Source organism: Rhinopithecus roxellana, chromosome 16, assembly GCF_007565055.1.
Source record: "Rhinopithecus roxellana isolate Shanxi Qingling chromosome 16, ASM756505v1, whole genome shotgun sequence".
Classification (NCBI taxonomy): Eukaryota; Metazoa; Chordata; class Mammalia; order Primates; family Cercopithecidae; genus Rhinopithecus; species Rhinopithecus roxellana.
In genome coordinates this window covers 20951339-21069843 of record NC_044564.1, presented here as the reverse complement: position 1 = coordinate 21069843, position 118505 = coordinate 20951339, and the positions used below count along the sequence as shown (strand labels likewise).

Here is a 118505-nt window from a genome sequence, read left to right as displayed (position 1 = left end):
CCGTGAGCTTATTCAGAGGCAAAGGACACAAGAGTGGTGGCAGGGAGTGGGGGAAAGTGTTCAGCATGGCTCAGTGTGAGGTGCAGGGACTGGTAGGTGTGGTGTGAGCTAAAACCTGAAGGCGTCATTGAAGATCATTTAAGCCACTGTGCAAGTCCCACTGGGGCATTTCAGCAGACAGTGGGAAGCCAGGGCCGTCTCTGAGCAGAGCAGAGATGTTAAAGCTGGGCTTTAGAAAAAGCCTTATGGGGGCGGGGGAGGGGGTCGGGAATGAATGTTTAGTGTTAGTATTTAAAAATCACAGCCAGGCACAGTGGCTCACACCTGTAATCGCAGCAATTTGAGAGGCTGAGGCGAGCAGATAGCTTGAGCCCAGGAGTTCAAGACCAGCCTGGGCAACATGGTGAAACCCCATCTCTATTAAAAAAATAAAAATAAAAATAAGAATTAAAAAAAGAAAAATTTGTAAAAAAAAAAAAAAAAAAAAGAAAGAAAGAAAAGAAAAGAAAGAAATCGCCCTGGAAGCTGATAAAGGATGGATTGGAGCATGGATTGGGAATGGGTGGTAGGTGCTGGAGGAGCAGTGGAAAGAAAAGTCCAGAGAGGGAAAGTTGGGCCAAGGAGGAATCCAACCAGGCTGTAGTTTCTTGAACGGGAGTTCGGGCTCATTCAGGTTGGAGTGTCTCTGAATGGGTGAGACCCCTAGGACTGCAGGAATGAAGGAAGAGTGACTGATAAGGAGGCCAAGTCTTGGGCAAGCCGCTTCGTGTCTTTGATGGAGGAAGAGTGCCCAGGGGCTGGAATCATCCTGATCAAAGTCCTGACATCTCTGTTGTGCGCTGGGGCAGTGGAGAGGGAGGTTGTGAGCTCAGGAAAGGGCTGTGTCAGCTCGAGGGCTCTGCTGATTGTGGCAAAACCTGGGGAAGGGCAAGGCTGTGGAATGATGGGCGATCCAAATTTGGTTTCACCTGTTAACGAAGGGAAAAAAGGTGCTAGACTCAGCTAATCGCTTCAGAATTGGGAGGGCCTGGGAAGGGAAAGATCTAGTTATGGTAATAGAGATTTTTTACAGGTGCAAATCCCTCCCGCACCCCCAACACAAAACAGCTTTGCAGGGCCATTTCAAATTATGGCAATGAAACATATTTTGGGGTAAAAGTTTTTGGTTTCTTTTTCTGTCATGTGATGTCAGGTTGGAATTTGGTATCTTATTGCTACAAAGATTCTGTTCTGCCAGTCCCAGTTGGGTCTAAACTCCGAAAGGGACGGGATATAATATTAGACATGCCCAACCGCCCCCCTCCGCTCCCGCTTCCCAACATGGCCTTAACTAGTTTTTAATGTTTCTTTGGAATACCCTTGGCCGAGAGGGAGTTCCATTCAGTCGGCTGCGGGGCTTAGAATTTTGTTTTTCTTTTTGTTTCACACACCCCAGTTTCGCAATATCCATAATGTCCAGCCCTTGACAACCAACATAGCACCTGGTCACCTGCAGGAGCCCTGTGAAGTTGGCAAGGGGTTGGGGTTGTGATCGCCGTCTAACAGACGGGGAAACCGGGGCTCAGAGAAGGTGGGCAACCCCCACGGCGGGACGCAGCTCCCCAGCGTCAAGGCTGGGAGTAGAAGCCTTAGCCTCCGCTCCGGCCCGGCCCCACAGCTGGACGCAGCTCCCCAGAGCCAGGACTGGGAGCAGAAGCCACAGCCTCCGCTCCGGCCCGGCCCCACGAGCGGCCGGCAGATGAAAAACTACAATTCCCAGGATGCCATTCGGAGCGGGGTTAGGAAGCGGAAGCGAGGCCGGAGGCGAAATCCGAAGGCGCCGCCGCCGCTGCCAGGGGTCAGGTACGCTGTCTGCTGGTTTAGGGGGCTGACTGGGGGCTGCGGGGTTCAGCCTGGGACAGCCGCCTCCCTCGCGGGGGTCGGACGCTGGGAAAGCAGCGTTTAGCAGTCATGTGGCCTGTGGTACACTACCTTCCTGGGCTTTCTCTTCCTGCCTCTACTCGCACGCGCCGCAGCTTGTGGGCCGGGAGGCACCCGCAGGCGGGGTGCTCTCGGGCTGGAGTCGATGTGCCATCATTTAGCGGCAGCGTAGATGCCCATCAGGTAGGACTTGGGCTAGCAAAGGTCTGAGGCCTCTGCCAACCTAGGGTGGGAGTGCGGAGTGGAGTATTTATGAACTCAGCAAGTATTTATTGAGCGTCTATAAGCAAACAGCACTTGCCTACATTGTAGGGATGGAGGAGGTTCCGGCAAAAAATAAATAAAATAAGTTATGTTGTATAGTACAAATCTGAATGAGGGGAGGAAGGTAGTCTATAAGTGTTTGAGGGAAGAGCATTGAGGGTAAAGAGAACGGCGAATGCAAAGGCCCTGAAGGGTATGTTTGAGGAACAGCAAACCAGAGAGTGCAGGGGAAACTGGGAGGTAGACCTTAATGATCTGCATAGGTCATTGTATGGATTTGGGCTATTTACCTTAAGTGAAATGGAGAGTACTGCAGGATTCTAAGCAGAAGAGCTGATTATCAAATATTTAGGATGCTAACAGGCTCAGCATTAAGTGTGTACAGGTGAATTGTTCCCTGGGTTTATAATCTAGTGGGGAAACAGGCAGCTGTCATGCAAGGCTGGGTCAGATAGTTGGAGCCCCATGAAAGCTGAACGAATGTCATCCCCAAGTCCCCAGGATGTACTGTTCTGTCAGGTGCTTAGTAACTTTGTTGAATGAAAGTAAGGAATAGTCCCAGTATTCAGCACTGGACCCATAATGGAGGCTCAGAAAAGATTTTGAATGAAGAAACGGGAAATAAATGAAATCTCACTTCTTAATACTGTTACAATGGCAATTAAATTTCAACCTGAATGTGAGAGGGGGACAAACATTCAAACCAGAGCAGCAGTCAGATTCATACAGATAGGAAATGTAAAGGTGCTGCCAGGATTGGGTAATGGAGAGTTACATAAAGGTCACAGAGTTTCACTTTAGGAAGATGAACAAGCTCTGGAGATGGACGGTGGTGATGGTGGCAAACAATGTGGAAGCTCTTAGTGTGTTTTTAGCTGCACATTTACAAATGGTTAGAATGGTAATTCCTATGTCAAAAAAAAAAAAAAAAAAAAAAAGCTAAATCTGGGCGTAGATAATGTCCCACACAGATTGAGCAGATCTCTGCTTCTGTGATATCCAACTTCACCTTTGCTTTCTGAGGATCCCTAGGTGGCAATCACCTAATTAGTATTTACTGAGCTTCCATTCTGTTCCGGGCCTTATGCCAGTTAACAGAGATACAAAGATACAAAAGAGTTGGGCTCTGCCTTCAGGAGTGTTAGCTTGTTTTATTACTCTTCTGGTGGTGGTTGGAGTTGTTTTTATTTGATTTTCAAGATTATTGCATCCCAAGTTCCTGGTCTAAGAAACATTCTCAGGGACTCCAGAGATTTGGAGAAGCATGAGGTAAAACGAGGGGAAAAGAAAGGAAGGGAGTGGGAGTGGTGGCGGTAAATTTCAGTTCAGTTCAACAAAAAATAAACATTGCTGTTTTCAAGGAACTATAATGTGAACTCTTCAGTGTTTAGGTAAATGTAGGTATAAGCCCTCCTACAAAGGAATTCAGTTTGATAGGAGAGAAAATACCAGCACAGACTTTCCAGTTTTTAAAAACAACAGTGGAAGTCTGTAGCTCCTAGGATCTCCTATCCTTGATCTGTTTTCTCCTCCTCAGCGAGACTACCTGCAGAGAGAGCTCTAGATCCGCTGCCTCCCAGTCATTCCCCAACAGGCCCCGGCATACCGGAGGAGCTCAGTGGAATGTTTATGAACTAATGAATGGTCAACACAGGTAAAGATACAAAATGCTTTGAAGTTTAAAGGAGGAAGAGATCACATGGCTATTAACAAATTAGCATTTATTTAACAAATTGGTGTTGGTTTTCTCACCCTAATAAAATGAAGTTGTCAGTTAAGGATTAGTTTATCTTTATCTTTTCATTTATTCTTTTCTGAATGCCTATATGCAGAAAAATGCAGGTGACTGATGGTTGGCATAACAAAGTCTGTTCAGTCATCTAAAAAACTGTCATAACAGGGGTCTAGATATCTTTTGTTAAACATACATATTTATGGGCTGGGTGCAGTGGCTCACTCCTGTAATCCCAGCACTTTGGGAGGCTGAGGTGGGCGGATCACTTGAGGTCAGGAGTTCGAGACCAGCCTGGCCAAGTTGGCAAAACTTGGTCTTTACTAAAAATACCAAAAAATTAGCCTGGTGTGGTGGTGCATTCCTGTAGTCCCAGGTACTAGGGAGGCTGAGACATGAGAGTCGCTTGAACCTGAGTGGTGGAGGTTGCAATGAGTCGAGATCATGTCACTGCACTCCAGCCTGGGTGACAGAGCAAGACTATCTCAAAAAAAAAAAAAAAAAAAAGTATATGTGTGTGTGTGTATATATATATGCCAGCACAGTGGCTCACACCTCTACCCAGTGACTGGGAAGCTGAGGTGTGAGGATGACCTGAGGCTAGGAGTTCAATACTGGCCTGGGCAACATAGCAAGACCTATATCTTAAAAAAAAAAAAAAAAAAAAAAAAAATATATATATATATATATATATATTCAATCCACTGTTCATTCATGTGGAGTGCTTCTGAAATGTTTAAGAATAGCTTGGATTTTTGGTTTTGTTTTTGAAACATGGTTTGCTCTGTTACCCAGGTTGAAGTGCAATGGCACTTCATTGTAGCCCGCTGCAGCCTCGATCTCCTGGGCTGAAGCGATCTTCTGGCTTCAGCCTCCCAATAGCTGGGACTACAGGTGTGCATCACCATGCCCATCTAATTATTTTTTATGGAGATGGGGTCTCACTTTGTTCCCCAGGCTGGTCTTGAACCCCTAGGCTCAATTGATCCTCCCTCCTTAGCCTTCCAAAGTGCTGCGATTACAGGCATGAGCTTCTGTGCCCAGCCAGCTTGGTATTTTCCTCATTTCTCTGGAAATATTGCATACATTATGAAATTTTATACATGCCACTAATTCTTTGTGATAGAGTCTGTTGTGAATACGTTTAAAAATTAATTTGTACTGGGTTTTAAAGGATTTCTAAGCAGAAATAAACTTTAGCCTAGGCAGACAAATGGACACAAATTTCAAATCTATAATTTTGAAAATCTGGAAGGTAATTTACTTGGTCATCTTCAGGAATGTATCTGGTGGTCACATGTTCACATGATATGTCACGAATAACCAAAACTCAGAAGATTTACCTTTTAAGAACAACTGTAAGAACAACACTGAAGGGGTTGTGAATAGTAGTTAACAACAGCAAGTATTTCATGAGTACTTGTTTTATATCAGTAAGTGAAAGCTATCTAATTCTTGCAACAATCCTGTGAGGTTTTATCCCATTTCGTGGAGAGACTCTATGGCAGAGACTTAAATCTTCTAGATATTGTCCCATCACTCACAAGTGGCAAGCTAGGAAGTGTGTCTGAATTCTAAGAATGCTATTTTTCCACCTAAACCTATTTAAGTGTGTCTGAACTGAAAACAACTACATTTGGGCCACTTTTGAGCATTTGATGGAGTACAAGAAAAAAGGCAATATGAACTCAACACTAGAAATGTTTTCCAAACACAGGAGTCAAAATGGAAAAGAAAATATAATTCTAGGACAGTAGCCATCTCTACAGTGAATGATATTTATGGAGTTATAATAATATAAGAGCAGTTTACAGCCGGGTACAGTGGCTCACACCTGTAATCCCAGCATTTTGGGAGGCTGACGCAGGTGGATTTCTTGAGCCCAGGAATTCCAGACCAGCTTGGATAACATGGTGAAACCCTGTCTCCACTAAAAATACAAAAATTAGCTGGGTATGGTGGTGCATACCTGTCGTCCCAGCTACTCATGAGGCTGAGGTGGGAGGATCACCCGAGCATGGGAGGTCAAGGCTGCAGTGAGCCGTGATTGTACTACTGCACCCCAGCTTGGGCAACAGAGTGAGACCCTATCTCAAAAAATAGTTTACAAATTTGGTTTACAAATTTTAGAAAATACCACAGGGATAGACAAAGCACTTAATTGTTTTGTCAGGGCAAAATGGAAAACCTACCTTGACCATATAAAATTAAAGGCTCAGTTGGAAAATTAAAGGAGGAACAGAGATAAAATATAAGGGTGTTTATGTTCATAGCCTAAAGATATTGGGGAGTCAGAAATACTATGTCTTGAACAAGAAATAGAAGTTTAAAAATATTCTTAAAAGTATTAAAGACTTCTGGTAATTGTTATGACAGAAGGAATGGGTATTGGACTTCCCTTCCTACAATAAACTATAAAACTGGACAAAGGATATGAAGAAATTGTTTTCAGGTATTGGGCAGTAGTCAGGACAAGACTGTAATCCTTGAGGAAGAAGAAACACACAAGCGAAGCCCCACAGTCACCCTGGCTTTCTATCTGAGGGTGCATAGTGACACGGAGCCCATACAGAGTGCATCGGTGTCATTGGGTGGAGGAAACAGTTGAATTTAGGGCTGCTGCGATGGCTGCATACAGCAGGGTACTGGCAAGGAGGGAGCTGTGCAGCAAAGGAATTCCAGAAATCTGCATAGGGGTCCCCAGATGGTGATGCTGTGGAACATTTGGAATGCTCATACGTTGCTGACAGGCAGTGTAAAATGGTATAATACTTTGAGAAATGGATGGTAGTTTCTTATGAGTTAAATACACACCTATCCTATGACCTAGCAATTCTACTCTTAAAACTTAGTCAATGGATGTGAAAACATATGTCCACAAATACACATCTATGAAAATGTTCATAGCAGATTTATTCCCCAAGCTGGAAAAAATCTCACATACCCATCAACAGAATAAATTAGTTGTGATACAGTCATACAGTGGAATGCTATTCAGCAATAAAAAAGCAACTACTGATACATACATGTGTAAGTCTCAAATATTTTAAGGGGAAAATGTCAAGTGCTAAAGAGTACATAATGTTTGCGTCTATTTATATGAAGTTGCATAATAGATACAGATAATTCATGGTTATAGCAAACAGAACAGTGGTTGCCTTTGGCAAGTTGTGGGAATGGGATGAAGACTGATTTGGAAAGTGGAGAAGAAAGTTAAACTTTCTGAGGTGAGGCCAGGCGCAGTGGCTCACACCTGTAATCCCAGCACTTTGGGAGGCCAAGGTGGTGGATCACCTGAGGTCAGGAATTTGAGACCAGCCTGACCAACATGGTGAAACCCCATCTCTACTAAAAATACAAAAATTAGGCGGGCCTGGTAATCCCAGCTACTGGGGAGGCTGAAGCAGGAGAATTGCTTGAACCTGGGAGGCGGAGGTTGCAGTGAGCTGAGATCGCAACACTGCACTCCAGTCTGGGCAACAGAGTGAGACTCCGTCTCAAATAAAAATAATAGGGGTTGATTGGGTGCAGTGGCTCACACCTGTAATTCCAACACTTTGGGAGGCCGAGGTGGGAGCTCAGGAGTTGGAGACCAGCCTGGGCAACATTTTCCCCATCTCTGCAGAAAATTTAAAAATTAGCCAAGCATTGTGATGCATGCCTGTAGTCCTAGCTACATGGGAGGCTGAGGTGGGAGGATTGCTTGAGCCCGGCAGGTTGAGGCTGTAGTGAACCATGATTGTACCACTGCACTCAAGCTTGGGTAACAGTGAGACCCTGTCTCAAAAATAGTAATAATAATAGTAGGGACTGATTTAAGCGATTTGAATTCTTAGGTTTCATAGCAAGTCAATACATTCAAAGCTGATGAATCATGAAATAATGATGTAAGCATATGAGTTCAGGTTAAGGGGTTAATTAACAAAAGAACGAAAAACAACTGGTTAGCAAGGGTTGCCACTAGAGGTGGAGGGATAGGAGTGTGGATTATTACTTTTCATTATAAATAGGTCTTTTTACCATGTACATGAATCATACTGCATAGACTTACACTTTTTAAGATGTATTTTTCATAAAATAGTGGTTGTGTGACTACACTCAGAGGACCAGCCATAGGTAATGGTCACATCATTCTTGGTCTATGACACTTGACCATTTACTAAAGCATTTCTTTTTTTTTGAGACGGAGTTTCACTCTTGTTGCCCAGGCTGGAGTGCAATGGCACGATCTCGGCTCACCGCAACCTCCGCCTCCCAGGTTCAAGGGATTCTCGTGCCTCAGCCTCCCTAGTAGCTGGGATTATAGGCATGTGCCACCATGCCTGGCCAATTTTGTATTTTTAGTAAAGACAGGGTTTCTCCATGTTGGTCAGGTTGGTCTCGAACTCCTGATCTCAGGTGATCCACCCGCCTTGGCCTTTCAAAGTGCTGGGATTACAGGCGTGAGCCACTGCACCTGGCTGACTAAAGCATTTCTGACTCAGACCGTTCTTAGATTTTGAACTCCACTTTGAAATTATGACATCATTTGTTAAAGTGTTCTGTAACAGTGCTTGTCCATAGTTTTCAACCTCAGCACTTCTGAGGGATATTAAACATTTTCATTGGTGACTGTGGCTTTCTACTGCAGTGGTACTTAGCTGAGTTGGAGGGAATACATAGTTTTAAAAAACTAAGTCTGATACATACCAACTACCTAAAAGAATTCTTGGTTTCATGTCACTCTACCGTATATTTTGGTTCATCCTCCCAGAATGTCTCTAGTATAGTACCTTACTTATAGTAGGTGTTCAGTAAATATTTGCTAAAGGAAGGATTTTGAAAATAAACTGGTTGAAACATAATGGGGGAGGTGAAGTGGCTTTTGCAATCTCTGTCCTACCCTCAAATCATATAATGCATTTTAAAGTACACAATAAATAACTTGGTTATCTGTATCATTGCAGCAGTAGATAATCATTGACTGCTTGGAGATGTCAGGTGTTGTGCATGTCCTCTAAGAAGTGTATCTGGGGCCGGGCACAGTGGCTCATGCCTGTAGTCCCTACACTTTGGGAGGCTGAAGTGGGTGGATCACTTGAAGTCAGGAGTCTGAGACCAGCCTGGCCAGCATGGTGAAACCCCGTCTCTACTAAAAATACAAAAATTAGCCGGGCTTGGTGGCAGATGCCTGTAATCCCAGCTACTCAGGAGGCTGAGGCAGGAGAATCACTTGCCCTCGGGTGGCAGAGTTTGCAGTGAGCTGAGATCACGCCATTGCACTCCAGCCTGAGTAACAAGATCGAAACTCTGTCTCAAAAAAAAAAAAAAAAAAAAAAGTGTATTTGGCTTCCTTACTACTGAACTGTTTCTCTGCTGAATCATTTCCCTGGAAGACACAAGTTTTTCTCAGTCCAGTAAATCTGGTTCAGTATTTTACACAGTTCTGATCTTTTGGTAACACAATAACACTTTGTTATTTGGATGCAGGGAGATACCTATGTTAGTGAAATAATGTAATAGCTCACATAATTGTGCCTTTTTCCAGTCTGGTTGAAAGAACAGAGGACTAAGCACATGGACTGGAGATTGGAAGGGAGTACTCAGAGAGTAGAGTCACCTGTGCTGCAGGGGGAAGAAGGCCTCCTAGAGGAGGAGACAGGTGAAGATGGACTTCCTGAAGGCTTCCAGCTTCTGCAGATTGATGCGGAAGGCGAGTGCCAGGAGGGAGAGACCCTGGCCACAGGCAGTACAGCATGGTGCTCGGTGAGTGTAGTGAATTGCCTGGCCATAGACCTTGAACGATGGACTGTCTCAGACACCCCTGTTTTAAGGATGGATACTGGTAGTGAAAAGAGAGACTGGGAATGAGTTTTGTGTATTCTAAGTGATGAATTAATGTTCTGCTAACTGGTTTAAAGTTTTAGTTTCATTTGAGTCATAGGAAAAGTAAATAAAGTTCAAAAGGAATTTTTGATACACCTCTGAAGGATCAGGAAATCTAAACTCCAGGCCCTGTCACTAATCAATGTTCTGTGACCTTGACCAGGTCACATCTCTTTTTCTGGGGCTCTGTTTTCTCTAAACACGATCCAGTCTAGGTTTGTTTTTGTGAGTAATTTCCTTTTTCTCGCCAAACTTTATATATAAATGAGAAAAAATAAGTAAATGTTTCTAATGTTCATTTTCCTTTTTTGGTGCTTATGAAGTTCTGAAACAATTTTGTTTTCTGGATAATATAAGAAAAATGTCCAGAGAAAACAGAGACACTGGGAAAAGATAGTTGCAGCAAAGAAGAGCAAAAGAAAGCAAGAAAAAGAGCGAAGAAAAGCCAATCGTGCAGAAAATCCAGGTGACAATAAATGAGACTGCTGGTATAATCATATTTATTTTTTAGCAAACGTGTCTGCATGTTCCAAGGAGAGTAGGAATTTTGTTTAAGTAAAAAGCAGCATCTGGGATGTGGGACCCACTGTCCTATTTTCTTGGGAATCAAAACATCAAAGAAAGCAAAATTTGCAGCTGGGCGGGGCGGCTCACGTCTGTAATCCCAGCACTTTGGGAGGCCAAGGTGGGTGGATCACGACCGTCCTGGCTAACATGGTGAAACCCCATCTCTCCTAAAAATACAAAAAATTAGCCCGGTGTGGTGGCAGTTGCCTGTAGTCCCAGCTACTCAGGAGGCTGAGGCAAGACAATCTCGAACCCGGGAGGTGGAGGTTGCAGTGAGCCGAGATTGAGCCACTGCACTCCAGCCTGGGCGACAGAGTGAGACTCCATCTCAAAAAAAAAAAAGCAAAATTTAAGGTTGCTTTTCAAATATAGGCTGTCTAATTAGCGTATGTGTTTATAAGCTCAGAATAGATGGAATGATACCAGCAACAGTATCATTTATTCAGTACTCTGTGCTAGGTTCAGTTCTAAGAATTTTACATGGATTACCTCAGTGGAGAGGAGCTATTATCATTCCCATTTTGTAGGTGAAGAGACTGAGTCTTCGAGAAATTAACATAATTATGCCCAAGATAATTTAGCTAATCAGTGAACAAACTGAACTTGGATTCAAACCCTGCTGTGTGCTCCACAGCCCATACTCCTCCCTGCTCTGCTATGTGTAAATCTCCTAATGAACGAATACCTTATACCACTATCAAGTTTCTCTTTATATGCAAAAAAAAAAAAAAAAAAACAACCAAAAACAAAAACAAAACTCACCTGGCTAGGGAGATTTGTTTCTTATATAGTATTATTCCTCTGGTTTTCCCCTTTTATTTATTTCTGATATTTCTGCTTTAGGCATCTGTCCCCAGCACAGCAAACGTTTCCTGAGAGCTCTAACCAAAGAGAAACTTTTGGAAGCCAAACACTCAGGACCAAGACTGTGTATCGATTTGAGTATGACCCACCACATGTCGAAGAAGGTAGAATATCCACTGGAATTCCTGCTCGCATGAGGGAGGCCCAGAAGGGTGCAGCTTTCACGAAGAATATGACCAACTCCAGCTTCTGGGATTCCTTAGTAAACTAGGAAAGTGTTTGATTTCCTATACTGGATTACTAAGTTCCAAGGTGGCTGTTGTAAAGAATCTGGAAGAGAATATTTGTAGTTTGGTTTAGTCTGCAAATTTTTACCTTGTCTTTTGTTTCAGGCCCAACATCTTTGCCTCTTTGTTCATGATGTCCTCGGTCTGGATGGAACCTTTCAGGTTCAGTTTTCCAGACACTGAATCTTTGGGAAGAGGAGTATTTGCTTGGTAGCACGTTGTGGGAAGATTAGCTGGTGGAAGAACTTTTTGCAACGTGTATGTTTTTTTGTTTTTGTTTTTTTGAGATGGAGTCTTGCTCTTGTCACCCAGGCTGGAGTGCAATGGCACAATCTCAGCTTACTGTAACCTCTGCCTCCCAGGTTCAAGCGATTCTTCTGCCTCAGCCTTCTGAGCAGCTGGGATTATAGGCACCCACCACCGTACCCGACTAATTTTTTTTTCTTTTTTATTGAGACGGAGTCTCACTCTGTGGCCTGGACTGGAGTGCAGTGATGCGATGTTGGCTCACTGCAAGCTCTGCCTCCTGGGTTCACGCCATTCTCGTGCCTTAGTCTCCCGAGTAGCTGGGACTACAGGCGCCTGCCACCATGCCCGGCTAATTTTTTGTATTTTTGGTAGAGATGGGGTTTCACCATGTTAGCCAGGATGGTCTCAATCTCCTGACCTTGTGAGCCACCGTGCCTGGCATGCCTAGCTAACTTTTTTGTATTTTTAGTAGAGATGGGGTTTTGCCATGTTGGCCAGGGTGGTCTCAAACTCCTGACCTCAGGTGATCTGCCCGCTTCTGCCTCCCAAAGTGCTGGGATTACAGGCGTGAGCCACCGTGCCCGGCCTCAATATATGTGTTTTAATTGATGCTCATTCACCACATTGATGAGGGAAGGATTCCCACGCTAGAGTTCTGGGAATGGCAGAATGCATGACACCTGACACTGGACAGATGCGATTCACAGCAGTTCATGAGTCTCATATACTTACAACCCAGGGGAGGAAGATACTGTATACCATACAGGGCCAAGTGGGGATTGTAATCAAGAACAGAATGAACAACAAGGGGCTGTGCGAGGTGGGCTTTGTAGTATCTAGGGGGTGAGGTGCCCCCTGGTTACTATAGGAGGATGTGATTGGCTTGTTTGGAGAATTCCATGGGCTGGCAGGGAACTAAAACTCACTCCTCAGGGATAAACAGAGACTATGCCTTGGACCCTTGAGAAAAAGGATTTTTTTTTTAAAGCTAGGAGACCTTATCTACGGGAGCAGAGTTGGGAGGGGAGCTTACTATTAGGCTATTTGAAGTATTCCCAGTTTTGACAGATGTCAAGGCAGCACATAGTATTGGGCCTTAAATTTAGGCCTTATATCACAGTATATAAATTTTAAACTCTCTTTTCAGACATCTATTGTATGTGCTAGTGTTTGCATATTTTTCAAATAAGTTAGGAAAACTGCAGATCTGAGGTTCTTACCTGAAACTTCTAACTCTAGCCCTCTAAAAATGTTAACCAAGAATTCCCTACTATTAGGCTGGGCACAGTGGCTCCTGCCTATAATCCCAGCATCTTGGGAGCCTGAGGCAAGAGGATCACTTGAGGCCAGGAGTTCGAGATTAGCCTAGGCAATATAGCAAGAACCTGTCTCTAAAAAATTAAAAATTAGCCAGGTATGGTGGTCTGTACCTGTAGTCCCAGTTACTCAGGAGGCTGAGGTAGGAGGATCACTTGAGCCCAGGAATTTGAGGCTGCAGTGAGCTATGATTGTACCACTGCACTCCAGCCTGGGTAACAGAGCCAGACCCTGTCTCAAAAAAAAAAAAAAAAAAATTCCATACTGTTTAGTTAAGATAGCGGATTAAATCAAACCCAGAGTCTTTTTCTCCTATCCAACAAATCAAGCTAAATTGTGAAACTGCTTTTATGTAAGAGCATTGTCTGTGATTCAGGGTAAAAAGTTAAAACTTCCAACCCTATTGCATCTCCTGAAGTTAGGAAGAAGGTACCAAATTTATCTGATGTTCTATAAACATTTCTATATATTAATCAAACCTCTTTAATAACTTAAATAGTATTAGATAAGATTTTAGATAAAAGCTAAAATAAGATTTTCATATATTAAACAGCAGGGCCAGCAGGAGGGCGAATTCTTAGTTTTCCACTACCTCACTGTTTCCAGACTGGTATCATTATCTTTTGTTTGTAAGATGTGATACTATAAGGTATAACACACGCACACATGTATTCCTAGTTCATGGGGTTTTCTGGAGTAGCGTTCAGTGAACTTACTATAGCCATTTCTTGATAGCTAATTTAGAGTGAGTTGCCATGTTTTCGCCCTGAGTTGTTCTTACTTCTTTGAAGGAATTGAGTAGACTGGCTGGACAGATTCGAAGGTTGTATGGTTCAAACAAAAAAGCTGACAGGCCATTTTGGATCTGCCTCACTGGATTCACAATAGACAGTCCCCTTTATGAAGAGTGTGTGAGGATGAATGATGGATTTTCTAGTTACCTGGTAAGTCTCTTTTTGCATATTATTTCAATTGTCATCTGAAAAGTTTTTGTGGGTAATAGTATTTTTTTTTTTACCTTTTCATATATATGATGTTATATTTTCAGTATTGAAGTCTAAAAAGTTCAGAACCTCTCATTAGGTCGTACATTTAAAATTTTTTCTCATCTTCCTACTGCATTGGCAAAGTACTATTATTACCAGAGTCTAGGACTATATTTTGTATCCTGTATATTTTATGCTAGACTGTATACTCCAGGAATATTTTTGGGAAATGCCATGACTCCTTTCTTGTTCTCATTAATGGTGAATTGGGAAACATGAGTTTTGGGGGAAGAGAAGGAATCCTTTTAGAAGTAATGCAAATTTAAGGTAAGTTTTAGGGAGTACTAGGGTACTTTTCACCTCTCTAGGATCTCATACATTTAGTGATACATATACATGCAAGAATCCAGATGAGTTTCTCAGAAATGTCACTGAAAATGCCCAGTGTGTTTGCATTGTGTAGCTGAGACTGAGCAGTTGTGGCCTTCCCCAGGAAGGTCCACGGAAGATGAATGTGAAGGGTGCATTGCACAGGGCTGCACAGCCAGCTGTTTTGCTGTTACTGTCTTCACAGTCTCTCTTGCAGTGCAGCTAGTTCCAGTTTTCTTCTATGTACTTTTTTATTTTTTTTTTATTTTTATTTATTTTTATTTTTATTTATTTATTTTTTTTTTGAGACGGAGTCTCGCTCTGCCGCCCAGGCTGGAGTGCAGTGGCCGGATCTCAGCTCACTGCAAGCTCCGCCTCCCGGGTTCACGCCATTCTCCTGCCTCAGCCTCCCAAGTAGCTGGGACTACAGGCGCCCGCCACGTCGCCCGGCTAGTTTTTTTTGTATTTTTAATAGAGACGGGGTTTCACCATGTTAGCCAGGATGGTCTCGATCTCCTGACCTCGTGATCCGCCCGTCTCGGCCTCCCAAAGTGCTGGGATTACAGGCTTGAGCCACCGCGCCCGGCCTCTATGTACTTTTTTAAATGATTATTTTACAGAAGCCAAACAGTTCCTTTTACAGGTCCACATAGTTCCCTTACTTTCCTGTCTTCTTGCCTTTCTTAGGTGATTCCCTCAGTTTTGAGTTCTCCTTTTGTGTATGTTAGTATTATCTCTTTTGAGGCCGGGCACGGTGGCTCACGCCTGTAATCCTAGCACTTTGGGAGGCCGAGGTAGGTGGATTGAGCTCAGGAGTTCGAGACTAGCCTAGGCAATATGGCAAAACCCCACCTCTACTAAAAATACAAACATTAGCTGGGTGCAGTGGTGCGTGCCTGTAGTCCCAGCTACTCAGGAGGCTGAGGCTGGAGGATCACTTGAACCTGAGAGGCAGAGGTTGCAGTGAGCCTAGATGTGCCACGGCACTCCAGCCTGGGTGACAGAGCCAGACCCTGTTTTTTAAAAAAAAAAAAAAAAAAAAAAATCTCCTTTCAGAAACCCAGTTCCAGCATTTCCTTCCCCAGAAGGTCATCCTGATGTTGTTACTCCCTCATCGGTAGTCCTGGAGCATGCTCCCCGTACCTCTGTCAGAACCCCACATCGCTGTCTCATTTCAAATAGGTTTGAATGTCTGTGTCTACTTTCCCTCCTAACTAAGTACTTTCTGAGAAGCAGCTGTCAATCTGTCACACATGCAGTTCCTTGATAAACCTAGAGCCGTGCCTGATAGAAACTCGAAGCCCAGTAACTAGTTGTTGAACTTTGAGCATTTTTTTTTTAGACAGGCTAGAGTGCAGTGGCATGATCTTGGCTCTCTGCAACCTTCGCCTCCTGGGCTCAAGCCATCCTTGCATCTCAGACTCCTATGTATTATAACTGGGACTACAGGCACATGCCACCATGCCTGGTTAATTGTTTTGTATTTTTAGTAGAGACTGGGTTTCACCATATTGCCCAGGCTGGTCTTGAACTTGTGAGCTCAAGTGATCCTCCTGCCTCAGCCTCCCAAAGTGTTGGGATTATAGGCATGAGCCACCCCACCCGGCCGTGAGCTGTTTTAACATTGGACTGTTTGCATTTTCAGCTAGATATAAAAGAAGAAGACTGCTTTAGTTTATTTCCTCTGGAAACCCTTGTGTACCTGACTCCTGACTCAGAACATGGTATGTAGTTGAATGCATGGATTCGTATAGCCCATTGTTCCTAACACTGTGTTTTATTATTCCCTGTGGCAGAATTTATTAAAGCCCCTCAAGAAGGACACCCCTTCCCCCCCAAAAAAAGTAATGCACATGAGCTGCGCTCCTCTTATGGGCAGGTGCCTTGCTGGATGCTTTGATATGTCTTACTGTGGCTCACAGCTACACAGACTTAGGGTTTCCATCCTCATCCGGGCCTTGTGTACTGCCTGCCAGTCTTTCCCAGTATCCTTGGTCAGCTGTCCCACTAGCCCTTCTTGGATCAACGTTAGATCTACTTTTTCCTAGAAAATCATTCATTTCACGTAATTTTTAAATATATTGGTATTCAGTTGATCATAATATTCTCATATAATTATTTCACATTCTTCTGTAGTTTTAATTGTTTCCTTGCTGAATCTAATGTTTATTTGGGTCTGCTACCCTTTTTCGTGATTAGCTATGCCAACAGTTTGTCTGTTTTATTGGCCATTTTAGAAAATTAGCTTTTGGTTTTATTGAGCAAGTTTCTTTTTGTTTTCTATTGAATTTCTACTTTTATTGTTAATAATTCTTTCATTTTGCTTTCTTTGGATTTAGAAATTATAAAACAGATTTGATCTCATTGGCTTCATTTTTTCATTAGCTCTTGAAGATGTTGATCTAAACAAAGTTTACATCCTCGGTGGGCTTGTGGATGAAAGCATTCAGAAGGTAAGTATACATTTCAGCCCCAACATCTGTGTTTTAAAAAGCAGTGCTTACTTTTAGAGGCATGTGCTCTGTCATAATCTCATCTAGAGGATCTAAGAACTCAGAGGGAATAGGAAGAAAGCCATCCCCAGGAGGTTGGCCCTCTAGCTGGTGAAGTTCCCTCTCTCCTCATGAGCAATGTCAGCAAAATCAAGACTTGGGAACTGGACTGGGCACTGTTTGGTAATTACATAAATAGCCGTTGTTGAGCTTCTCTCTACAGTTCTGCAAGGATAACTCTGATCTTGACAAGTAAGCATCGACTCAACATTCTTACTGGCAGTTTGTTCTTTGAGACAGTAGTTTGCTCCTTCTCACATTGATCTCTCTGCTGAAATAGTCTTATCCCAAAACTTCAAACTCCTAGAATTATCCACATTTTTTTCTGTTGGAGTTTTAGAGGAATAATTGGGGTGTCACTGGAATTTTGAAATATGTTTCTTTTATATAGCTATTTGTCAAGATAAGTTTGTTTATATTTACTAATTAACATATTACATAGATAATAAGTTAAATAATAAAGATTAATATGTAAATATAAAAGAGTAGAATGAAAAATAAGTCTTTTTCCTACCTTTGTCTTCCAATTCCCCTCCTCTGAGGCAAGCAATGTCAAGTTTTCTTGTGTATCCTTCTTGAGACATTATATGATCACAAAATACGTGTGGGTATATTTTATATATATGTAGATGTGTGCTATCTATTTGTTCCTGTATGTATGAGATGTACATATATTTAGCACAGATGATAGGTTAATTTAATTAAATTTATTTTAAAAACATTAGTGTTCCATGACTCCATAGTGATCATCTAAAAAACGAGCAGGGGCTGCTTACAGAAGAATGCCAGCTAATAAGAAATGCATAATAGAATTAGAAAATCATCATTTTGTCACTCCTAATATAATCATTGGCTCAGATAGTTGAAAGAAAGGTTGTGGAGGAACTGGCTATTTACATGGTCTCAAAGTATCACCCTACAGATAACAAAGGCAAAGATTTACCATTACAATAAAGCATTCTGGTGGTCACTATCTTATCCAAACTTGATCAAACTTAGTATCACCCATAGAGGTACAATCTCTGCCTCCTGAGGTGAAGTATTCTTGCCAGAAAATGTTTTTTCTTTTTTCCTTTTGAAACAGGGCCTTGCTCTGTTGCCCAGGCTAGAGTGCAGTGGAGTGATCATGGCTCACTGCAACCTCGAACTCCTGGGCTCAAGCAATCCTCCCACCACCTCAGCCTCCTGAGTAGCTAGGACTATAGGCCCATGCCACCACATCTAGCTAGTTTTTAATTTATTTTTTTGAGACATGGTCTCACTCTGTTGCCCAGGCTGGAGTGCAGTGGTGTGATCATGGCTCACTGCAGCCTCAATCTCATGGGCTCATTCGAACCACCTGCCTCAGCCTCCTGGGTAGCTGAGACTACAGGTATGTGCCACCATGCCCAGCTAATTTTTATATTTTTTGTGGAGACAGGGTCTCGCCATGTTTTCCAGGCTGGTCTTGAACTCCTGGACTCAAGCAATCTACTCACTTCAGCCTCCCAGAGTGCTGGGATTACAGGCATGAGTCACTGTGCCTGGCCTAGTTTTTGAATTTTTTGGTAGAGACAAGGTCTCACTTCATTGCCAAGACTGGTCTCAAACTCCTGGACTCAAGGAATCCTCCTGCCTCAGCCTCCCAAATTGCTGGGATACAGGTGTGAGTCACTGTGCCCAACCTCATTTTTAAATTTTTTTGTAGAGACAGCGTCTCACTGTGTCCAGCCTCGAACTCTTGGACTTAAGCAATCTCCCATCTCAGCCTCCCAGAGTGCTGGGATTATAGGTGTGAACCCTCTCACCTGGCCCAGAAAATGGTTAAGCTGAATTTAATCATGAGGAAACAGACAAATCAGAATGTGGGACATTCTGCAGAACAATTGGACTGGACTTAACTGAGGCAGGAGGCTGTTCTAGATTAAAAGAGGTTCGTCCAGGCAGTGGCTCATGTCTGCAATGCCAGCAGTTAGGGAGGCCAAGGCAGGAGCATCACTTGAGGCCAGGAGTTTGGGACCAGCCTGGGCAACATAGTGAGAACCTATCTCTACAAAACAATTAGGAAAAGAAAAAACGGTTAAAAAACCGTAATGGCCAAATGCAGCATGTGAGCCTGTTTGAATTCTGTATTGAGAGGAAAGCTTTATAAAAGTTTGGGGAGAGTTGAGCAGATTTTAATATAGATTGTGTATTAAGTGAAATTAGAGATTTATTAAAAAGTTTCTTTGAAGTGAAAATGGTATTGTGGTAAGGTAGGAGAATGTCATTGTTCTTAGATGCAAGCTTAAGTATTTAGTGAAGAAGTATTGTGATGTCTGCAGCTTACTTTCAAATGGTTCGGCAAATTATTTTTTATTGAGACAAGGTCTTGCTCTGTCATCCAGGCTGAGTGAGGTGGTGCGATCATAGCTCACTGCAACCTCGAACTTCTGGTCTCAAGCAATCCTCCCGTCTCAGCCTCCTGAGTACCTAGGACTATAGGCGCATGCTACCATGGCCAGCTATGTTTTTTTTTTTTTTTTGTATTTTTGTTAGAGACGAAGTCTCTTGATGTTGCTCAGGCTGGTCTTGAACTCCAGGCCGCAAGCAATCCTTCTGCCTCAGCCTCCCAAAACACTGGGATTGCAGGCATGAACCACCTTGTCCAGCCCAAAATACGTATTTATATACAGAGAGAAAAAATGCAAAATATTAACAACTGGTGAGTCCAGATTACAGGAATGAATATTGATTGTATTATTGTTTTGAACTTTTCTTAGGTTTGAAATATTTCAAAGTAAAAAGTTTGGGCCAGGCATGGTGGCTCACGCTATAATCCCAGCTCTTTGGGAGGCCAAGTCGGGCAGATCACAAGGTCAAGAGATCGAGACCATCCTGGCCAACATGATGAAACCCTGTCTCTACTAAAAATATAAAAATTAGCCAGGCATGGTGGTGTGTGCCTGTAATCCCAGCTACTGGGAGGCTGAGGCAGGAGAATCTCTTGAACCGGGGGGGCGGAGGTTGCAGTGAGCCGAAATTGCGTCACTGCACTCCAGCCCGATGACAAAACAAGACTCTGTCTCAAAAAAAAAAAGTCTTGGAGGGCTGGAGGACTACTTGAACCCAGGAGTTAGAGGCTGCAGAGAACTGTGATCACACTACTGCACTCCAGCCTGGGTGATGCAACACAGTGAGACCCTTTCTCTAAAAAATAATAATAATAATTAATTAAAAGTTTATTAGCCTTACCTGCAGCAGGGTGACAGCCCCCCCTTCTTTTTTTGAGACAGGGCCTTGCTCTGCTGCCTAGGCTGGAGTGCAGTGGCACAATCACAGCTCACTCCAGCCTCAACCTCCCAGGCTCAATTGATCCCCCTACCTCAGCTTCCCAAGTAGCGGGGACCACAGGTGGGTGCTACCAAGCCCAGCTAATTTTTTGTTGAGTTGGGGTTTCACCATAAGGCCCATGCTGGTGTCAAACTCCTGGACTCAAGTTACCCACCTGCCTCAACCTCCCAAAGTGCTGAGATTGCAGGCACGAGCCACGGTGCCTGGCCAACAGTCCCTTTTTTGAGGCAGTTAAGTTCAGAGGGTCAGTGAGAAGTGCATGACTTATAGATGTGCAGTTTTAACATGTTGTGTTATCTGTCCACCTGTAAACTGAAAAATAACTGGAAGATTCGTGAGATGTTTAGAACTTTTTGGTTGTTATTGGAGTTTGGCTTCTTCACAGAAATAAGCTAAGAACAACATTTCTTCAAGGAGATTCATTTTATTATGAATCATTGTGCAAAGAACATAAACTAAATTGTAAGCTCTTCTAGGGCAACACCCAAATATCCTACTAATTTTGAATTCTGTACTCTAGTTCAAAGTGATGATAAAGGAATGACTTTTTATAAAACGTATCATAGCTCATATATGCAAAGGAGTTTTATCCTTTCAGTTAAGTCCTTGTCTTATCAGAGTTGCATCTCTTAAAACATTTTTGGAAGTTCTCTCTTAAAATTTTGTTTCATGTGAGTGAGAGGCAGGTGTCAGCACCAAAAAGGTATTAGGTCCACTTCACTCTATTCTACCTGGTTAGACCACACTCATAATGGCCAGTCAGTTATGGGACTGTAAACAAAATGATATTGACTAGCTTAGAACAAGTTCAGAAGAACTTGCCCTGAATGATGGAGGGACTTGAAACTAAGTCATAGTCAAAGAAGAGTTGACAGAACTGAGGCTACAATCTGGAGACCAGAGGATTCCTAGGGGCATGATCACTGCCTTCAGGTTTGTGAATGGCCATCTTACTTGCATAGTCTGGCCTTGGGGGAACAGACCTAGGATGAATGAGTGGAAGTCTCAGAGAAAACAGAGAATTTGGCTCAAGATCAATAAGAATTTCTTATCAGCTGGTACTATCAAAGTTGGGTGGGTTGTCCCAGGATTCATGAACTCCCTGTCACAAGAGCTGTTCACTGAGTGGCCACATGGCCTCTTGGAGGAGAAGTCATAGAGAATAGACAGACATTGGATGGGTGGTTAGAGTAAGATAGTTCACTATTGAGACCGCTTCCAAGCCTTGGCATGTTAATTATCCCAGTAATCTGAACCTTTTTCTTTAATCCTGAAATCTTAGGTAGAAAATCTTTCCTGTGCTTCTTACAAGGCAGCAATGTAATTTGACTGAGTCAAGACTCAGTCTGAGGGACTTCATGACTGAGGAACATGTTATAAAGGGACATCAGTTTCTGTATTTTGCCACTAAATGGCCTCAAGTTGATGGACTTGTTGTGACTCCTTTTTGCAGTTTTCAGAGCCCTTCCTTTTGAGACAGGGTCTCCTCTGTTACCCAGGCTGGAGTGCAGTGGTGTAATTACAGCTCATTGCAGCCTTGACATGTCCCAGGCTCAAGTGATTGTCCAACTTCAGCCTCCAGAATAGCTGGGACTACAGGCACACACCAGCACACTCTGTTAATTTTTTTTTTTTTTTGTAGAGACAGGGTCTCCCTATGTTGCCCTGGCTGGTCTTGAACTCCTGGGCTCAAGCAGTCCTCTGGCCTTGGCCTCAAAGTGTTGTGTGAGCCACTGCACCTGGCCCCTTTCTTTTAATTGGGCTGTCTGTTCTCACACCTTAATGCCACTTGTTGCGGTGGTGCACCTGTCTTGAATCTTGTCTGCCTTTTCTCTTGATGCTGCCTTTTGGCAATGAGCTGGAAGTTCCAGACATCCAGAATTGGGTCTTACTGAGTTAGGGCTCAGAATGGGCTCTGATTGATTTGACTTCTTGGGCCTTTTGATGTCTGCTGTAGCTGCAGATGTGCCTCTTTTGCTTATTTCCCTCTTGGTTCTAAGTGGTAGTGAGTGGAGGACTGTGGATAAGTGACCCCCCAAAAGTAAGATACTGTCACATAAGCTCTTGAGACAGTTAACTCATTATCTGCAGTTTCTTCCATTCCACAATAGCGTACTTATTTTTAAAGCTGTATTACATTGAGAATATACTCATGGATAATTTTTATAAGAAAAAGATTTAACTGTATTTACAGAAGGTGACATTTCAAAAGGCCTGGGAGTACTCTGTCAAGACCGCACGCTTGCCAATCCAGGAATACATGGTCAGAAACCAGAATGGGAAAAACTATCATTCAGAGATCCTGGCCATCAATCAAGGTACTTCTTACACAGCTCCCATCCAGCATGTGTGAGTTCTGGTGCTGCTGCTTTGCACTGTGTTTAAGTGGCCTTTGAGTCAGTCTCCTCTGTGACTGATGTGCTTGGACTTTATTCCATGCACTTCGTGACACATATTCTGGCCACCAAGGGGCATTCTTTGTTTTCTTCCTTGTCACCAACTATGTTAAAGATAGTTGAAATTGTCCCCTTGGCCAGGCGCAGTGGCTCACGCCTTTAATCCTAGCACTTTGGGAGGCTGAGGTGGGCGGATCACCTGAGGTTAGGAGTTTGAAACCAGCCTGGCCAACATGGTGAAATCCCATCTCTACTAAAATACAAAAATTAGTCAGGCAGGCCGGGCGCGGTGGCTCAAGCCTGTAATCCCAGCACTTTGGGAGGCCGAGACGGGCGGATCACGAGGTCAGGAGATCGAGACCATCCTGGCGAACACGGTGAAACCCCGTCTCTACTAAAAAATACAAAAACTAGCCGGGTGAGGTGGCGGGCGCCTGTAGTCCCAGCTACTTGGGAGGCTGAGGCAGGAGAATGGCGTAAACCTGGGAGGCGGAGCTTGCAGTGAGCTGAGATCCGGCCACTGCACTCCAGCCTGGGCGACAGAGCGAGACTCCGCCTCAAAAAAAAAAAAAAAAAAAAAAAAAAAAAAAAAATTAGGCATGGTGGCACGCGCCTGTAATCCCAGCTACTCTGGAGGCTGAGGCATGAGAACCGCTTGAACCTGGGAGGTGGAGGTTGCAGTGAGCCAAGATAACGCCACTGCACTCCAGCCTGGGTGACAGAGTGATACTGTCTCAAAAACAAAAACAAAAAAAGCTGGGTGCGGTGGCTGATGCCTGTAATCCCAGCACTTTGGGAGGATGAGGCAGGCAGTTCACCTGAGGTTGGGAGGTCGAGACCACCCTGACCAATGTGGAGAAACCCTGTCTCTACTAAAAATACAAAATTAGCCAGGTGTAATGGCACATGCCTGTAATCCCAGCTACTTGGGAGGCTGAGGCAGGAGAAGTGCTTGAACCTGGGAGGCGGAGGTTGTGGTGAGCTGAGATCGTGCCATTGCACTCCAGCCTGAGCAAAAAGAGCACAACTCCGCCTCAAAAAAAGAGAGAGAGAGAGAGAGAGAGAGAGAGGGAAGGGGCGGGAGGGAGAGAGAGAGAGAGAGAAAGAAGAAGGAGGACGAGGAGGAGGAGGAGATGAAGAAAAGAAAGAAATTGTCCCCTTGACCTAGAATGCCCTGCTTTTAACCTCTCACTGACCATTGAATTCCTGTTTGATCTTCAGGGTTCAGTTCAGGAACATCTTGGCTTCCTTCCCCATCCCAGGCCATGGCAGGGCCCTTCTGTGTTCCCATTTTACTGTGTTCCTTTCTGTTACTCCCTACAGGCCTGTATCTTTCAGAGTAGGTTGAGGTCCTTGAGAGTAAGCAGAGCTTGTGTCCTTGCCTCTCTCTCCACAGGACCTTAGTACCACATATGGTGCAGAATAGGTTCAATGAAATATTACAGAACATCCTTTTCATTTCATTTACTCATCCTTTTTTTCCTCTGTGTGGTCACTGTGTTTTCTGTTTACTCTCTAACAGTGTTTGATATCCTGTCGACTTACTTAGAGACTCGCAACTGGCCTGAAGCATTGAAGAAAGGAGTTACTTCAGGAAAAGGCTATGTTCTTCGGAATTCAGTGGAATGATGGGCCTAAGATTGCAGGTGCGTGGCCAGGCGTGGTGGCTCACGCCTTAATGCCAACACTTTGGTAGACCGAGGTGGGCAGATCACCTGAGGTCAGGAGTTCAAGACCAGCATGGCCAACATGGTGAAACCTGTCTCTACTGGAAATACAAAAATTAGCCAGGTGTGATGGCATGCACCTGTAGTCCCAGCTACTTGGGAGGCTGAGGTGGGAGAATCACTTGAACTCGGGAGGTGGAGGTTGCAGTGAGCCAAGATTTCGCCACTACATTCCAGCCTGGGTGACAAGAGTGACACAGCAAGACTCCATTTCAAAAAAAAAAAAAAATTGCAGCTGCAGGAGTGAGGTGCTGGAGTTACTTTGACCAAAGAGCAGGGCAGAGGGTGGCAGTGGCACATAATTGCCTTTGCATGACATCTTCTCAGAGCTTCATAGTAAGCTAATGTCCGGGACCACATTTAATGCTTTTTAATTTCCCATAGTGCCTGGCTCACAGCAAGTGCTCAGATAAGTAATAACAAGTTAATGTGGTGAGCGCAGTGGCTCAGGCCTGTAATCCCAGCACTTTGGGAGGCTAAGGCGGGCAGATCACAAGGTCAGGAGTTCCAGACCAGCCTGGCCAATGTGGTGAAACTACCGTCTCTACTAAAAATGCAAAAATTAGCTGGGCACGGTGGCGTGTGCCTGTAGTCTTAGCTACTCGGGAGGCTGAGGTAGGAGAATCACTTGAACCTGCGAGGCGGAGGTTGCAGTGAGCCGAGATCGTGCCACTGCACTCCAGCCTGGGCGACAGCAAGACTGTCTCAAGAAGAAAAAAAAATTTTATGTAACAAGGAATTAGCCTCAAAACCACATGGCTTTGGATGGGCTAACTGAACTGTTGTATATCTATTTGTGAGACCTCTTGAAATTGTTTAAATGGTTATATCAAGAGTTTAATATTCACTAAACTGGCATCATAAAATTGGATGACTTTCTTTTTTTTTTTTTGAGGCGGAGTCTCGCTCTGTCGCCCGGACTGGAGTGCAGTGGCCGGATCTCAGCTCACTGCAAGCTCCGCCTCTCGGGTTTGCGCCATTCTTCCGCCTCAGCCTCCCGAGTAGCTGGGACTACAGGCGCCCGCCACCTCACCCGGCTAGTTTTAAAATTGGATGACTTTCTCCAGCCTTGTCTGATCATGCTCATTGTCTCCCAGCTCTGTAATAAGCTTTGCAGGATCCAGCCTGTTCTGACCTATCCCTACTGAGTCCCCATAGCATTTTGTTCCCTCCTGTGGCTCTTACCCTGTGGAGTATGTACATGGAGGACTTCTCTTCCTAATGGCAGGATCCTAACAGGACAGATCTGTGTAGCTATCTTTCTATCCTCTCTGAGCCTGGTACCAATTAGATTCTTCATATATATTTGTAACAGATTAAATTGTAAAGCAAACAGTATTGATAAAAGTCTGTCTTGAAAATGGCTAGAAAGTGTTACATTTTGACACATGAGCATGTTAGATAACCTGCTTATTACACAAATCTCATGTTCCTTATGTCCCAGTTGGACCTATTTGCTTCAGTTACTCTGACAGTTTGGGTTAGTTAACTTGCTAGTTAAGCAGCTAGCAAATTCAGGAAATGCATTCAATAACTCAAAAGAACCAAAAGATTACTTCTCTGCTCTGTCCCCTCCCCTTCACAATTTAATTCCTAAGGAACTGTGATCACCTAATAAATTACACCAGTATCTTTATTTAAAAACTGGCCAGACAGTTCATCATAAAAGTTATGCGACCAACCTAAGTACCTATCAACCAATGAATGGATAAAATGTGATATATATATATATATATATATATATGTATCTCCTATGGAATATTACTCAGCTATAAAAAAGAACCAAGTGTCTTGCAGCAACTTGGATAGTATTAGAAGCTGTTCTTAGTGAAGTAACTCAAGAATGGAAAACCGAATACCAAATGTTCTCACCTGTAAGTGGGAGCTAAGCTACAGGTAAGCACACAGAGACACCCAGAAGGGGGAAGGGGAAGGATAAAAAAACGACATACTGGGTACAATATATAGTACTCAGGTGACTGGTACACCTCAGACTTCACCACTATACAATTCATCCACGTAACCCAAAACCACTTGTAGCCCTAAAAGCTATTGAAGTAAAACTGCCTAGTCCTCAGAAAACATCATTAGGAACACATAAAGCTCCTTGGTCTTCATCAACATATAAACAATGAGTTCTATAATCTCTTTCATCCAAAAAGGACTTTCTATGGATAGGCTTCAGGGGATCTGTATCTCACATATTCTCAAAGAGGTCTAGAAACCAAGAATCACTGATGTGGATCGCCTGGAAGTCTTTTTACCTTTAAAGGTTTTGGTTAATATACTAAATAGCATAGAAGAGTTTTCTATGCTTAGCTCCTAGGAAATGATTTTAGCAAAATAGGACTTGGCCAGATTCAGAAATCCTCATTATTTATATAATAATAAACTGTATCAAAATACATCAAATATACTACATCAAAATACCCTATAACATGAAATATGTGACTAATGAATTTTTAATGGAAGTTGTGAAATGTATCACGCTGTTTGAAGTAGACAAAAGTATATTACAAAGTAGTATATAAGCTATAATATAATTTCAATTTGATGAACATACAGAGAATGTAGGCCAAGTTAAATTCTGTGCCTCCGTTTCAATTATGAGGATAAGTGTCTTCTGCAGTTAGTAAGAATAAAGGAGTTCATGCAAAACACAATACTTGGTAAATGGAAAACACACAGTATTTCATTGTTACATACTCACCCCCTGAATAATGGGACTACAGGTGACATTTTGCTGCTTTATACTTTTCATGTAGTCTGCATTTCCTCTGGTGAACCTGGCTTACTATTATAATCAGAAAATTATTTTACTGCTGACTTCCAGTTAATTATGGAAGCTGTAGCAATACTAAGGGAGTTAACTCCAAATAAACCATAATACTGTTTTTTAGTAAACTTTATTGTACAGAAACAAAAAATATGATTTTGCAATGATTTTCTCTTTAAAGCGTGGGTGAAAACCAGTAACTTTTATAAAAATACTTTAGGACTCTGATAATACATACATTCACACCTTATCTTCTGAGTATTTAAATGGGGAGAGGTTCACCTGAAAAAAGTATTCCCCAGGAAATCTATAGTTTTTTGCATCAACTGACCTGTAAAAAAGTCCACCTATATCAACTTTCTGCCAATCTGGAGAAGATCTGTTTTCTTTGATCTGACGTCATGTGTTCACAAGCTTCTAAAATGTTTGCCAAAATTAAAGTCTGCTGGATGGTTTTTGCCTTAACCCATATTCTTCCATTCATTCCAAATACTATCTCCAGTGGATAGAGTTTCCCCACTTCCTGTATGATTTCACAGTCTGGAGCTAATAGCCTAGTGGGAAGAGAAAAGGAAATGAAATTTAATAAAGCGGCGAAAGTGTGTCCGGAGTCTCCTTTAGAATGTGATTCCTTTTCTGAGTTCTCCATAGTTGTTCAACAAGAACAAGGCACATGACATTTGCTGCCTCCTTCCAAGAAACTTCACAATGTTCAAAGGTGTATCAGAGATCACAGAGGTGGGCTATTCCTTACGAAGAAGTCAAACTCTCTAGGTTACCAACTTTGCAAAAAATGTAAAAGTCATTGCACTAGATTGTTAGAGCACTTTAATTCTAGACTGAGAATCATAACTTTTTTTTGTTACCTACAGTGCTAAAAGACACTTTAAACTTACTTTCCTGACCGTATTATTCTCTTGCATTAAATTCAGTACTTGGAGAGGAACATTGGCTCTTTCAAACCGTAAGGGTGGTGCTTGGTTAATAACATGTTTCTTGGTTAATAGCATGCTTCTCTGATGTCCAAACTTAATTCTCCAGATCTTTAGGATATGTAGCAAGGAGAGGCATACAAGATAGCTCTGAACTTCACAGGCTCTAGGAGTAAAGCCCCTGAATATGGCACAGCTTTGGGTGGGTAAATTTCTAAACACCAAAAAGAGAATCTGCCTCAGTGGGAACTATTAAACTTACCAGGACCAAGTGTCAGAAGCCTTCTGTGAATGGCTACATAACCTTGAACATCACGATCTAAGCTGCGTGTGACCCCCATAATTAGAAAAATTTGATAATTCTGTACAACTGCAGACTGCATCTATATTCAAGTGACTCAGAACAGGGCAAAGGCCAGTTTTCACATTTGGGCTGAGTCAACTAAGGAACAGGCCTGGGAGGGAAGACATGAATACAGAGTAAGAGCTTAGAGCATGAAGTATTAGCCCACCAGAAGCTACACAGCCAAACACATCTGAATTTGATGTTTCCAAGAAGACAGGATTAAATTCATGAGTTTCCAAATGTGTTAAAATGGATATTGATTTTTAACTTTGAGGAGAAATTTAAATGTTACAAATAATCTGAATCCTGGAGATTAACCAACTTTCCAAGAATGTATAATTATAAAAGAAGGCAGGCAAGGCAGCAGACATCAGGACTTACTTTCTAATTAAGCCCAGAGTCACTTTAAAAAGCAGACCATCCTGTCCAATGACACCCATTCCATTGGCTCGTCCACAGCTGTCAATACAGACCATCTCTGGTTCCATGTCTTTATTAGCAACCACAAATTGGCCATAGATGAGATCTCCAACCTACAATGATATTAAAAACCAGTTCATTTCCTCTCAGCAAACTACTCTACAGGTGCTGCTATTGGTTCTTTCTCACAGGCATCAATGCCAGCCACCTACAGTTCTGTGGCTAAGGGACTGACTGTACTACAGGATTCCCACAGTCACTTTGAAGTTGAGTCTTGGGGAAAAAAAGGAACACATGTATCATTCCCTTTCACCAACCAGGAAATCACAGACGAGGAGCCATCTCAAGGCCAGAGAACACCTCTAGGATTGCACTGTCCAATATGGTAGGTAGCCAATTGTTTAAACTTACATTTAAATTAATTAAAATTAGATATTTAAAATTAATTTCCTGAGTTGCATTAGCCACATTTCAAGTGCTCAACAGCTAGTGGCTACCATACTAATCAGTGCAGATACAAAACAGCATCACTGTGGAAAGTTATGTTAGGTGGTACTACCCTAGAGAATTACAGATTTACAGAGAGAGGAACTCCGGCATACAAATTATTCAAAGCAAAGCAAAACAATAATTCACTGACACTTCTCCCTGCAAGATTTACTTAAAAACCTCATAGAGCTAAACTTCAAAGGGATGAAACTGAGGAAATGGAGAGTGAACTCAATTCTGTTCACTCAACAAAACATATTAAGTACCCACTGTTTGTTGGTGACTACGTAAACTAGAGAGGAACAAAACATTCTCTGCTTTTCAGAAGCATTTGGTCTTGGAGGGCAGTGGGGAGGTACATATACACAAACCTCAGTCGAGGCTAAATCCAGTAAGTGCTAGAGCAAAAATATGAGAAAAGTCACAACTGGGGATGGCTTTACAGAGGTGGTCGTGTTTAGCCTAGGTCTCAAAGGATGAGAATGTGTTCCACAGGCTGCGAAGGGATAGTGCAATCAAGACAGAGGGAACAGTATGTGCAAAGGAATAAGGGCAGGAAATTGAGTCTAATGGCGTTTGGTGTGATTCGAGTGTGGCTGTATGAAGGATATAATTAGGGATGAGGAAAGACACCTGGAGTGTAATGCCAAGGAATTCTGTGGATTTTGGAGAATCTTGTTTTTCCTTTTCGAGAAAGTAACCGTGTTAGGATGTCAGCTCTCAAAACCCTGGATGGTGAGGTAAAAGCATGGAGGCAAGGATTAATGAAGAAGTGACTGAGACCAGTCAAGAGGGAGCTAAAGCCTGAACTTGCAAAGTGGAGATAAAGGGATGGACATGCCAAAAATCAGAGACAGAATCAAATAGGATAAAATAGGATTAAGCAAATAAATTTGCATGAGAAGTAAACGAGAAGAGGCAAAGAAATCACTAAATTTCGGGCTGGATAGACAAGAAGCATGTGGCTATGCTACCTGAAAAGCCCAACCTGAAAACCTAAGGTAACAGTATTACTCCTCTATCAGCTCCTAGGAGCTACAGCCAGGAGGGATGGATAGCTGATAATGTCAATTTGCACCACCTGTCTCTCCTCTAAGCCTACAGCTGACATCCTTGTCCCAAGGATATGGACATAACAAATTACGGTGTTGACAGATACAACCTTTCAACTCAGTAGAAATGAAACATCCCAAGAACAAATGTAGCCAATGTAAAATAAATTGTAAATGTTAAAAAAAAAAAAAATTGTGGCTCTGATCCTGCAGCATCTGAAGAAGCTCTTGGAGCCTGGGGCAATTATATACATGCTCAAAGATCTAGGTCATGCTTTGGAGACAATTCAGGTAGCCTTCTGGATATCTGAGTGTTCTAGGGAATGGATGTTTCTTACTTTGAAACCAAAGGCTCCCATAATTACCTGCACATTTGGTCTGTTTCTTTTAGTTGCACCTTCAAATGACAAGTAAGACAAAGAAGCTGGCTCACTCCCTCCAACATCAACTTTGAATATATCTCCAGATTTAGCTGTCACTATGCCAATCACATGGTCTCCTTTCACTGGAACATACTACAAAAGGAAATAGAATGAGAAAACAGCCATAAATGACAAGATATCATTGGAAGATACCTTCAGCAAGTCCTTCGTGGTTACTTTAGTGTCATTAAAGAGAAAGAAATCTGATCATATGCCACTGTCGGTAAAAGAAAATCACATCATAAAGTGTCAGGTGTGCAGCTTCTGGTAGTCTATGTTAATTGAGTCCAAACCCCATTATCTCTTCGGCACCCCAACCAGTAAGTCCCTAGCTTTGTGGCATAAGTTCAGTGGCAAAGGAATCCTTACAACCAAGGAAGCCCATTCCATAGTTAGACAATTTTTTCTATACGAAAGTTCTTACCTGTTCTAGGAGAAATTAACTCCCTATGACATCCACTCATTGAGCCTGGTCCTGCCCTCTGAGACTTCAATGGGCAAGCCTGCTGCTCCCTGACGTTTGGGGTTTTGAAGACTATAATCATGACTCACGGTCTCCAAACGTTTTTCTCTCCTGGTCGCCCTTCTCAGGCTATGTTCCTATTGTTCACGGTCCCTCTAAAGGACATAAGTGGGCACAAGACTACGGTGGCTCTAGGTTTGCCTGAACAACAGAGGGCCTCAGGATCCCATCCCTTCTTCTTTTGGGAGGTCTTCTCAAACCAGGGCTATCACTCTCACGGCCGCACCACCCCTCCGGAGTCCTAGCTCACCCGCTTCTGCTGAGAGTCCACCCAGTAAACACCGCCGCCGCAGCCACTGCCGGGCTCCTTGTGACGGAGGCGGCCGCACTTGGTGACCAGCAGGCGGTCCCCACAGCGCCGCAAGCCCGGGCCGCATACAACGCGCACCCGCGAGCGCGCTCCAGCATTCAGGCTCAACGGTCGCTCTCCCGCACCGCCAGGGCCTTCCGCGTCCTCCTGCTCCGGCAGGAGCAGCTCCTCACCCGGGAGCACCACCTGGCCTAGTACTGTGCGTGCAGCGCGCGCCCTGCTGCCCGCGAGATACTCAGCTGCAACAGACACAGGTTCGGCCATCGCGGGCGCCACCAAACACCGTTTCCGGTACCCTCCTTCCGCTTCCGCTCTGCTTCCAAAACCCGCCCTTGAGGACTTTCCGTTTCCGGCAGTAGCGATCCATTGGATTTGGACCAGTTTATGAAGCTTAATGGCGGTCAGCTCACGGGTCCTTGTCCAAGGTGGCTGTGATTGTGTCTGTAGCCGACCACCTATCTTACAGCCTGGCCGCGGGTCGGTATGAGAACTGCGCAACTTGATCCATCAAGAAGCCTCCACTTTCAGTGTCTCGGGTCGCGTGTTTTGTGACCGGTCGCATCGTGGGGATACGAGATGCTCCCACTTAGAGTTTCCTGGGATCTCTGGAAGCTGAGCAGAGGGCCTTTGAAAACTGGATGCTGGGGCCGGGCGCGGTGGCTCACGCCTGTAATCTCAGCAGTTTGGGAGGCCGAGGCGGGTGGATCATTTGAGGTCAGGAGTTCAAGACCAGCCTGGCCACCATGGTGAAACCGTCTCTACTAAAAATACAAAAATTAGCCGGGCGTGATGGCATGCACCTGTAATCCCAGCTACTCGGGAGGCTGAGGCAGGAGAATCACTTGAACCTAGGAGGCGGAGGTTGCGGTGAGCCGAGGTGGCGCCACTGCACTCCACTATGGAGGACAGAGTGAGACCCTGTTAAACAAACAAACAAACAAAAAAGAAAGAAAGAAAAAAGGAAATCGGACGCTAGGTGGGCTTATGCACCCTTCTTTCTGACTCTGCCCTCAGAAGAGTGGCTCACCTTTTAACAGGGAAAGTACTTTTTTTCAAAATAAATAAAACCTTCTTAGTTGTTAGAGATCTAGTCACATTTAGAAAACACAGAGAAAAATAAAATAAGGAAAAAAACGATGTTTTATTCTTGCCCGTTTTTCTCCCTTGCTACGTGGTAGTTCTGATTCTTTAGAGCCCAAGGTGTGGCATGAAATAGGTAATGCCTGATGAATGAACGAATGTATTCCTTTGGTGTGTATTTCTCCTTAGACTTTTTCCCCCTGCAAATACACATATTTCACATGCTTGCGATAGCCCTACATGGCCTGGAATATAAGTAACTCAAATTTCCCTGGAGCACACTTAGTTGCCCACATAAGAAGCAGTTGAATTCCAAATCCATAGAGCTTCCAGTCATCTGACTTTTGAGGTTCTTATTTGAAATCACCGTTTTCTCTGTCAACTGGAACCTTCAATTAGTGCTTGATCAGATTCTCCAGCAGTGGTAGAGTTCCCAGGGTCTGGGAGGCGGTGACTGACTGATGGCCTTTAACTGCCCTCCCTTTCTGCTGCTCACCTCTTTGAGGCACCTGCTTCCAATGTAATATATATATATATACACACAATATATAAAATATATAAAATATGTATATAAATATATATATATTTTTAGATGGAGTCTTGCTCTGTCACCCAGGCTGGACTGTAGTGGCACCATCTTGGCTCACTGCAACCTCTGGCTCCCAGATTTAAGCGATTCTCCTACCTCAAGCTCCCAAGTAGCTAGGATTACAGGAGTGCACCACCACACCTGGCTAATTTTTGTGTTTTTAGTAGAGACAGCGTTTCACCATGCTGGCCAGGCTGGTCTTGAACGCCTGACCTCAAGTGATCGGCCCACTTTGGCCTCCCAAAGTACTGGGATTACAGGCATGAGCAACCATGCCCAGCCGAATTTTTAGATTTTTTAGGATGATTAAGACAGATCATTTCTAACACACCCTCCAAATTTGGCAAACCATTTTCCCCTGGGTATAATAAAAGGCCAACAAATAAAAGGAGCTCCCACCTCCAGGTTAGTTTCCCCGGCAAAAGTGGGAGCTCCTGTGGCAGGGACAGTGTAAATTGTGCCATCTTCCCCACTCCAGAAGTATTCGGTGACCACGCCTGCCTCAATCTTGGCAGGCCCAAGGCCATGGCTCAAGGGCGCTCAAGGACCTCACATTCAGGCCAGGCAAACAGGCAGGTCAGGAAATGTTCTCTGGACTGTCCTTCATACACCCCATGTCGGTAGTGAAGTCTCTAGAAGAAACTTGGCCCAGATCTGGCGGCAGAGCCCTATGAGGCCCACTACCCTGAGGGGACCATACCTGGCGAGCGGTGTAGCTCTCTTGCAGGTCAACAGCTGAAACAGGGAGGCCGGGAGGAGAGTCTTCTCAGGACCCGAAGGCGGTGGCTGGGCGGGGCTCCACTCTTGAACACCGCCTACCCTGACATGCCCAGAGCGGGTGGGGCGCGCGGGACTGCAGCATGCCCGCCACGTCGCGCGCAGCCAAGTAGGTGCTTCGCCACCTCGCGGTCTTGCGCCCTGGAGAGAGTGAGCACCCGGACCTGGGTGACGGGAGCCCTAGGGCGCGAACGAGTGTCTGGAACCCGGTTTCAAGTCGTCGAGGGCGCGCGAGTCGGTCCTAGGGTCCCATGCGCGGTTCGCGTTTTCGAGCAGCGCGTACTTCCTCTCTTGGTTATAAAAGTGGGAAAAGTGCAACGACTGTAGAATGCGGAGGAGGCCGGAGCCCGGTGCAGGCGGCGTGTGCGATTTGCCCTCTGCCGGCCCGTGTGTTTCCTTGCCGATCGCGAGGTAGATTATGCCCGTTCTCTGTCAGAGGCTTACGGTTTCCAGCCAAAGCACTGCTCACCTTTCCAGTGCCTCTGGCCTACGTCTCCCCATTCGGAGTGTAACCAGGCCCCTTGAGATTTAAGTACTCTGGCATTTTTAGTAACTGAAGTATTGAAAATTCCGTTTGGTGTTTTTTTGTTTTTGTTTTTGTTTTTTTCTGTTTTGCTTTGTTTTTTGAGGCCAAGTCTCGCTCTGCCGCTCAGAGTGGAGTGCAGTGGTATGATCTCGGCTTACTGCAACCTCCACCTCCCAAGTTCAAGTGATTCTCTTGGCTCAACTTCCCAAGTAGCTAGGATAACAGGCACGCACCACCACGGCTGGCTAATTTTTGTATTTTGAGTAAAGTCGGGGTTTCACCATGTTGGCCAGGCTGGTCTCGAACTCCTGACCTCAAAATGATCTTCAGGCCTTGGCCTCCCAAAGTGCTGGAATTCCAGACCTGAGCCACCGCACCCGGCCATAGTGAAAATTCTGATCAGGCCCTTGCTTGCATGCACATAGAAAGCGCTCGCGTTTTGCCCAATATCTCTTGTTCCCACAATATAATTATAAACTGCTGATGTCCTGTTTCTTTGTCTAGCAGGAGAGAGAACTTTCAGGATCATGAAAATATTTTGCAGAAGGAATGAATGCCATTAAGGACTTTTCGACCAGCTGCTGGCACCTATAAGTCTGGTTGCTCAAAGTTTTATCTGCGACTGTAGAGGCACAGACTTTTCCCCTATCTTCCCGGCAACTCTCCCTCCTTTACACCCTACCCCATAAAAACGCCTGCTGTCATCTCTTTGTTAAGCTACAGTTGAGAGATCTTTCTCTTCTGCCTTCTTGCTTTGGCCCAATTGAACAATCCTTTCTCTATCTCCAAGCACCTGTGTCTTAGCGTTTGGCTTCAGCTCTGCATCAGGTACATGAGCCTGAATTTGGGGTTACACAACATTAGTATGACACTTGGGGAAATTGCCAAATTGACCTTTGGAAAGGTTGGACCAGAATGTAGCTTTCTGGACTCCTCCCAGAACTTCCTCTTTATAACTAATCTTTGTTAGTTTAGAAGTTGGAAAGGTGGCATCTCACGGTTGCTTTTCTTTACGGACTGGTGAGGTTGGGCATGTGTTCCTTTTAACCAACAACACTAGTTGAGTATTTGCTTTCAGCCAGGAATTGAGCTGGGGAGGCGGCTGAGTCCTGGTCCCTGCCCTTGGGGGAGTTCACTGTCTCCACATGAAGATAGCAAGTGTTAAGGTGGATGCAACAACCTGAATAGAGTGTCAGCCCTGAGGGTACAGAGGATGAAATAGTTACCTCTACAAGGAAGGAAGGCAGGGGTCAGGATAGGTGTTACAAAGGAAGTGATAATTTGAGTGAACTTTTTTTTTAGTTTACTAGTTTCTAAAATTATAAATGAACTACATGCTAATTTACATACTGAAATTAACCATAAAAGTCCATGCAAGTATTGTTAACATCTTTACTCAAATACAGGATTTAATCTAAAAACATAAATGCCCACAGTTACCACTGCACAAATGAGAGACTACTTGCTACAGATGTTTTTACACAAGGATCATAACTTCTCAAACAGGATTTATTGTAAAAAGTAAAAGAACACTTTTGTTTTTTTTGAGATGGAGTCCTGGTCTGTTGCCCAGGCTGGAGTGCAGTGATGCAATCTTGGTTCACTGCAACCTCCGCCTCCCGGGTTCAAGCAATTCTCCTGCCTCAGCCTCCCAAGTAGTTGGGACTACAGGCATGCACCACCACACCTGGCTAAATTTTTGTATTTTTAGTAGAGATGGGGTTTTGCCACATTGGTCAGCCTGGTCTTGAACTCCTGACCTCAGGTGATCTGCCCACCTCAGCCTCCGAAAGTACTGGGATTACAGGCGTGAGCTGCCACTTCCAGCCCAGAACACACTTTTTCTTACCAACTACTGTTTTAAATGTGTTAGCAATTCCATAAAATATAGTTTCCTCACCATCATTCCCCAAATCTGAACTACATTCTGTTGGTTAGATTCCTATGTGGAATAACATTCAAGTTTGGTCTTGGTGTATCACAATACAGGACTGATTTTAAATATTCAAAATTACATGGTTTTCTGGTTTTCAACAGCTTTGACATTTATCTGCATTTCTCAAGTAAGGAAACATCTTTCTAGTTCATGTTTATTTTCATTTTGTAGTGTGTGTGTGTGCCTGTGTCATGGCACCCTTTGTTAGAGAAGAGCCCCAACCTCCTGAGAATAGCAAGAAATAGCAAGACTACAAAGGAGATGACTAAGCAAGAAAGCAGGTTCACCTGCCACAAGTCCATTGGTACCAATGTAGATGAAATTTGGTGGATCAGATGAAGAAATTTATTATTCAATACAGCATACAGTGGAAGTATCAGCATGGTATAGCACTGGTTGGCCTGTCCTCAAGTCCTATGGAGTAAATGCAATGGGCCCGGACAGTGGTTGCACATGCAGCAATTTGCACCACAACTGAGGGATTCAGGGCCAAGGGCCTAGCATCTTTTGTAGCAAGTGGCAAACAAACCAGCCTCCTTCCCTGAGGGAGTGAGCTGTTGCATGGTAGTTATGCTATGGTCATCTTAACCTACTTGAATGCCAATGTGACGAGCTAGAAATGGTTCAGTATTAGGGGAAAGTTAGGCCTTGTGTTTGGCATACTTAGCAAGCACATGCAGAGATGCTCAAGGCCACAGCAGACCGTCTTTCCCAATAGAAGTCAAGGCCTGTCATCATCTGACTCTAGCTTATCTCTGCAGTGTCATCTCATGCAATTTTTTTTAGTGCTCTAAGTTTTTTTTTTATATCATTCTGGACTATTCACCAAGGCCACTTTAGCTGTTGTATTCTTCTAGCTACTGATTCTCTCCTCTTATCTCCTGCCACACAGTAAGATTCCTGAGCACAGACAGTAACTCCTCAATAAATATAAGGATGAAAGGGCCTGAAATTGTGACAACTACATAAGAAAACTGTGTGTCATGATGCTATTAAGGGACTATATTCATTGAATGCTTTCTATATACAAGGACCAGGCATAGATGGATCCATGGAAAAGCTTGATACATCTTTATCAGTCAAAGTCTAATCAGGAGACAAACCATGCTCATTTGAATAGAGACAGTTTAATATATGAGGAATTATTAGCTATAACAGGGTATTGGAATAATGAAGCACCGGCTAATAAGAACAAGAGAGCTTTAAAGAGTATAGCAATAGCAGATATAAGGAACAGCTGCTACTCTAATGCTGTGATAGAGTTCCCAAGGAGGAGCCTCTCGCCTCCAGCCAGGGCTGACTGAGACCCTTTTGAAGAGAGTACGGCTATGGCTCATTAAATGGCAAGAAGTCATTGGGAATCTGCCAGTGGAACTTCCCATAAATCCACCCTCTAGAATTTTCTGACACTTTTTTTTTTTTTTTTTTTTTGAGACGGAGTCTTGCTCTGCCGCCCAGGCTGGAGTGCAGTGGCCGGCTCTCAGCTCACTGCAAGCTCCGCCTCCCGGGTTCACGCCATTCTCCTGTCTCAGCCTCCCGAGTAGCTGGGACTACAGGCGCCCGCCTCGTCGCCCGGCTAGTTTTTTGTATTTTTTAGTAGAGACGGGGTTTCACCGTATTAGCCAGGATGGTCTCGATCTCCTGACCTCATGATCCGCCCGTCTCGGCCTCCCAAAGTGCTGGGATTACAGGTTTGAGCCACCGAGCCCGGCCGAATTTTCTGACACTTTTAGGTTGCTGAGGAAACGTATTCATGGGGAGGAGTCTCCTGGAAGCCTCTGCTATAAAACTGCCCAATAGGGTGCTAAAGAATATTGCTGGCTGCTAAGTGTTTGTGGCCACCAATCAAAGCAGGAACAGATGCTGGAGAAGGTGCTATGCTGCAGAAGTGTGCCAGTGAGCACAATGAGACCAGGAAGCAAAACCCATTCCTCCTGAAATGGCTCTTCAGGGCCTTCTACCTATAAAGCATATCATCACAAAAGAGAATAAAGGGAAAAAAAATGTAAGGCTCAGATCCATTTTCTCAGAGCAGGCAGTGAAGGATGAATTTGGACCTGAGAGACAATACATTGATAACTGGCACAAGGTCTCATGAGGTTGTGTATTAGTCCATTTTCATGCTGTTGATAAAGACATATCCAAGACTGGGAAGAAAAAGAGGTTTAATGGGCTTACAGTTCCACATGGCAGGGGAGGCCTCACAATCATGGCGGAAGGCAAGGAGGAGTAAGTCACATCTTATGGTGGCAGGCAAAGAGAGCTTGTGCAGGGAGACTCCTGTTTTTAAAACCATCCAATCTTGTGAGACTTATTCAGTATTCTGAGAACAGCACAGGAAAGATCTACCCCATAATTCAATCACCTCCTACCAGATTCCTCCCATGACAGACGGGAATTGTGGGAGTTAAAATTCAAGATGAGATTTGTGTGGGGTCACAGCCAAACCATATCAGGTGGTAATATCAAACTCATCAGTAATAGCAATAAGGTAGAGTCTGCCCATTCCCAGATGGCCTCGCTGGTGAATTATACCAAACATTTAAATAAGAATCAATACCAGTTATCACAAACTCTTATAAAAAACAGAAGGGGGGGAACACATCCCAATTCATTTGATGAGGCCAGTATTACCCTGATATCAAAACTAAAGACATCATAGGAAAAGGAAACTACAGATCAATATCTTTTATGAATACAGACACAGAAATCTTCAATAAAACAGTAGCAAACTGAATCCAGCAACATATAGAAAGGACTGTATACTGTGACCAAGTAGAATTAATCCCAAGTATGCAAGGTCTTTTAACATCTGAAATCAATTAATGTATTATGCAATCTCAAAGGATGCCGAAAAAGCATTTGAGAAAGTCTAACACCCTGTCATGATTTAAAAACAAAAACAAAACCAAACCTCAATAACTAGGATTAGAAAGGAACCTCCTCCATTTGATAAAAGACGTCTATGAAAAACCCACAGATAACACTTAATAGTGAAAGACTGAAAGCTTTGCACTTAAGATCAGGAATAAGACAAGGAAGTCTGCTCTTGCCATTTCCATTCAACATTATACTGGGGGTTCTGTCCAGGGTAATTTGGTAAGTAAAAGCAATAAAGATATCTAGATAGGAAAAGAAGACACCCCCCCAACCCACCCCCCATGCAAACATTGGAACTAACACTAACAAGTTCAGCAAGCTTGCAGGATATACAAAAATTAATTATATTTCTGTATCCTTGAAATGAACAACCCCAAAATAAAACTTTAAAAATAATTCCACTATATAGCATCAAAGAAAAGAAAATATTTGGGAATTAATTCAACAAAAGAAATGTCAAACTTTTTTTTTTTTTTTTTTTTTTTTTTTTTTTTTTTTTAGTTTTGTAGAGATGGAGGTCTCACTGTGTTGCTCAGCCTGATTTTGAACTTTTGGGCTCAAGCAATCCTCACATTCAGCCTCCCAAAGTGTTGGGATTACAGGCGTGAGCCATTGTGCCTGGTCAGAAATGTCAAATGTAAACTCTGAAAACTACAAAATATTGTTAAAGGAAATTAACAAAGATCTAAATAATTGAAAAGGCACCCCACCCCATTTTCATGGTTCAGGTGATTTAATATTATTAATGGGAGCTCATGGCAGGATGACTGTTTGAGCCCAGGAGTTCCTGACCACCCTAGGCAACAAAGTGAGACCACATCTCCACAAAAAATAATAATTTAAAAAATATTGCTAAGATAACACTATTCCCAAAATTGAAATACAGATTCAATCCAATTTTTTCTCAGAATCCCAACTGCCTTCATTGCAAAAAATGACAAATTGCTCCTAAAGTTTGTATGGAAATTCAAGAGACTCAGAATAGCCAAAACAATCTTGAAGAAGAACAAAGTTCTTCTTTTGTCAGAACAAAAGAACTTATATTTCTGATTGCAAAACTTGCTACAAGGCTACAGTAATCAAGACAATGTTGTATAGGTATAAGGACAGACATAGATTAATGAAATGGAATTGAGATACAGAAATAACCCATCATCTTCAGCTAAAAGTTGAGAGATGGGAAAAAATATTTTTAAAAAACCCTCCATGCTTATGATTAGCTGATTTTTGAGAGAGGTGCCAAGACAATTCAATGGGGAAAGAATAATGTTTTCAATAAATGGTGTAGGCACAACTGGATATACACATGCAAAAGAATGAGGTTGGACCCCTATCTTAAACTATATACAAACATTAAATGATTGAAAGTCCTAAATCTCAGAACTAAAATTATAAAACTCTTAGAAGAAAATACAGAGGCAAATCTTTGTGACCTTGGATTTGACAGTGGTTTCTTAGATGCTATACCACCAAAAGCACATTCAGGAAAAAATAGAAAAATCTGACTTTATCAAAATTAGAACAGATAACTCACTATTCAGGAGAAAATATTTTAAAATTATATGTCTGATAAGTGACATGTATCTAGAATATATAAAGAACTTTACAACTCAATAATAAAAAGATAGATGACCCAATTTAAAGGTGGGCCAAGGATCCAAATAGACATTTATTCAAAGAAGTTATGTGAACAACCAATAAGCATGTGCAAAGATATTTAGTATCATTAGTCATCTGGGAAATTCAAATTAAATTGCAATGAGATATCACTTCACCTCCACTAGGGTGGCTACAATAAAAAAGACAGATTATAACCAGTATTGTTGTGGATATAGAAATTTCAGAACACTCATCTTGCTGGTAGAATTGTAAAATGGTACAGCCACTTTGAAAACTGAAAAACAGTTTTTGCAGCTTCTTAAACATAAAGTTTGCATTATTTATACTTCTGGCTATTAATCATTATGCTATGAACATTCATGTCTAAATTTTTGTGTAAACATAAGCTTTCAGTTTTCTTGGGTATATCCTAGAAGTGGAATTGTCTGCCTACCTTTCTTTCTTTCTCCCTCCCCTCCCCTCCCCTCCCCTCCCCTTCCCTTCCCATAGCTCACTTCCTAATAGCCAAAAGTATAAATAATGCAAACATAAAGCTACCATATAACATGGCAATTCCAGCCAGGGGCGTGGTGGCTCATGCCTGTAATCCCAGCAGTGTAGAAGGCTGGGCAGGATGATCACTTGAGCCCAGGAGTTTGAGACCAGCCTGAGTAACAGAGACCCCATCTCTGAAAAGAGAGGGGAAGGGAGGGGAAGGGAGGGGAAGAGAGGAGAGGGGAGGGGAGGCGAGGGCAGAAAGGAGGTGGGAGGGGAGGGCAGAAGGGAGGTGGGAGGGGAGGGGAGGGGAGGGGAGGGGAGGGGAGGGGAGGGGAGGGGAGGGGAGGGAGAAAGAAAGAAAGGCAGACAATTCCACTTCTAGGATATACCCAAGAAAACTGAAAGCTTATGTTTCCACAAAAACTTAAACATGAATGTTGATAGCATAATGATTAATAGCCAAAAGTATATATAATGCAAATGTCCAGCAACTGATAAGTGAATAAACAAAGCATGGTATATCATACAATAGAATATTATTTAAACCTAAAAGGAACTAAATGCTAATATGTACTACAATGTAAAATTAATCTAAAAAATATTATGCTAAGTAGGCCACATATTATATTATTCCATTTATATGAAATGCCTTCAAACCATGGAGACACAAAGTTGCTATTTAGTTGCCAGAGGCTGGAGAGATGGGGCAATGGGAGTTATTGTTTCATGGGTACAGAGTTTCAGTTTGGGAAGACGAAAAAGTTCTGGATATGGATGGTGGTGATGGATGCACAACAATGTGAATGTACCTAATATCACTGAACTGTATACCTTAAAATGATTAAAATGGTAAATTTTATGTTTATATATATTTTACCATAATAAAGAATTATTTTCACAGAAAAAGGAGGGAGAGAGAGAAAGAGATGAATTGAATGTGGCAAAATCCTAATAATGGAATCTGGATGATGGGCATATAGTTATGTTTTCAATACTCTTCTCTCTAATTTTGTTTGAAAATTTTTCGTAACTAAAAACGTAATATGGAGACAGGCAAAATAGATACCTTCTTAATGACAATTCAGCCTGATGGGGCAAATATATGGAAAAACTTGTTGCAAAACAAACAACAAACCCAGCTTTGACCATGCCTTTCTCCTGCCTGAACGCCCTCCGAGAGCATCATATCACTTACAGGGAAAAAACTAAGACTCTCTGTGACCCTCTCCTCTGCTCACCTTGCCACCTCATCCTGCTTCTCCCTGACTTCCATTTCTTGAGCAACACCAAATCCCTTGTAAATTTACCAAACATGCCCTGATCTGTGCCATTCTTCATGCCTTGTATGCACCCTGCTTAACAATCCAGTCTCCCTCCCTCTGCTTAACCTCTCCTTAAAAACTGGCTTGATCACCAGCTCCTCCAAGGAGTATCTTCTGACCCTCTGTTGAACTGTCCCTCATCTGTGTTTCCATAGCTCACTGTCCATAATTTATCATAGCATCAAATACACCAGATTGAAACTACCAAATTTGTGCAAATGCACATACACACTCAGATCCCAAGAACCTAGAAACCAGTATATCAAAGGCATTGTGTGAACTCTGTGAAGGAGTTTCTGTACCAGGAAAAGCTCCACTAACTTTTAAACTTGCTAGGTGTTTCTCCAGCTTTATGAACATTTAATGTCAGATATCCCTGCAGAGACCACTTAAAAGTTTACTTTTGCTCTAGGCTGACAGTATACCTGAGGAAAAACAGTAACATGACTTACACCTTTGAAAATATCCACTTTTAGTTTTCACCTAAATAGTGCAGGTAATTTTGAGTCTACAAGGCTTCTGAAAAACAGCAGTGGATGCCAGGTGCTTGGGGGTGGGGATTGGGGGGTGGAAACGGGACTTCATGCCTAAGGATATGAAGTTTCAGTCTGAGAAGACGAAAAAATTCCTACCCATTGCCACCCTCCAGTTCCCATCCAAAAAGACAACCACCTTCATCTACAGCAATTTTATGTGATTTTTTTTTTTTTTTTTTGAGACGGAGTCTCGCTCTGTCGCCCAGGCTGGAGTGCAGTGGCCGGATCTCAGCTCACTGCAAGCTCCATCTCCTGGGTTTATGCCATTCTCCTGCCTCAGCCTCCCGAGTAGCTGGGACAACAGGCGCCCGCCACCTCGCCCGGCTAGTTGTTTTTGTATTTTTTAGTAGAGACGGGGTTTAACCGGATGAGCCAGGATGGTCTCGATCTCCTGACCTCGTGATCCGCCCATCTCGGCCTCCCAAAGTGCGGGATTACAGGCTTGAGCCACTGTGCCCAGCCTTATCTGATATTTTACTTCAGTGTTTAAATATAATACACTGATACTGCTTGATTTCTTAATTTTAAGAGAATGTGTTGACTTCCTGACAAGGTAGATGTGGTTTTGGCTCTTCCTATTTCCACACTCTTCATCCTTCCCTTTCCACGCTTTGCTAACACACGGCATAGTTACAGCACAATTTCTGGTTAAATCAGAAGCCATTTTTTTACAATATTACCAGTGCAAATATTGTTATCTGCCTTGACAGATTGTACATTTTACACAATCCTTTATTTTTCATGGAGTTGGTGATTGCCTCATTTCAGTTCGTTGCTTGTTATTCTATATACTTTGTTAATTTTTTCTACTACTGTGGCATTGGAGTCTTTTGCCTCACCTTAATAGATTCCAAACTTCCATTTCCATTTTTCCTCTGGAGACTTCCTACTCTGTGCTCCTCCCACTTTGGGGGCGCTGCTCTTCAGGCCTGCTGCACAGCTGTCTTTTTGTTAATTGTGGTAAAATATGCCTAACAACATTTATCATCTTAACCATTTTTACTTGTACATTCAGTACATACATAGTGTTAAGTACATTCATACTGTTGTGCAACCATCACCACCATCCATCTCCAGAACTCTTCTCATCTTGCAAAACTGAAATTCTGTACCCATGAAACAATAATTCCCCATCCCCACCTCACCCTAGTTCCCAGCATCTACCATTCTTCTTTCTGTCTCTGTGAATTTGACAACTCTAGGTACTGCATAGAAGTGGAATCATACAGTATGTATGTCCTTTTGTGACTGGCTGATTTCACTTGGCATAATGTTCTCAAAGTTCATATATGTTGCAGCATGTGTCATATTTCCCTCCCTTTTTGTACACCTGTCTTTTGTACCTTCCTGCACTGCTCTCCTTCTTAGATCCACTTAGATCACTTTTATTCCACTTTCTTGCTTTACCTGTCCATTTTGCTAGAGGTCCATAACCTCAGGTATCTTCTTAAATAAAGAGAATATGAGGCCAGGCACAGTGGCTCACACCTGTAAAACAGAGTGACGCTGTCTTTTCTCAAAGATCTACTCATGGCCACACAAGGCATCACCTTGCTGTGTTAGGTATATCGTCCTATGTCCTATTTCTTGTGGCATCATTGAGCCTACAGCAGGCCTCATTTTGAACTTCCACATGTGGCATTTTTTGAAAAATCTGTAGCTGTGGCAATACTGAGCTTGCATTTCCTCATAGTAGCCAAGTTATGGCTGCCCCCAGTAAAGGGAGATTTAGAGACAATGCTTGCAAAGTTCCTACCAGTAAGCCTGGTGAAGCACTTACTCAACAAATAGAAGTTGTTCTTTTTTATGGGATTACAGTTATTCAAAGGTTCAGAATTTAAAAGCGTTCAAAAGAAAAGGGGAGCCAGATCTGATATTTGTGGATTGGCTTGAATTTTTTTTTTTTTTTTTTTTTAAATACTATTGAGTTGCCATCCTTGGCAAGGAGCTTGTATGTACAGTGATAGCTGTAGATCCAAGCCAATCTACAAATGTGTGTATAGCACCTGGTTATGAGCATGGAACCTGGACCTAGATTGCCTGGATTTGACTACTGGCTTTACCACTCTCAGGCTGACTTTTTTGTGTCTGTGTTTTCTCATCTCTAAAATGGGGCTAATAATCGTACCAACATATCTTGAGTTTTGAGTTAATATATATGAACCAGCTTAGCATAGTATTAGGCACATACTAAACATTATATGAATGTTTGCTTATTATTTTTCAATAAGTTTATATGATAGGATCACTTTACTCAGCATAATATTAGGCACATACTAAACATTATATGAATGTTTGCTTTTTATTTTTCAATAAGCTTATGTGATAGGATCACTTACTCCTTGAGTACATTGTTTTCTTTGGGCTACAGAAGGCTCCCTGGTTGAAAGGACACATTTATTTTCCTAGTTGTCATTCTGATTCTTTTTTTTTTTTTTTTTTTTGAGGTGGGGTCTCACTCTGTTGCTCAGGCTGAAGTGCAGTGGGGTGATCATAGCTCATTGTAACCTTGAACTCCTGGGCTCAAGGGATCCTCCTGGCTCAGCCTTACGAGCAGCTAGGACTACAAGCATGCATCACCACACCGGAATGATTTTGTTGTTTTTCATAGACAGACAGAGTTTCATGATGTTGCCCAGGCTGGTCTCAAACTCCTTGCCCTCAAAGGATCTTCCTGCCGCTTGAGCTTGGGAGGTTGAGGCTGCAGTGAGCCACGACTGTATTACTACACTCCACAATGGTCAACAGAGTGAAACCCTGGAAAAAGAAAAAGATCCTCCTACCTTGGCCTCCCAAAGCACTGAGATTACAGGTGTGAGCTACTGTGCCTGGCCCTTGATTCTTCTTGTCAGTGCACGAGTCCTGGTTCAGGTATTGTGAAATCAAGTGGTCATCCCACAGGAAACTGAAACTGAGCCATCATTCTGGTACCTCAAGGACTCTCTGCAGGAAGACCCTAGGGGACTCTGCCAAGAACAAGTCTAGCCTGTTCTGATTCTGTCTCTTTTTATGTATCTGTATCTCCTCCTGCCATCAACTTTCTTCCTCACCCTCTACCCCGAGTCTGTTCTCTCTCATGGCTGCTGCTTTCTCATGATTTCTCTTACTCCTTTGGTTTGCTCAGGACTCCAGTGGCCTCACTCTGCCTTATGACTTTTCAGTCCCAATCATCATGGCCAACTGCCTCACTTCTGATTTCCCAATTCAAATTCCCAAAAGCATGAGTCTGTATCGGCAAAGACTTTTGGTCTGGCAGCCTCCTGGACCAGTGGCTAATCTATAGACTGGTTACTCAAATAGTTGTCCTACCCTGGCTAGTAGGCAAGGAAAGCTAGGTAACAGCTACAAAATTCGACGGCCTAGGCCTTCTAGGATGGGTTCAGTAGGACACACGTGCCGGCATACATATGAAGAGGGTGAACGCCAGGCAAGTAGGCTGCTACAGTAGATAGGACCCATCCAGGGGTTTTCCAGAGAAGTGGAAGCAATAGGAGATATACATATAAGAGAACATTTAGTATGGGAATTGGTTCATATCGTTGTAGAAGAGTCCCATGACCTTCAGTCTGCAAGCTGGAGAACCAGGAAATCTGGTGGTGTAATTCAGTCCAAGTCTGAAGGTGTGAAAATCAGAGGAGCTAATGGTATAAAACTCCCAGTCCAAGACTGAAGGCCTGAAAACTGACCACGAGTCCCCAAGTCCAAAGCCAGGAGCACCAAGAGTTTTGATGTCTAAGGGCAGAAGATGGATGTCTCAACTTAAGAGAAAGTAAAATCACCCTTCTTCTGCACTTTTTGTTCCTTTTCAGTCTTTAATGAATAGGATGATGCCTGTCCACATTGGTGAGGGCAGATCTTCTATTGATTCAAATGCTAATCTGTCCTGGAAACGCCCTGACAGGCACACACAGAAATAATGTCTTTCCAAGCTATCTGGGCATCACTTAGCCCAGTAAAGTTGATCCATAAAAGTAACCATCACCTATTTGCCATCTTTCATTTAAGCCCAGATACACAGACTGGCTATCTCAGCCATTCCTTGGGTAGCACATCCAAACCTGTCTGTTTCCTCTGAGTCTCTCCTTTGCCTTGTGACAAATAGGTTTTGGAAGAAGTTGCCTGTGGTCACCCTGAACTTGTGCCCTTAAGAGTTGGGCACACTGGCCAGGCGCAGTGGCTCATGCCTGTAATCCCAGCACTTCGGGAGGCTGAGGCAGGTGGATCACGAGGTCAGGAGTTCAAGACCAGCCAGGCCAAGACGGTGAAACCTCGTCTCTAGTAAAAGTACAAAAAAAAAAAAAAAAAAATTAGCCGGGTGTGGTGGCCGGCGCCTGTAATCCCAGCTACTCCGGAGGCTGAGGCAGACAAGTGCCTGAACCCAGGAGACGGAGGTTGCAGTGAAGCGAGATCGCGCCACTGCACTCCAGCCTGGGCGACACAGCGAGATTCCATCTCAAAAAAAAAAAAAAAAAAAAAAAAAAGAATGGCATGCCAGCTATTCTGTGTGGCCTGCACGTAATGCACTAATTCTTAATCCCTCGCTGATCCCAGTGTAAAGTGGAGACACCAGTACATACTCAGCCTCACAGGACTGACTGGTCAGGTCACTCATCCCCAGGCACGCGGCCACCGCTCACTGACAACTACAGACCGACTCTCTGCCACCCAGTTCAGATGCCCAGATGCTAACGCCCCATATAGACCAGCCCCCGGCATCCTCAGTCGCTCACACAGGTAATTGCTCGCTCCCTACCTCCGTTCCCGGGGCTGTGGCGCCCCAAGCCCGGCGGTGTCTCAGCTTTCCCGGTCCCCGGCGGACGGTGGCCGGGGTGGGGGGGGGCGGCGCGGGTTTCTAGCCGGTGAGGTTAGGCCGCTGCACGCCGGAAGTGGCAGCTGAACGGGGGCACTGAGGTGTCGGCCGGCGGGGCAGTGGCCCGGAGCGGGGGGCGGGGGCGTTGGTCATGTTTCCCTTCGGGCCTCATAGCCCTGGAGGGGACGGATCGGCCGGAGCCGGGGCTGAGGGGCCGGCGCCCGACGAGGGGCAGGCAGCAGCCACCAGGCCGCCCTCGCCACTACATCCTGGGGCTGATGCGACCCATCCCCCTCCACCCGCCCGGAGCCCTCGCCGCCCCGGCGCCCCATCGCTGTCCCCGACCCCGCGCTCTGGAGAGCTCGGGCTGCCCGGAGCTCCGGAGTCGTCGGCTGCCTCCGCCCAGGGAGAGCCATCACCTCCGTCCCCTCCGCGCCGGCGGCCCGGGCTAGACTGCAAGGCCGAGAGCCGGGGCCGACACGGCCTCGGCGCGGGCCTGGGCGGCCCTGGCGCCAGGCTGTTCGGGTGGCTGAAAGAGCGCAGCCTGGGCCGCGGGCTGTTCGTGGACCCGGCGCGGGACAATTTTCGCACCATGACTAGCCTCTACGGTTCCATCCACCCTGCGGACTCGGTGTACCTCAGCACCCGCACCCACGGCGCCGTCTTCAACCTCGAGTACTCGCCCGACGGGTAAGCGCGGCCCCTCGGAGGGCGGGCGCCCGCCTCCGCCCGGCTCAGCTGCCAGCGGACGGCAGTCCTGGGCTGGCTCCCCCGGCCCGGGCCGAGGTTAGCGAGGCCGTTTGGGGCCGCTGGCCTTCGTGCCTCCTGGCACTTTCTGAAGCGCATTCTCGCCCCCTGGAACCCCCAGCCCAGCTTTTTGAGGCAGGCAGGCGGGGCCCCACTTGCTCGCCTTCAGGACTTGGGCTCCGTGAAGGAGAAATGCCCGAAGCCACACAGCGGACCTGTCAGAGCCAGCCCACAACTAGGGCATTCTGGTACACAGTAGGTGCTCAGTAAATACATTTTGAATAAATGCCCACTTTCTCACCATCCTAGGCTCGCGTTTTCCCACCTAAACCTGTGTCGGGGTAGGAAGGCTGTAGATTCCTTGCACTCTGTACCTGAACTTGCCATGATGGGACAAGTGCGTTCCTGTGCTCAAGGAAGATACAGTACTAAGACACTGTAGAGACGTGGCTCTCATGATTTGGGTCATTTGTGAAGTCCCCAGGCTAGACTACAGCCTTTTTCTTGGCTGATTAAATATTTATTGTATGGCTTTGGTTTAACAGGAAGTTTCCAAAATCGTATCTATGTAAAACTTTGTCATGTCAGTACACAAGTCCGCCATCAAAAGAAAAAATTTGCACAGTTCCACCATGAGGTGACATAGTTAATGTAATTCTTATCCCATCATAAGCCTCTTGGTTGCTGGTTGTTTACCCAGGTGTTCATTCATTCATTCTCTCATCCGGCCTATATTTGTTGAGCACTTGCTGTGTTCCAAATGCGGGAGTAACCGTGCTGAGCAAAACCAGCTAATGGCACTGTTTTCATAATGGGACCTAATGGTTCAACTAGATAGTAGACAGCCTTACTAAATAATGCATAAAATATATTTGTTAATTGAGATAAAGTCTTGAAGGAACCTGTTATGGACTCTGTGTTCACGGATTCCCTGAGGAAGTGACACCTAAATCAAAATAAAAAAAGTGAGTAGGAAATAAATTAGTCAAGATAGGGTTGGGAAGGGGATAGAAGTATTTCAAATAGAGATGATTGGTATGTCAAAGGTCGTAGAAGGGCAGCATGTCATGTTACAGAAGGTTAAAAAAATAGGTTTACAAAGCAAAAAAAGTTTACTGAAGAAAGACCTAAAGTTGCTAAGGAAGGAGCAAAGGAATAGAAGCAGGAATTACTGTGAGCAAGTAGACTCTCTTCCATTTCAATGATGCAAGTGCTTCCTAATCACATGTGGTGCTGGGATCTCTGGGATCTCAACAGCAATTTGTTGGAGCATGTAGTAGTGGATGCACACCTGAATAAGGTGGAAAACTGGTGAGAGAATAAACTACTTTGCTGAAACTTATTCATGGAACCTCGCAGCCTCCTTCCTTCAGCCAAGCCTTATTCCTAAAGTTTCCCTCAAAACACTAACAGTCTGTTCTCAAATACTGAGTTTCTCTCTTCATATCCCAGCCCCTTTCCTCCCAGCCTCCTACTGATACTTTCAGGAATTCAGAGGTAGCTATTTCTACTTTTTGGATGTGGGATTTTAGGTGGGAGTATAATGAGAAGAACAGATTTTAGAGCTGTTAGAATAAGGGATATATTGCTTAAAGGTTTTGTTTGAATCTAGAATGCATTTTCTCATAACAGTTTTGTAAAAGGTGGTTAGGAACTCTTGCACTTAATTCAATAATTTTAAATTACACAATTAACATATATGCTCATTGTGTAAAACCTAGACAATAAATGAGCAAAAAATACCCTAAACATCGCTTATGATCCCAGAGATTAAATGGATATCTAAGGAAATTTTTGTGTATGTTTATTTTAATATAAACATGGAATCACTGTTTTGTAGCTTGCTTTTTTCCTTACAGTATATTGTGAACTGCTTATGTTAATAAATATATTTCTACAACATTATTTAACATTTTTCATTAGTTTAAATAAAACCTCTTTGAACAAATATTTTGTATTTATATCTTTAGGATAAATCCCTAGAATGAGTTATTGTTATGAAGATTTTTATACCTATTGTTAAATTGCCCTCTGCAAAGATCATACTAATTCTCATTACTATATACTGATCCCTACATTCTAGACACATATGGAAGAGCCTGTCTCCTCATACCCTTGGCAACACTGCATACTGCCATTCTTTTTCATCTTTATCAGGGTGATGAGTGGAAATACTTCAGTGTTTTAATTTTTCAGTCTTCTTACTTCATCTAGTATGCCCTACATTTGTGCAGGACTGAAAGTAATTTTACAGATAGATGACATATCTGTGTTAAAGGAGATAATTTCTCATATCCTTCAGTTAAATATGAGTTAAATCAGCTTACCGGGTAGCTTAACCACTGTTACCTACAAGGACTTCTCAATACAGAGAAGGAGGCGGTGACACAGAATATAAAAATTAAAATTATGAATTTAATAGAGACCAGAATATAAGGAATTTGGCAATAAAAAAGATAAAAGGACTAGAAGGTATTTTCTAAAGAATTCAAAAAATGTTTTAAGTGATAGAAACATTGTCAAAATAAGTGTATCACCTAAAATGACATTTTGAAAAAGTAAAATTGATAATGTTAATAAATTATAGTATGTCAGACCCTGTCAAGCTGTCCTCCATGAGAGCACATTAGGCACAGCTGTAGAGATAATTCACATATTGGAAAATAGAAGCAAAGAAACTAACTAGAATACAGACCTGGAAAACACAGAGATTGAAAATATGAAAAGATTTAGTAACATAGAGCATAGAGAGAAAAAGCGTACCATATAGTTAGCCAGAGTTCCTAAAGAAAATAGCCCCAGTTTCTTCAGGAACTCTGGCTAACTATATAGGGCACGCTTATACCATATAAGCATATCATATGGTATAAGGGGGACTATTTGAAGACGTAATAGCTGAGAACTTTCCAGAATTGAAGAATGGCACCAAGCCATGATTTAAGAAGCCCAACAAACCCAAGCAAGAATTTTTTCTAGATCTATTATAGTGAAACTGTGGGACAATAAATATAAAATCTTACAAGATAGAGTAAAAAGGGGCTGGGATTATTACGCCTATAATCCCAGCACTTTGGGAGGCCAAGGTGGGTGGATCACCTGAGGTCAGGAGTTCGAGACCAGCCTGACCAACATGGAGAAACCCTGTCTCTACTAAAAATACAAAACTAGCTGGGCATGGTGGTGCATGCCTGTAATCCCAGCTACTCAGGAGGCTGAGGCAGGAGAATCACTTGAACCTGGGAGGTGGAGGTTGCAGTGAGCTGAGACCGCGCCACTGCACTCCAGCCTGGGAAACGAGCAAAATTCTGTCTAAAAAAAAAAAAAAAAAAAAAAAAAAGAGAAAAAAGGCCTCAAAGGAGTAACTATGAGAGTGATAGCCAATTAGTCATCAACCATAATATAAATCTAGAGACAGTGGTAATTATTTTCAATATGCCAGGAAAAAAACCTCAGTCTAGATTTATACCCAGCAAACACAGGTTCTTTGTCCTTGCCAAGAACAAAGATGAAATAAATACATATTCAGACAAGCAAAGCTGAGTAAGCTTGCCAGCAGACCTTCAATAAAGGAATTCTAAGTTCAGAGAGAAGGAAATTGTTTTCAAACGGAAGGTCTGAGAAGCCAGCAGGAATGAAGAACAAAAAGTGTTAAATATATATGTACATGTTAATCTGATAATGTCTTTTGGGATTAACAGAGATGGAACAAAAATAGAAGACAATAATAGCATATAAATTATGAAGTGAGGCCGAGTGTGGTGGCTTATGCCTGTAATCCCAGTACTTTGGGAGGCCGAGGCGGGCAGATCACTTGAGGTCAGGAGTGTGAGACCAGCCTGGCCAACCTGGTGAAACCCTGTCTCTACTAAAAACACAAAAAAATTAGCCAGGCTTGGTGGCATGTGCCTGTAAACTCAGCTACTTGGGAGGCTGAGGCAGGAGAATTGCTTGAACCTGGAAGGCAGAGGTTGCAGTGAGTGGAGATCACATCACCGCACTCCAGCCTGGGTGACAGAGCGAGACTCTGTCTCAAAGTAAAATAAAAATAAAGGATGAGGTGATATTCTAAGTTTTTATGTTTTTGGGGGGATAATTATATATGTGAACTTTAGGCTTTAATAGGTATTTAAAATTTTCAAGGAACCAAAAGACAAGAAAGATTATAATTTCCAGACTAGTACGAGAAAAAGTACGGAATGAGAAAAAAAATTCCAAAAGAAGGCAAGAAAGGAAAATAAAAAAAGACAAGGTATAATAAATAAAAAGCACAAAGAATAGCTGAAAATAAATCCAAACATTACTAGTTACAATAACTATAAGGTACTAAATATTCTAATTAAAAGACAAAGAGTAGCTTGGTGCAGTGGCTCACGCCTATAATCCCAGCATTTTGGGAGGCCAAGGCAGGCGGATTGCTTGAGCCCAGGAGTTTGAGACCAGCCTGGGCAACATAGGGAGACCCTGTCTGTACAAAAAGTACAAAAATTAGCTGGTTGTGGTGATGTGCCCCTTTGTCCCAGCTACTCAGGTGGCTGAGGCAGGAGGATCATTTGAGCTCGGAAGGTGGAGGCTGCAGTGAGCCAGGATTGTGCCTCTGCACTCCAGCCTGGGCAACAGAGACCCTGTCTTGCAAAAAATAAAATAAAATAAATAAATAAATAAATAAATAAATAAATAAATAAAAGAACAGTACCTCTTAAAATCTTACTCTTAATGGCATTTATAGACTACCTTCAGGCCTGCTATTCAGCTGATACTGGTTCAGCTATAACGGTTGTTAAAATATTGATATGTCCATAGTGGTTGAATAGTTACTGCCCCAAGCCTGTTAAGTGTCATCTTAATGCTTCATCGCCTTCCTTGGGACTTCCTATAGTAACCAATTATATAGCAACTAAAGAGTTAAGAACTGGGACAGCAAGAGGCTGTCAACAAACATCTCACTGGAGAACTATAGGGCAGCATCCATTCTAATTATTCCTGACCCATGCCTGGCACCCTCCAACATACAAAAAAAATCCATAGGCCCAGTGACCATCTGGCTTTCCTAAGAGTAGGGTTGCCTACTTTTCTCATGTCACTCTCACATGGCCCCTTTGGGAACTGCAGCCTTGGGAGATCCAGAAAGAAGAGAGCAGTCAAATGAGAGTAATAGTATTGTACTACTGCAGTTATCATCAAAATATATTAATTCTCTTGGCACAGTATACACTCCCATGGCAGGATAGAATCTACAGCAGATGATGGGGGCCTATGGGGATGGTTTATGGATGAATAACTTCTGGGATGCACATCCTTAGTTTTATCATTCTTGTTTAATTTCCCTATTATTTAGATAGGATAAGTGTGCCAACATCCAATGAATACCTGCCTACAGTAGGCATTAATGACCCTCACGTTATAAATGAAAATGACTACCAAAGTACATCTTTTTCTCTCTACCAGACAAATGTAGTTGGGGGAATTAAAAAGCAGAAAGTTTATTAAATGAAGGTTCTGTACCCTGGTGTATGCTCTTAACTGCCATGTTACATTACCTCTCACCTGGACTGAGGGATTAGGTTTAATATAATTAAGTATATCAATAAATTATTTTTGTGACAGTTATTAATACATTTAAACAAATATTGAATACATGAAACTAACAGCAAGCATTTGAAGGGCTAAAAACATTTTTAAATATACTTATTGTTACTTCAGCAAAAGCCAAAAAGAGGATTCAGCTCCCATAAATAATTCTGTTGATGTTAAGAGTGATTTCTTTTTTTTAGGCCAGGTATGGCCGCTCACGCCTGTAATCCTAGCACTTTGGGAGGCTGAAGGTGGAGGATTGCTTCAGCTCGAGTTCGAGACCAGCTGGGGCAACATAGGGAGACCTTGTCTCTACAAAAAATTTTTAAAAAGAGTGATTTTTTAAAATGTTATCATGACTACAAGTTACTTAATGACTATAAATTTAATGTGGACATTCTTAGAAGGGCTTTATCTAGTTTCCTATGTCAATTCATGGTTCAGACAAGGGCATCTGTGTCAAATAAAAGATTATGGCTACAATTTCGAAAAATTAATAAATGATTGAAAATTAGTAGAATTATTTAATGAACAATTTAAGCTACAATGGTTATCACTTGGTGAGCATTTTAATCTATATAGGTTTATTTAGAAAATGTTTTTAAATTTTATTCATGTTAATTTATATTACCATTGAATATTCTTTTTTTTTTTTTGGAGACAGAGTTTCACTCTTGTCATCCAGGCTAGAGTGCAATGGCGCAATCTTGGCTCCCTGCAACCTCCAGCTCTCGGGTTCAAGCAATTCTCCTGCCTCAGCTTCCCAAGTAGCCGGGATTATAGGCATGCACCACCACGCTTGGCTAATTTTGTATTTTTAGTAGGGATGGGGTTTCACCACGTTGGTCAGGCTGGTCTTGAACTCCTGACCTCAGGTGACCCACCCACCTCAGCCTCCCAAAGAGCTGGGATTATAAGTGTGAACCACTGTGCCTGGCCTGAATTTTTAACCTTTTTGAATATCACACTTAACTGTACGTAACAGCTGCTTCATCCTTATTTTTTTCAAACACAAAAGGAACATTTATAAAATTTTCACATGAGACCACAAGTTTCAAAAGATTAGTATCATACCGAATACAGTTTCTCACTACAATGTGATCACTAGAAGTAAATAAAAAGATAACTAGCTGGCATGGTGGTTCATACCTGTGTTACCAGCACTTTGGGAGGCTGAGGCAGTTGGATCACTTGAGCCTGGGAGTTCAAGACCATCCCTACAAAAAATACAAAAATTAGCCAGTTGTGGTGGCTCATGCCTATAGTCTCAGCTACTCGGGAGGCTGAGGTGGGAGGATCACTTGAACCCCGGAAGCAGAGGCTGCAGTGAACCAAAATCATGCCACTGTACTCCAGCCTGGGTGACAGAATGAGACCGTCTCAAGAAAAATATTATATATATTATATAAAGCATATAATATATTATATAAAAATATATTATAATATATTTTTGTTAGTCAAGAGACAAGTATAATTAAAAAGATAACCAGAGGCCTGGCACAGTGGCTCCCACTTGTAATCCCAGCACTTCGGAAGACTGAGGTGGGAGGATCTGCCAGGAGTTCAAGACCAGCCTGGGCAAGGAAGAGAGACTGTCTCTACAAAAGTTTAAAAATTAGCCTGGTGTGGTGGCATGTGCTTGTAGTCCTAGCTACCCAGGAAGCTGAGGCAGGAGGACTGCTCAAGCTTGGGAGTTTGAGGTTGCCACTGCATTCTAGCCTGGGTGACAAAATGAGACTCTGTCTCAAAAAAACCACACACAAAAAAAACTAGAAAAGTCTCATACATTTTCAAAAAATTTGATAAATTCATGGGTCAAAGGGGAAATTATAATGGAAATTAGAAATGTTCAGAACGAAATGATAATGAAATCATATGTCTCAAAACTTGTGGGATACAAGCAAAGCTGTACTTAGTAGGAAAATTATAGTCTTTAATAAACTGAAAGGAAGACAAGGAAAATTAATGAGCTAAGAGTATTCATCTCAAGAAAGAGAATAGCAAAGTTATCTCCAAATAATAGGAAAATCAATCTAAAGAGAGCAGAAGGAAATACAGTAAAAAAAAGATGGAAATTAGTGAAATTTAAAAACCAATAGAAATACTGAATAGGGACAAAGTTTTGTCTTTGAAAACACTTATAAAAATGAAAAACATTCATGATACTGAGAAAATGCACAGACAATATTCAGAATAAAAAGGGGGACACAGGTCGCCACTGTGGCTCACACCTGTAATCCTAGCACTTTGGGAGGCCAAGGCGGGTGGATCACCTGAGGTCAGGAGTTCCAGACCAGCCTGGCTCCAATGGCGAAGCCCTGACTCTACTAAAAATACAAAAATTAGCCAGGCATGGTGGTGGGTGCCTATAATCCCAGCTACTTGGGAGGCTGAGGCAGGAGAATCGCTTGAACCCAGGAGGTAGAGGTTGCAGTGAGCCGAGATTGCCCTACTTCACTCCAGCCTGGGTGACAAGAGCGAAACTCGGTCTCAAAAAAAAAAAAAAAAAAAAAGGTAGTGGGGGGCGGGACAGCCAGGCGCGGTGGCCCCTGCCTGTAATCCCAGCACTTTTTAGGCCGAGGCGGCTGGATCACCTGAGGTCAGGAGTTTGAGACCGGCTTGGCCAACATGGTGAAACTCCGTCTCTACTAAAAATACAAAAAAAATTAGCTGGGCATAGTGGCAAACATCTGTAATCCCAGCCACTCGGGAGGCTGAGGCAGGAGAATTGCTTGAACCTGGGAGGCGGACGGAGGTTGCAGTGTGCCGAGATTGCAACACTATACTCCAGACTGGGCAACGAGAGCAAAACAAACAAGTTGGGGGGACAATTTTATATGCAAGAGGTAGATGGTTTGGACCAAACTTCCAACTGAGAATAATCAGAAAAGCTAGAGGAAATATTAAATATTTAATGTAAGATATAGAAAGCTTATGTTTGAGGAGATTAGAGCATTATCAGGGCAATGAAGATATTGCAGGGTCAAGTTCTACAAAATAGGAAAGCCAGTGATGTGAGCCCAGCATTTGAGCTCACTTTTCTGAGAGGCATCTGTCAATCTCAAAAGCAGCAGCAGCAGCAATGAGGCTGAATGGTATTTCTTTTTTCTTTTTCTTTTTTTTTTTTTTTTTTTTTTGGAGACGGAGTTTCAGTCTTGTTGCCCAGGCTGGAGGGCAATGGGGTGATCTCGGCTCATGGCAACTTCCACCTCCCGGGTTCAAGCGATTCTCCTGCCTCAGCCTCCGGATTAGCTGGGATTACAGGTGCCCGCCACCATGCCCAGCTGATTTTTGTATTTTTAGTAGAGATGGGCTTTCTCCATGTTGGTCAGGCTGGTCTCGACCTCCCGACCTCAGGTGATCCGCCCGCCTCGGCCTCCCAAAGTGCTGGGATTATAGGCGTGAGCCACTGCGCCTGGCCTCTGAATGGTATTTCAAATGGACTTATGGGTGGGATAGATGAGATTATAAGAATCGCAATTTAGGTTTGGCATGGAAACTCGTCTCCCCCCACCCAGTATACCCTAGGACTAAGGGTGAATCAAGAATAGACAGTACGCATAGGGACTAAAGGTCAGCTTCAAATCATCTCATTCCCTACGTAGATTAAGAAGACCTCAGATTGCCGGCATCTGTACTCTAGCTTACTTGCCATAATTAAATAGGAATCTTCTATGCAAGAAGAAAATATGCAGCTGAGTGCCCTGTCTTACACCTTTAATCCGAGTTCTTTGGGAGGCTGAGGAGGGAAAATTGATTGAGGCCAGGAGTTGGAGACCAGTCCGAGCAACACAGCCAGAGATCCCATCTCTGCAAAAAATTTAAAAATTAGCTGGGCAATGTTTAAAATTTAAAAATGCACCGGCCATCCTAGCTACTCTGGAGGCAGAGGTGGGAGGATTGTTTAAGCCCAGGTGTCTGAGGTTACAGTGAGCTATAATCACACCACTACACTTCAGCCTGGGTGACAGAGCAAGACCCTGTCTCTAAAGAAATTTAAAAAAAAGATAATATATCATCCAGTGCTTTAAATTATCCCTGTAATTTTTGTATACAGTGACGAGCACTCGTACAAGGAGATTCGTTGTCTGAAAAGCCAAGAAAATCAGCAAACAATAGAAATAGACCCACAGGAGATCTGACATTAAAACTATTTAATATGTTCAAGGAATTATTAGATGGAGAAATTTAGCAAAGAACTAGAAGCTATAAAAATAAAACCCTAGAACTAAAAAGTACAGTAACTGATAAAAACTCTAGATGGTTTAACAGCAAACTGGACACAGCTGAAGGATTTGTGAATTTGAGAATAGATGAGAAAAAAATATACAGAATAAAGCTCAGATTTACCAAAATGGGACACAGACTGAGATATGTCGTAAAATACAGAGAAAAGATCTTATAAATATAAATGGAGTTTAGAAAGATATTAAAGAGAATGGAGATAAATCAATATTTGAACAGATAATGGATAAGTTTTAAAAATTAACAAAACACATTGTAGGTTAAAGAAGGGCTATCCATCTCAAGCGAGAGACAGACAAAAAAAGCAGGCCAGGCATGGTGGTGCACCCGTGTAATCCCAGCACTTGCGGAGGCTGAGGTGGTTGGATCTCTTGAGCTTGGGAGTTTGAGACCAGCCCGGCCAACACAGGAAAACCCTGACTCTACAAAAAAATACAAAAAAAAAAAAAAAAACAAAACAATTAGCCGGGTGTGCTGGCATGCGCCTGTGATTCCAGCTACTCAGGAGGCTGAAGAAGGAGGACCACTTGAATCTGGGAGGTTGAGGCTGCAGTGAGCTGGGATTGCGCCACTTCTTTCCAGCGCCACCGCACTCCAAACCTTCTGAAACAACTGCTTCAAAAACAAAAAAAACCCTTCCAACTGCTTTTTTTTTTTTTTTTTTTTTTTGAGACGGAGTCTCGCTCTGTGGCCCAGGCTGGAGTGCGGTGGCTGGATCTCAGCTCGCTGCAAGCTCCACCTCCCGGGTTTAGGCCATTCTCCTGCCTCAGCCTCCCGAGTAGCTGGGACTACAGGCGCCCGCCACCTCGCCCGGCTAGTTTTTTTTGTATTTTTAGTAGAGACGGGGTTTCACCGTGTTAGCCAGGATGGTCTCGATCTCCTGACCTCGTGAACCGCCCGTCTCGGCCTCCCAAAGTGCTGGGATTACAGGCTTGAGCCACCGTGCCCGGCCTTTTTTTGTATTTTTTAGTAGAGACGGGGTTTCACCATGTTAGCCAGGATGATCTCGATCTCCTGACCTCGTGATCCGCCTGTCTCGGCCTCCCAAAGTGCTGGGATTACAGGCTTGAGCCACCGCGCCCGGCCCCAACTGCTTTAAAAACAAATACAAAAATCCCTTCCAACTGCTTCGAAAACAAACAAACAAACAAACAAACAAAAAAAGAAAAAAAAAAGAAAAAAAAGAAAGATAAAGCCACACTTAGCTACAAGCGTAAAGCTGTTAAAACCAAAATAAAACATATACATGCACAAAGACAATCTTAAAAGCAGCTAAAGGAAAGAAGGAGCTAAAGGAAAGAGATGGATTACTTTCAAAGGAGGCTCAAAAAGACAGCTAATTTCATTGCAGAAACAATGAAAGTCAAGAGACAAAGATATTTCCAGACAAATATTGAGATAATTTGCCAGTATCAGGTCTACACAGAAACAGATAACAAAATTATTCTTTAGGAGGAAGGAAAAAGGTGGAAGACCAGAGGTACAGGAAATAATGAAAAGAATAAAAAGTAAATATGCTTGTAAATCAAAATGAATGTTAACTTTTTTTTTCTTTTTTTTAGACAGAGTCTTTCTCTGTCATCCAAGCTGGAGTGCAGTGGCATGAACACTGCTCACTGCAGCCTTGACTTCCCGGGCTCAAGTAATCCTCTTGCTTCTGCCGTTTGTGTAGTTGGGACCACAGGCACACGCCCGCATGCCTGGTTAATTTTTTTATTTTTTGTAGAGACAAGGGGTCTCAGTTTGTTGTCCAGGCTGGGAATGGTATAAAACGATGAGAACTTTTAGTAGAGTATTAAATTTATATATAATTATACCTAAAAAATTAAATATTAGGAAGGGTTAAAGGAAGGTGAACTGAGCTAAGGTTCTTGCATCATCCAGGAAGTAATAATTTTGTACTTCACTTTAAAAAGTTGATGCATGACGTTAGCTCTTTAGATATTCGGCAAAAGAATAGTAAAAGAATATATTTAACATACTACATAGTGTATGGGGAGATATCAATAGCAAATACATATTCTTAGAGATGGGTTATTGCACTGTTGCCCAGGCTGGAGTTCATTGGTGCTGTCACAGCTCATGGCAACCTCCAACTCCTGGGCTCAAGCAATCCTCCCGCCTTCTCCTGGGCAGCTAGGACTGCAGCCATAAGCCACTATGCCTGGCCATTTTATTTTTTTATAAAGATAGGGTCTCCATGTGTTGTGCAGGCTGATCTCCAACTCATGACCACAAGCTATCCTCCCGCCTTGGACTCCTAAAACACTAAGATTACAGGCATGGGCCAATGTGCCTGGCCAAAAAAATGTTTAAAGCAACTGAAAAGGGACATAGAACAGACAGGACAAATGGAAAGTAAATTGTAAGGTGACAGATTTCAACTCAAAGATTGCTACTAGCTACATTAAATGTAATTTGAGATGGTTGTCAGATCAGATTTTTGAAAACTGCTTACAAAAGACATACCTGAAATGTAAGGATACACAAAGTTTTAAAGTAAAAGGATGTCAAGGCATACCAGTGCTAGCATTAGCTAAATGAAAGTTGGTGTGCTGTGTTAATATCAGACAACACAAAAAGCAAATTCATACAATTTCCAAGCACTGAGATTGAGCAGTTTGTTTTTCAGTGAAAATTCAGGAAATAAATAACTAGAAAATCTCTTTATTTTTGGAAATGCTCTTTTAAATAACTTGTGAGTCAAAGAAGAAATCACAGTATAAATTATAAAATAGTTGAAACTGAATGATGAAAACACTATCAAAATTTGTGCAATTGCAGCTAAAGCCATGTATAGAGGAAAATCTTAGATCCCTAAATGCAGGTATTAGAAAAGAAGAAAGGCTGAAAGTCAATAAGCTAAGTAAGCATCCATCTCAAGAACGTTGAAACAGAACAACAAATTATACCCAAAGAAGGTAAAAACAAGGAATAGAGATCAGAGTGCAATTGAAGCACTTTGAAACTGTCACTATCTTTTTTTCTTTTCTTTTCTTTTTTTTTTTGAGACAGAGTCTCACTCTGTCACCCAGGCTGAAGTGCAATGGCACGATCTCCGGTTACTGTAACCTCCGCCTCCCAGGTTCAAGCGATTCTCCTGCCTCAGCCTCCCAAGTAGCTGAAATTACAGGTGTGTGCCACCAAGCCAGCTTTTTTTTTTTTTGTATTTTTAGTAGAGATGGGGTTTCACCATGTTGGCCAGCCTGGTCTCAAACTCCTGACCTTGTGATCTGCCTGCTTTGGCCTCCCAAAGTGCTGGGGTTATAGGCATGAGCCACCATGCCCAGCCTTCAATTTTTTTTTTTTTTTTTTTTAAGAGACAGGGTCTTGCGATGTTGCCAGGCTGGTCTCAAACTCCTGGGCTCAAGTGATCCTCCTGCCTCAGCCACCCAAAGTGCTGGAATTATAGGTGAGAGCCCCTGTGTCTGGTCATTAAAGTTTAAAAATAGAAACAGAAGATATTGTGAACAATCTCATGCCAATAAAATTCTAAAGTTCAATGAAATAGGCTAATTCCTAGAAAAGTAGAAATTACCAAAACTGACATTAGTAAAAGATTAGAAAGAAAAGTAGTACCGTAACCAATAATACCGCATCAGTAGTTAGGTCTAGATGGCTTTACAGACTAGTACTACCAAATTTACAAGAAATAAATAATCCCAATTTACATAAACTATTCCGGTGTAAAAAATAACAAGGGCCAGTCTTAACTCATTCTATGATGTTAGCATACACGTTATACCAAAATCTGACATGAATAGCACAAGAAAGCAAAATTACCATGCAATTTCACTGAAGAATAAAGATAGAAAAATCATAAACAAAATATTAGCCAACTGAATCTAGCAATGAGGTAAAAATAAAAGACTGATTTGAAATTAGAAAGTAAAGTAATGTAAACAACTACATTAATATATTAAAGGAGGCCGGGCGCGGTGGCTCAAGCCTGTAATCCCAGCACTTTGGGAGGCCGAGACGGGCGGATCACAAGGTCAGGAGATCGAGACCATCCTGGCTAACACGGTGAAACCCCGTCTCTACTAAAAAATACAAAAAACTAGCCGGGCGAGATGGCAGGCGCCTGTAGTCCCAGCTACTGGGGAGGCTGAGGCAGGAGAATGGCCTAAACCCGGGAGGCGGAGCTTGCAGTGAGCTGAGATCCGGCCACTGCACTCCAGCCCGGGTGACAGAGCGAGACTCCGTCTCAAAAAAAAAAAAAAAAAAAAAAAAAAAAAAAAAATATATATATATATATATATATATATTAAAGGAAAAATATAGGAATATCTCAATAAATGCTGAAAAATCTCTTACACAGTTTGACATATATTCATGAAAAGAAAGCTTAGCAAAATTGAAACAGAACTTTCCTTAATCTAGTAGTAGGAATCTGCCCAAAAAACCTACAGCAAACATTGTACTTAATGATGAAATGTTGAATATATTCTTAAAGATCAGGAAAAAGATGAATGCCTGCTATTAACATTTCTATTCAACATTGTTCTGAAAGTCCTAGTCAGTATAACAAGGAAAAAGAGAAGGAAACAGGTTTTTAAAAAAGAAGAACAGGCTGGGCATGTTGGCTTACGCCTGTAATCCCAGCACTTTGGGAGGCTGAGGCGGGTGGATCACCTGAGGTCAGCAGTTCGAGACCAGCCTGGCCAACATGGTGAAACCCTGTCTCTACTAATAATACAAAAATTAGCTGGGCATTGTGGCACACGCCTGTAGTCCCAGCTACTCGGGAGGCTGTGGCAGGAGAATCACTTGAACCCGGGAGGCAGAGGTTGCAGTGAGCTGAGATCATGCCATTGCACTCCAGCCTGGGCAAAAAGCATGGAACGCCGTCTCCAAAACAAACAAACAAACAAACAAACAAAAAACAAACACAAAAAGGAAGAACAAAGCAATTATTTTTAGATGGTATTATTATCAACCAAAACCCCCCAATAATAGAATAGTACGATTGATGGATAAATAATCAGTATTAAAAAATCAGTTACATTTCTGTATACCAGCAATAAGCAAAGCCAAAAAAAATTTTTTTTTTGAGACAGGGTCTCGGTCAGCCAGGCAGGAGTGCAGTGGCATGATCATAGCTCACTATATCCTCAACCTCCCTGACTCAGCTGATCCTCCCACCTCAGTCACCCAAATAGCTGGGACTACAGGTGTGCACCACCATGCCTGGCTAATTTTTAAATTTTTTGTAGAGACGAGGTCTCACTGTGTTGCACAGGCTGGTCTCAAACTCCTGAGCTCAAGTAATCTTTCCTCCTTGGTCTCCCAAAATTCTGGAATAACAAGAATAAGCCCCTGTGTCCAGCATCAGCAAAAAGTTTAAAAGAACATTTATTCAAATATATTTTTAAAAAATCAAGTTCCCAGAAATAAGTTCAACAGAAGGTAGGTATGGGCTATATGGAGGAAACTATACAATTTTATTGAGAGAATTACAGAAGATTTAAATAAATGGAGATATATTAAGTTCATGGATTGGAAGATTCCATATTGTCAAGATAGCAGTTCCGTTACAACTTTTTGGGCCAGGCGCGGTGGTTCATGCCTGTAATCCCAGCACTTTGGGAGGCCGAGGTGGGTGGATCACCTGAGGTAAGGAGTTCGAGACCAGCCTGGCTAACATGGTGAAACCCCATTTCTACTAAAAATACAAAAAATTAGCTGGGCATGGTGGCACACGCCTGTAATCCCAGCTACTTGGGAGGCTGAGGCAGGAGAATGGCTTGAACCCAGGAGGCAGAGGTTGCAGTGAGCTGAGATCATGCCACTGCACTGCAGCTTGGGCAACAAGAGCAAAACTCCGTCTCAAAAAAAAACAACACAACTTTTTGGTATTAATAGATTCAATATAATCTCAATTAACATCTGCACCTAGTGTGTGTGTGTGTGTGTGTACACATAAATTGATACGTTGATTCTAAGTGTATAAGGATGGTCAAAGGTCCAAGATTTGCTCAGATACTCTAAGAAAATCTTTAATGTGTGGGAAAATGTGCATACTACTGTATAAGGTAAATCAAACTTATATCATGTAAATTCTACCCAAGTAATCTGTAAAGTCAGTGCATTTCAATAAAATTTCAACAAAATATTTTAGCAGAACTTGACATGGTATATATAAAATTTACTTGAAGAGAAAGCATAGTATTAGCCAAGAAAAAGTGTTTGTAAAGCAAATGAAGGAGTCTTGCTTTGCCACGTAACAAATATACCATAAACCTTGTAGAAATTAAGATAGTGTGGTGTTGCACAGAATACCAATATAGAGTCCAAGAACAAAACTTGTATGTAGTAAAGATGGCATTACAAACCAATGTAAATAAGATCAGCCTTGATATTGGGACAAATTATATACCAGCAATAAACAAAGCAATATGTATCTTTTAAACAAATATGTATCTTTTAAAAGATACATATCATACCATGTACAAAAATATACTATAATTTGATTCAAACAAAACAATAACAGTTTTATAGATCCCTTTTATACAATGTTCAAGATTAAGAATCTCCCAGAGGTTGGCTTTGTATGGTGGCTCCCATCTATAATGCCAGCACTTTGGAAGGCTGAGGCAGGAGGATCACTTGAGGTTTGAGACCACCCAGGGCAACATGGTGAAACCCTGTCTCCATTAAAAATACAAAACTTAGTCGGGTATGGTGGCGAGTGCCTGTAATCCCAGTTACTCAGGAGGCTGAGGTAGGAGAATCGCTTGACCCAGGGAGGCAGAGGTTGCAGTGAACTGAGATCATGCCACTGCACTTCAGCCTGGGTGACAGAGCAAGACTTTGTCTCAGAAAAAAAGAATCTCCCAGAGTCTGGGACTGGTGGCTCACGCCTGTAATCCCAGAGTTTTGGGAGGCTGATGTGGGAGGATCACTTGAGGCCAGGAATTTGAGACCAGCCTGAGCAACGGTAGTGCGATCCCATTTCTACCAAAAAAAAAAAAAAAAAAAGTCTCCCAGAATCATTGATTCACTACTTATGCACAAAAGGGAAAAATTTCATTTCAGGGTTCTTCTGACTTACAAAAAGAAATAGCTATTTATATGTCTTCAAAAATTACAAATATTAATTTGAATATTTTTACTCCCAATGACTAGCATAAAAAATTTCAGATATTATTAAACTTTGAAGTTCAAATGTCTTAAAAAAGGGTTTATGCAGACAAGTCCATGATTACTAAATATAGAAAAGATTTCAACTTTTTTTTTTTTTGAGACAGAGTCTTACTCTGTCACTTAGGCTGGAGCACAGTAGCATGATTTTGGCTCACTGCAACCTCCACCTCCTGGGTTCAAGTGATCCTTCTGCCTCAGCCTCCCAAGTAGCTGGGACTACAGGTGCCCACCACCACGCCCGACTAACTTTTTTTGAATTTTTACTAGTGACAGGGTTTCACTATGTTGGCCAGGCTGGTCTCGAACTCCTGACCTTGTGATCCGCCCACCTTGGCCTCCCAAAGTGCTGGGATTACAGGCGTGAACCACTGCTCCCAGCCAAGATTTCAATTTAATAGTTGTTTTTTAATCTCCCACTTTACCTAAAAAGTTTGTTCCTAATAGAAAAGTTTTTGGCTATTTAAAATTCTATCTTATGTACGTTCATCTTAGTTGTATAAAATACTCAGGATTTCATTTGCCAGAAATGAAATGAATCTGAAAGAGCAGCACCCACAAAAAACTAATACTTAATTAAAATAAAGTACAATAGACTTTCACAAATCAAAATGAGGTTTATACAAGTTTTATAAAAATATAACTTTGCAGTGGGGAAGGCCTGAAACAAGAGACAAACCTAAAAAACCATGAATGAAAAGACTGATAAGTTTGACTATGTTTAACTGGTCTGATAGGTTATATGCCAGCTATTTTCCAGTGCATTTTATTGATAGTGATAAAGAAATATATAATTTGGTTGTATATGATTTTTCCCCTAAGTTGTCTCATCAATGCATATTTTTTGGCAACCACCTTTTTTATTTAAAAATATGTTTTTGAGTTCTTTCATATTCATATAAAGCCACCCCTTTCTTTTTAACTTCTCTACAGTATTTCAAAGTATTGTGTACTATGGCTTGTATAATCAGTCATTCCCTCTGTCATGTACATTGAAGATACTTGAAATTTCTCCATTTTACAATGAAGCATATGTCTCTTTGTATTTGTAAGTGATTAGTTCTCTAGATTAAATTACCAGAAAAAATTGCTGAGTCAAAACATATGCCCATTTTAAATTCTGATACTTTATAGAGGTGCTGTCCAAACATAAGCTGTACCAGATTATACTCCACCATAATGTATGAGAGTACCATTTCCTACTACTATTGCCAACCACAGACAGTATCAATCTTTTAAACATTTGCTAACATGGGCAAAAAAAAAGTTATTTACCTATAGCTTGTGTCATTATAAATGAGTGAACATCAATAACCAGTGAATGCTAGAAAACTAAACAAGATAAATGTGTCATTTGCTTTCAGGTCAGTGTTGACAGTTGCTTGTGAACAAACTGAAGTTCTGCTTTTTGACCCTATATCTTCAAAGCACATAAAAACACTTTCTGAAGCTCATGAAGACTGTGTAAATAATATCAGGTTAGTATTATAGTGAAAAAGTGAACTTTATCAGTGTGGCCCAAAATGTTCTGTTTTGGAAGTTAGTGAAGATGAAAATGTGTGATGCCTTATCCAGCAGTGCTAGATGATTCACATTGTGAACTGTGAATCTAATTCCTTGTAAAACTAATCCTTTAATTACAAAACTTACTCTTAGTTATGTTGGTTTGGAATGTTTCTGAAATACATTTTTAACTTCTATATAATTTTACCTTTTCATATATTAGGGTCATCATTATGAACCTCAGCCATGTATTATGCTAGTCCTGTAATGCCTTTGTGCTAATCATCTGTGTAGAATGATGGCAGTCCCATTGCTTAGCACCTCTCACTTCCACCCCTCTACCCTCCAAATACAGACTGTTAAGAGGAAAAAGTACATGCATAGACAACTTCTTTGTAGCATCATTGGAAGCTCCTTAATTTTTAATAATGTGGGAAGTGAATTATAATTGAGTAGTTTGGTGATTAGTATTCAGCTATTAAAATGATGGTCATAGAGACTACATAGCAACACAGACAAATGCTTGGCATGACACAGTTTAAAATTGTTATACGAATTATACAAATAGGAGATGATACAGGAGAAAAAGATTAAAAGGAAATATTTTAAAATTCTAACAGTAGTTAGAATGGATGGATTATGAGTAATTTTCTATTTTTTCTATGTAATGAGATATTACTTTTATAATTATTACTTTTAATTTTCTCAAAAAAGAAATATGGAAATTACTAGCCAAAGTAACATACTGGGTGTTGTGATGTAACTCCTATGCTCCAAACACATAGAACAATAAGTTAAATGGCACAAAAAATATAGCCAGATTCTGAACAACATAAACATCTTTGTGGGCCAGAAATGAAACACGGACACCAAGTTTTAAATAGGGCTGAAACCACAGATCAGCTGGCTTTCGGTCTAGCACTGATATCTAGTAGTTTTGCTCCTGTCAGGTAAAAGGATTAAAAAGTGCTTAAGTGTTTCATGCGAGGCAGGAACCAGCGCCAGAATCACTACATGAAGCCCGGGTTTGGTTAAAATATACGTCTTATTTATGAGAGGCTGAAAAGAGAAAAAAGCTATTCACTACCAGAGACTATAGGTTTAGCTGATAAAGACACAGCCTCATCAATAGCTATTGAATGAAGCCACTTGCTGAGTCAGTAACTGAATGTGTATGTATGATATTTCCAATATCATTATTAAACTGGAGCCGAAATGTCATTGTAAAGCCTAGTTGTGGACTGGGGGCCCAGATGGCCAAGTGGGAGCAACTCTGAAACCATTAAATAGGAGGAGAGAGAAATTAAAAACCTTTTCTACTCAAAAGAAACCTATAGGGCTGGGCGCGGTGGCTCGAGCCTGTAATCCCAGCACTTTGGGAGGCCGAGACGGGCGGATCACAAGGTCAGGAGATCGAGACCATCCTGGCTAATACGGTGAAACCCTGTCTCTACTTAAAAATACAAAAAACTAGCCGGGCGACGAGGCGTGCGCCTGTAGTCCCAGCTACTCGGGAGGCTGAGGCAGGAGAATGGCGTAAACCCGGGAGGCGCAGCTTGCAGTGAGCTGAGATCCGGCCACTGCACTCCAGCCTGGGTGGCAGAGCAAGACTCCGTCTCAAAAAAAAAAAAAAAAAAAAGAAACCTGTAACTAAAATTCTAAAATTTATAAAGACATATAATGTTAACATCATAACAAAATCAACCACCAAAAACATTAATTTCTCTGGATGAAATTAATTTTATGGAGCAGTTCAACAAATACTTTATTTTTAAAAATAAATTATGTTATGTATTTATTTTTAAAAATAAATTATGTTATGTATTTATTTTTGACTAGGTAATAGATGCATGTAGTACAAAATTCAAAGGTACAAAAAGGGTAAACAGGCCGGGCGCGGTGGCTCAAGCTTGTAATCCCAGCACTTTGGGAGGCCGAGACGGGCGGATCATGAGGTCAGGAGATCGAGACCATCCTGGCTAATACGGTGAAACCCCGTGTCTACTAAAAAAACACAAAAAACTAGCCGGGCGAGATGGCGGGCGCCTGTAGTCCCAGCTACTCGGGAGGCTGAGGCAGGAGAATGGCGTGAACCCGGGAGGCGGAGCTTGCAGTGAGCTGAGAGCCGGCCACTGCACTCCAGCCTGGGCGGCAGAGCAAGACTCCGTCTCAAAAAAAAAAAAAAAAAAAAAAAAAAAAAAAAAAAAAAAAAGGGTAAACAGTGAAAAGTAAGTCTATCTCCACCTCTTTCACCTAGCCACCCAGTTTCCCGCCCCAGAGGCAACCACTGTTACCCATTTCTTGCTGTCTTTTCTAGATAATTGTTGCATATACAAACATGTATATATATACATACACACTCACACATATGTACATTTTTATATAAATGGTAGCGTTTACACATGTTATTTACCTTGCCTTTTCACTTAATAACATGTTTAGAGATCATTTGATATTAATACCCATGGGATTACCTTATTCTTATTAACAGCTGCCTGGTATTCCAATGATTGGGAGAAACTTTGAAGCCTTTTTAGGATGCTCAGAGAAATAAATTAAGAGATACTTTCCAATTAAAGAAAGCTTAAAGACTGAAACAAACAAAAGAGATTGAACAAGAAAAAGTCAATGTAGTAAAGAACTAGCTAGAACTCTTAGAAATTAAAAATGTCAGGCTGCCCAGAAATAAACCTAAATATTTACAGCTAACTGATCTTTGACAAAGCAAACAAAAACGTAAGGTGGGGAAAGGACACCCTTTTCAACAAAGGGTGCTGGGATAACTGGCTAGCCACATGTAGGAGAATGTAACTGGATTCTCATCTCTCACTTCATACAAAAATCAACTCAAGATGGATTAAGGACTTAAACCTAAGACCTGAAACTATAAAAATTCTAGAAGATAACATTGAAAAAACCCTTCTAGACTTGGCTTAGGCAAGGATTTCATGACCAAAACTCCAAAAGCAATTGCAATAAAAATAAAGATAAATAACTGGGACCTAATTAAACTAAAGAGCTTTTGCATGGCGAAAGGAACAGTTGGCAAAGTAAACAGACAATCCACAGAGTGGGAGAAAATCTTCACAATCTATACATCTGACAAAGGGCTAATATCCAGAATCTACAACAGACTCAAATGAGTAAGAAAAAAAAACAATGAATCCCATCAAAAAGTGGGCTAAGGAAATGAACAGACATTTCTTAGAAGAAGAATTCTTCATATGGCCAACAAACATAGGAAAAAATGTTCAACATCACCAATGATCAGGGAAATGCAAATCAAAACCACAATGCGATACCACCTTACTCCTGTGAGAATGGCCGTAATCAAAGAATCAAAAAACAGTAGATGTTGGTGGGGATGCAGTGATCAGGGAACACTTCTACAATGCTGGTGGGAATGTAAACTAGTACAGCCACTATGGAAAACAGTGGGGAGATTCCGTAAAGAACTAAAAGTAAAACTACCATTTGATCCAGCAATTTCACTCCTGGGTATCTACCCAGAGGAAAAGAAGTCATTATTTGAAAAAGTTCCTTATACACACGTTTATAGCAGCACAAGTCACAATAGCAAAATCATAGAACCAACCCAAATGCCCGTTAATCAATGAGTGGATAAAGAAACTGTGGTATATATATACATGGTGGAATACTACTCAGCCATAAAAAAGAATGAGTTAACAGCATTTGCAATGACCTGGATGAGACTGGAGACTATTATTTTAAATGAAGTAGCTCAGAAATGGAAAACCAAACATCACAAGTTTCCACTGATTAGTGGGACCTAAGCTATGAGGACATAAAGGCATAAGAATGATACAATAGACTTTGGAGACTTGAGGGGAAGAGTGGGGGGTTGGGCAAGATATAAAAGACAACAGATATGGTGCAGTGTATACTGCTTGGGTGATGGGTGCACCAGGGTCTCACAAATCCCCACTAAAGAACTTACTCATGTAACCAAATACCACCTGTATTCCAATAACTTATGGAAAAATAAATTATTAAAAAAAAAAAGTCAAGCTGGGCTTGGTGTCTTGCACCTGTAATCCCAGCAGCTTGAGAGACTGAGGCAGGAGGATCACTTAAGCCCAGGAGTTCAAGGCTGCAGTGAGCTATGATTGCACCACTGCTGTCAGGCTAGGTGAGACAGAGCAAGACTCTTATCTTTATAAAAAGAAAGAAAAAGAAATTATGTAGCTGGTATATAAAAAACTCAATAGATGGGATGAACTTTACCTTTTACACCACTGATAAATTAATTAATGAGTTAGAATATAGCACTAAAAATTCACACAGAACACATAAAAAAGGTTAGAATATGAAAAAGTAGTTGAAAGACAGGATTAATTGAGAGATTACAGTGTATATAGAGTTATAGAAAAATATTGGTAGAAAACTAATTTTTGAAGATAACAATGGCTGAGAATTTTTAGCACTGAAGGGCCTGAGGCATCAAATCAAAAGCGAACTTTATAGTGTAAGCAGTTTAAATAAAACATGAATCCACATCTAGACAGGTTGTGGTGAAACTCTAGAATACCAAAAATCAAGAGAAAATCTTAGAAGCCACCAAAGTTAGAAGCCAGATTACCCACAGAAGTACAATAGTTAGAGAAACAGGTTTCTCATTAGCAATAGTTGATATCAGGAGGAAAAGGAGTAATATTAATATCTTCAGTATAAAGGCAAAATAATGTTCAGTACCATGTTATGTCCAGGGAAACTGTTAATCCAAACTAAAGAATTTTTATTAGGTAAAATGTTAACTGTTATTAACATAAAGAAAAGAATTCATGAGTTTTTTTTGGGGGGGGATACATGTAAAACAAAATAAAAACTAAAACTCTAGATTAGCACTATCCAATAAAAATGTAATGCTAGTCACATATGTAATTTTTAATTTTATGGTAGTCACATTAGAAAAGAAAAAAGAGGTGAAATTATTTCTAATAATTTATTTAACCCAGTATGTCCAAAATACTATCATTTCAACATGTAATCAATATAAAAATTATTGAGCTATTTTACTTTCATTTTTTTCATGCTAAGTCTTCAAAATCCAAAATCTAGTTTGTATTTTATACTTAGAGCACATCTTTCTTTTTTTTTTTTTTGAGACAGAGTCTCGCTATGTTGCCCAGGCTAGAGTGCAGTGGCATGATCTCGGCTCACCGCAACCTCTGTCTCCTGCACTGAAGCAATTCTCATGTCTCAGCCTCCCGGGTAGCTGGGATTACAGGCATGTGCCACCACACTCAGCTGATTTTTGTATTTTTAGTAGAGATGGGGTTTCACCACGTTGGCCAGGCTGGTCTCGAATTCCTGACCTCAAATGATACACCTGCCTCAGCCTCCCGAGTAGCTGGGATTACAGGCATGTGCCACCACACTCAGCTAATTTTCCTATTTTTAGTAGAGATGGGGTTTTACCACATTGACCAGGCTGGTGTTGAACTCAAGACCTCAAATGATCCACCTGCCTCAGCCTCCCAAAGTGCTGGGATTATAGGCGTCAGGCACTGCACCCAGTCATTAGAGCACATCTTAATTCAGACTGCCTGCCTATCAAGGACTCAAAAGCAGATGCAGGTAGTGGCTACATTACCAAATTGGACAGTGTGGTTCTAGACAGTAACAACAAATAGGTTGTATGCATAGGAGAGTTTTGTTAAGTGGAAAGGTATAATATGTTAAGGCCCTCTTCATGTTTGAGAGGAAGATAAAAATAGTAAGTAATTCAGACTCTTCTAGAAAACTGTATAATTAAATATATGCGATGAAAAAACTGAAAAGATTTAACTAAAATAATGGAAATACAAACCATTATCGCTCTCAAAGCTGCAGAAGGGCAAAAGAGAATACTGGAAACTTAATCACTTCAGTAAAAGACAGGAGAGTTTAAAAAAGTAAAAAAAAGCCGGGCGCGGTGGCTCAAGCCTGTAATCCCAGCACTTTGGGAGGCCGAGACGGGCGGATCACGAGGTCAGGAGATCGAGACCATCCTGGCTAACACGGTGAAACCCCGTCTCTACTAAAAATACAAAAACTAGCCGGGTGAGGTGGCGGGTGCCTGTAGTCCCAGCTACTCGGGAGGCTGAGGCAGGAGAATGGTGTAAACCTGGGAAGTGGATCTTGCAGTGAGCTGAGATCTGGCCACTGCACTCCAGTCCGGGCAATAGAGAGAGACTCTGCCTCAAAAAAAAAAAAAAAAAAAAGGTAAAAAAAAAATTAAGTAAAGAAAAAGGATGATAAATAGAATACAGAAAACAAGAAGTAGAAAAAGTTCCAAATATATGAGTAGTTCAAAGTCATATAAATAGATTAATTGTCTTTATTAAGAGTCAATAATTTGAATAAAAAACAAAATGATTTATCTGTTGATCTATCAATAGATGTTTAGCAATACCAAAAATAAAACCACTGAGAAATGGGAAAAGAAAACTGAGAGAAATTGTCAATATCAGACAGATGAAAGACCAAGGCCTTTAATAAAGATAAAATGAAACAGTACACATTAATAAAAGGAAAAGTCTACCAAGAAGATAAAATAATTATGAACTTGAATGCATCTTAAATATAGCCTTAAAATACACAAAGCAAAAATAGAATTATAAAGAATTAGAAGTCTACAATTATAGTGAGATATTTTAATACAGTTCTGTCTAAAACTGATAAATCAAGCAGATAAAAATTAGGCAGTAGAAGATTTAAAAATATCCTGAACAAATGGCTGTTATTAAAAAGTCAAAAAAAAAAATACAGATGTTGGCGAGCTTACGGAGAAAAAGGAACACTTATACACTGTTGGTGAGAGTGTAAATTACTTCAACCATTGTGGAAAATAGTGTGTTGGTTCCTCAAAGACCTAAAAACAACTACCATTCGACCCAGCAGTCCCATTACTGGGTATATACCCAAGGGAATAAAGACACATGCATGCATATGTTCATTGCAGCAGTATTCACAATAGCAAAGACATGGAATCAACCTAAATGCCCATCAATGGCAAACTGGATAAAGAAAATGTGGTACATATACACCATGGAATACTAAGCAACTGTAAAAAAGAATGAGATTATGTCCTTTGCAGGAACATGGGTAAAGCTGGAGGCCATTATCTTTAGCAAACTAATGCAGGAACAGAAAACCAAATACTGCATGTTCTTACTTAGAAGTAGGAGCCAGATGATGAGAAAACATGGACACAAAGAGGGGAACAACAGACACTGGGGCCTTCCAGAGAGTGGAGGGTGGGAGGAGGGAGAGGATCAGGTAAAATAACTAATGAGTACTATAGGCTTAATACCTGAGTGACAAAATAATCTGTACAGCAAACCTCTATGATACAAGTTTAGCTATATAACAAACCTACACATGTACCCCTGAACTTAAAAATTTTAAAAAGTGGCTGGGCACAGTGGCTCATGCCTGTAATCCTAGCACTTTGGGAGGCAGAGGCAGGTGGATCACCTGAAGTCAGGAGTTTGAGACCAGCCTGGCCAACATAGTGAAACCCTGTGTCTACAAAAATAGAAAAAAAAAAAAAAAAAAAAAAAGCCGGACTTGGTGGTGAGTGCCTGTAGTCTCAGCTACCTGGAGGATGAGGCAGGAAAATCGCTGGAACCCAGAAGGTGGCGGCTATAGTGAGCTGAGATCGTGTCACTGCACACCAGCCTGAGTGACAGAGCAAGACTCCGTCTTAAAAAAAAGAAAAAGAAAAAGAAAAAAGTTTTAAAAAGTGGAATATTTCTTAAAAAAAAAAAAAAAAGGCAATATGAACAGAGTTAATGCATAGCTGAACAAATGAGAAAAGGTATTTCAATGTTAAAAGCTGACAAGGGACTAATACCCAGAATATACAAAGGATTCCTGCAAATAAAAATCAGGAGGGCAACCCCAGAAGAAAAATGGGCAAAGGATATGGACGAACAATTGATAGAAAGGAAACCCCTACAGCTATTATGCATGTAAAGAGAAGCTTAAAGTTATTAATAATCACACAAATGAGAATTAGAACAAAATGCCACTTTACACCTATTGGACTGCAAAAATTTAAAAGCTGGATAAGCCAAATGTTGGCATGGATGGGTTCTGTATCATGATGGCTGATGGGGTGTGGATGCTACCGCCTTTCTGGAAGGATCTGGGGCTATTAACGCTATGACCCAGCAGTTATGCTACTGAGTATACAGTCCAGAGACATTCTCACAGGATCCACAAGAGCCCACAGGTTTGAGGTTGTTTGGTGTGGTGTATGTATGTGGGAGAGCACTGGAGCCAGCTGAGTGCCCACCATCAATGAGAGAATGCACAGGTGAAATGTGGCACATGACACCAGGCAACGGGAACCCAGATTAGATATGCCTGTGCCACATGTATGAGATTTTAGAACCTAGTAGTTTTTTAGAGAGAAGAAATAGTAAGAAGCAGAATATGTAATACACTATCATTATCATTTATGCAAATAAAACATACACCCAAATACCACAATACCTTTTCTTTTTGTAGAGATAGGGTCTTGCTGTGTTGCCCAGGCTGGCCTGACACTGCTGACCTCAAGTGATCCTCCCACCTCAGCCTCCCTAAGTGCTGGAATTACAGGCATGAGCCACTGTGCCTGGCCCTCCTCTGAATATTTAACCACAATCCAGCACTCATGCATGTGTGGGACCCAAATTCACACTACTGTATGGTTCAAAATCTCCAGCCAACAATTTTCAATTGGATTCAGGTTGGAAGCGCTGTCATGTACTTGTAAAAGCAAATGTAAGTCTGCCAGGTGCAGTAGCACACACCTGTAGTCCCAGATACTTGGGAGGCCAAGGCTCAGCCCAGGAGTTCATGGCCAGCCTGAGCAAAATAGCAAAACCCCCTCTCAGAAAAAAAGAAAAAAAAAAAAAAAAAAGGAAACCAAACAAATTCAAATCTTTTCTGGATGCAAAAAGTCAGTATCATAAAGAAGTTGATTCTCCCCAAATTATTCTATAAATTCAGTGTAGTTTTAGTTAAAATACCAACAGAGTTTTTCATAAAATTTGATTTTATTATTTTTTTTTTTCTTTTTTTTTTTTTTTATTATACTTTAAGTTCTAGGGTACATGTGCATAACATGCAGGTTTGTTACATATGTATACTTGTGCCGTGTTGGTGTGCTGCACCCATCAACTCGTCAGCACCCATGAACTCGTCATTTACATCAGGTATAACTCCCAATGCAATCCCTCCCCCCTCCCCGCTCCCCACGATAGGCCCCGGTGTGTGATGTTCCCCTTCCCGAATCCAGGTGATCTCATTGTTCAGTTCCCACCTATAAGCGAGAACATGCGGTGTTTGGTTTTCTGTTCTTGTGATAGTTTGCTAAGAATGATGGTTTCCAGCTGCATCCATATCCCTACAAAGGACACAAACTCATCCTTTTTGATGGCTGCATAGTATTCCATGTGTAGTTTTAGTTAAAATACCAACAGAGTTTTTCATAAAATTTGATTTTAAAACTTATATAGAACAGCAAGAGCCAGGCATGGTGGTGCATGCCTACAGTATGTAGTCTTAAAACAGGAGTAGATTAAGTGATAGTGGAGTATCCCAGAAACAGACCTATGTATCTATAAAAATGTTGTATATGATAGCAGGGGCATTATGAATCAGTGGGGGGTGGAAATGGAAAAGAGAGGTTTGGCTATATATATGAAAAAATAGAATAAAATTAGATCTCTACTTCACACCATAAGTGAAAATAACTTCCAGTTATATTAAAGATCTAATTATAAAAGCAAACCTTTAAAGTTTTAGGAGAAAGTATAGATTATACTTGTGTTCTAAGTGTAAGAAAGGATGTTTTTTAGATACAAAAAGCATAAATCATTAAGGATTGATCAGTTCAACTGCATAAAAATTTTAAACTTCATTGTAACCAAATGCATCATAACAATGTGAGAAGATAGGCTATAATTGGTGGGAGAAGTTACTTTCAATGTACATAACCAAAAAAGTATTCGTATATAAGATAATAATATATATTATCTTTTAGCAAAAGTGGCAGAGAATCACGTAAGATAAACTACAATGAACAGGCCGGGCACTGTGGCTCACGCCTGTAATCCCAGCACTTTGGGAGGCCAAGGTGGGCGGTTCACCTGAGGTTGGGAGTTTGAGATCAGCCTGACCAACATGGAGAAACCCTGTCTCTACTAAAAATACAAAAATTAGCCAGGCATAGTGGCGCATGCCTGTAGTCCCAGCTACTCGGGAGGCTGAGGCAGGAGAATCGCTTGAACCCGGGAAGCGGAGGTTACAGTGAGCCGAGACAGCGCCATTGCACTCCACCCTGGGCAACAAGAGCAAAACTCTGTCTCAAAAAAAATAAAAAATAAAAAACTATAATGAGCAATAACTACAGAAAGATGTTCAAGCTTATTTATTATGGATGTGCAAATAAAAATAACAATAAATACCAAGAATTGGCAGAAAAATACTTGGTATTTCTCTTGGCAGCAAAATGTTGAGAAATAGGCACTCTTAGATATTACTGATGAAGTATAAATTTGTAACATTATTTTGAAGGGCAGTTTAGCCATATATGGTAAAGTTGAAGATTAATGTTTTTTTAAATAATTAATGCAGGCTGGGCATGGTGGCTCATACCTGTAATCCAAGCATTTTGGGAGGCTGAGGTGGGAGAATCACTGGAGGGCAGAAGTTCAAGACCAGCCTGGGCAACATAGTGAGACTCCGTCTCTACAAAAAATTTAAAAATTAGCCAGGTGTGGTTGCATGTGCCTATAGTCCCAACTACTTGGAAAGCTTAGGAGGATTGCTTGAGCCCAGGAGTTCGAGGCTTTAGGGAGCCATGATTGCACCACTGCATTCCGGTCTGGGTGACAGAGCAAGACCCTGTCTCTTAAAAAAAGAATAAAGAAGAAGAAGAAAGAAATTAATGCAAATGTAGACATGGAGGTGTATAAAGAAGATTCATTATAGCATTGTTTGTAATAGACAGAAGTTGGAAACAACTTGAATGTCTATCAAGAGGAAATTAATAGATAAATTCTGGTGTATTTATATAATGAAATACTATACATCAGTTAAGATAAATGAACTAAAAGCATCAGCATCTGCTACACATCTCAGAAATTTAAAGTTGAAGTAGAAAAGAAAAATGTAGAATGAGCTTTATAGTGTGATACCATTTACATAAAATTTGAAAACATTACAAACATAAGCTTGGTGAGGGCATGTATTTGTTCTGTGCTCTATTCCAGCATCTAGAATTATGCCTAGCATATGGTGGGTGCTTATTCAACATTTACAGAGAAAAAACTGAATGCAAAACAATACTATAAAGTGTTTATGGTTATATACATATGAATTCATGGTATTAAAAATTTATATCAGAATAACAACAAATTTTGGATAGTGGTTCCCCCTGGGGAGGAAGAGAAGGGAAGGGATTGGGGAGGGATATACAAGGCACTTCAACTGTGTTTGTAATGTTCAAAAATATGTGAAAGATAAAATGTTAAAGTTGATAAAGCTGAGTGGTATCCCAGATGTTTGTTACATTTTTCATAGTTTTCTCTATGTTGCTAATATTTTATAATTTAAAAATTTCTTATCTCAGAAAGATAAGACTTGTGCAAAGTTGTTTGCCTTTACTCAAAACGACCTTTGACTAATCTGCTATTAGAATGTATTCTTTATCAATGTTAGCCTTCATTTGCTGCTGCTAGTGTGCCTGCCATAGCAACTCATACCTACAAATTTGAATCTGCTTCTTCTGATCTGTTGATTAGAGAAATCGATTTTGAAGCTCGTTTACATGTATACATAACTTAAGAGTTTTGGCTGGGTGCAGTGGCTCACGCCTGTAACCCCAGCATTTTGGGAGGCCGAAGTGGGCAGATTGCCTGAGGTCAGGAGTTCCAGACCAGCCTGGCTAACATGGTGAAACCCAGTCTCTACTAAAAATACAAAAATTAGCTGGGCGTGGTGGCACATGCCTGTAGTCCCAGCTACTCGGGAGGCAAGAGACTCGCTTGGACCCAGGAGGCAGAGGTTGCAGTGAACCGAGATCGCAACACTGCACTCCAGCCTGGGCAATAGAGCAAGACTCTGTCTCAGGGAAAAAAAAAAAAAAAAAAAAAAAGAGTTTTGAGTGAGAATCTGAAGAGTCTTCGGTGCATGAGCTTAAATGTGCATTATTTATTAATAATACTAACTTCCATTGTTTGAATGCTTTCTATGTGTCAAACCTTCTGTGAAGCACTTTTTATACATTACTTAATCCTTACAGTATCCCTCTGTGAGACAGATATTGTAGCTATTTAAGGAATAAAGAAACTATAACTCAAATAAAGAGATTTGCCCAAGTTCTTAGATATAGTAAGTGGTAGAGCTGGAATTCATACTCAGTTCCATTAGATCACCTCACTGTATTGTTCAGAGATACGGGCATGCATTTTCTGGTTTGGTTCTAGATAGTCATTTTGTACATACTTGGTAATATCTTCTAGTTCATTTCTTAGTTTTGTAGTTTGCTTATTATCTTGTAAAATAAAAAAATAAAAACATTGATAGTTATGGAGAATATTTTCTGTTCATATTTTGGGAAAGTAGTGGGACAAGTCTATAATTTAAATACTTAAACCATTATACAGGCTTACTTCTCATTCCTGAGGGATCTGTATATGGATTCAGAGCTCATTTAATAATCATTAGCCGGGTCTGATGGCGGGCACCTGTACTCCCAGCTACTCGGGAGGCTGAGGCAGATAATTGCTTGAACCCGGGAGGCGGAGGTTGCAGTGACCCAAGATCATGCCACTACACTCCAGCCTGGGTGACAGAGCGAGACTCCATCTCAAAAAAAAAAAAAAAAAAAAAAGATATAGGTCCCCCCAATTATGAAGTTGCAGGGAGAAGCCCTGAGGTCATCATAAGAATATTTATTTAGTGATATTACATTTAAAAAATTAGTACCCATTTAGCCGGGCATGGTGGCGGGCACCTGTAATCCCAGCTACTCAGGAGGCTGAGGCAGGAGAATCGCTTGAACCCGGGAGGTGGAGATTGCAGTGAGCCAAGATCGCGCCATTGCACTCCAGCCTGGGCAACAAGAGCAAAACTCCATCTGAAAAAAAAAAATAATAATTAGTACCCATTTAGGTAGCTCACGTCTGTAATCCCAGCACTTTGAGGCCAAGGTGGGCAGATCACCTGAAGTCAGGAGTTCGAGACCATGCTGGCCAACATGTTGAAAGCCCATCTCTACTAAAAATACAAAAATTAGCAGGGCATGGTGGTGGACGCCTGTAATCCCAGCTACTCGGGAGGCTGAGGCATGAGAATCGCTTGAACCCAGGAGGTAGAGGCTGCAGTGAGCTGAGATCATGCCATTGCACGCTAGCCTGGGCAACAAGAGCGAGACTCCGTCTCAAAAAAAAAAATTAATACCCATTTAAATGTATCCCAGGATCTATTTCTCCCTCCCACTGTCTTTGTTGGTTTGCTGCTTATTGTTAAATGTCAAACTATATAATGCAAATGTAGGGCTGCGTCAGTGGGAACATGAAATTTCTTATCTTACAAAGGATGTAGAATTTTGCAAAACCCTGAAAATTATGTTAGAGAACTGGTCAAGTAATATAAAATCACTGGCAGATAATGATATCATAGAGTTAGAGTAGTGATCAATTTGATAAAAGAAAATGACATCAATTATGACACGATAGAGACCTCAAAGCATTATGTGAATATCTCACAGGACTAAGGAAAAAGGCTCTTGGGAAAATTGATGAGGCCCTTGAATGTTTATATAGAAATGACTCTCTGTTTTGGGTTTTGTTTTGTTTTGTTTTGAGACAGGGTCTTGCTCTGTTACCCAGGCTAGGCTGGTGTGCAGTGGCACGATCATGGCTCAGTGCAACTTCCGCCTCCTGGGCTCAAGCAGTTCTCCTGCCTCAGCCTCTCAATAGCTGGGACTACAGGCTTGGCTAATCTTTTGTAGAGACAGGGTTTCTCTATGCTGCCGGGGCTGGTCTTGAACTCCTGACCTCAAGCAATCCACCTGGCTCAGCCTCCCAAAGTGTTGGGACTACAGGCGTGAGCTGCAATGACCCTCTTTTTGATACTACAAATTCAAATATGAAGTAAGGATGTCATATTCTGCTATCATAATTTCATTGGGAAGATTATGTAAAAAATGCCAAACATTTAATTTATTCTTGTTCTGAGAATTTGCATATGCAGATACTCTTCAACTTCTGATGGGATTATCTCCCAACTGGAAGTCAAAATGCATTTAATACCCAGATAAACATCATAAAGTCAAAAAATTGTTAGTTGAACAATTATAAGTTGGGGATCATCTGTAGTTAAATAAACAGGAAAATGTTTATTTTCATGAGTTTTTGTTTAATATTTTTTTAAGATATAGACTCAACAACACTTTCATTTATACAATGAAATGGTACCTGTTTTAATAGAATTCACTTTCAGTTTCTTTTATCCTTTACCATATCCTCTGACAATGAAGACCGTGAATTTGTCCAGATATCATCTTACCCATAGCTGTTACAGTCATGTATGTTGGGGTTTGATGGGGACATTTGGAGTTCTGTGATTCAGAGACATAGATTTCAGTGTGTTTGAAGGGTTTTCTCCTATTTATTGGAGTCTGTGGAGTTATAAATATTTTACAATTATTAACTTATTAAGCTAGACTAAGTTTTATTTTGAGAGGACGAGGCCCACATATCCAAGGATTTGTCTAATGCTACATTCTTTGCATCTGTTGATTTTGGGATAAAAATTGTTCTGGATGCTTTAATTTATCTCCTAGTGTACATTCTTAATATTCTACATTTATTTTTTCTCTTTATCAGTGATTTTCCAATACCAAAGTTTTTTTTGTTTGCTTTGTTGCCCAGGCTGGAGTGCAGTGGCACGATCTCGGCTCACTGCAGCCTCCGCCCTGCCAGCTCAAGCGATTCTCCTGCGTCAGCCTCCCAAGTAGCTGATATTACAGGCATGCATCATCACACCTGGCTAGTTTTTGTATTTTTAGTAGACACGGGTTACATCATGTTGCCCAGTCTAGTCTCAAACTCGAGCTCAGGAGATCCACTCTTGTTGGCCTCCCAAAGTGCTGGAATTAACAGGCGTGAGCCACTGTGCCCAGCCATCGTTTTTCAAATTTATATTTTACTAAACAGCAACTTCCAATATCAAAGTTTTTTTTTTTTTTTTTTTTTTGAGGCGGAGTCTTGCTCTGTCGCTCAGGCTGGAGTGCAGTGGCCGGATCTCAGCTCACTGCAAGCTTCGCCTCCCGGGTTCCCGCCATTTTCCTGCCTCAGCCTCCCAAGTAGCTGGGACTACAGGCGCCCGCCACCTCACCCGGCTAGTTTTTTGTATTTTTAGTAGAGACGGGGTTTCACTGTGTTCGCCAGGATGGTCTCGATCTCCTGACCTTGTGATCCGCCCGTCTCGGCCTCCCAAAGTGCTGGGATTACAGGCTTGAGCCACCGCGCCTGGCCGCAAAGTTTTTAACAAGTAATATTTTGAGGTGAAAATGAGCCAATTAAAGTCAGAGTATTAAATTTCTCATTAAACTTATTCATTTCAAAATTATTCACTTTTATTCCAACTTTATATTTTTCTATACTTTTGGTATTAAAATATCCTTTCATGCAACAATTATCGTTTTTTAAATGACCTTATTAACAAAAATTAAAAAGCTAGTCCCCCTTTTTATTTTTTATGAAAGTCCAACAGTCTGGAAATCTAGCTAGTTCAGAGACCTTTCTGAAACTCTCATTCTAATAATCTCTCTTCCTTAAGACTCTCAGACCACTGTGGCCTGCAGCAATATAACCCCATTGGGGTTTTAAATCCATCCGTGCATTAAGTATTTTCTGTAGACTGAATAAAATATCTTTGTTATTTTTAAAAAACTTTTCAAAAGTATGAGTATGCTCAATTTATTTTAAAACTTTAACTTTCCAGTAGTCTTTTAGAAAATATTTTTTGCATGTATTTTTCTCAATCATGTAATTTTTTTTTTTTTTTTTTTTTTTTGAGACAGCGTTTCACTCATGTCACCCAGGGTGGAGTGCAGTGGTGCTATCTCGACTCACTGCAACCTCTGCCTCCCTAGCTCAAGCAATTCTCTTGCCTCAGCCTCCTGAGCAGATGGGACTACAGGTGCGTGCCACCACACCTGGCTAATTTTTGTATTTTTCGTAGAGATGAGTTCTCACCATGTTGCCCAGGCTTGTCTCAAAACTCTTGAATTCAAGTGATCAGCTGGCCTCGGCCTCCCAAAGTGCTGGGATTATGGGTGAGAGCCACTGTGCCCAGTCTCAGTCACGTAATTTCTGTCAAGTATGGAAGTCATTTAACTAGTTTTACTTTAGAAAGCATCATCAGGGCTGAGTGCAGTGGTTCACACCTGTAATCCTAGCACTTTGGGAGGTCGAAGGGGCAGATCAGTTGAGGTCAGGAGTTCAAAACCAGCTTGGCCAACATGTTGAAACCCTGTCTCTACTAAAAATGTAAAGAAAATTAGCAGGAACCGGGCGTGGTGGCTCATTCCTGTAATCCCAGCACTTTGGGAGGCTGAGGCAGGGAGATAGATCATTTGATGCCCGAAGTTTGAGACCAGCCTGGCCAAAATGGTGAAACCCCGTCTCTACTGAAAATACAAAAATTAGGCGGGCGTGATGGCGGGCGCCTGTAATCTCAGCTACTTGGGAGGCTGAAGCAGGAGAATGGCATGAACCCGGAAGGTGGAGGTTGCAGTGAGCCGAGATCGCGCCACTGCACTCCAGCCTGGGAGACAAGAGTGAGACTCCGCCCCGCCCAAAAAAAGATTACCTGGGCGTGGTGGCGGGCGCCTGTAATCTCAGCTACTCAGGAGGCTCAAGCAGGAGAATCGCTTGAACCCGGGAGGCGGAGATTGCAGTGAGCTGAGATCACGCCATTGCACTCCAGCCTGGGCAACAGCAGCTAAACTCAGTCTCAAAACAACAACAACAACAACACATTATCAGTAAAGGTAAACCTATAAGGGAAAAATGGACTTGACAATATAAGAATTAAAATTTTGATTAGCTGGGCATGGTGGCTTGTGCCCATAGTCCCAGCTACTTAGGAGACTGAGACAAGGAGGGTTGCTTGAGTCTGGGAGGTCAAGGCTGTGGTGAGCCTTAATCATCACTGCACTCCAGCCTGGGCAACAGAGCAAGACCTTGTCTCAAGAAAAAAAAAAATTAAAATTTTGATATGGTGAGAAAACGTAAACCATATAAAAGAAATATGTGGAAAATATATACAATGCACAGTATTTGAAAAACTGATATATTATCTTTAAAGATTTTTTTTACAACACAGTAATTAAAATAATATTGCAGTTGTAAAATCAGCAAGGAACATGAACAGCAAAGAAATATATCTTTCTAATAAATGTGAAAAAGTTTCAACTTTACTAAAAATAAAAGTTTCAACTTAAAACAAGATGATATTTTTTCCTAGCACTTAGGAGAAAGTTTTTTTAAAGACCTATGTGGCAAGGATTTGGAAAAGTGGACACTCTCCTAACTGCTGATGGAACTCATATTGGTATGTTTTTCTGGAGGACAATTTGGCTATATTTAAAAAAACTTACATTACAAACAAATCCCATTTTACTTAGCAATATGTTTTTCTGGGAATATACTTAGAGACATAAATAGGGATGTGATTAATATTTGGCTGTAAGTATGCTCATCTTAGTGTTTTTTAGTAGTAAAAAATTGTAAGCAATCCAAACACCCAAAAATTGCATATTCATTTTAAAAAGAAGCCGGGCACGGTAGCTCATGCCTGTAATCCCAGCACTTTGGGAGGCTGAGGCAGGTGGATCACCTGAGGTCAGGAATTTGTGACCAGCCTGGCCAACCTGACGAAACCCATCTCTACTAAAAATACAAAAATTAGCCGGGCGTCGTGGCGGGTGCCTGTAATCCCAGCTACTCTGGAAGCTAAGGCATGAGAATCACTTGAATCCAGGAGGTAGAGGTTGCAGTGCGCACCTGGGGGATAGAGCGTGACTCTGTCTCCAAAAAAAAAAATTTTTTAAAGAAAAGAAAAAAGATTTCAGTTTCTTCATACAGTGAACACTATTCAGCCATTAAAAATGATTTTGTCAATAAATCTTTAATAACATGGCAATATGTTTTTGAGATAATATTAGGTTTAAAACATAGAAATTAAGCTAAACATCAATAAACTGGTTATTTTTGGTGATGGATTTATTTTTCATTAAAAATATTTTCAATAGAAATGTTTTTTGTTGGCCGGGCGCGGTGGCTCAAGCCTGTAATCCCAGCACTTTGGGAGGCCGAGACGGGCGGATCACGAGGTCAGGAGATCGAGACCATCCTGGCTAACATGGTGAAACCCCGTCTCTACTAAAAAATACAAAAACACTAGCCAGGCGAGGTGGCGGGCGCCTGTAGTCCCAGCTACTCGGGAGGCTGAGGCAGGAGAATGGCGTAAACCCAGGAGGCGAAGCTTGCAGTGAGCTGAGATCCGGCCACTGCACTCCAGCCTGGGCGACAGAGCGCCAGACTCCGTCTCAAAAAAAAAAAAAAAAAAAAGAAATGTTTTTTTGTTATTGTTATTTTTAAAATAAGAGATGGGGTTTTGTCATGTTGCCCAGGCTGGTCTCAAACTCCTGAGCTCAAGCGATCCATCCATCTTGGCCTTCCGAAGTGTTGGGATTATAGGCATGAGCAACCACGCCTGGCCAAGAAATGTATTTTATAATTAAAAAAGTTACTGGGAATCACCATAGAATAAATCCATAATGTACTCCCTAGTCATCTCTACTTTCCCATACACAGCATTCCTAACACTGCTTCTCAGAGGGCACCATCCGCTTACATGCCTGTGTACCTTTGCTTACCCCCGGCCACTTAGGGAGTTCCTGCTCATCTTTTATTCAGTTCAAATGATAACATCATGAAATCTTTCCCAACCACCCTCTTTGCTTATTCCACACAATTATTTTGTGTAATTATGTAGTTACATTGTCTTTTCTGCTAGGCAGTGAACTCCTCTTTCGTTTATTTTATAAGTATTTGTTGAGTGTGTATGTGTCTGGCACCATGTGTATTATATACTGCAGATCTAACCATGACCCGAGGCAGACAGGTTCCTTCTGCCTTCAAGGAGTTTATAGTAAAGTTGTTCCTTACAATATAATTTTTTTTTTTTTTTGAGATGGAGTCTCACCCTGTTGCCCAGGCAGGAGTGCAGTGGTGCCATCTGGGCTCACTGCAAGCTCTGCCTCCTGGGTTCACACCATTCTCCTGCCTCAGCCTCCCAGTGGCTGGGATTACAGGCGCTCGCCACCACGCCCGGCTAATTTTTTGTATTTTTAGTAGAGACGGGGTTTCACCAACAGTATAATATTAAGTATTATGATAGAAACTCCCAGAATGCTTTGGGAGCTCAGAGAATTGGTAGGTCTACCAGACTGGTTAAACAGGAAAGGCTTCCTGGAGGGGATAACAGCTGAATATAGTTATATGCCACATAACAACATTTCAGTGAGTGACATCATATACAACAGTGGTTCCAGAAGATTATAATGGAGCTGAAAAATTCCTATTGCCTAATACTGTGTTATACTTTTTATTGTTATTTTAGAATGTACTCCTACTTTAAAAAAAAAAAAGTAAACTGTAAAACAGCCTTAGGGAGGTTCTTCAGGAGGTATTCCAGAAGAAGCCATTGTTATCAGGAGATGACAGCTCTGTTCCTGTTATTGCCCAGTGGGGCAAGATGTGGAGGTGAAAGACAGTGATACTGATGATTTTTACCCTGTGTAGGGCTAGGCTAATGTGTGTCTTTGTTTTTAACAAAAAAGTTTAAAAAGTAAACATTTTAATAGAAAAAAGTTTATAAAATAAGGATATAAAGAAAGAACATAGTTTTGTACAGTTGTACAATGTGTTTGTGTTTAAGCTGTTATTACAAAAGAGTCAAAAGTTTAAAAAATTAAAAATTCATTAAGTAAAAAAAGTTATAGTAATCTAAGGTTAATTTATTACTGAAGAAAAAGTTTTAAATAAATTTAGTGTAGCCTAAGTGTACAGTGTTTATAATGTCTACAGTAATGGACAGTAATGCCCTAGGCCTTCACACTGACTCACCCCTCACTCACTGACCCACCCAGAGCAACTCCCACTCCTGCAAGCTCCATTCATGGTAAGTGCCCTATACAGGTGTAACATTTTAAATCTTTTATACAGTACTTTCACTGTATTTTTTTCTATCTTTCAATATACAAATACTTACAATTGTCTTACAGTTGCCTACAGTATTTAGTACGGTAACATGCTGTGCACATTTGTAGCCTATGAGTGATAGGCTACATACCATATATACCATATAACCTCAGTGTGTTCCATCTAGGTTTGTGTAAGTTCATTCTATGATGTTCACACAACAACAAAATCACCTAAGGACACATTTCTCAGAATGTATTCCATCATTAAGCGACACATGATGGTATTAAAAAGAAAGCAAGAATTAGCCAGATCCAGGGGCAGGAGGAAGCTTGTTTCAGGTAGCAGAAACAACCTGTGTAAACGCCTGGTATTTGAAAACCATGATCAATTTTAGGAGAGTCGTTATGGTATTTGTGGATATTGAGGTTGATTTCTGACAATTATATGTAAATTTATCTTGGAAGAAGCACCAGAATTCATTTCTTCGGTAAGAGATTAGGATAACAGCATGTATTACAGAAAGCATCCTAATGTTAAACAAAAATTCAAGTGTGAATAGTAGTTTATTTTTTAAGCATTTGTATTAAATATATTCTCACTAAGGATTGAGAAGTTAGTGTAAAATAATAAAAAGTGTGAATTATATAGTATTTTAAGTCTTATTTTGTAATCTTGACTGGTCCTAATAAAATGTTGCTAAAAGATTATTTGGGAAATACCTTTGAGTTAAAAGATTTTTAAAAATGGCAATTTTTACATCAATTTTTGTGTGTAAATGTGTTCTAAATAGAAAAAGATGTTCAAGGCAGAGCAAATATTTCTCATGATTTTGATTACGTGTAATGTGTCCCTCGGCAATCAAATCTTCAAAACTTCCTCTATCTCCTATTAAATTCTCTCTCATCATTTTTGTTTCCTATAGAGATTCTGAAGTTCTTTTTTTCCCTTCTGTCACTGTTTTCCAAACACTTACCCCATTTCCAATTTCAAATAAAAATCAGTAATTTAAAGCAAATGGATCCAATTGCAATGTGACTGTCATTAAATCATAGTATCCTGGCTCTGTAATTATGCAAAGTATACTTTTTATAGTATATCAGAGTCATTGGGTTTATATAGTGAGTATGTAGTCCTTTTTTTCTTTCTTTCTTGACTAGGTAATATAGTGACTGTTTCTCAAATCAATTTTCCTTTAAAAAGAGATTAAATGAACCAGGGTTTTGTTTTTCTGCTTTTATAGATTTCTTGATAACCGGCTGTTTGCTACCTGCTCTGATGACACTACAATAGCACTATGGGATCTGAGAAAATTGAACACCAAAGTATGCACTTTACATGGTCACACTAGCTGGGTGAAGAACATCGAATATGATACTAATACAAGACTCTTAGTAACATCAGGATTTGATGGAAATGTCATTATTTGGGACACTAACAGGTTTGTGAATAGGAGACCATGTTAGGATTATGAACAAAAACATTTTTTTAAAGATGGTGAACAAATTCAGTGTTCTGTCCTAGCCTCAAGAAAGAAACTGGCTTTAGGAAAAACAACCAAAAAGTGATGATATCGTTAATTGTACTTACTCATATACTGCAACTGAAAATTTTAGGAGAAAATGATACAGGAAGGAGACCAAGTAGTATAGTTAATGATGAAAACTGGCTTATAAAAAGAGTTTTCTGAATTTAAGGAAAAATATTTTTGTTATTTCTCCTGCGAAACTAAACTGTTTCTCACTTTTTCTTCCTTCAATTCTACATATATTTATTTTGTAATTTTTGTTCTTTGTTTTCATGCATTAAAAGAGTAGTTCTCATTTGGAGTGGTACTGATCTCAAAGGGAATGTTTAGAAATAAAGCATGGGGCAGTTTTGGTTGTCACTATGGGGGAAAAGAGCTATCTACTAGCATTTAGTCGGCAAGGACCAGAGTTTCTAAACATCCTGCAGTACACAGGTCAGTGTGCAGAGTGGACTAGTTGTCCCACCTAAAATGCCAGTTATGCCTCTGTTGTGAAACATTCCAACAAAATGTCTCCTTTTAAAGAAATTGATACTTAAAGAGTTGAAGTTTGAAAAATAATTGAAACATGCCTGCTTTGCTAGCCATGGTGAAATGATAATACAGTAAACACACCATGATCATTCCTGTGTGTATTTGTTTTTGTTGTTGTTTTGAGACAGGGTCTCGCATTGTCACCCAGGCTGTAGTGCAGTGGTGCGGTCACAGCTCACTGCAGCCTGGATCTCCTAGGCTTAAGTGATCCTCCTGCCTCAGACTCCTGAGTAGCTAGGACTATAGGCATGTGCCACCATGCCCACCGAATTTTTTAATTTTTGTAGAGACGGGGTCTCCCTATGCTGCCCAGGCTGGTCTTGAACTCCTGGGCTCAAGTGATCCTCCTGCCTCAGCTCCCAAAGTACAAGGATTACAGGCATGAGCCACTGTGTGTGGCCATCATTTTTGGAATATTCTTTTTAGAGGTCATATGTAAAAAGAGAGGGGCTATTCTTAGAGATTTGTAGCTACCCATACTCTTTTGAGTGGAAGACAAAACTATTGGTTATCTTTAGACAAAGACAAGCATACCTACTAAATGAATTTGTTTACTAAAATTTAGAAATAAAATTTGAATAGAAACATAAATGATAACTTCCAAATTAGCAGAGGGTAAAAAACTAATAAAACATGATGAATCCCATAGAAGCAGAGAAGGGAAGGAAAAAAGAGAATTATTTAAAAGAAAAGATAAGTTAAGAAGCACAAAACTAGTCATATACTGCAACTAAAAATGTTGGAGAAAATTATACAGGAAGGAGACCAAGTTGTATAGTTCATGATGAAAACTGGCTTATAAAATAAATTTCCTTAATTTCAGGAAAAATATTTTTTGTTATTTCACAAAGCATAAAACTGGTAGGCAGATAACCTAAGCTTCAATCCAAATATTAATAATTGTGATAAACATATATGGACTAAACTGTCCAGTTAAAAATAGACAGTGTTAGATTAGATTAAAAATAAAACAGAGCTGTATTTTCTTTGTAAGGGACACAGTTAAAACATACCCAGAAAAGTTGAAAGGAAAAGGATGAGAAAAAACAAACAGAATTATACATCAAAGACAAAACAATTGTAGCTACATTAATAGCAGACAAAATAAAGTTTAAGGCAAAAAGCATTATTGATAAAAAGGTACTATAACAAAAGATTAATTTCACTAAAATATAAAAGCTTGTATGCACCTAAAAACATACCATAAAAATATAAAAAGCAAAAGTGGAGAGAACAAGAAAAAAGTGAGAAATCTCTATCTCAGTGGAAAATATTAACAGCATTCTCTCATTTACTAATAGATTAGACAAAAATGGGCCGGGCGTGGTGGCTCACGCCTGTAATCCCAGCACTTTGGGAGGCTGAGGTGGGTGGATGACTTGAGGTCAGGAAACCAGCCTGGCCAACATGGTGAAACTCTGTCTCTACTAAGAATACAAAAATTAGGCCAGGTGTGGTGGCTCACACCTGTAATCCCAGCACTTTGGAAGGCCGAGGTGGGTGGATCACCTGAGGTCAGGGGTTCAAGACCAGCCTGGCCAGCATGGCAAAACCCCATCTCTACTAAAAATACAAAAATTAGCCAGGCGTGGTGGCTGGCGCCTGTAATCCCAGCTACTTGGGAGGCTGAGGCAGGAGAATCACTTGAACCCAAGAGGTGGAGGTTGCAGTGAGCCGAGATTGTGCCACTGTACTCCAGCCTGGGCCACAGAGTGAGACTCTGTCTCAAAACAATAACAACAACAACAACAACAACTAAAACACAAAAATTAGCAGGGCCTAGTGGCACACACCTGTAATCCCAGCTACTTGGGAGACTGAGGCAGAATCGCTTGAACCTGGGAGGCGGAGGTTGCAGTAAGCCAGCCTGGGTGACAGAGTGAGATTCTGTCTAAACAACAACAACAAACAAAGAAAAATGGATAAGGCTGTGGAAGATTTAAATATTATTAATAAGCTTGATGTATTACACATATTTAGAATTCCGCTCCCAACAACTAGTAAAAATATCCTCTGAAGCAAACTTAGAACAGGTACAAAAATTGAGCATGTACTGAACTACAAAGTAGGTTTCAGCTGGTACCCAAGAACTATTATCACACAAACCATTTTCCCTGTTCTTAGTATCATTTAGTTATTAATTAAAAATTCTCATGTTTAGAGACTTATAAACTTGCTTTTAAATAATTTATGAATCAAAGAAGAGATCATACTGAAGACAGGTTGAAAACTAATGAACTAAGCATCTTACTCAAAAAACTGGAAAAAAGTAAAAGGATAAATCCAATGAAAGTAGATGTATGGAAATGATAAGTGTAAAAGCACAAAACTGATGATGTTAAAAATGAAAATATAATAGAGGATTTTTAAAAGCCTGCTCTTTTAAAAAAGCTAATTGAATAGGCAATTCTCTGGCAAGATTCATCAAGAGAAAAAAGACAAAAATAACTAATATCAGCAACAAAAAAGGAGACAACAATATAGAATAAGATGATAGATGAGCTTTATTCCCTATATACTTGAAAACTTTGATGAAATAGGCAGTTTACTAAAAAATACACCTTAGCAAAACTGGCAAAGGAAGAAATAGAAAACCTGAAATACAACTATTACTAGGACTAATATTTAGCCAATATGTACTGGTTCAGCTGAAGCATTGTTAAAAGATTGAACTTCTTCCATACTAATTTGTAAATAGGCAGTGCCCTGAGTTACCCTCTGACACCCTCTGACTACCCAGGCCCCTCTTCTAGAGATACCTCCCTCAAAACCTTCCCATGATTCAGTAGCAAAAGCCCCCGTTACACAATATGGCGATTCCAGGACCCTGTTCCAGCACAGCCATCTGCATCTATTCTGACTGGCAAGTGTTCGTGCAGTGCTTGTTATTTAAATATTCTGAATATCACCTCTGCCACAGCCATTAAAGAAAGGGAAAAAATGAATTAAAACCTACCTACAGTACTAATAAAAGAGCAGTTCTGTCCGTTTTACAGGTGACTTCTACCAAATACTGCAAATAAGAGAACATTCTAATTTTATTAAACTGATCAGATTACTGAAAAAGGGAATTCTTACATCATGTATAAAACTAGTATGACCATGATACTTGAACTTAACAAAGATAATATTAAAAAAAAGAAAGGCAAATCTGTAATATGAATATAAATACAAATATTCTAAATGCAAGGAAATTGAACCCTACATTATAGTAAATATTATGACCAAGTTGGGCTTACTCAAGGAATGAAAAGATGGTTTATCAATAGAAATTGTATTAATATAATTATCCCCATTAACAGATAAAATGGGTAAATTTGTATGATTGTTTCAAATGAGGAATAAGATTCAACATTCAGTCATAATTAAAAACAAAAGAGAGGAGACATCATAACCAACCTTACAGAAATTAAAAGGATTAATAAGAAGTACTATGAGCAACTTTATAAAAACAAATTAGGCAACATAGATGAACAGGTAGACACCTAGGGAGTCACAAATTACTGAAACTGACTTAAAATAAATAGAAAATCTATGGACTCATAGACCTACAGCAAGTAAATAAATCCAATTTATAAATTTTTTTTATTTTTTTAAGATGGAGTCATTGCAACCTCTGCTTCCCGGGTTCAAGTGATCCTCCTGCCTCAGCCTCCTAAGTAGCTGGGATTACAGGCGTCCGCCACCACCCCGGCTAACTTTTGTATTTTTAGTAGAGACAGGGTTTCACCATGTTGGTCAGGCTGATCTCAAACTCCTGACCTCAGTGATCTGCCCGCCTTGGCCTCCCAAAGTGCTGAGACTACAGGTGTGAGCCACTGTGACTGGCCTAACCAATTTTAAATTGGTAATTTAAAAATAATCCCACAGTGAAAAACCCAGAATCAAATGGCTTCACTGATTAATTCTACCAAATATTTACATAGTAAATAATAACAATCATTCACAAACTCTTACAGAATATAGAGGAGACAGGATACTTTCCAACTCATTCTTTGAATCTAGTATTATCCTGATACTAAAACCAGACAGACACCATACAAATAGAAACTACAGGGCTGGGTGTGGTGGCTCATGCTTGTAATCCTAGCATTTTGAGAGGCCAAGGCAGGCTGATCACTTGAGGTCAGGAGTTCAAGACCAGCCTGGCCAACATGGTGAAACCCCATCTCTACTAAAAATACAAAAATTAGCTGGGTGTGCTGGTGCATGCCTGTAATCCCAGCTACTCAGGAGGCTGAGGCAGGAGAATCCCATGAACCCAAAAGGTGGAAGTTGCAGTGAGCCAAGATCACACCATTGCACTCCAGCCTGGGGGACAAGAGCAAAACTCCGTCTCAAAAAAAAAAAAAAAAAAAAAAAAAAAGAGAATAGAAGCCACAAATATTCCTTAAAAAAAAAAAACTGATGGAAAAATCCTCAACAAAATATTAGCAAATCTAACAATATATATAAACATTTTTATGTCATCACCAAGTAGAATTTATCCCAGGAATACAGGGTTGGTTTAACTCCCAAAATCAGTTAATGTAATACATCATACTAATAAAGTTCAAAACCCATATGATCATCAAGACAGAAAAGCACTTGACAAAATCTCTTTGTGATAAAACTAGGCATAAAAGGGAATGTATTCAACAGCTAAGAATCTTGCTTAACATTGAAAGACTGAATGCATTCCCCCTAAGACTGGAAGCAAGGCTCTCACCACTTTTATTTGAAATTATACTGGAGGTACAACATTGCACTGGAGGTGCAATCAGGTAAAAAAAGAAAGAAGAAAAGGCATTCAGATTGAAAAGGAAGAAGTGGTTGGGCGCGGTGGCTCACGTCTGTAATCCCAGCTCTCAGGGAGGCAGAGGCGGGAGGATAGCTTGAGCCCAGGAGTTCGAGACCTGCCTGGGTAATACAGCGAGACCCCGTTCTCCACAAAAAGGAAAAAAAAAAAAAAAAAAAAGACGAAAAGGAAGAAGTGCAGGAGGTATGTTTCTGTATATAGAAAATAGTAAGGAATCTACCAAGAAATCCACTAGACCTAATAAACAAGTTTAGTAAATTCACAAGATATACAATCAATTGTATTTCTACTTATAAGCAACGAACAATCCAAAATTGAATGAAGAAAATAATTTCATTCACAATAGCATCAAAAAGGGTAAAATACATAGGAATAAATTCAACAAAGGAGGTATGAGATTTGCACACTGAAAACTATAAAACATTGCTAAAGGGAATATAAGAAGTTGTAAATAAATGGGGAGATAGTCCATGTTCATGGATTGGAAGACTCCATATTATTAATTAATAACAAGTATTGGCAAGAATGTGGGGAAACTGGAACCCTCATTGCTGAAACCCACATTGCTGGTGGGAATGTAAAATGGAATAGCCACTTTAGAAAACAATTCGGCAGTTTCATAAAATGTTAAACATGGAGTTACCATATGATCCACCAATTCCACTCCTAGATATCTACTCAAGAGAAATGAACATATATGGCCACACAAAGACTTATACATGAATGTTTATAGTAGCACTCATAATAAGCAAAAAATGGAACCAATCCAAATATCCAGCAAGTGGTGACTAGATAAACAAAATGTGGTATATGTATGCAACAGAATACTATTTGGCAATGAAAACAAAGAATTGATACATGCTATGACATGGATGAACCTCAAAATAGTATGCTGGGTGAAAAAAGCCAATTTGCAAAAGACTACTTACTGTACGATTCTATTTATATGAAATATCCAGAATAGGTAAATCTATAGAGATAGAAAGTTGATTAGTGGTTGCCTGGAGCTGGAATGGGAACAGAAAATGATTGCTAATGGGCAGGAGGAATCTCTTAAGGTGATGAAAATGTTCTGAAACTGGATTGTGTTGATGATTGCACAACTCTGTAAATTTACTAAAAAATTACTTAATTGCGGCCTGGCGTGGTGGCTCACGCCTGTAATCCCAGCACTTTGGGAGGCCGAGGTGGGTGGATCACCTGAGGTCAAGAGTTTGAGACCACCCTGGCCAACATGGTGAAACCCCGTCTCTACTAAAAATACAAAAATTAGCAGGGCATGGTGGTGGGCGCCTGTAATCCCAGCTACTCGGGAGGCTAAGGCAGGAGAATTGCTTGAATCTGGAAGGCAGAGGTTCCAGTGAGCCAAGATTGTGCCACTATACTCCAGCCTGGACAACAGAGCGAGACTCTGTCTCAAAAATAAATAAATAAATAAATAATAAATACATAATAAAAATAAATAAATAATTACTTAATTTACACCTAAAATGAGTGAGTTTTATGGCATGTAAGTTATACCTCAATGAAACTCCTGAATCATTAATTAACTAGAGATAGAAGGAAATTTACCAAAAGTATATACTAAAAAATTACAGCACATTTTAAAATGGTGAACCTTAAGAAGTTTTCTCCCTAAAATCTGGAAGAAGAACTTGCTCACTGTTACCACTACTATTCATCAGTGTCATGGGGTGGGTGAAGCGGGGGAGCGTACTAGTTGGTGCAATAAAAGAAGGAAGAAAACAATTATATATGGATTGGAAAGAAGAAAACAATATTATTCATAGATGATATATCAGGGGTTGGCAAACTATTTCTATAAAGGACCAGGTAGTACATATTTTAGGCTTTGTATACTACATGGTCTCTGAGCCGTCATAGATGTACGTAAATGAATACATGTGGCTGCGTTCATAAAAACTTTCTTTATAAAACCAGGCAGTGGTCAGGCACAGTGGCTCCTGCCTATAATCCCATCACTTTGGGAGGCCAAGGTGGGAGGATTGCGTAAGCCCAGGAGTTTGAGACCAGCCTGAGCAACATAGTGAGACCTCATCTCCAAAAAAATTTTAAAACATGGCCAGGTGCGGTGGCTCACGCCTGTAATCCCAGCACTTGGGAGGCTGAGGCAGGCGGATCACAAGGTCAGGAGTTCAAGACCAGCCTGATCAACATAGTGAAACCCCGTCTCTACTAAAAATACAAAAAAATTAGCTGGGTGTGGTGGCGGGTGCCTTTAATCCCAGCTACTCGGGAGGCTAAGGCAGAAGAATTGCTTGAACCTGAGAGGCAGAGGTTGCAGTGAGCCGAGATTGCACCACTGCATTCCAGCCTGGGCAACAGTGCAAGACTCCGTCTCAACAACAACAAAAAACTTAAAACATTAGCCAGGTGTGGCCGTGTGCACCTGTAGTCCCAGGTACTCAGGAGGGTGAGACAGGAGGACCCCGAGCCCTGGAGTTCAATGTTGCAGTGAGCCATGATCGCACCACTGCACTCTAGCCTGGGCAACAGATTGACACCCTGTCTTTAAAACATAAAATAAATAAAACCAGTAAGTGGGCCAAATTTGGCCCATAGGCCAAAGTTTTCTAATCCTTGATCTATATAGAAAATCTTAGGAATTTCTCAGATAAATTACCAGAATTAGTAAGAGTTAACAAAGGTCATTAGATATAAATTATGGAAGAGAGTAGGGAGGTTCCTCAAAAACTTAAAAATAGAACTGCCATATAAATCCAACAATCCTTCTACTAGGTATATATCCAAAGGAAATTAAATTACTATGTCGAAAAGATATCTGCATTCCCATGTTCACTGCAGCACTATTCACAGTAGCCAAGATATGGAGTTAACCTAAACGTCCATCAGTGAATGAATGGATTTAAAATGTTGTAATATACACAACAAAATACTATTCAGCCTTTAAAAAGAAGGAAAATTTGTCATTTGCAACAACATGAATGAGCCTGGAGGACATTATATTAAGCAAAATAAGCCAGGCTCAGAAAGACAAATATCACTTACATGTAGAATCTAAAAAAGTCAAAAACTCATAGAAGCAGATAGTAGAATGGTGGTTACCAGGGACTGGGGACAGGTAGGTGGAGTACAGTGGAGGGAAATTTTGAAAATACATTTCAATTAGGAGGAATAAGTTCAAGAGATTTACATTGTACAAAATCACGACCACTGTTAATGACAATTTACTGTTATTATATATAATTGAAATTTATTAAAAGTAGATTTTAAGTGTTATCATACATGCTAAGTATGTGAGGTTCTATATATATATATATATAAATTAGCTTGATTTGGCCATTCCACAATATATACATATTTCAAACATCATGTACACCATTAAAAAAATTTATCTTTTTAGGCCTGGCATGGTGGCTCACACCTGTAATTCCAGCATTTTGGGAGGCCAAGGTGGGTGCATCACTTGAGGTCAGGAGTTCGAGAGCAGCCTGGCCAACATGGTGAAACCCTGTCTGTACTAAAAATACAAAGATTGGCCGGGTGTGGTGCCGCACACCTGTAATCCCAGCTACTCGGGAGGCTAAGGCAGGAGAATTACTTGAACCTGGGAAGAGGAGGCTGCAGTGAACCGAGATTGTGCCACTGCACTCCAGCCTGGGCGACAGCCTTGACCTCCTGGGCTCAAGCCATCCTCCTACCTCAGCCTCTCAAGTACCTGGGACTCCAGGTGTGTGATACTCTGCCTGGCTACTTTTATATTTTTTCATAGAGACAGCGTCTCATTATGTTGCCCATGCTGGTCTCTTAACTCCTGGCTCAAGTGATCCTCCCACCTTGGCCTCCCAAAGTGCTGGGATTACAGGCATGAGCCACTGCACCTAGCCAACAAGCAAATTTTAAAATAAAGGGCATAAACTGCCTGGGCACAGTGGCTCATGCCTGTAATCCCAGCACTTTGGGAAGCCAAGGCAGGTGGATCACTTGAGGTCAGGAGTTTGAGATCAGCCTGGCCAACATGGTAAAACCCCGTCTTTACTAAAAATACAAAAATTAGCTGGGTGTGGTGGCAGGTGCTTGTAATCCCAGTTACTTGGGAGGCTGAGGCAGGAGAATCGCTTGAACCTGGGAGGTGGAGGTTGCAGTGAGCCAAGATCATGCCACTGCATTGGGCGACAGAGTGAGACTCTGTCTCAAAAAAAAAAAAAAAAAAAAAAAAAAAAAAAAAAAATATATATATATATATATATATATATATATATATATGTGAAAATAGATATTGAAAAGTTACCCCGAATATAACATATGGAAATGAAAAGATAGAAAATATAAAGGAGCAAGTTATAAGAAAAGGAGAGTCAAACATGAATGTTTCATACATATATTTGGAGTTCCAAAAGAAGAGAGAAAATCAATGATAGACAATATTGGAATAATGCCTGAGAAACTTTCAGCATATATGAATAATATGAATCTTAAGACTTGGAAAGTCAAACGAATCCCAATAAAGATAAATAAAAAAAATCCAAATTTACATATACCAGTGAAATTGCAGTGTATGTAAATTTCATATGTAATTTAGACATATGCAAATATGTCTAAAGACAGAGAGAAGATTAACCAGAGGGGAGGAAAAAAGATAAATTACTCAAAGTAACAGTCAGACTAATAGCAGACTCACAAATAGTAACAATGAAAGATAGAACTCTGTGGAAAATTATCCTAAATATTCAGAAAGCAACAACGACCTAAAATTATATGCTCAGCTAAACCTTTATTCAATAAGATGAGTTGAGCTGGGCATAGTGGCTCTCAAGTGGGAGGATCACTTGAGACCAGGAGTTCAAGACTAGCCTGGGCAACATAGCAAGACCCCATCTCTTCAGAAAATTTAAAAATGAGCCAGGAATGGTGGTGCACATCTGTAGTTCCAGCTACTTGGAAGGCTGAAGTGGGAAGATCCCTTGAGCCTGGGAATTTGAGGTTACAGTGAGCTACGATTGTGCCATTGCACCCCAGCCTGGGCAACAGAGGAAGACCCAGTCTCTTAAAAAAGAGTGAAATGAAGATTTTCGGAACAGGCCGGGCATGGTGCTCACGCCTGTAATCCTAGCACTTTGGGAGGCCAAGGCGGTGGATCACCAGAGGTCAGTAGTTTGAGACCAGCCTGGCCAACATGGTGAAACCCTGTCTCTACTAAAAATATGAAAAATTATCTGGATGTGGTGGCAGGTGCCTGTAATCCCAGCTACTCGGGAGATTTATATTGTACAACATGATGACCACTGTTAATGACAATTTACTGTTATTATATATAACTGAAATTTGTTAAAAGTAGATTTTAAGTGTTATCATCATAAATGCTAGGTATGTGAGGTTTTATATATATATATATATATATATATATATATATATATATATATATATATAATTAGCTTGATTTAGCCATTCCACAATATGTACATATTTCAAACATCATGTACACCATTAAAAAAATTATCTTTTTTTAAAGGCTGAGGCAGGAGAATTGCTTAAACGCGGGAGGCGGAGGTCGCAGTGAGCCAAGATTGTGCCATTGCACTTCAGCCTGGGCAATAAGAGTGAAACTCTGTCTAAAAAAAAAAAAAAAAATTCAGAACAATAAAAAATGAGAGAATTTACCTCAACAAAGTCTAACTTTAAAAAATTCTGGCCGGGCGCAGTGGTTCATGCCTGTAATCCCAGGCATGGGTGTGGTGGCACGTGCCTGTAATCCCAGCTACTTGGGAGGCTGAGGCAGGAGAACCACTTGAACCCAGGAGGCGGAGGTTGCAGTGAGCTGAGACAGTACCATTGCACTCCAGCCTGGGCAACAAGAGCAAAACTCCATCTCAAAAAAAAAAAAAAAAAAAAAATTCTGAGGAATACACTTCAGAAAGAAAGGATCAAAAAGGAATGTTGGAGATGAAGGAAGGAATGATGAGCAAAAACATTATTAAGCATGTATGTAAATCTAAATATACATTGACTGTAAATTATATTTTTTTTAACAACCGGAAGTTTTACAACTTTTTCTTCTGGTACTCATTTTCACTATATTTTCTCATAGAATTATATCCTGTTATATGCTCAGGCTGGTGTGCAGTGGCGCAGTCATAGCTCACTGCACCCTCCACATTCCAGGCTCAAACCATCTTCCCACCTCAGTCTCCAGCTAATTTTTTATTTTTTGTAGAGACAGGGTCTTGCTATGTTGCCCAGGTTGGTCTTGAACTCCTGGGCTCCATCTGTCCTCCCGCCTCAGCCTCCCAAAGTGTTGGGATTACAGGCGTGAGTCACCACCCCCAGCCTACTGATCATTCTTATCGGTATCAAAAATATGCATGTAAACTGACATTAATTTTTAAAATTGTTTTCTGTAACCACAGGGCTATTAGTGTTACATTTCTTCTGGATTTAATGATCATTACAATATTATTAGTCTACAATTGATTAAAACAACATGTATTACTTTAAATAATAATTATTAACATAAAATAAAATTTATTGGAAAGACATCTCATTTTTGAAGTTTCCATTTTTTTTTTTTTGAATAGAGATAGCATCTATCTGTCACCCAGGCTGCAGTGCAGTGGTGTGATCATAGCTCACTGCAGCCTCAAACTCCTAGGCTCAAGGGATCCTCCCACCTCGGCCTCCTGAGTGGTTGGAACTATGAGTGCACACCACCACACTCAGCTAATTTATTTTAATTTTTTAAATTTTTGTAGAGATGGGGTCACCATCTTGCCCAGGATGGTCTTGAACTCCTAGGCTCAAGCAATCCTCCTGCCTTGGCCTCCCAAAGTGCTGGGGTTATAGGCATGAGCCACCATGCCTGGCCTCAAATAGTTTTTAATTGACACATTGTAACTGTACGCATTTATAGGGTACAATTTGATGTCTTGAAACATATATGCTGTATAATGAGCAAATCAGTATTAGCATGCACTTATCATTCCTTTGCCGTAAGGACATGTAACAGTCACTCTTCTAGCTATTTTATAATATACTGTATCTTACTACTAACCATCATCACCCTATTGTGCAATATAATACCCTAGAACTTATTCCTCCTAATTGTAACTTTGAGCCCACTGACCAAGCTCGCCTCATCCTCCCTAAATTTTATTTTGAAGGGCAAAAATATGATTATTACTGAACCATTATATTTATGATAACTCTAGATTTTGTTGGCTTGGTTTCTCCTGTAGGTATACAGAAGATGGGTGTCCACATAAGAAATTCTTTCACACACGTTTTCTCATGCGAATGAGGTTAACACCAGATTGTTCCAAAATGTTGATTTCAACGTCCTCTGGATATCTCTTAATTTTGCATGATCTTGACTTAACTAAGTCTTTAGAAGTAGGCAGCTATCCCATTTTAAGAGCAAGAAGAACTACTTCAAGTTCAGGTAAGCTTTTCTTTTTTGGTCAAAAAGATTTTTCTCAAGAATCTCAAACATAGAGATAATATATGTTTCCTTTCCGAGAATGATAGCAGGAAAGGGGAAGACAAAAGGCATTCTTTAGAAAGCTCAGTGATGGGTTTTTATCCAAGCAAGTATAATGATTTGTATGTATCCCTGACATAGTCATATATACCTCTGAATCACAAATGGACTAGGAGAAATAACTGCCAACCCTAAAGTATTTTCTTTTAGCTTTATGCTAGCCACAGGATCTTATCATCAGTAATTTTAAATCATCACTATCTCAAAAATTAGTGATGGCACAAGGTCTTAAGTCCTTCTGGAATCAAGCAGAGCTTTTATTAAGTTATGGTCAATACAGAGTTTTAGTTTTAAGTCTATCTGTGTCCTAGACTTATAGATGTCCAGACAGATAGCTGGTGCCATCTTATCTCATTACTCTCTAAACACTCTCTTGCTAAAACTCTGTCTCTTCTCCCATTGCTGATTTTGTTAGACTTAAGTGAATTTAGGGTTCAGAAAAACTTAAGTATTGTATTTTATCAACATTATGTGATTTAAAAAAGACTATATTTCATCTACCTTTGGGAAAGAGGTGAGTGGTTTACATTATAAACAAATTAATATAATTTACATTATAAACAAAATCCAGGGGAAAAAAGACTTAAGCATTTGGAACATAGAATGCTAATAGATTGCTATTAAAAGGCAGCTTCGAATGGTTGGGACCAGGTGCATGGGCTCACACCTGTAATCCCATGACTTTGGGAGGCCAAAGTGGGAGGATCGCTTGAGTCCACGAGTTCAGAGTAGCCTGGGCAACATAGGGAGACCTAATCTCTACAAATAACTTAAAAATTTAGCCAGGCACAGTGGCTCACGCTTGTAATCCTAGCACTTTGGGAGACTGAGGTGGGCGGATCGCTTGAGCCTGGGAGTTTGTGAGCAGCCTGCACAACATGGTGAAACCCTGTCTGTATGAAAAATACAAAAATTAGCCAGATACGCTAGCATGCATCTGTAGTCCCATCTACTGGGGAAGCTGGGGCAGGAGGATCACCTGAGCCTGGCAGGTTGAGGCAGCAGTGAGCCATGATTGCGCCCCACTGCACTCCAGCCTGGGCAACAGAGAGAGACCCTGTGTCCAAAAAAAAAAAAAAAAAGAAAAGAAAAGAAAAAAAAGGTTGGAATCTTTCTCCATGTGCACAGGACCACTTCCGAAGATTCCTCTGGGAAAGTACAGACATCATTGTACTGCAGTGCCTGGTGTAATTGCTAAAACTAGAAATTTAAGTTTTACCAACTTACTTGCAAACAAGGGATTTCATAAATATACGAGTATAATCCTTTTAGATTCAAATTTGCCTTTTAAGTTAAACATGATAAGCAACTCTAGCTTAGTGAGAAATAGTGATTTTGAATGTCTAGTTGGCCTATTTCAACTCAAAAACCAACAAGGTTTTCAGTTTTCTAACGGTAATTCTGATAATAACATCACAGGATATTAGACTAGTAAGAATTCTTAACATAGGTATGGGACCACTAGCAAAATGTGATGATGAAATAGACATTGCTATTTGGAGTAATATATCAGACTCCACTACCTGATACTCATTTTATTTTTTTCAATGTAAACTTTGTGTCACATTTCAGAGTATTCACATAAACTTGGCACAGTAGTGCATGCCTGTAGGCCCAGCTACTCAGGATGCTGAGCCTGAGGTGGGAGGATCACTTGAACCCAGGAATTAGGAGTCCAGCCTGGGCAACATAGCAAGATCCTTGTCTCAAAAAAAAAAAAAAAAGGACTATTCACGTAATTTCAATAATGATAATGGAAGTTTTTGGTATACTTTAAAGAAGAATCTCTTCATGTTTCTGGTAATGGGCCTGATGTTTGGACCCTATTTTAATATAAAAACAATAGGCTTAAGAGCTTAGTTTTCACTTTCATTGAATTTTTTGGTTCCATTTTAGTACAGAAATGATGAGAATCCAAAGATGCTCCTATGATTATTTTGTTTTTCATTTTTATTTCACATAGTCAAGTCTTTGATATAAAAGATTCAGAAAGGGACTAGATCTTAGAACACTTCAAAGAGCTGTCTTGCCTTCCTCAGTCTTATAGGCCAGTTATATATGACCATTTTTTTTAAATGTTAAAACTATGGTTTGAGCAGAATAATTAAAAAGTTAAGAGCCACTACCAGAGTTATGCTAGGTTTATTGTCAGAATTTTTTTATATTTTTAAGATTTGACCACTTCATCAAGTTCATCTGGTCCTAGAGTTTCTGGCTCACCTTGTCATCATAGTGATTCTAATTCTTCTGAGAAACACATGTCACGAGCCTCTCAAAGAGAAGGTAGGTTAAAAGTTGGATTTTATAATCTTGTAACAACAGATTCTGCCAATCTGATTAATTATTGATTAAAATCAATTTTATAGTTTTGATCCATAAAAATAAAAGCAATGGAGATGAGATGATTTATCCCTCAGTCATCATCTTCAAAAAGCTAACTGAGTCTCTGGGGTTGAATATCTTGAGTTAAATCTTAATGGAATATGAGCTTTGGTTTTATTAGCTGGACTTAGTTTGGTCTAGTTTGGAGAGGAAGTAGTCCAGAAATGTAGATTTCAATCAAGATTGTTGTGAAAATTAAATGAGATTATGCATGTGAAAGTTCTGTATAAATATAAGGCATGAATTTTCAGGTAATTGTGGAAGTCACCTGCCTACCCTCAGACTTTTTGCTCTGCCATTTATTTGTCTATGCAATGCCTGACAGCCTCAAAGGGTTTGTAGGATAAAGTGAGCTACCATCTGGCTCCACTCTGTATTTCCCAGTTTTTTCCTAGCCATTCTGGCAGAACTAGGTGCTGTGCCCTGTACCTTCCACCCCCCAATTGAAATGGTTTCTACCTATACAAATTCCACATACTATTCCTCTTCATACTAATCCACATCTAAGCTCTTACATTATTTATTGTTTGTTCTTCTCTTTGTGAACTATTAGGAGCCAGATACGGCTTTTTTTTTTTTTTCATTTTGAGTCACTTTTGGAAATAGAGATTTCTCTACCTTCATATTTTGGGCAGAGACTAAATCTCAGACTTCTAATTTGTGTTTTCACTGGGTGGCTTTGCCTGGAAGATGCTGGTTATCTTGCATGGCTACTTATGTCAGTAGAATGGTTTAAGAGCTCTTTCTACCCTAACCTATGGCCTATCCACTTGCCTCTGGATACTGAAGTCTGTGATATTTCACTTTAAGGTTAAAGGCTCCTCATCTTAAATGTAAAGATTTATGCCCAGAAGTATAACATTTTTCCTTTGATTTGTAACACAAACATCTTTTGCAGATTCTTCCTGTTCTCCTTCTACTTGTGCTATGGGAAACAAGTCAAGGCTTCTAATAATCATTGAGAAAAATCTTTATTGATTGACTACACCATCCACAAGAAAAAGAAACTTAATTTAAGAAGAAAAGAATAGTTAACATGCTTGCTTGTTATTGACCAGTGGTAAACACACAAACACAAATATACAGCAGTTCTATGCCACAGAGAGTTGAGAATGAGGGAAGAGATGATATATGAGAAGGCTGGAAAGAAGAGGAAAATGAGAGGGTGGAAAGAGAGGGAAAACATGGGAGAAGGTGGGGCTTATAGGTGAAGTTGCTCTAAATGTTGGAAATCCTGCATCTTCAGTTGTCAGAGTATGTTAACACCATCCTTTGGCAGATATAATAGCTGTATAGAGCAGAGGCTTTCAAATGCATTTCAGCATTAGAACTCTATTTTTGACATGAAATCTGCTGTGGATTCTTAAGAGATGTAGCACAAATAAAATCAAAGTAGCTCTGGTTCAAAAAAAATTAGGGAGGCTCTTGACCCTCCAGTCTTCCTCACCCCATCTCCACCTCAGCTCACACGTGGTTCCCCACTTTTGCCAGCTCCTGAGGAACCCCAAGGGGCACAGTTAGCAAACCACCTACTTAGAATGCATTTTTTGTCTGGTTTTGTTATAGGTTTTCCAAATTAATTCTTAAGCGTTTTTCTCTAAAATTGTTAAAGTTCAATCACATGTGAAATAGTTATTTCAGTAGAGTTTTGTTATAGCAGTGTAATTTAGAGCTTCACAGGTTTCTGTTAATGATGTAGTAATCTAAAGGGAATCTTTAAAAAGAAGTTAACACATCTGCTTGACAAGCAATTCACAAAGGATCTGACAGAGGGAGCTCATTACCTTCAAAGTATCTCCTTCTGCAGTCAGAGAAGTGTTGAAATATTTCCCTTCCTATTAAATTTCTAAGTTGCTTCCTTACAGTGTCTATGAAAGTGGTTTTTCATGCACCTGAAGGATATAACATACTCCCATTAGTAACAGTGCCTTACTCCAGCAGTCATTTTCATTGGGTGTTAGGCAGAAGGAAATGAGGAGGCATAGTAGAATCACCAGGAAGATGTATGATTGGCAATGTCTCCCATCCCTTGTTTTGACATGCCTTTATGTGAGGTGTCCTTCCTCATTTCCAAAATTTTATTTTTTGTTTATAGTGTTGTTGTTGCGGGGGCATAAGTCCTGATCTTTTTATTTGCTTAAAGGCAATCCTCGTGGCTTCCAGGTATCTCCTTCTCTGGACCAGAAAGCACCAGGTCCAATAACATGAGAATTGTTACCTTTTACCTTTCTAGAGTCCTTTCATGTCACACAACTTTGGTTCTTACTTAAATAAAGAGCTTTCTGAGATTAAGAACCCGTAGTCAGCTTCTATGCCTTAGCCTTAGGTCGGCGATGATTACTGCTGTGGGAACTTGGATTCTTTCGTTCTATTTATACCATTTCCCCACACTTTCACCCTGCCAAAACTCACACACCATATACTGGGGAGTACCATGCTCTTTCACATATGGTAGCATGAGGGGCAGACTAAGGAATGATGGCATGGGAGGTGGCTGCCAGAAATAAAAGCTTTGATGAACTGCCTTAGTTTTCTGATAATACAAATTCCACATCCTCCTTTTCTTGTATCTCAGGAGTTTCACCACGAAATAGTCTTGAAGTCGTAACCCCTGAAGTTCTTGGTGAGAGTGACCATGGAAACTGCATCACATCCTTACAGCTGCACCCAAAAGGCTGGGCCACTCTTCTTCGGTGCTCAAGCAACAGTGATGATGAGGAGGTACAGGCAGCAGCACTCCACCTTCAACAGGGCTCATTGGACAAATTGCCATTGCCGTGTGTGCAGACCTTAGGCCGATCACTAACTGCAGTCTCTGCCTTCAAGGGCATACTGCTAGAGATGCTGCTTCTCGACTCTCCTGTTTCTGTCCTCTCTTGCTTCATATGGTATAATTATCCCTTCCAAACTCTTCTTATTCCTCTCCTGCTGGGGTTGAACAAGGTGGGACATACTTTAAAGGCCAGCATCAGCTCAGATTTTGCCCACCTTCTTAAATCTTGCCTCCTTCATCTCACCTCCCCCCACAAAGAAAAAAAAAAGAAACCCTTGTATAATAAACATAGGTCTGAAATGTTTCAGCTAAGCTGGCTAAATGTGAGATTTTACTAAGCCAATTGAGTATCATAATTTTCTTTTTTTAAAAACCAGGGGAAACTCTGGGAAAGGAAGGGACTATACTGATGACTAGGGGGAAAGGTGTTAAATGACTTTATGATTCTCATCACTCTGGAAAGCAAGAGTCTTCCAAGGATCTCACTGGTCCTAGAGGCCACAACTGAAAGGAGAGAAGAGAAGAGCCTTTGAATTGTATAGGGGAAGAGGTAAGATACTCTAGGGCTTGGATGTACTCCAGGAATTTTTAAAATATCAACATTGTTGTTGCCCTTAGAAAAGAGAATGTATTACTACAGAAGTCACAGGCAGCCTCAGGGAACAAAAGGCTTTAAAGCATCATAACACAGAATAACCTTAGCTTATGAAGATAAGAAAGTACGGGGCCTACAAGTTTTGTTAGTTGGGAGGGGGATAGGATTATTCTGAGTGATTTCTTGTAACAATTCTGTGGCTTTGGCAATCTGTTGAGCTTTTTAAAAACAAGGAATATCTGTAGCACTATTTGGGCTCTGTAACCTTGGTTTGTCTCCCTTCTCTCCCCCTAGTGTACTTGTGTCTATGAATTCCAAGAAGGAGCTCCAGTGCGACCTGTCTCACCTCGCTGTTCTCTACGACTGACTCATTACATTGAAGAAGCCAATGTAGGCAGGGGTTACATCAAAGAACTTTGCTTCAGCCCCGATGGGCGAATGATTTCCTCCCCACATGGCTATGGGATTCGCTTGTTGGGATTTGACAAACAGTGCAGTGAACTTGTTGACTGCTTGCCCAAAGAAGCCAGTCCCTTGCGGGTGATCCGTTCTCTGTACTCTCATAATGATGTGGTACTGACAACAAAGTTCTCTCCAACACATTGTCAGATTGCCTCAGGGTGCCTTAGTGGACGGGTTTCTTTGTATCAGCCAAAGTTTTAGGCACAACTTACATCAAATAAGGAACTCTTCTGGTGTTTGACTTAGGAATTACTTCAATTTAGATGAAGTATTTTCTTTTTAGAAGATCTTACAAGTTTGGGTCAAGATCCTGGTTCTTATGGGTCCATGAACACACTTGTGACCTTAGTACTTGGTCATCCAGCATCATACAGGCATCTCCAAGTTAGACTCTATGCAGCATCATCTTTTTCAGCATTCCTCTGCTCCTGCTGATCTGTGCCACTGAACTCCAGTTCTTCTGGTCATTTTGCATGGTAGCTCTTGTCAAGTTCCTTTCTTCCTCACTATTTCTCTCTTTTCCCTCTCCCTGTCCCTCTCTTTCTTTGTGTTTGTTGATTTTGGTGTCAATTTTGTGGACATTTGGCAGGAGTTTTGATTGGAGTAGGAGAAACCCATGACATTAGAATTGAATAAAACCTAGAAGCTGGATATTGGCATATTGGTTGTTGAAAAAGAAATTTCATCTTCACTTATGAGTATACTTGGTCTTTTAAAGTTGCTGTTATGTTTATCCATATTGAGCACAGATAATGGCATTATTCTTATAATTATTGATAATCTTGCAACAAAATGTCTTTTAAGTTTCCTGTTAAAATTATAAAAAGATTTTCATGGTGAGAGGGATTTTATTGTGAAATTCTAGAAGCAAATATTACCACCTCTCTTTGTAATTTACTTTACTTGTATGAATTTAACATCTCTAGCATGTATCCTTACTTGATATTTTGTTCCTATCAACAGCATTAGAAAGGAACGGAGACGGAATAGGCTTTAGTTTTATTTCTATTGCACAGAAAAGGATTTTTAAAATTAGATCAGTACAATATCTGGTCATAGAGTGATAAGAACAATATGACTTAGATTTTTCTGTATTTCATTTGCCAGATTATTTGAATCACACAGGATGATGTGTTAACAGTATTGGGGTGGAAGAGGAATCAAGAGTAGAGGTAGGGGTTTACTCATTTTTCTTCCCTGAGCCAGGTGTCACAAGCCAACTCTGTCACCATTAGTGAGGGGAGAGTTGCAGTCCTCTTCAAGCTGTTATCATAAGTACAGTAGTCAGTGACTTGGATATCAAGACTAAGTGCTGATATGAAGACTTGCCTTGTGTTTTCTTATGAAACACATAAGTATAAAGCAGGACTCAAGCACAAGGCTGACTGTTCTTCTTTGAATAACAGCTTTCTTGCAGTCTCCTCCACATGGGTGGCACTGTGTTTAGAAGGGATTACCAAAGGCTGGAGCAATTTAAGCTATGCACTAGCCTTGCCCTCTTAGGTTGCATTCTTTCTAGGCCACTGGTTCTCAAACATTAGGGTGTATTGTAACCATTACAGAGCTTGTGAAAAATGCAGAAACCTGAGCCTCACCTTATGAGATTCTGATTCAGCCAGGGGAAAGACAGGAATTTGCATTTTTCATAGGAACCTCAAGTAATCTTTATTCTGAGGGTCTCTGGATTGCAGGTTGAAAAACATAACCTTAATCAGCAGTAAATTCTTCTCTACCCGGCCAGGCATGGTGGCTCATGCCTGTAATCCCAGCACTTTGGGAGGCCGAGGTGGGTAGATCACGAGGTCAGGAGTTCGAGACCAGCCTGACCAACATGGTGAAACCCCATCTCTACTGAAAATACAAAAATTAGCCGGGCGTGGCGGTGTACACCTATAATCCCAGCTACCCAGGAGGCTGAGGCAAGAGAATCGCTTGAACCTGGGAGGTGGAGGTTGCAGTGAGCCAAGATTGCGCCACCGCACTCCAGCCTGGGCGACAGAGCGAGACTCCATCTCAAAAAAAAAAAAAAAAAAAAATTCTTCTCTACCCATTTGGTGCTTAAGACAATTCCCAGAAAGTGTTTTCATTATTTAAAAAATAATAATAGTAAATGAAAGTAATTTTAGAGGTGGAAAATAACTTAGAATGGAATCATTTGCATTAACTGACAAATGAGAGAAGTGACGTGACTTGCCTAAGGTCATCCTGCAAAGTTAGTGGCAGAGTTGGGACTTGAATTCCAGTCTTCTAATTCCTTGCTCAGGGCAATTTCTACCGTGTTATGCTGTCTGTTAGAAACAATGACTTATGGACACTTTGTCTATAAGTTGTATTATTGTGAATACCTTTAAACTGGCCAATAGATTTTAAAAAGGCAGGCATGGGAGTAGAAGCTGAGACTTCTAGCCATAAGAAGAAAAGTATTTTAAATCTTACATAAATGTTTAAACAACCCAAAATACATGAATAAAAATGACATTTCTTTGTAGGACCTGCCAACTAACTATTCACACACATTTATAGAGGTTACAAGGATCTTGGCTCTAAAACAAATTTTTGAAATTATATCATTTTACCATGGATGTTAACAAAACTGGAAATTTTTTGTCATTGAGAAAATTACCACAAAGCACAGTAAATACATAGACTTGCCATACGTTTTGTAAAAAACATATTTTTTAAAGAAAATAGGGATGGGCACAGTGGCTCACGTCTGTAATCCCAGGACTTTGGGAGGCCAAGGTGGGAGGATTGCTTGAGCCCAGGAGTTCCAGACCAGTCTGGGCAACACGGCAAAACCCCGTCTCTACCAAAAATACAAAAATTAGATGGGCATGTTGGTACATGCCTATAGTCCCAGCTACTCAGGAGGCTGAGGTGGGAGGATGGTTTGAGCCTGGAAGGTGGAGGCTGCAGTGAGCCCAGATCGCACTATTGCACTCCACCCTGGGCAATAGAGCCAGACCTTATCTCAAAAAATAAAAATAGGCTGGGCATGGTGGCTCATGCCTGTAATCCCAGCACTTTGGGAGGCTGGGGTGGGTGGATCACTTGAGGTCAGGAGTTTGAGAACAGCCTGGCCAACATGGTGAAACCCCGTGTCTACCAAAAATACAAAAATCATCGCCAAGCATGGTGGCAGGCGCCTGTAATCTCAGCTACTCAGGAGGCTGAGGCAGGAGAATCTCATGAACCTGGGAGGCAGAGGTTGCAGTGAGCCGAGATTGCACTACTGCACTCTAGCCTGGTCAACAGAGCAAGACTCTGCCTCAAAAAAAAAAGAAATAGATAAAAATAAAATAAAATTAGTTTTGGAGGTGAAAACACCCAAACTATGTTATTATTTAAAAATAACCTACCAAGTACAGTGGTCATATTGATATTCAAAAGAAACTTCATAAATCGTATCAACTCTGGAAAGAGTTCCATGTCACATGCTAGACCAGCAAAGTTGCCCAACTCAAAATTCAGCCAATGATTCTTTAACTACTACAGAGTACCTGTCATGTGTCAAATAATGTACAGACTTCACTACTAACCCTCACAAAAACTTGCAGGGTAGGTGGAATGAGCCCCAGTTTACTTTGGAGGGAATAGTGGGTCAGAAAGATTAAATGACTTGCCTTAAGTCATGGAGTAGGCAGTGAGAGGCAGCACTGGGATTCAAACCCAGGTTTGTTTCTTTTTCCAAAGCCTGTGCTTACTGCTTTACCATTGTGCTCTTTAGTTTGTAAAGTATGGTAAGCTGGCCTGTTATTTGTTTAGTACCTTCTGGAAGTTTTTTTTTTTTTTTTTTTTTTTTTTTTTTTTTTAATTATAGAGCTAGCTTACCATTTGTATCATGTAAAAAAAATTTATAAGATTAACAATTTTCATGAGACTATCATAAACTCAGGGCACACATTCTGGCCTTTCCTAACTAAAAAACTTCAAGCAGAATAAGCAGCTGTAAAATAGAAAAGAAAAATGAAGGATAAATGGCCTTGTGAAAAAAACAGAGCCACACAGATGAGAATTAAAAATTAACAGCCAGCAAACTCAAAAGAACCTTTGTCCTCCCTGAGGTATGGGGATGATCAAAAAGTTATCAAGGAATATTAATCAAGGAATTAAAGGGCATCAGGAATGCTATAGTATTGGAGGAAATTACTTCTTAACATTTCAAAGCCCCATCTCACTTGAGTGTAAATTTAGATTAGTAAAATCTAATCTGATGTTTTTTACTCTGAATTTTATTCAGTTTTATTCATAATTCATAATTGGTAATGTAGTATAATTGTTAGTAAATGTAGTACAAATTGTGCTCCTGTTTTAAAAAGTTTTCTGCAGAACAGTGCATTTATGGCAATGCTATGTTTAATGAGTTAGGGACATCAAATATATAGTAGTTCCTTATTTTCAGTTGTGAAAATGAAATGGCTAAAGCAGAAGAGACATCTATTTTAGTCTTTTAAAAATGTGTGTGGGTGGTCTTTTTTCCTCAGAAGCCCAAAGCACATGTATATTTTGTTATTTCTCCTTGCTATATTTCTGAGACTATACTAAAAATTTTAAGAAGAGGAACAAGAAAAAGGTAATTCATGTGTTCCCCAATCCTGTGTCTAGAACCAAGATCACATTATATCATTGTTAAAATTGTGTTATCTAGAAAGTGCAATATAGGGAAAACACTCCGAGAATCTTTTAAAAGCCTAGTGTTTCCCTTATTTGTCAGAATATGTGGTACTGGCATCCACAAGTATCTTGTTAAACTTGCATTTAGCAGGACAAACAGTGTGATACTTATACTGATGACAATCATCCCCATTTAATGACCAGCAGTCACTGAGTGCTGTGAAAATTCACTCAGTGATACCCCGTGTTGGTCTTGAAGGAACCGTACATATTAATTTTTGGATAGCTAATGTATATCTCTTAAGTGCCAAAATTTAAAACTTGTAATTATTTTTGATGTGAGTATTTCAGGTATGTTAGTATACCTTCCTGCCTTCTTCTTAAACATCATGCTCAGTATAATTCACATTTTCATAATGAAAAGTTAAAGTTATATTCATAGTGTATTATTATAAGTATCCAGCTCTGATGTATGTAAAACACTTCGTAAAATGTAAAGGGCTATAACAAATATGTTATAAAGTGATTCTCTCAGCCCTGAGGTATACAGAATCATTTGCCTCAGACTGCTGTTGGATTTAAAAAATTTTTAAATATCTGCTAAGTAATTTGCTATGTCTCCTCCCACACTATCAATATGCCTGCCTCTCACAGGCTCCCCACTTTCTTCTAATATGCTGTTATGAGCTTGGACTTGAGATAACTGTGCCTGTTCAGAGTGTCTACAGTAAGAGCTGGAAAAACTCTGGGGGGCACAGTCTTTGAGACAGCTCTTTTGGTTGCTTTCCACTTTTCTGAAAGGTTCCTAGTAACCTTCTAGATAATAGAAACTCCCAGTTAAAGCCTAGGCTACCAATTTTTTTTAGTTGCAACTAAGTAAGATATACTACAAACTAAGGATGCTGCTAGATTAAGGAATAAACAGCAATGTACCAAAGTACAGCAAAGCAACAACAAAGGCTCTGTATTTGCAGAGGGGTCTATCATGCTTTTAAGAAAAAAGAAGAAGAGTACAGGAAAAAAATTCAGATAGACAAAAGAGTATTTTGGATGCCATTAAACTTTTTCAATAACCATAAAAACATAGGCTTAAATTATCACATATTGTTACAAAGACACAGTTTTGTCTCATTATAGAATAAGATTGTACTGAAATTTATATTCTAGAAATGATTCTAAATCATGTCCTAAAAATTTCTCCCAAATGTTAATGGAAATTACTATCAAAAGGAAAATCTCAAAGTTACCATTATGCTGCTCTCTTTAGTTGTAAATGAACTAGGGATAAAGATACGGGTTTTATCAAAAGCCCCAAGGAATATATCTCACATACACCTCCTATATGTATGTGTATATAAATGCCATTATAAATGAAAATGTCACCCAGAGATAATAAAATAATTTTTGAAGTTTAAATTTGGTCCAAAGTCTTTAAAATAGGTAGAATTTTCAGCTTTCTTAAGTTTCTCCCTCATTTAGATTTCATGGTTTTTACATTAAAGGGTGAATATTTGAATTTTCTTTTAAATTTCACTGCATCTTCAATTGCCCAACTGTTTTCTGATAAATTTTAGATTCACATTTTTAGGAAATTTGGAGTATTCTAGATAATATACTAGATAACCAGAGAGTCTTCTCAGTAGGTTCTGAGGTGTTTTAAGTTCCTATGCTAGACTGTAAGCTCCTTGAGGGCAGAGACTGTTTTATTTATTCTTGTATCCTCAGTGCCTGGTACAGGACTTGACACAGAGTAGTTATTCAATAAATATTTGTTGAATTAATCAAATGAACCTTCACCATATGTGGCTTCAAGCTCTCATGAAGCCAGCAGAATGCAGTGTGCAGATTATTCCGTAATAGAGGAATCCATCATTTATTATTATTATTAACAGACTATATTCATCAGGGTAAGATTTGTTCTAACCATAAGCAACCAAACATTTCTCACTGACCTGGAAAACTGCAAGTTAAGACTCAGTTTTTCATTCCACAAACATTTGAATCGCTATTATATGCCTAGTTTAGTACTGGGAACTCAAGGGACAAAGATAACTATCATCTTGGTATTCCATAGCTGTAGCTGCAAGAGACTTCTATTCAGGGCTGGCTTTAAAGGGGTTGCACATGTGCAGTTACATAGTGCCCCATATTTAGAAAGATTCCATGTAGGCCGGGTGCAGTGGCTCACGCCTGTAATCCCAGCACTTTGGGAAGCCGAGGCAGGAAGATTGCTTGAGCCCAGGAGTTTGAGACCAGCCTGGGGAATATAATGAGACCCCATTTCTACAAAAAATGAAAACACAATTAGCCAGGCATGGTGGCATGCACCTATAGTCCCAGCTACCTGGGAAACTGAGGTGGGAGGATCACCTGAGCCCAGGAAGTTGAGACTGCAGTAAGCTGAGAGCACATCACTGCGCTCCACCCTGGGCAACAGAGTGAGATTGAGATTGTCTCAAAAAAAAAAAAAAAAAGTTGAAAGGCCTCATGCTTACTTTAATGGTTTGCTATAGCCATCTTGAAATTCTCAACTTTTTGAACAAAGGCACTGCATTTTTGTTTTGTACTGTGCTCACAAGTTATGTAGCTGGTCCTACTTAGATGTAATCATTTTGACATGATGGGTACAAAATAATAAAAGAGTTATAGTATCTTTCACCTACCTTCTAATAAAGATATTCACATTCATTGAGAATTAGCTATAAAATGTATAATTTAGTAAAATAACTTCTAAAATTAAAACCACCTCGCTCCCACAAATTTTTGGACAGATCAAATGTTCTTCATTTCAGAATTACAAAAGCTTTCTAAAATTATAATTTTTACCTTTTTAATTGAATTGTTTTGAGTCTTTCAAATGGATGAACTTAGAGTTGTAGATGAGTTTATTTTATCTATATACATACCTACATAAAAATATAAGGTTTTAATAAAAAAACTTTATATTATAAATGCAGTGAATATGTGATATAAGTCTACCTCATAACATGCTTTTTAAAAAATAAATGCTACTTTGAAACATTTGACACACTTTGCGTGTGGCTAACCTGTTTAAAAGGTTGACGGCAAACTTGATTTAGTAATTGCTGGAGATTTTTTTGTTTGAACTCCCTATATGTGCATTTTTAGACCAAAATCAAGCACAAGGCTATGACAAAGGCAGTGGCTTGGTAATTCTTGTTATTGATATTCCGGACTTTTTCAATCATGCACTCTCCATCAGAAAAAAATTAAGATCCAAATTCTGATTATCTATAAATGATGGGTATACTATTGTACTGATCTGTTAAGTACATTATAAAACATACACAGAGGAAAATTGAAAGTTTAAAAGATACAGTTTTTAAAAATTAAAGTTCTAAATTTCTTCCTGTACTTCCAGGGATAAACTGTGCCTCAGCTGGTATATGGACATTTCATCTTGGGAAGGCCACTATCTAAAATGTAGAATTGGCATTTTACACTAAAAACACATGTACTAAGATTGCATTTTTCACATATGTTCACTAATGTTCTAGCCATTTACAAGTTTATTTGGTATGAATATGTTTCGTAGAGTTTTAAAAATTAGTTCTTTATTCAGTGAAAATTGTATTCTTATCAATAGGAAGCATCATTCTTAGATTTTTACTTTTGTCAAGCTGTTTACAGTGACTGAATCTTATATACACTTAGAACATGCTATTTTTCAGTGTTCCCGAGAATTTCATTTTCTTGTTGTATTACTTAGCAGTGTGATTGATGGTTCATTTTACCAGATTATTTTCATTCACCAGAATATTATAATCATATATGGGACACTTTTTGGTAAATCATTGGAGATTAAAAAAAGAGTGAATCCCTTTGAACTCAAATTACTTTGTGAAATTAATCATTCAGACAAACTAATTTAACTAACTATAGCACTAATTATCACTATTTTGTTATCTCTATGACTGACATTTTGAGCTATTTAGAAATATATTTTTAATTGAAAGGGAAATAATTATTTGGTATGCATTAATAATAATGAATCAACAGTGTATATCTGTTTTCTATTGCAGCTGTAACAAATTACCATAAACTCAGTTATTTAAAACAACAAAAATGTATGTTACAGTTCTGGAGGTCAGAAATGGATCTCACTGGGCGAAAATCAAGGTGTTGGTGGGGCTGTGTTTCCTCTGGGAGCTTAAGGGGAGAATTCATTTCCTTGCCTTTTCCAGCATCTAGAGGCCACCTGCATTCCTTGGTTCATTGCCCCTTCTTCCTTCAAAGCCAGCAGAAAAGCATTTTTTTTTTTAATTTACTTAATTTTTTTTTATTTTTGTAGAGATAGGATCTCACTATGTTGCCCAGACTGGGCACAAACTCCTGGGCTCAAGTGATCCTCCTGCCTCAGCCTCCCAAAGTGCTGGGATTACAGTTGTGAGCCACCGTGCCTAGCCAAACATAGCTTTCTTTCTCTGACACTGACATTTATTCTCTAGCCTCCCTCTTTCACTTACACTGACCTTTGTGATTACACTGGGCCCACTGCATAATGCAGGATAATCTCTCCATTTTAAGGCCAGCTGATTAGCAAACTTAATTCCATTTACAACCTTAACTAACACTTGCCCTTACCATTACATACAAGTTCTGAGTATTAAGGATATAGACATCTTTAGGGGCTATTGTTCTGTTTGCTTACTGTGTGCTAGTGTTGGGTACTAGCCTTAGCGCTTCACAGGCACTATTTAATCCTTAAGGCATTCTTATGAAGTGGGTGCAGTTATTCCCATTTTACAGAGGAAGAAACTGAGGCTTAGTTTACCTAAAGTCATGTACCTAGTAAGTCTCAGAGTCAGACTCCTACCTGGTTCTGTCTGACTTCATAGCCTAACTTCAGTTGCTATACAGCTTTGATAATTCAGATAATACTTACAAACTATGTAGAACATTGTGAATACAGGTGTCATACCGTAAGAGAAATGTATTGCAGCTGTATTCTGTAATTAGGTAAAATTATTCTAATATCATTGTGAAAAAGTTGAAAAGCTTCTGCTTACATGTATAGGGCCAGTAACATTTTCAGAGTTGTCTTGTAACACGTAAGTGCTTTTATTCCCCAGACCTTTATCTACTAGGGCTTAGCTGTTGTGGTTTATAGCTGTCATATGCTACTTTTAAAACAAATAATGCTGGATGCAGTGGCTCATGCCTGTAATCCTGGCACTGTAGGAGGCCAAGGCGGGCAGACTGCTTGGGTCCAGGAGTTTGAGAACAGCCTGGGCAACGTGGTGAAACCCCATCTCTACAAAAAATACAAAAAATTAGCTGGGCATGGTGGCACGAGCCTGTAGTTCCAGCTATTGGGGAAGTTTGGGGGAGAGGTGGGCAGTGAGGTAGGCGGATCACCTGAGCCTAAGAGGTTGAGGCAGCAGTGAGCCTTGATCATGCCACTGCACTCCAGCCTGGGTGACAGAGTGAGACCCTGTCTCAAAACTAACTAAATAAATAAAAGCTAGCCGGGTGCGGTGGCTCAAGCCTGTAATCCCAGCACTTTGGGAGGCCGAGACGGGCAGATCACGAGGTCAGGAGATCAAGACCATCCTGGCTAACATGGTGAAACCCCGTCTCTACTAAAAATACAAAAAACTAGCCGGGCGACCTGGCGGGCGCCT

General features: G+C 40.7%; 3 protein-coding genes across 12 annotated transcripts; 2 read left to right on the top strand and 1 right to left on the bottom strand.

The window, feature by feature from the left end:
* Window positions 1–1781: 1781 nt before the first annotated feature.
* On the top strand, window positions 1782–30891 carry TRMT10B (tRNA methyltransferase 10B). 8 transcript variants are annotated; one of them, XM_030919931.1, is made up of 12 exons: window positions 1782–1842; window positions 3722–3838; window positions 9444–9661; window positions 10139–10247; window positions 11192–11316; window positions 13797–13949; window positions 16006–16084; window positions 16746–16813; window positions 22419–22542; window positions 24143–24266; window positions 29013–29206; window positions 30754–30891. In XM_030919931.1, the coding sequence occupies exons 2-10, from the start codon at window positions 3826–3828 to the stop codon at window positions 24247–24249; spliced, it is 996 nt and encodes a 331-aa protein (XP_030775791.1). In that variant the 5' UTR covers window positions 1782–1842; window positions 3722–3825; the 3' UTR covers window positions 24250–24266; window positions 29013–29206; window positions 30754–30891. The 8 variants fall into 8 exon arrangements, with proteins under 8 accessions (XP_030775791.1, XP_010368295.2, XP_030775792.1 ...); XM_030919932.1 differs by lacking the exon at window positions 1782–1842 and adding an exon at window positions 1910–2103; XM_010369993.2 differs by lacking the exon at window positions 3722–3838 and having other exon boundaries at window positions 1788–1842.
* Window positions 27235–32362, bottom strand: EXOSC3 (exosome component 3). 2 transcript variants are annotated; one of them, XM_010369988.2, is made up of 4 exons: window positions 31558–32349; window positions 30728–30877; window positions 28783–28934; window positions 27235–27677 (listed from the first exon to the last, which is right to left on the bottom strand). In XM_010369988.2, exons 1-4 carry the CDS (start codon window positions 31879–31881, stop codon window positions 27476–27478), a joined length of 828 nt encoding a protein of 275 aa, XP_010368290.1. In that variant the 5' UTR covers window positions 31882–32349; the 3' UTR covers window positions 27235–27475. The 2 variants fall into 2 exon arrangements, with proteins under 2 accessions (XP_010368290.1, XP_010368291.1); XM_010369989.2 differs by lacking the exon at window positions 28783–28934 and having other exon boundaries at window positions 31558–32362.
* A 15857-nt stretch (window positions 32363–48219) lies between these two features.
* On the top strand, window positions 48220–114638 carry DCAF10 (DDB1 and CUL4 associated factor 10). 2 transcript variants are annotated; one of them, XM_010369995.2, is made up of 7 exons: window positions 48220–48860; window positions 67241–67354; window positions 88902–89099; window positions 101733–101935; window positions 104207–104317; window positions 106992–107137; window positions 108079–114638. In XM_010369995.2, exons 1-7 carry the CDS (start codon window positions 48322–48324, stop codon window positions 108445–108447), a joined length of 1680 nt encoding a protein of 559 aa, XP_010368297.1. In that variant the 5' UTR covers window positions 48220–48321; the 3' UTR covers window positions 108448–114638. The 2 variants fall into 2 exon arrangements, with proteins under 2 accessions (XP_010368297.1, XP_030775790.1); XM_030919930.1 differs by lacking the exon at window positions 88902–89099 and having other exon boundaries at window positions 108079–108949.
* The last annotated feature ends 3867 nt before the right edge of the window (window positions 114639–118505 follow it).

Bases quoted from the DNA above. Each gene is read 5' to 3' on its own strand.
- TRMT10B (XM_030919931.1), top strand. The intron at 13,950-16,005 runs GTAAGTCTCTTT...TTGCATTTTCAG, and splicing joins ATGGATTTTCTAGTTACCTG to CTAGATATAAAAGAAGAAGA. The intron at 16,085-16,745 runs GTATGTAGTTGA...TTTTTTCATTAG, and splicing joins GACTCCTGACTCAGAACATG to CTCTTGAAGATGTTGATCTA.
- EXOSC3 (XM_010369988.2), bottom strand. From the start codon at position 31,881: ATGGCCGAACCTGTGTCTGTTGCAGCTGAGTATCTCGCGGGCAGCAGG. The intron at 30,878-31,557 runs GTGAGCTAGGAC...TTCCTTTTGTAG, and splicing joins TGGACTCTCAGCAGAAGCGG to TATGTTCCAGTGAAAGGAGA. The intron at 28,935-30,727 runs GTAATTATGGGA...ATATCATTGTAG, and splicing joins GAAACAGACCAAATGTGCAG to GTTGGAGATCTCATCTATGG.
- DCAF10 (XM_010369995.2), top strand. From the start codon at position 48,322: ATGTTTCCCTTCGGGCCTCATAGCCCTGGAGGGGACGGATCGGCCGGA. The intron at 89,100-101,732 runs GTTTGTGAATAG...TTTCTCCTGTAG, and splicing joins ATTATTTGGGACACTAACAG to GTATACAGAAGATGGGTGTC. The intron at 101,936-104,206 runs GTAAGCTTTTCT...TATATTTTTAAG, and splicing joins AAGAACTACTTCAAGTTCAG to ATTTGACCACTTCATCAAGT.